Raw genomic sequence first — 144,179 nt, 5'->3', positions numbered from 1 at the left:
CGGGATTCATCCAAAGTTCTCCGTACATTTTATAAGTCATCATTGCAAATGGTGAAAGGGAAACTTTTCCTCCTGATGTTCCACCTTCACATTTCTTTCCCAAAGAGTCAGTGCATCGAAGATCATCATCCTCCTTTGGCACGCTACTTGGCAGATCTAATTACCAACAGAAGTATTAGCTTGAGAGGAAAGTATAATCTCAATTATATAGATATCCTTTCATATCTGAAGAAACAAGTGAGAATTGCAGAGATGCGTGAAAGAGAAAAGAAGCAAGGAAAAGAAAAGGAAAACCAGAGAGAGAGAGAATTGAGAATATCAGAGAAGAGAAAACTGAATTATGATTTTCTTGAATGAATTGAAATACAATACATCTCACTTATATATAAATGAATTTACACGCATAAAACAGGATCCAGAACTTTCTAACAATCCTAACTAACTTGTAACAGAATTTCCCGCCATCTCTGAAGCTTGAACTGATTGGGTTTGAACAGACACGTGCCATACTAGAATCACACGAGTTATAACTAACTCTCACCCACACTGAAACGACATAGTTTAATTTAGTGGTTCACACGTGTGTATGAGTCCAATACGTGCTTAACCATCTTCTTCCTTTAACTGTAAATGACGCTCTATTTTTCCATTGTTATCATCCCCCCTCAAACGAATGGGGAAGGAACGAGGCATGAGTTTGTCCCGAAATAGGAGAAACAAAGGACCAGGCAAAGGCTTAGTGAATATATCTACAAGGTTATCTTTGCCAGAAACAAAGGAAATAGCTAAGTCTTTGCGAAGAACAGGTTCTCTGATGAAATGATAATCCACTTCGACATGCTTAGTACGAGCATGAAAAACTGGATTCGAAACAAGAGCAATGGCAGACACATTGTCACACCATAAAACTGGAACATGATGAAGGAAAAGTAGAAGATCACGAAACAACTGACGAAGCCAGGAAAGCTCAGCAGCAGTGGTGGCAAGTGCACGATACTCAGCTTCTGTGGAGGATCTAGACACAGTGCTTAGCTTCTTAGATGACCAAGAAATAGGATTGGAGCCTAAAAACACCATAAACCCAGTGGTGGACTTCCTGTCAAAAGGGTCACCTGCCCAATCAGCATCTGTGAAGGCAGTTAAGGTAAGGGGACCTCGAGAGAAATAAATGCCATGAGAAAGAGTGCCCCTCACATATCTGAGAACTCTCTTAGCAGCCTCCAGATGAGCAGATGTAGGAAATTGCATAAACTGACATAACTGATGAACACTAAATGCCAAATCTGGTCTAGTAAATGTGAGGTATTGCAGTGCTCCAACCATGCTTCTATAAGTAGAAGGATCAGACAAGGGCATACCAGAATCTGGAGTAAGTCTTGTGGCAGGACAACATGGAGTTTTAGTAGGCTTGGAGTTATGCATATTGAAACAATGAAGAACATCAGAAGCATACTTTGTCTGGGATAAGGTAAGACCATACTTGGTGGGTGTGATTTGAATACCCAAAAAGTAATTGAGGGGGCCAAGATCCTTGAGATCAAAAGTGGCACTGAGAGCTGAGATGAGACAGGTAATCTGGTTAGGAGCATTACCAGTGATGATAATATCATCAACATACAGCAGTAGGTAGAGAATAGTAGAGCCAGACTGATAAACAAATAGAGAAGAATCTGCCAAGGAAGCCACAAAACCAAGATGAAGCAATTGGGAAGTGAACCTTTCAAACCATGCCCAGGGTGCCTGCTTCAATCCATAAAGGGATTTGAGTAATTTGCAGACATAATGAGGTTTAGAGGGATGAACATAACCCTGTGGCTGCTGCATGAAAGTTCAAAAACGTGTACAAAACCCTTTTGAACGTTTAGACCCCCAAAAATTAACTTAACCAACACAAGCAATATGTTAAACAACAAGTGTGCGGAAACTTAACATATGCTATAATGTGAAATAGGTTAAATACTATCTAAGCCATAACATAATAAAATCACAGCAGATAAAATAAAGGCAAAGATAGAGAGGAAGGAAGATGCAAACACAAAGACAACACGCGATGTGTTATCGAAGAGGAAACCGAAGTCCTCGGCGAAAAACCTCTCCGCCGCCCTCCAAGCGGTAATCAATCCACTAGAAAATACAGTTGGGATACAAGGACAGCAATAGACCCTCCAAGCCTAATCTACCCAGTGCACCTAAGCCCTCCAAGCTTCTTGCTCCAACGAGGTTGCGCCGAACCTTTTTCTTTTCTAGCTTCCCGGATTCCGCTACTAGACCGTAGCATCAACCAATGAAGATTGGCTCCTTCCTAACTGCTTCCCAGAACTCCAAACGACTGTCTCACAGAGATGATGATGGTGACAACCAGGTTTGGTATAATGCCTCTCAAGGATTTGACAATGGAGAGGAAGAGAGTAAGGGAATTTGAAGAGACTCTAAGGTATAGATTGTGGGTGAAGCAATCTGGTTTTTCTTTAGGGTTTCTCTCTTAAAATTCTCTCTGGAAGCTCCCTTTCAATCGTGGGTTAAAGGGGTATTTATACTGGAGTGGGAGAGGAATGTGAAACGTCAGGTTTTGGCAAAACAGGGGTGGCTCGCGGCTTGACCTCGCGGCTTGACCAAGTCGCGAGATCCAGTCGCGAGTTAACCGTATGGCCAGTTGTCCTGTTTTGTCCTGTAGTGCTCCAGCTAGCATGACTGTTCATCTTCCAGCATGCTTGGCACGTGTGCAGCTTCTGGCGGCTTGCAGCCGCGAGTCCACCCGCGAGTCCCAGCCGCGAGTCTCTGTTTTCTTGCACACTCTTGAGCAAACTTCACTCTATCTCACTCACTACCCTTACAACAAACCCACCTAAATACAGGGTTACTAAATGCTGAATTACAAGCAAATTTGGCACGGAATAAAGCCAATTAGATGGTTGAATAAATTCAACCTTACAATCTCCCCCTTTGGCTATTCCGTGACAAAACCCTAAAACAGACTCTAGACTTAACATGTGAGTTGGGAACAGTTGAACAAAACTCACTCACACCTAACTCTAGAAGCTGTGAAGCACTTGAATCATATGAACATAAACTCCTGAAACACAACAATACACCATGATCATTGTAAGCAGAAAATTATAAATGCATATGAAACAGACAATATGAGATCAAGCAAAGATGGAGTTAATAAACAAACCATGGCTTGATCAACCAAGTGAACACCACAAGGTAGTGATCACAGTGCTCATTCACACTTGGAATGAACACAAGGACATACAAGTTAACAAGTACAAGGCAAGACACTTGTATGCTCAACACTCAACCAATGCATAGCACACAAGGCATATGCATCTAGGAACAATCCTACAAGGGCACAAGAGTGACAGTACATAAACCAAAATGCAGAACATTTAGATTAAAGTACTGATTTCAACATAGCAAAAAGGCTGCACTAAGCAAGGTACAAACCATAAAGCCTACAAACTATGCATAAAACATTAACCCTAAAAGCTTACAAAAGCACAAGGGTACAAACACAGAATATCCTGAATAACAGTTTTACAAAACACAATATATCAAACTTAAAGAGAAAAATGAAACTGAAAAAAATAAAGACAGTCCCCCTTAGATAATGACGCTCCCCCTTAGGGTAATATCCTTCCCCTCTGATTATGCCTATCACTCCCCCTTTTTGTCATGGAATAGGCTAGTCATCTTCTTCTAGCTTTCTCTGAATTTGATCCAATTGAGTTTGAAGAGAAGTAAACTTCATATCCCGTCGGTTGCTTTGATGGTGTAGAGAAGCAGTGAGTCCAGACATCTTTGTATTCAACTCGTGGACAGAGGAGACAATGCGATCAAGTTTCTCATCGAGGGAGAGATTGCTGAAATGAGAGTCACTGTGAGATGCAGAAGTTTCTGGTTTGGCTCTCTTCCGACTATGTCCAACACTTGCATTGTATGTACGCATGTTGATTGGACTCGGTTTGGGGATAGGAGACTCATCAGCCGTTGGATAAATTCCCTTGAGCTTCAAGATCCGTGAAATGAGACTGCAAAAAGGAATGCAGAACATGAAAGATATGAGCACAAATGTCGATTTCTTCATCAGAGATTAGATCATGAAGAAACAAAGCACGTCCGAGGTTCATATACCCAGTACTTGATAAAGGGTACAAATTGTGAAACATCACAATTGTAAGCACTCTCAGTTTCGGAGAAAGGGAGGAAACACTGATGGATTTGCCATTGGGTGAGAACTCCAAGTCTTGACCAAGACTTTGTTTGAGAAGCTCCTCATCAGGACATAGATCATCATAGACCGGTGAATGACGAAAAATGGGTCTGTTGATGTGAAGAATTTCTGCCAGGTATGTAGGAGAGACAGAAAAGCTCCTTTGCCGAACCCAGCACTTAAGTTCATCTCCTTCCACAATTACGTTAGCATAAAATTCTTTAACCAACTCTTCATACACGATATCCGGATCAGAGAGAAGGTAATTCCAATCTTTGTGAGCAAACCATTTCGGAATGTCAGTGTTATGAAGTGAGGACAGATCCACAGCTCTTTCTAGTAATGGAGTGGCATGAAGAAAAAAATTCTCATATGACTGATAGGCTGCATATGATCAGAACTTATTGGGATCGAATCGCTGTGATGAAGAGCGAGTCACTTTTTGGAGAGGTGTGTCTTCATCAACATCAATTACGGGTTCCTTCCCTTTGGAAGAACCTCCTTTCACAGCAGCCTTTTTGAATGGAGACATGACCAGTCTGCATTATAAACAAGGGAAATGACAGAACACAATCCAACAGACTATATCAGCAGTGGGTTAGTGAAAATTTAGGGACAATGAAGAAACCCTAACAGCTGGATGAAAATGGTCAGACAATAACAATGAGAGACACACATGGCCCAAATTGAACTACACAGAAGAGGGAGGCCAAAAATGACCACATAATCAGCTGGAAAAGGACCCACATTCAACAATATATCAATGGATTACCACAGCAGATCAGACAAAAATTAGCTCACCCTAGCTAAGCACATGATGAAGAACACAACCACCAACATAAACAAGCTCAAACACAGAAACACAAGCATCCAAGCGAAGCTAGAACACAGAATAATAGTTGAGCTAAAACCCATCACAAAATCACAATCAACTGTGAATGAACCAGAGGGAAAACCATAACAACAAGTAAAATAGAGTGCAGGACAGAAAGTCATACCTATTAGTCGATGATTTTGAGCTGAAATGAGACAAGTATGGGAGATCAAAAATGGAGGCACGGTGACACAGTGTAAAAGCAGATGAGAAAGACAATGAACAGTCACAAAAGATCGAGGGAAAAATAAAAAGTTTAAAAACTGCCCCTGTTTACCCAAAACACGCGATTTTCGCGACTGGAACGAGTCGCCAAAAAGTCGCCAGATCAAGCCGCCAAAACACTGAAGGACAAAAAGTTGAAAAATTTTTCTAAGTGTTTTTCGCGACTGGAAGGTCTACCCGCGAGTGAGTCGCGAGCTGAGCCGCGAAAATCTCTGAGTGAACCTCGCGACTGGACCTTCCACTCGCCAACAAGACGCCAAAAATGACCAGCGAAGATGCGACTGAGTCTCGCGACTTGACATACCCGCGAATGAGCCGCCAAAACAGGGCAAAACTGAATTTTTGAAATTTTCAGATTTTTCAAACAAAATACTTTCCAAAAACACCTAAAACACTCAAAAATCTTTTTGTGCTGGAATTAACAAAGATTGAGCATGTGAAAAACACATTTCATCAAGTACAATCACACAAATGAATATGGCATTTATTGAACATAAACTTGTGTGTTGTGTGTGGATATCAACAATGAGATAGTCCTTCGTCTAATGTGAAGCTTCAATGATCAATTCAACCAAGGCATACACAATTAGCACTAGATCATGTGACCTATCTCAATTATAGAAATATGTATATATGACCTCCCACACAACTTGATAGCATAACTTGGAGCTTATCATTTTACTCCACTTTCAAACATAACATTTGATCTTTTTGATCTTTTGAGGCAATCATCTCTCATTGTGAGAGTGATATTTGACATTTCACTTTAATGAACAAGCCTTTGGCTTTTTGAATAAACATTCACTTTCACATAAGGTCGCTTACCCTTTTTCCTAGTCAAATAATAGAATGTGCGACGGGCTTTTGCAGCTCAATATCTCTTTTCATTTGGAGATTTACATTTGGTGAGCTCTTTTTATAAAAACAAAAAATAAAGAGTGGGAAGATATATAGACACAAGTCTATGCATGTCTCAAGATCAACATAACCATTCACTAATCATTCATGACAAGTTTGAAGATCTATTTACAACAATCACATAGATTTCAAGATTTTTCCCACAGAGATGTAGGTGCATGAAAACAAGCAATGCTCGAAAATGCACAAAGCCATTAGCACAAAGGTACAAGGCAAAACAAGTTTTGAGACAAAACTCAACAAAGTCAATCAAGCTTTTTGATTTTCTAATTTTTATGTGATTTTTGGATTTTTTTTTTTTTTTTTGACACAAGAAAAAAATGATTGAACAAACATAAAAAGAAGCAACATTATGCACAAATGTACAAACCAACAAGACATGTTGCACAAAAAGCTAATCAGAAAGGTGTGTGCCCCAACACAGACAGATTTATCATATTATAAAAATGTGAAGCACACAACACACAAGAGAGTCAAGGAATTGTACCAACACCAATGGTCTTACGGAGTGATTCAAACCGTGGACCATCGAGAGGCTTGGTGAAGATATCCGCCTTTTGATTGTCGGTGTGTATGAACTCAAGACACACAACTCTTTCCTCTACCAAATCCCGAATGAAATGGTAACATATCTCTATGTGTTTGGATTTTGAATGCTGAACAGGATTCTTGGAAAGATTGATGGCACTGGTGTTGTCACAGAAGACACACATCGTTTCTTGAGGAATTCCATAGTCATGAAGTAATTTCTTCATCCAAAGAAGCTGAGTGCAGCAACTTCCAGCAGCGATGTATTCTGCTTCTGCAGTAGATAGAGACACTGAATTCTGCTTCTTGCTCATCCACGAAACAAGATTGTTACCAAGATAAAAACAGCCGCCTGAAGTGCTTTTCCGATCGTCTACACTGCCAGCCCAGTCAGCATCTGAATACCCAGCAAGACACGCATTTGAGTCTTTTGAATACCACAGACCATAGTTTGCAGTACCGTTCACATATCGAATGATTCGCTTAGCAGCAGTCAGATGAGATTCCTTCGGATTAGCTTGGTACCTGGCACAAACGCCCACACTGAAAGCAATGTCCGGTCTACTTGCTGTAAGGTAGAGCAAACTTCCTATGATGCTCCTATACAATGTAGGACTTACTTCAACTCCTGATGAATCCACATTCAGTTTAGTGGAAGAGCTCATGGGAGTGGAGGCATATTTTTTGGAGTCTAGGCCAAACTTCTTGACAATGTTTCTGGCATACTTCTCTTGAGATACAAATATACCCTCCTTCTGTTGTTTGACTTGAAGACCCAAAAAGAATGTGAGCTCCCCCACCATGCTCATCTCAAACTCCTTCTTCATCTCCTCAGAAAATTCAGTAGCACGATCTTCGATAGTTGCTCCAAACACTATGTCATCAACATAGACTTGTGCCACAAGGAGATAATCTTCATCATTTTTGACAAACAGAGTTCGATCGGCGTACCCTCTCTTGAAACCTCTATCTAGAAGATAATGTGTAAGACGATCGTACCAGGCTCTAGGCGCTTGTTTTAAACCATAAAGTGCTTTCTTCAATCTTAATACATGATCTGGAAAATGAGGATCCTCAAATCCTTTTGGTTGCTCAACAAAAACTTCTTCATTTAGATATCCATTCAGAAAAGCACACTTAACATCCATTTGATAAAGTTTGAAATTCAAAGTGCACGCAATGGACATGAGGATTCGAATGGATTCGAGTCTTGCCACCGGAGCAAATGATTCATCAAAATCCACCCCTTCTACTTGTGTGTATCCTTGAGCCACTAACCGAGACTTGTTTCGAATTATCTCTCCATCTTCATCAGTTTTGTTTTTAAAAATCCACTTTGTGCCTATAACATGAACGTTCTCAGGCCGTGGAGCAAGTTCCCACACATCATTCCTCACAAACTGATTCAGCTCTTCATGCATTGACTCAACCCAATTCTCATCTTGAAGAGCCTCTTCAACCCTTTTTGGTTCAAACTGTGCAAGATAACAGTGATATGTTACATGATTGGCTAGCAGAATATTTCCTTTCCTGAGGCGAAGACCGTCATCAAGTGATCCTATGATATTACTTTCCGGATGATTCTTGATAATTCTTGAAGATGGCCTTTTTGAAGTGGAAACTTCATCACTACGAGAGATAGGAGGATGAACTTCTGGAGGAGTAAGAGGACTTGAAGTTCTAGACATCGATCTCGTTTCCATTCTTGGGTTGATGGGAGTCGATTCTACTTCTGGTATAGGTTCCTCACCTTCTATATCCAAAGCTTCTACCTCAACATCAGGCTCTTCGGTGCTCGGCCCTTCTACATCATCAATCATTTCCACCTTAGGTAAGGCATCATCAATCTTGACATTTATGGATTCCATCACAGCCTTTGTTCTCTTGTTAAACACTCTATACGCTCGACTTGTAGTAGAGTAGCCAAGAAAAATACCCTCATCACTTCTTGCATCAAACTTCCCAAGATTCTCTCGATCATTTAAGATATAACATTTACTTCCAAATACCCGGAAATACTTCACTTTAGGCTTCTTCCCATTCCATATCTCATATGCAGTCTTCTTTGTACCAACTCGAAAGAAAATCCTATTGCCAATGTGACACGAGGTGTTGACAGCTTCTCCCCAAAATTTTTGAGGTATTTGCTTGTTAAGCAACATGACTCTTGCCATCTCCTGAATCACACGATTTTTTCTCTCTACCACTCCATTTTGTTGTGGAGTTTTGGGAGCTGAAAACTCTCTTTTAATACCATTCTTCTCACAGAAGGACTCGAATCTTGCATTCTCAAATTCTCTCCCATGATCACTTCTAACTTTGGCTATCGGAATCCCCTTTTCATTTTGTAGTTTCTTGCACAGAATCTCCAGCCTCTCACAAGCTTCTGATTTTTCTCTAAGGAATTCAACCCAAGTGTATCTTGAGTAGTCGTCCACAATGACCATAATGTATCTTTTTCCCCCTAGGCTTTCAGTTTTGGTGGGCCCCATCAGATCAACATGAAGTAACTCCAAACACCGAGAGGTGGCTATCACATTTACCTTGTGATGACTTGCCTTAGTTTGCTTCCCCATTTGACATGCACCACAAATGGTCTTCTTCACTTTTCCAAACTTAGGAAGTCCCTCGACTGCTTCAAGTTTGGAGACTTTTGCTACTTGTTTGAAGTTGGCATGCCCAAATCTGTGATGCCACAGCTCCAACATATCCACCCGAGCACTTCTACACGATATTGGTGCCGTGGGAACTATTCCATAACAATTATCTGTAGTCCGATTTCCTTCCAAAACCTGAATCCCCTCTTCATTGATGATCAAACATCCTTTCTTAGAGAATTGTACCAGGAAATCGTCATCACAAATTTGAGTGATGCTCAGCAAATTCGCCTTCAGTCCTTTTATGAACAGCACATCTTTCAACAGAGGCAAACCGGGTATCTCAATGGTTCCTTTGCCTAGGACTTGAGCATGGCTTCCATCCCCAAAGGTCACATAGTCACCAACCTTTTCTTTGAGTGACTTAAACAGTGACTTATCCCCTGTCATATGGCGAGAACACCCACTGTCAAGATACCACAAACATGCATTAAACACCTTTAATGAGGTATGCACAAATAGGTTCACATGTGACAGACATTCTTGACCTTCAAACACACACTCATCATCAGGTTTCATGCTTCTTTTAGATTGATTTTTCATTTTCAGATTCTCTATCATCTCACACAACATTCTATTCTTTCTTTTATATTTCTTAATCAATGATTTAGATTCAGATATGCTACTGTGTAAGACAAGATTCTGATTTTCAAGATATTCCAGCATGTGAACAAAAACTCTAGCATGTTTCTTAGTTTTTAATAACTCTACAAGATCATCAGTAAGACACCTCTCAGACATATGCATAGAGACATTTTCACAAACACTTGAGCTACAATTCAGCATGGTACAAACGAAAACAACAACCACAACACAGGGGTCTAGGATCACACTTAGGTAATAAAACCAACAGCAGTGTACCCGCTCTGATACCAATTGAAAGTTCAAAAACGTGTACAAAACCCTTTTGAACGTTTAGACCCCCAAAAATTAACTTAACCAACACAAGCAATATGTTAAACAACAAGTGTGCGGAAACTTAACATATGCTATAATGTGAAATAGGTTAAATACTATCTAAGCCATAACATAATAAAATCACAACATATAAAATAAAGGCAAAGATAGAGAGGAAGGAAGATGCAAACACAAAGACAACACGCGATGTGTTATCGAAGAGGAAACCGAAGTCCTCGGCGAAAAACCTCTCCGCCGCCCTCCAAGCGGTAATCAATCCACTAGAAAATACAGTTGGGATACAAGGACAGCAATAGACCCTCCAAGCCTAATCTACCCAGTGCACCTAAGCCCTCCAAGCTTCTTGCTCCAACGAGGTTGCGCCGAACCTTTTTCTTTTCTAGCTTCCCGGATTCCGCTACTAGACCGTAGCATCAACCAATGAAGATTGGCTCCTTCCTAACTGCTTCCCAGAACTCCAAACGACTGTCTCACAGAGATGATGATGGTGAGAACCAGGTTTGGTATAATGCCTCTCAAGGATTTGACAATGGAGAGGAAGAGAGTAAGGGAATTTGAAGAGACTCTAAGGTATAGATTGTGGGTGAAGCAATCTGGTTTTTCTTTAGGGTTTCTCTCTCAAAATTCTCTCTGGAAGCTCCCTTTCAATCGTGGGTTAAAGGGGTATTTATACTGGAGTGGGAGAGGAATGTGAAACGTCAGGTTTTGGCAAAACAGGGGTGGCTCGCGGCTTGACCTCGCGGCTTGACCAAGTCGCGAGTTAACCGTATGGCCAGTTGTCCTGTTTTGTCCTGTAGTGCTCCAGCTAGCATGACTGTTCATCTTCCAGCATGCTTGGCACGTGTGCAGCTTCTGGCGGCTTGCAGTCGCGAGTCCACCCACGAGTCCCAGCCGCGAGTCTCTGTTTTCTTGCACACTCTTGAGCAAACTTCACTCTATCTCACTCACTACCCTTACAACAAACCCACCTAAATACAGGGTTACTAAATGCTGAATTACAAGCAAATTTGGCACGGAATAAAGCCAATTAGATGGTTGAATAAATTCAACCTTACACTGCATATAAACCTCCTCCTTGAGATAGCCATGAAGAAAGGCATTGGAGACATCCAATTGCCTAATAGACCAGTTAAGGCTGACAGCAATGCCCAAAACCAATCTGACAGTAGCAGGTTTTATAACAGGACTGAATGTTTCTGTGAAATCAATTCCAGGTTGTTGATGAAACCCCTTGGCTACCAGCCTGGCCTTGTATCTGGCTATTGAACCATCACTGTGAAGCTTCAATTTGTAAACCCATTTACACCCAACCAGATTGAAATGATCAGAAGGAGGAACAAGAACCCAGGTTTGCTGTTTCTGCAATGCATCAAATTCAGCATCCATTGCCTTGCACCAATTTGGATAAGAAGAAGCTATTTTGTAGGTAGGTGGTTCAGTAAAATTATAGTCCAGAGTGGCCTTATAGCAGAGTTTAGGTTTGGATATGCCACTCTTAGACCTAGTTTGCATGGAGTGAGTGTTAACAGGAACAATTGGTAAGGGTAAAGGGTCACTAGAGGAGGAAATTTGTTGGACAGAAGCAGGTAATGATGGCAAAGTAGAACTAATAGGAGCTGTGGAAGGAGGATGGGAGAAAGTTGCAGTGCAACTAGGTGAAGCAGGAGCAGGAGAATGAACTGTGTGAGAGGGTTGATCAAAGAAAGTGGCAAGAGGTGTGGCAGGAGTGACAGACTGTGGGGCTGGCCCTAAAATAGAAGGTTGATGAAGAGATTGTAAGTAAAGAAGATTAGACAACCAAATTGAGTGAGATGTAGGAGTGACAGGTGATGGTGAGGAAGAAGTCAGTGTAGGAAAAGGGAATTTGGATTCATTAAACAAAACATGCCTAGAGGTATACATAGAATTTGTAATGGGATCAAAACATAGGTAACCTTTGGAAACAGAAGAGTAACCTAGAAATACACATTCCTTGGTTCTAGGTTCAAGCTTATGTGAGGTGTAAGGTCTGAGAAGGGGATAACAAGCACATCCAAAGACCCTGAGCTGATTGAGATCAGGTTGGGAGTGATACAACAGATAATATGGTGAGTGGAACTGAAGTGTTGCAGTAGGAAGCAAGTTTATAAGAAAAATTGCAATTTGAACAGCATAAGACCAAAATTGGAAAGGTGGGGAAGCCTTAGACAGTAAAGTAATTGTTGTTTCAATAATATGTCTATGTTTTCGTTCTACCAATCCATTCTGCTGTGGAGTGTATGGACAAGAGAGTTGATGGAGAATACCATGGGCAGATAAGTAAGACTTAAACTCCTTAGAAATATACTCACCACCCCCATCTGATCTTAAGATTTTAAGTTTTGATGAGAACTGTGTTTCAGCCATGGACTTGAACTTAACAAACATGGAAAAGACTTCAGACTTGTGTTGAAGAAAATAAACCCAAGTAAACCGAGTATAGTGATCAACAAACAACACATAATACTTGAATTTATTGATAGAAGAAACTGGAGCAGGGCCCTATACATCAGAGTGAACTAATTCAAGTGGGGAATGAGCAGTAAAATGGGAAGTAGGAAAGGGGAGTTTATGAATTTTCCCACTAAGACAGTGTGTACAAGATACACTGGTACAATTATTTGAAGAAACCTTAAGACTAGGGAGAAGTGTTTGCAGGACTTGAGCATGTGGATGACCAAGCCTGTTGTGCCATAATTCCCAAAGTGAAGATGTGGAGGCAACATGATTGCAGACTCTAGAAGGTAAGGACAGATTAGGAGCTTTACTAGGGTAGATAGGGTATACACCCTGTTCACTCCTGCCCTGGTAAAGTACTCTCCCTGTGGTCAAGGCCTGAACAGATAACAGGTTTTCATCAAAATAACACCAAGAATTATTATCATGGAAGAGTTTGTGAACAGAAGCAAGATTTGAAGCTATTGAAGGCACCCTAAGGACATTATTAAGATGTAAGGATGAGTGTTGAGTAAGGAATTGAACTTTACCTATGTGAGTGATAGGAAGGTTTTGACCATTACCAACAGTTAGGTGATCCTGTCCAGTGTAAGGTTTTGGGAAGGAGAGTGCATTGAGGCTGGATGTGACATGATCCGTTGCAGCACTGTCAGCTAACCAAGGCTGTTCTAGAGCAATTGTAGCATTGGAAGCTGTTGCCATAGCAGCTAACTTGGTTGGAGGGTGCTTTCCTTGGTAGGCATAGTCCATGCGATGGTAACAATCAATTACTGTATGACCACTCTTCCCACATATCTGACATGATGGCCTTTCATTTCTTGAACCTTGAAACTGTGATGATGGAGAGAACTGAGAGAACTGATTTGAATGGTTCTGATTTGAAGTGTATGATGAAAACTGATGTGGAAAAGCATTAGAAGCTCTACCACCACCATTTCCTCTTCCTCTATTATTGTTATTCCTTCCTCTTCCTCTGTTGTTGTACTGATTATAGCCACCACCACCTGATCTAGGTGTGGCATTCACTACCATAGCAAAAGTCTCTTTAACATCATTAGACTCATTCAAAGATTCCTCTTCTGCACCAAGTAGAGTAGTGAGTTCATCAAAATTCACTTGTGTACTCCTTGTTCGTATAGCAGATTTGAAAGCATTGAATTCTTTGGGAAGGCCTTTGATGGCTATGTGAAGTAATTCTTCATCATCAAGAATTATTCCAACTGCCATCAACTTATCCCTCACAACCTTGATCTTTTGAAGATACAGATCAACAGAATCACAACCTTTCCTAATGTTGTGAAGTTCTCCTTTTAGATTCATAATGTGTGATCTTGAGACTGAAGAAAAACGGTTTTCAAGGACTTTCCAAACTTCCTTTGCTGAGTGACATCCCACAGTTAGAGCAAGAACTAAAGGAGTCAATGTTGAACTAATGAAGGTAAGAAGTGCTTTCTCCTTTGATTTCCAGATTGAATATTCTGGATTGAAGATTGCAGTAACAGATCCTGAAGAATCTGTGAGGAATTTCTCAGGAATTGGTTGAGTATCATCGAGTAACTCAAATAAGGAGTAAGTTTCAAGCACCATTGAGATTTGATGTTTCCAAACTATATAGTTGGAACTGTCAAGCTTTACTGTCATCATGTTTGACATGTTTGACAGCAACAAAAGTGGTTGATTGATCAAATTGATCGAAGCAGTAGAAGTTGTAGAGGAAGACGCCATTGTTGAAGATGAAGATGGCATTGCAGTAGAAGCCATCTGTTCAGTGAAGGCCGTTTGTGGCTCTAATACCATGAAGAAACAAGTGAGAATTGCAGAGATGCGTGAAAGAGAAAAGAAGCAAGGAAAAGAAAAGGAAAACCAGAGAGAGAGAGAATTGAGAATATCAAAGAAGAGAAAACTGAATTATGATTTTCTTGAATGAATTGAAATACAATACATCTCACTTATATATAAATGAATTTACACGCATAAAATAGGATCCAAAACTTTCTAACAATCCTAACTAACTTGTAACAGAATTTCCCGCCATCTCTGAGGCTTGAACTGATTGGGTTTGAACAGACACGTGCCATACCAGAATCACACAAGTTATAACTAACTTATCAACCAACTCTTTGGCATATGCATAATTTTCTAGTAGACTAATTATATGTTAGGCATGTTACAAATTTTAATATTAATTTATTATAGATTTGATATGGTTATGCCATATATCATGTGTGATAATACTCACCAGTTGCACACCTTCACGTGTGCAAATTCATGGGGTGAAGAAGTGTGATACATGTGGTATGATACTAATCAAACAACTACACCAATTTGTTACACTTATTGAGTATAATTTGTAAAACTCCTTAAAAACATTTTATAGCACAGTAGTAGTAAACCGTAGATTTCTCTTTGATGATAACAGGTACAAGAGTACTCTAATATTCAAGGTAGCTAAGAATCCTTGAGTCAAGCACTGCATTGATGAGACTCTAGAGAATTCAGTTCTAATTTGGATCTAATTCAGACTGTAGAAAATTCAATACAATTGATAAAATGCGCAGTTTAAAAGGGAAAATATACAAGTGATTCCTTCTAGTGAATTTAAGACCAAACGTTTCCAAAAAAAATACAAGGGGTTAAAAAAAAGCTCAAATGATAATGAAGTCAATTCCATTTTTTAACCAACATGCACAAAGAATGATACACCCGTGCCTTATCATTCATCAAGTAACTCGGGAAAAATGCCCATACACCCCTTAAACTTTTAATTACTGGCCAAAAGACCCCCTTAACTTTTTTATTGGCCAATTTACTCCTTAAACTATTCACAACTGCCAAATTAATACTTCAGTTAGTCACACGTTAAAACACTAACGGAATAAACACATGCCACTCACGTGGCTTTTAAATACAAACTAAAAAAAACCCAAACATCCAAAACCCAACGGAAGAGAAGAGAACCAGTCCAGGTCCGACAGAGAGAGAGAGAGAGAGAGAGAGACTGCACGCCGTTCATAGCCACTGCCAAGCTTCTCTCCGTCGTCTCGCCGCCCTTGTCCCGGCGGCGCCTTGGCGGTTCCGCCGCACTGTTCAATCTGGGTATGTCTTTTTTTTTCTTCTTCTTACGTCTTGCTATTTAAATCTTCTAAGAACTTTTATTTTTTTTTAATCTCCATGTGCGAATTTTTATTGTAGAAATTCTTGTTTTGGTTTAATTTCTGGGTTGGGTCTCTATGAAATTCTTGGTTTTTTACTTTCTCTATGTGCCTTTCACCAACTGTTGCATTTGAGTATGCCATAGAGCTGTTTGATTAAATGCCTGAGAGAGATATGGCTACTGCTAAGGGGGTTTGGTTGCTTGGTTATCCAATTTTCCAAATATGTTGGCCTTCCAAGTTTCCCTTGCAACCCATTTGCTACAAAAAAATATCAATCACAATAATTGGTTCTGTAATGATCCAGAAGCCAATAACTAAATCTTCAATTAGAGAAATTTCATTAATTTTGTCACTTGCAAATATGCCTTGTATCCATCCAAGAAATAATGCAGAGCTACATAAGGATTGATCATGAACATCCAAAATCCTGTTTATGAATCCCTTGGTATTTTTAGTGTGTTCCAGTTGGTCCAAACATGCCATGTCTAATTACACTATAGAATTAGTGTAGCACTTTTCTTTTTTATTATGAGAAGATAATGTAGTTTTTCCATATGTTCAGGCAAGGTCACTTTGTAAGTAAGCCTTACGGTCTTAATGTCTTAACAACCATCTTATGCAACATTTGCAATGACGAAGCAGTTGATACTGAAAAATCATAAACATAGTTTCAAAATTTGCATTAAGTCACTAAAGATTTTACCTAGTTTGATCCAAATAAGTTTATTTTTTATGATAATTCATTAGTTGGGATAGAGGGAATTTGATCGCCGAATGTCTTTGTAACTCAACTGATTTAAGGTTTCTAAATACTTTGGAATATGGATCCATTAAAAAGAATATTATTAATTTTTACATTTTTCTACTGTTGCTGGGTGCATCTTTTTTTTTTTTTTTTTTTCCCCTAAAGATACTGGGTGCAGCTAAGTAATATTAATATGTAATATATAGTTTACTGTTAAAGATATGGCTTTTGGTTAGTGTTAAAGATACTGGGTCTCGGTGTAATGATTCTAGCCATATGGTCTATTGACTAAGCCAGCATGTTGTAATATTTTGAATTATGTGAATTGAACTAGCAGCAATCATGCACATGTGCATGAGCAAATTGTTATATTTTTTTTCTCACTATTCTCTATATTGTTTTTTTTTTTTTAATTATGTTTTCTCCAGCTCTTCTATTAATGTTCTTGTTAATTTTGTATTGTAGCCATGGATGAATGTCCACTGTCACTCCCTGGAAATTCACCTTCTATGCCAAATGCACAAGCCCCTCAATCCCAATATGATTCTATTGAGGCTGATGGCCAATCTGAAATTGTTAATGTTCCAATTGATGTGGAGGATGACGAGGATGACGAAGATTACAATTTGAGTGATTTTTCTGAATCTGATGATGATATAATTGAAGATTTTGGTATGGAGGATGATGGAATCAATAGAGCAATTGGAGGCAAGCAGCTTAAGGGAGTTTGGAATGGTGAAGGAGATTCAGATCATGGGGATAGTGATGAGTTAAGGAGTGCAGAAGGGTCATCTGATGATGAAGGGAATTCAAGGCCTAGGTTCCCTGAGTTTAAGCAACGCATTGGCATGGAGAATGTACAGCTAGTGAAGGATCAAAAATTTATCATCACATGCCGTCTTCAAGGAGGCACTAAAGGAGTGGTGTACTAAAGAAAAACATGATTTTGAGTATAAGCACAATGATAAGTGGAGAGTGATAGCTGTATGTAAAAAAAAATGTGGTTGGAAGATACATGCATCCCAAACACAAATGGGAGATGCCTTTCAAATCAAAAGTTTTAAAAGCATTCATACGTGTGGCAAGGATCATAAGAATAGTAAGATTTCTTCAAGGTGGCTAGCCAATAAATATTTGCCATTCTTTAGAGATGATCATACTTGGACAGCAAATGCATTGAAGGGTGCAGTGTTTAGGGACCATGAAGTTGATGTGACTTTGGACCAATGTTATAAGGCTAAGAGAATGGCATTCAAGATGATACATGGTGCTGAGGAGAAGCAGTATGAGAGACTTTGGGACTATGCAATTGCTATTAGGAAGTGGAATGTGGGTAGCACAGTGAAGATACAAACTGCGAATGATGTGTTTGAGAGAATGTATATTTGTCTTGATGCTTGCAAAAGGGGATTTTTAGCAGGTTGTAGGCCACTTATTGGGATAGATGGTTGTCATTTGAAGGGGACAACAGGTGGACAGTTGCTGGTTGCTGTTGGAAAGGATGGGAATGATAATATCTTCCCAATCGCTTTTGCTATCGTTGAAATTGAGAATAAAAGCTCTTGGACCTGGTTTCTACAATGCCTGTTGGATGACATTGGACATGTGGATGAGAATGGATGGGTCTTTATCTCAGACCGACAGAAGGCAAGAAACAATTAATGTGCATGTGAATTATTTATTTATTTTTTAAAAATATCATGATCTATAACCTAAATTTGAATTACTAATGTATATTTGCGTATTTTTTATGGCAGGGATTAGTAGAGACCTTTAAAAATTTGATGCCTAATGCAGAGCACAGATTTTGTGTTAGGCATTTACATGCAAATTTCAAGAAGGATTTTCCTGGGAAGGTACTCAAAGATGCAATGTGGAATGCTGCTAGGGCAGCAACAAAGAATTCTTTTGACTTCCACATGGATGAGTTGAAGAAGCTAGATGTGAAGGCATATGAGTGGCTTGTGAAGTTAGATGTGAGAACATGGAGCAGACATGCTTTTAATCCAAGAAGCAAGAGTGACACTCTAGTAAACAATATAGCAGAGTCTTTCAATGCTTGGATTTTGGAGGCTAGGGATAAACCAGTGTTGACAATGATGGAGATCATAAGAGTGATGTTGATGCAAAGGTTGCAAACCAAAAGAGATCATATGAGAAGGTATGAAGGGAGGGTTTGTCGAAGAATCTATAAGAAGCTTGAGAGGATAAAAAGCGAGGTTGGACATTGCATTTCTCGTTGGAATGGAGAGTCCAAATATGAGGTGGAGTATATTTATGGTGGAAGATATGTGGTGGACTTGAATGAGAGGACTTGTGGTTGTGGGAGATGGGGATTGAGTGGAATCCCATGTTTTCATGTTGCTGCTGCAATAATTGAGCATGGAGAGCAACTTGAGACTTATGTAGACATTGCTTACACTAAGGAGACATTCCTAAGTTGTTACCAATGGATGGTAAGCCCACTTCCAAGCCATAAACAGTGGCCAAAAACACCCTATGACCCAATCAAGCCCCCAAAATTTACAAAGAAAGTAGGCAAGCGTAAGAAGGTAAGAAAGAGGGAGGCAGGAGAACCTATTAATGCATTTAGGGTGAGCAAGAAAGGAACTGCCCTGAAATGTGGGAATTGTTTCCAGTGGGGCTGTAAGGTTGAATTTAATCAACCATGTGTTGGCTTTATTCCATGACAAATTTGCTTGTAATATAGCACTTAGAAACCTTGTATTTAGGTGGGAATCATGTAAGGGTAGTGTGTGAGAGAGTGTGAAGAAATGCTCAAGACAGTGCAGTGAAGCAGAGACTCGCGACTAGGACTCGCGGGTGGCTCGCGGCTTGCAAGCCGCCAAAAGTTGCTCACGTGCAGAGCATGCAGGGGAGCTGAACAGTCACGCCACCTGGAGCACTACACGATAAAAATCCAGACTGGCCATTAAGTTAGCTCGCGACTTGAACTCGTGACTCAGTCAAGTCGCAAGATCAAGTCGCCAGCCAGCCCTGTTTTTGGAAAAACTGACTCTTCGTATTCCATTCTCACACCAGTATAAATACCCCTCATTCCCACAAGATATAGGTGGCTATTCAGAAAGAAAAACCCTAAGAGAGGTTTCTTCAAAACACCCACCCAATTAGAGAGAGCTACTCATTCTTAGAGAGAAATCTTTGTAGTCTCTTCTCATTCCCTCTCTCATTGTCATACCTATTGAGAGGAGATTTCTATCCAAACACTACCCACACCCATTCAGAGTGTTGAGTGTTTTTGGAGCTTTGGGAAGCATTGGAAGATGCCAAGGATGGCGGATGCTACGGTCTAGTAGCGGAATCCGGTAAGCTAGAAAAGAAAAAGGTTCGGCGCAACCTCGTTGGAGCAAGAAGCTTGAAGGGCTTAGGTACATCGGGTAGATTAGGCTTGGAGGGTCTATTGCTGTTCATGTATCCCAACTACATTTTCTAGTGGATTATTGACCATTTGGAGGGCGGCGGAGAGGTTTTACGCCGAGGGCTTCGGTTTCCTCTTCGATAACACATCGTGTGTTGTCCTTGTGTTTGCATCTCTCTTCCCTTTATCTTTGCCTTTTATTTTCTGCTGTGGATGTGATTTATAATTGGCTTAGATTGATTTCCAATTCTGTTTATAACTTATGTTCATTTTCCGCACACTAGTTGTTTGTCATAAAGCTTGAATTGGTTATTTTGTATTTGGGGGTCTAAACGTTCAAGGGTGTTTATACACGTTTTTGAACTTTCAGGGGCCATAATCAAAGAACTTGTAAAGCTCCTGATAACCCCAACAAGAAGGCTTATAAAAAGAAAAAGAAAGGGTAATTAGGACAATCATCTACATCTGGAGCTAAAGGGAGTAAAAAATTATTGGTAAATTTCAAGTACTACTTTGTTGAACTTTTCATCCAAATTTCAAGTACTACTTTGTTAAACTTTTCCAACTTTTTTGGCTTTTTATAGGGTACTTAGCAATCAAATATAGGTACTCAACAGTCAAGTCAAAGTCGTACAAAGGACAACACTAGTGGAAGCAAGAAGGATAAGGGAAAGGCTAAGGTTTAGTGGCAGCAAGAAGATAAATAATTTTTTAGTTCAATAATTTGTTTAGTGATACACAGCCTTCTAAAAATACTGATGGAGCCAGTATACTTTTGTTTTTCAATATTGCTTGGAAAGTGTAATTATTGATTCATTGAGTGTTATTTTTTTGGCAAACAATATACCATTTGTAAACACTTATTTGATATTTCAATTCATGGCATATTGAGATCCTTTTAAGAATACTGATGGAGCCAGTATACTTTTGTTTTTCAATATTGCTGGAAAAGTGTAATTATTGATTTATTTTCTTAGAGTTATTGCATAAAGTTCAATTCATGGCAGATTGGGACACATTCATTTTTGGTGGTTATTGCATAAAGAGAAGAAGTACGCATCAACCAAATCACTCATACAACTTGAATCAAAATAAAGAGAAGAAGTAAGATCATCCCAAGATTGTTTACTTTCCTTGTTGACTACTTGAATTATTACAGTGTCAAATCTACATCATACAACTCAAACCCTCCATAGCAGCCTCTCAATTTAATGGTTGTAAGAGAACCTATAACAGAAGGGGGACATATCCCATTGGCTTCTATTTTTCATTGCTCCTATATGACTTGAAACCTTTACAAGTATCAATGGAAGAAGAAAAAAAAATGTAACTATACATTTCTTCCATCTAAAGAATAGAAACAGATTTCATATTTCTTGCAGTCACAAGGTTCCTAAAGATCTGGTAGTGTTATCTTCCCAAAGTTGTTGCGATCAAGCTTACTGAAGTAATCGCAGATCAGCAATATATCTTTCTCCCCAATCTTTCCCATCTCTTTGAGCTTGTAAATTACATTCTCTGATTTGCTGAAACAAATAAGGGAAATATTTAGGGTTGATTTCTACATGAAGAAGGAGAAAATTAAGAAATAATAATTGAAGTGCTATATAAACAGACAAGCTTTTAGTAGTCTTGATTCCAATTAGGTTAGTAACAAGGCCTCGATTCCAAATAAGTTAGTAGAATCATCAAATTGATAAACTATTATCACACATGGGACAAATGTCTAGCACCATTATATTGGCAATATACTAAACATAATTGATTAAAAGGTTATAGATAAGGTTATAGATTAAAAGGTTAAAATGTCTAGCACCATTATCAACATGATTTGCTTAAGTAATAGCAGACAAATCCATAATTATAGCCATCATTTGCTACATTCTTAATGAAAACATGTAACACATACAGGCACGCACAAAGGAAACCAAGTAGCAGCTGCATAGTCCAAAAGATTGTTGACCAAAAGATGATCTAATAAAGGAGGCTTGGCCTCAAATAAAATGATGTGCATAAAATTGCTACCAAAACACCGGACTGAGTCTATATGAAACATCTTTCAAGAACTTATAAATTTACATTCTTTGCTTATGCCTATCCAATTATACAGAACTTAATGGCCTAAGTAACCTAAGCAGAAATAAGATATTAAACATCTGTGACAACCTTTATGTGGAAGTACAGACCCAAGGTTAACTCAAGTAAGGAGGTGCTTGATTCCAAATACAATAATTGGTTCTGGATCATTACAGAACCAATTATCGTGTTTGATATGTTTTTGTTGCAAATGGGTTGCAAGGGAAACTTGGAAGGCCAGCATATTTGGAAAATTGGATAACCAAGCAACCAAACCCCCTTAGCAGTAGCCATATCTCTCTCAGGCATTTAATCAAACAGCTCTACGGCATACTCAAATGCAACAGTTGGTGAAAGGCACATGGAGAAAGTAAAAAACCAAGAATTTCATAGAGACCCAACCCAGAAATTAAACCAAAACAAGAATTTCTACAATAAAAATTCACACATGGAGATTAAAAAAAAAATAAAAGTTCTTAGAAGATTTAAATAGCAAGACGTAAGAAGAAAAAAAAAAAAAAAAAAAAAGAAATACCCAGATTGAACAGTGCGGCGAAACCACCAAGGAGCCACCGGGACAAGGGCGGCGAGATGGCGGAGAGAAGCTTGGCAGTGGCTATGAACGGCGTGCAGTCTCTCTCTCTCTCTCTCTCTCTCTGCCGGACCTAGACTGGTTCTCTTCTCTTCCGTTGGGTTTTGGATGTTTGGGTTTTTTCAGTTTGTATTTAAAAGCCACGTGAGTGGCATGTGTTTATTCCGTTAGTGTTTTAATGTGTGACTAACTGAAGTATTAATTTGGCAGTTGTGAATAGTTTAAGGAGTAAATTGGCCAATAAAAAAGTTAAGGGGGTCTTTTGGCCAGTAGTTAAAAGTTTAAGGGGTGTATGAGCATTTTTCCCAAGTAACTCAAACCAAATTGTAACACAACACATAACACATAATATTGATGCCTTTGGAGAGCACTCCCCTCTATGATGTTCAAATAAGGATAATGACTTCATAACTTTAATTAAGGTCACTCCACAATAAGAAGAATGTCAACTAGAACAACTATTTTCTTTAAATAGAAAATCATAATAACGACTCATAAGTGATGCTATTGTGGTGAGAAGATTGATATTGCACATTCTCCATCACAAAAATTCACATCACATGATATTAGTTATGCCAACCTAAACAAAAAACTCTTTGGATTTAAATCTTGCTAGCTGAAATTTATTCTTCATGGCATTTCCTATAATTAAAGCATAAAGATCAAAGCATCGATTATTTGGGATGATGTCTCAATCTATTTATTAGGGCAAGATGTATTGGTTCTTAAAGCTTAAATTAATTTAGGTTTGAAGATATAAAGATGATTTTTTTCTTGTTAAGAAATATACATTTACATATATAAAGTAATTAACTTAAACAAATTGAAACATAGGACATAATACATAGTAAAACTTTGGAGAAAATGGGCAAATGCCCCTTTAAAAAAAAAAAATCTAGCATTTTGCCCCCTTTCCCAAACTAATTAGGGAAATGCCCCTCTTTTGAAACTCGATTTTCTCAAAATCGAGTTATAAAAAAAAAAAATTCTAGAGCCCTATAGTGGCGTTTTAAGGAGCCTATAGTAACGTTTTAAGGACCTATAGTGGTGTTTTGTAATCCGATCTCCATGAAGTCGAGTTACATGCAATTTTTTTTCTTTCTTTTACCTATAACTCGACTTCATGGAGATCGGATTACAAAACGCCACTATAAGTCCTTAAAACGTCACTATAGGCTCCTCAAAAACGCCACTATAGGGCTTAACTCGATTTTGAGAAAATCGAGTTTCAAAAGAGGTGCATTTCCCTAATTAATTTGGGAAAGAGGGAAAAATGCTGGATTGTTTTTTTGAAAGCGGCAAAAGCCAATTTTTTTCGTAAAACTTTCATTTTATTAACTCATTGTCATCGATTGGTGTTTTGATTGCAGGATTTTGTGTCTGTGTATGGGTAGGCGTGTATATATGTAAGTTGCTATTTATTTTTTGAATGCCCTTTTTCTAAAAGGGCCTGGGAAGATGTTTTAAGAAGACTTCTCGTGCGTAGACTTGTTGGTGATTGGAATTCTAAATTTGATTGGGATTTGAGGAAGTTAAATGCCAATAGCTTTTGAAACACTCTTTGCAAGTTAGCATGGATTGCTTTCATTTACCATATTGAAAAGGATTCTTTTAAAGAGAATTAGATTGAAGAATGTGTTGTAGTTTAAGAAAGAAGTATGAAATAAATAAATAAATAAAGAATAGGAGGGAAAAGAGAAGACTAGGTGTATTGTGGTAGAAAAAAAAAATGCTTCTAGGTCATATCTCAAACTTGTACATCTACTATTAAAGGATCACAAAGACCGTTACGTTTGTACAATACCAAGAGTAAGTGATGCATAACCAAAACAATTATTTGGTTGGGTGAAAAATGAGAGAATAAAAAATTAGGGAAGGAAAAGGGAGATGAAAAGTTGATTTTCCATTATTTGGTTAGAGTGAAAGGGAATAGAAAAGAACATTGGGTGGAAGGAGTTTTCCTCCAGAGTCTATCTTTTTTCTATTTCCAAATTGGGAAGAATGAGTAAAGCTGTACTTGGTATAACACCACTTTTATATAGAGCCCATTATTAATAATACTTTTATTGAGCACCGGCCACAACTTGCAACCTTAACAACTTATGGAAAAAATTGTGGAAATTTTTTGTTGCATACTTGACTTATCGTGATCGTATATACGCATGGGGGAGAAGCATATACGATTTTGTTTTTATTTGGTGTTGAGTAGGGGGAGATTGTTATGTGTTGGCTAGTTTTGTGTCAAATATTTAATTGTAATTATATTAATTTCCATGTATACTTTTTTCATTTGAGTTATAATCAATTGAGTAATCAAAGAAGAAAAGTTGAAAGAAGTTATTTGAGAAGACCACGATCAAGCGAGAATTGAAGTATCAAGCGAGAGTATTAAATAGACTTACAGAGAAACTCACTTGACATTCACCCATCTCCTCAGTCGAGTGGGATTTCTCAAAAGTTGTCATATCATATTTTCCAAATCTTAGAGCAGCTATCTAACCCTTGATTTATACTCTTTTTAATAAATAAATAAAACTCTAATGAAAATAGATCTAAGGTGAGGCTTACTATAACTTAGAGAGAGAAACCTTGTATTCTCTTATACCTTCACCCCTTCTCATTGAATATTCTTGAGAAGAGAACTTCACCAAAAGATTAAGTGTGGCTTTGAGTGTTTTGGATTGCTAAAAACCACAAAGACCTTCTAAAACCTTCAGGCGGTTGAAATGTTCAAGTAATCGGACTTGTGGTCAACATCTAGACAACATTAGCAAAATTTTGAGGCTCGAGTACATGTACATTGCATAACTAGAAGTTTGTAAGTCGTTATGTACCATAACTATCCTTATAGTGATTTTTTTTTTTTAACTAGGTTAGACCCCGAGAGTTTTCATCTTTGACAGATAGTGCCAGTGTAGTTATAGTGCCAGTGTACCATAACTATCCTTAAAGATTCACATTACTTTCCTTTTATTGATTTCCCTTTTCTCCACTTTTCTTTCAATCAACAGTGTGTTAATGTTTAAAAAAAAATCGGTATGACAACTGATACTGGTTAAGGAGATATAGGGTTATGGTAGTCAATTATTAAGATTTAGATGTGGTGGTTTAGGAATAGGTTGTTCGTTGTAAGGACTCAAAAAATAAAGGCTCAAGCTCACTTAAATTAGTGGTACCTTGTCCCTCAATTTAAGTCCAAGCAATAGAATTTTTAATAAAGTGAGTAACTGACTCAAGTGCAATGCTAGGATATGTCCAAGTCTAAGGCTGAAGAGTCCAAAGTAACAGATAAACACAATTTATACGACAGTTTGAGGAAAATATCCTTCTCGGGTAGATTCGAGGATCAATTTCATGTATATATGTTTAGTTCAAGTGCTACAACCCAGGCAATTCACTATTCTTTTTCCTATTCTATTGGTCCTTAGAAATTGTTCATCCCCCTTTTTTCTGGTGGGTTCCCTTCCTTTTGTAGCCTTTCTCCATGCATCTCAGCCCTCTACCTGTACGTCCCCAGGCATTTCTCAAGATACTTGTCCCATCAAGACTCTGTTAAAGGTGGTAAAAGGAGCTGCTAGCTGTGAATTTACTGTTCAGAGGTCATTTCCACATTAATGCAGCTGGTAAGGTTGGTGGAGGGTATTGAATGTGGAGGTGGGAGTTATATCCTTCAGGAAATTTCCTTCCACCATCCTTGTCCTCGTTGCCATCTCTTCTCCTCTCCTTGGGCATTTAAGGGATATCAGTTGTCCTGATTCTCTTACTCTCCTCGGGTAGGTGGAGTTCTCAAAATTCCTTTACCCTTTTTAGCCTAGGTTGGGAAGATCACTCCTCGGTTAAGACTCCTCAGTCCTCGGCCCCACACATTTGTAATTAAAAGAGTCAATTTCATACAAGAAGCCATTTAGGTTTGGTCAAAGGAACGAAATATTTCAGTACTAATTGATACCAGTATACCGTTTCAAGATTATCGCTATTTATATATTTCTATACATATATGTATTTTTGAATTTATTTATATAAGTATGAATTTATTAATTTTCATGTTTATCAACATAAAATTTTTAATTCAAATATTTTATAAACCTAAATATTAGCCCAAGTACATTAACCCAATTGCTTAAATAAAATTTTAGAAAAAAATTTATTGTATTGGTTGAAGCATCAATGCTAGCCGAAATACTTGAAATATCCCAGGTACAATTCAGTACAACTAGGTATTTTATTTGGTACATTTTGAAAGAATACCAGTACAGTTTAATGGTTGATACAATATATTTCCTCAGTACGATCAGTACCAGTACAGTAGTGACTTCCTTGTTCATACCATAATTATGTTTTCATAGACATTTTTGGTTTCTTTGGAGATTTGGTGATGAGTTGCCTACATGATACTTGAAATCTTAGGTAGACAAGACAATAAAGAAACAAATTATATTTTTTAGAAAACACTATGTGGATTCAAATACGACAGCCACTATTAACAAGACTAGCATCCTCTCTATTTTAAATGGTTTCATTTACAAAATTATGAATGTGTGTTGGTTATTGGGTGCATTGAGGGAAAAAATTTCAACCAAACTGTCATCGGTGGATTGGAAAATTTTCAAACTGCCACTAACCTATCAACCTCCAAAACAGCAAGTTGATCTAAAGTTTAGGCAATTTCAACTCGGAGAGTTAATTTTAATTGTGTTCTATACTAAACTTTAAAAATTAGTTTAACTTTTAATGATAAATTTAATAAGTTGTATATCCTCTATACCCTATAAACTATTGAAGAAAATTATAGGAAGCGACCCAATTTTGATAGATCAAAATACATACATCTTAAGCTATTAGTACATTCTAATTTGAAAAAAAAAAAAAAAATTAGAGTATCATATCCATTTCACTACGTATGCTTACGAATCTGTTGGGCAAGTATATCATTTATTTTTCATATTTGCATATGTCAATCATGGTGTCATATAAAATAAAAAAAAATTGATATAAGATAAAGGCAAGTTTGGTTGGATTTTGGTAGTTTAAAAGAGAAAAAAGAACACTCAATCTGCCACCTGACTCAACAAGCCACTTTAATAGTTGAACTCACCTAACCTACTTAAAAATCAATATCGTATCCATGTGGATCAATGCAAGATAGAGTGGGTCAGATAATTTTGGCAAATTAAACAGGTTTATGCATAGACCTATACAAAACTAAAGGAGTATCCATAGCCATGTCACTTACAATTTTAAATTATGTGTTAGCATGTATAAAAGTAGGTATAAAATCTAAAATCTAATCGTAAAATAGACTTTCTCTATTTCATTTTAAAAGATAAAGATCCTTGTCCTCAAGTAATGATGGTGATAAGGGTAATTTTGGAAAGGTATCAAACTCGTTCGTAAAGGATGAAACCGTCGGGTTTAATAAACTCGTCAGCCTCGCCATGCATTAAATAGAGGAGACGACGTCTGCACACCCAAAGCCGACGACTCTGATCTTGACCCGTTGACTCGTCTTCAGGCAGTCGAGTATTTTGGAACCGTCAACTTGAACGTCCCCACAAGATGGGAAGCCGACGGGATTAAGCTGAAGGGAACAAGGAAGCTCCTGACGAGTCCAACATGACTTTGCTTGGACTCCACGAATTGGTATAAATGGAAACATCTTATGCCCCACGAATAACCCTAATTAAGAAGATTTCTACAAGGAAAGAGTCCCATAAGATACGTGCATTAATGAGAATCTTCTCTACAAGGAAAGATCTTCTCCACCAAGGAATGGGTGTTGAAAGCTCGAAATGTGTAAAAACACAAGAGTTTGTTTAGACCCCCAATTCAAATTACGGCTTGGTTGATTTTACACTAACTTAATACCAAGTGCAGAATAGTGTAAAAGCAAGCATACAAGCAAGGAAGCTACTCTAATCCATATTTAAAGCAACACAGTAGTAAAATGAAATGAACAAGAGTAGGGAAGAGAGATGCAAACACAGATAACACCGAGACGTGTTATCAAAGAGGAAACTGAAGAACTCGGCGAAAAACCTCTCCGCCGCCCTCCAAGCGGTAATCGATCTACTAGACAATTAGTTGGGATACATGGGTAAGCAAGAGACCCTCCAAGCCTAATCTACCCTCTATACCTAAGCCCTCCAAGCTCCTACTCTAACAAGGCTTCTCAAAACCATGTCTTGTCTAGCTCTCCAGATCCTGCAACAAGCTCCACATTTCATTTGCCATCCTTGGCTTCTTCCAATGTTTCCCAGCATCACCAAAACCTCACTGGACACTCTCAAAAGGTGTGGTAAGTGTTTGGGCTATTGACCTCTCAATGGTATAAAAATGGAGAGGTAGGAGATGAGGAAATTTCACAAACAAATGTGTAGAGAATTGTTGGTAAAACAATTTCTAACTCTCAAGTGTTTTAGTTAGGGTTTTCTCTCAGAAGCTCTCCTTCACATTTGTGGGTAATATGGGTATATATAGTGAGGGTATAGAAAGTGTGTATCAGACAGTATAGACTGGCAGAACAGAATGTCTCGTGAGAAGGCCTTACCTGCGAGATACTTACAAGACATAGCTGTCTCCATCTGTACAGACTCTTCACATTCCAGTCATGTGCAAGGCACATGCTTCACTTCGCGGGAAGCTTAGTCGCGAGATACCCGTGAGAAGTCTTCTGTCTTCACTTGCTTAAGTCGTCACACTCTCTCCCTAGCACACAACCCTTACAATCAAATCCCACAATAAATACAGGGTACACAAGATTGAAAATAATTACAATCAAATTTGGCACAGAATAAAAGCCAACAAAATACAAATTTGTAAATCACAACTTTACAGTTGTCAACTCTACACTACTATAAAAACCCTAAAATCCTCACAAACCATGGTACGCATAATTCATCTCAGCTTTTGCACTCTAGAGTTGTGACCAATTCTCTAACTTGACTGTCGGAGGGTATTTGGCTAGTGCCACACTGGTACTCTTCGTAGGTTCATCTTTTTCTCTCTGTGTTGTGCAGGTCTTGCTTGGAGCACATGAGGACCATGTAGCTTGCTAATGATTTTCGGCATCATCAGATGGTCTCCTTTAACAATACCTGCAAAAGGATAAGTGTTAGGCTTCCAGGAGAAGAAGATGAAGGTGATGAAGGAGAGGCTGCTCCAATGGAGACTGAAGCAGAGGCAGCAGGGCTTGCATCAACTTCAACACCTAGGAGAAGTGGCAAAAGACACAGAGCTTCAACCTCTGCAGACACACCTCCAGATGCTTTCCAGATCATTCTGGAAAGGCTTGATGGGATCAGGGCAGTCCAAACTGAGCATTCTGACAGGATGAGAGCCATGCAAGACCAGATTGATGTCTTGGCTGCTACACTTGACAGCTTCACAACTCAGCATGACAAGTGACCCTTTGGCCATTCCATGTCAAAAAGGGGGAGAAAGTTCATTGATGATTGAGAAGCAGAAAAGCAGCTCTTAAGGGGGAGTAATTAGTTGAGGGGGAGTAATGTGTTTATATATGTTTATGATTTGGGTATTTTAGTGTTTTTATGGTTTTTGATACACTGTGTTTTGGTGTATAACTGTTTCTAATTCTTTTGATATACTCTTGGTTTAAACTTTAATATATGTTTGATGATGTTTTTCAGGATATTCTGTATTTGTACCCATATGCTTTTGTAAGCTTTTAGGGTTAATGTTTTTATGCATAGTTTGTAGGCTTTATGGTATGTACCTTGCTTAAGTGCAGCCTTTATGCTATGTTGAAATCAGTACCTTAATCTAAATGTTCTGCATTTTGGTTTATGTACTGTCACTCTTGTGCCCTTGTAGGATTGTTCCTAGATGCATATGCCTTGTGTGCTATGCATTGGTTGAGTGTTGAGCATACAAGTGTCTTGCCTTGTGCTTGTTAACTTGTATGTCCTTGTGTTCATTCCAAGTGTGAATGAGCACTGTGATCACTACCTTGTGGTGTTCACTTGGTTGATCAAGCCATGGTTTGTTTATTAACTCCATCTTTGCTTGATCTCTTATTGCCTGTTTCATATGCATTTATAATTTTCTGCTTACAATGATCATGGTGTATTGTTGTGTTTCAGGAGTTTATGTTCATATGATTCAAGTGCTTCACAGCTTCTAGAGTTAGGTGTGAGTGAGTTTTGTTCAACTGTTCCCAACTCACATGTTAAGTCTAGAGTCTGTTTTAGGGTTTTGTCACGGAATAGCCAAAGGGGGAGATTGTAAGGTTGAATTTATTCAACCATCTAATTGGCTTTATTCCGTGCCAAATTTGCTTGTAATTCAGCAATTAGTAACCCTGTATTTAGGTGGGATTGTTGTAAGGGTAGTGAGTGAGATAGTGTGAAGATTGCTCAAGAGTGTGCAAGAAAACAGAGTGTCGCGGCTGGGACTCGCGGGTGGACTCGCGGCTGCAAGTTGCCAGAAGCTGCACACGTGCCAAGCATGCTGGAAGATGAACAGTCATGCTAGCTGGAGCACTACAGGACAAAACAGGACAACTGGCCATACGGTTAACTCGCGACTGGAACTCGCGACTTAGTCAAGCCGCGAGGTCAAGCCGCGAGCCACCCCTGTTTTGGAAAAACCTGACGTTTCACATTCCTCTTCACTCCAGTATAAATACCCTTTTAACCCACGATTGAAAGAGAGCTTCCAGAGAGAATTTTGAGAGAGAAACCCTAAAGAAAAACCAGATTGTTTCACCCACAATCTCTACCTTAGAGTCTCATCAAATTCCCTCACTCTCTTCCTCTCCATTGTCAAATCCTTGAGAGGCATTATACCAAACCTGGTTCTCACCATTATCATCTCTGTGAGACAGACGTTTGGAGTTCTGGGAAGCAGTTAGGAAGGAGCCAATCTTCATTGGTTGATGCTACGGTGTAGTAGCGGAATCCGGAAAGCTAGAAAAGAAAAAGGTTCGGCGCAACCTCGTTGGAGCAAGAAGCTTGGAGGGCTTAGGTGCATCGGGTAGATTAGGCTTGGAGGGTCTATTGCTGTCCTTGTATCCCAACTGTATTTTCTAGTGGATTGATTACCGCTTGGAGGGCGGCGGAGAGGTTTTTCGCCGAGGTCTTCGGTTTCCTCTTCGATAACATATCTGGTGTTATCTCTGTGTTTGCATCTTCCTTCCTCTCTATCTCTGCCTTTACATTATCTGCTGTGGTTTATTTTGTTATGGCTTAGATAGTTGTTTAACCAATTCCAGATTATAGCATATGTTAAGTTTCCGCACACTAGTTGTTTGACATATTGCTTGTGTTGGTTAAGTTGGTTTTTGGGGGTCTAAACGTTCAAAAGTGTTTTTGTACACGTTTTTGAACTTTCAGTATCCGTATGGAAGGTACAATCTACGAATACAAGAATTATGGAAAGTTTATAAAAGATGATTATCAACATAAAATACCTTAATGACTTGGATTGTAAGGTTATCATAAATGAGGATAATTTCACTATGTGTATTACACCCTCCTCTCTTAGACTCCACACGCGACTTTCTTTCGACCTATTTTTCTCCCTCTAAATTGTCATTGTCGATCTCTTTGTGAGCTTTTGAAAGTGACACCCTCACATTTTTACAAAAAAATTGAGTCTTCTCGTCCCGAGGTGCTCAAGAGCTAGCTTTACTTCATTTTCAACATGCTTTGAAGCATCTTAGTCCCACATTATGCATTTACAACATTAACAGCTTGCGAGCCTACAGGTTAAGCGTGCACCTTGATGCTTGAGCTCAGCTTGTTTAGTAAAACGAAACATGCCATGCAATAAACTTAAGTTTGACTCATTTGTATTAGCAAGCAAATCTAATCGATTTGCTAATTGAGCTTTGATCGAGAAACTGCATTAACAGTTAAGCTCATTTATATTTGGATGGAAGGTGCAATCTACAAATTCTCTGTGACTTTCCTTTAGCTCATTTTTCTCCCTCCAAATCATCATTTGCAATTTCGTTGTGAACTCCAGAAAGCGAGTCTATACAACCATAGGGGCTGAAGAGCTTTTCTTCATTTTCAACATTGGCTTTGAAGCATCTTAGTCCCACATTATACATTTACAACATTAATGACTTGCAAACCTATGATTTAAGTGCGCGTTTGGCATTGGCTTAAAAGACCAGTTTTTTTTACTATTCAGCTTATTTTTACTACTATTCATGAGTCTCATTTCATTTTTTGATACTATTCATGAACCTTACTTTACTGTTTTAGCTACGTTTTAGCTTTATCTATAGTACTTTCAGTAAAAACTTTTCAGTTTCAATTAAGGGTCTGTTTGGAATTCGTTTATTTTACTGAAATTGAAATTTTTTTACTGAAAATACTGTAAATAAGAGTAAAAGTTAGCTGAAATATTACAGTAAGACTCATAAATAATACCAAAAAATCCAATGGAGCCCATGAATAGTAACATAAGCTGAATAATAAAATAATATGACTTTTTTTTAATTTGAAACTAAACGCACAATAAATAAGCTGTTCCCAAACAGACTATAAGCATCTTTATGCTTGAGCTCAACTCATTTATAAAAATGAAATGAGCCATGCAGTAAGCTCAAGCTTGACTCATTTGTATTAGCAAGCAAACCCAATCGTCTGCTGATTGAGTTTTGACCAAGTCATTGCATAAAAAATTCAGCTTATTTATATATGTATAGAAGGTACCATCTACAAATAGAAGAATTATGGAAAGTTTATAAAAGATGATCGTGAACATAATATACCTTAATGACTTGGATTATAAGATTATCATGAATATAGGAAAATTTCAGGTGTATTCAGTTTCTTTGGTTCCGATGGTTACTACAAGACATGGGCATTTCATTACCTTTTGTCACTGTCGTGCACTGTAATAATATGAGTCCTATTTGGTTCACTCATAATAGCGTTTTTCATGAGCGGACCAATCACTTTAAGATTGACTATCATCTCGTTCGACACTACTTCTTATCAAGCAAGACCTTTGTTTGTTTTCTCTTAGGATTAGCTTAGTGACATCTTCACCAAATCCCATCCACTAGGCCGTTTCCATGATCTTGAATCCAAATTCAAGTTGGCTTATCAAAATCGTTTTGAGTTTGAGGGGCTATTAGAATTACTATTATTCTCGTACTTTTTGTACTAGTCATATTAGATTTAGAGTTAGCAGTCAAGAACCTTAAAGCTCAAATGGTTGACAATGACACTGACCATAATATTTCCAAATGAGAAATCCAGTACTAGTCCCCTCAAAGTTCAGTAGTCCTACGACTTGGTGGTACATATTTAATTTAATTGATCAACACAATAAGTATACCTTCTCATAATTCTCTTTTTACACTTTGAGGTAAATCTGGAGTTCTTCCTCTCTTTTATAAGCACTCCAAAATTATATTTTTAACCGCAATATAGCGAAAAGTAGGTAGGATAAAAAGTATGTCTTATCCAACTCCAAGGGAATTGGAGTAATTAATGGGTAAAATATTAGTAAATCATACTATAATCTTGAGACAAATTAAACCAAACAGAAAGAATAGGAAAATATTTTTATGGTGAGAAGAAAATTGAAAAGCATAAGGTAGCAGAGGATGAAGCTATTTCTGGTGATGAAGATGGAGAACCTTCAGATGCTCTTAAGACTTGCAAAAGGCAAGATGAAAACGGTGTCGTCATAATAAGAAGTCATACGCACCGTATCACTAAAACTCAAAACACTGTCGTTTGGCTTTAGGTTGTTTATAACTCCATGTAAAACGCAGCGTTTTATTAACTCAGTTATTAGGCCTAAATGTAGTTGTGTTCACACGTGTTAGTGGTGGTTAATCTGTTATCATTGCCTCCATGATTTGTGCTCTCTCTCTGATTATGTATAAAGGCTTAGCACAGCTCAGTAATGTAGTAAGTTGGTTTTTCATTACAGAAATAATAGAAGTTTCTTTTCCTTCAATCAATTTCTCTCTATTTTCTTGTTTCTTTGTTCATGGTATTAGAGCTTTGCTTCCATGGCATCTGTAAACACAAATTCATCTTCAACCTCATCTTCTACTTCAACCACAGTACCTACAATGGTTAATCCCGTCACTCAAATCAATCCCTCACTATTACTACTGTTAAATATGTCATCCATGGTGACTGTCAAACTAGATTTCTCAAATTACATTGTTTGGAAGCATCAAATAGAGGAAATTTTGGAGACTTACTCTATGATTGATGCTATTGATGAAACTACTGTAGCACCAGATCAGTTCTTGAAGGATTCCTCAGGTAATTTTACCACAAATATCAATCCTGCTTTTCTTACTTGGAAGAATCGTGAACAGGCCTTGTTCACATTTCTCAACTCCACACTTTCTCCTTCTATTCTTGCTATTACAGTAGGACAGAAATCTGGTAGAGGTGTTAGGAAAGTTCTGGAAAAACGATTTGCTTCAATTTCTAGGTCTAGTGTGATGAGCCTTAGAAATGAATTGAATGTAGTTAAGAAAGGATCTCATTCCATTGATGTGTATTTCCGAAAAATCAAACAGATTCATGACAGACTTGCTGCTGTGTCAATTGTTCTTGATGATGAAGAGTTGCTTCATATTGCTCTTGATGGTCTGCCATCAAAGTATGATTCATTTAGTTCTGCTATAAGAACTCGTAGTGATGTTATTTCCATTGAAGAACTGAATACTCTTCTTAATGCTAAAGAAAGGGCTATTAAGAAGAGATCTAGTCTAGTTGATACTACATCCATGGCAATGGCTGCAAATTATCAATCTAAAGGGTTTCATAGAGGTAGAGGTAGGCACAATAATCAAAGAGGCCGTGGAGGTGGAGGTGGAGGTAGAGGAAATTTCAGTGGTGTTCCTCAAATGGTTCTTTCAATCCCACTTTACCTCAGTTTAATCAACCTTAATCTGGTCAGGCTAGATCTCCAAGATTTCAGCATGGTTTTCAGGGGCAAAATCAGAGACCACGGTGTCAAATATGTGGAAAGAATGGACATGGAGCTCTTGATTGTTATCACAGGATGGATTTCTCTTTTCAAGGCAAGCATGCTCCATCAAAGCTTGCTACAATGGTGGCTAATTCTGCTCAGGTTCATGGAGTTAATGGTTGGCTTACAGACACTAGTTGTTCTAATCATGTGACATCTAATCTTGCTTATCTTTCCTTGCAACAACACCCTACTTCAGGTATTGAAACTGTGACTGTTGGAAATGGCCAAGAGTTGCCTATTACTCATATTGGCAATGGTGAGTTGTGTACTTCTTCTCATACTTTTAAGCTTGATGGTATACTTAGGATTCCTAACCTTTCTTCCAATCTTTTGTCTGTTCATAAGCTTTGTTTACAAAACAATTCTTTCTGTTATTTTGATGCTTATAAATTCTCTATTCAGGATTTAATTTCAGGGAAGATTTTTTATGAAGGATTGAGTAAATATGGTGTTTACCCTATTCCTGCACCATCAACCCTGTCCTCAAATTCATCCACTTCCACTGCTTACACTACCTCTCAAGTTCATCCTACTTCATCTGCTTTATCTTCAGCTACATCTGCTCAAATTTCCCTTTGGCACAAAAGGCTTAGACATCCTAGTGCAAAACTTCTCCATTCTGCTATCCAATCTATAAATCTTGCTTTTACTTTCAATAAGGTTGATGAGTGTTGCTCTTCTTGTACTTCTTGTATTAGTGCTAAGATGCACAGATTTCCTTTGAATAAACATAATATTCAATCCAATTCTATGCTTCAAATTGTGTACTCTGATGTATGGGGTCCTGCTCCCATTTCTTCTTTATTTGGTTACTCTTACTATGTGGTATTCATTGATGATTACACTAGATATACCTGGTTCTTCTTACTCAAACAAAAATCTGAGTTGTTTGCTGTGTTTAAGCACTTTAAAAATCTAGTTGAGACTCAATATTCTGCTAAAATCAAAGTTCTTAGGTCTGATAATGGCAAGGAATATCTTAGTTCTCAATTTCAACAATTTTGTTCTGATAATGGCATTGTTCACCAGACTTCTTGTCCTTATGTCCCTCAACAAAATGGTGTTTCAGAAAGGAAACACAAGCACATTGTGGAGACTGGTTTAGCTTTGTTGTATCAGTCTCACTTACCTTTAAATTTTTGGTCCTATGCCTTTTCCACCGCATCCTTTTCTCATTAATAGGCTGCCATCATCTGTTCTTGGCTTTATCTCTCCTTGGGAGATGGTCAATTCTGTTTCTCCACCTCAATCAACTCTTAGGTCATTTGGTTGTGCCTGCTATCCCTATCTTAGACCCTACAACAAACATATACTTCAGCTTAGGTCTGTTGAGTGTGTGTTTCTCGGGTATCCCCCATTATCCAAAGGTTATTTGTGTTTAGACCCTACTAACAATAAAATTTACACTACTTGCTATGCTTTGTTCAATGTAAGTGTCTTTCCCTTTGTTGATAGGCCTAATCTCAATGCTCCCAATGTTCCTTTTTCTACTCCTATTTTAGATTCTGCCTGGTTTTCTGTCAATAGTCCAATGTCTAGTCCTTCTTCTTCTTCTGCTGCTCCTTCCTCTTCTTCTTTGTCCACCTTTCCTAATTGTTTTCCTTTAACTCTTCTTAAATCTGACTCATGTACTCCTGCTTCCCATTTAGCTTCTCCTTCCTCTTCATCTTCTTCTGGTCCTTCCTCTATTCCTGCCTTCCCTTTGTTTGCCTCTTCTGAGTCATCCTCTTCTATTCCTGTCAATAATCACTCCATGGTTACAAGGTCCTAACTAGGTATCCACGAGCCAAAGGTTCTTAAGGTCAGTGCTGATTACACAACTCAGGAACCTCCATCCTTTGTTGTTGCTGTCAAGCATCCTCAATGGAGGGCTGCTATGGATTCTGAGTTTAATTCTTTACTGAAGCAGCAGACTTGGTCTCTTGTTCCACCTCCTAAAGACAAGAATGTTGTCACTTGTAAGTGGGTTTATAAGGTTAAAAGACACAGTGATGGTTCTATTGCCAAGTATAAGGCTAGGCTTGTGGCTATGGGGTACCTTCAGCAGTATGGGTTGGATTATGAGGAAACTTTTAGCCCTGTGGTTAAGCCTACCACTGTCAGATTGCTACTTGCTCTTGCTGTGAACTATGGTTGGTCTCTGAGGCAATTGGATGTAAGCAATGCCTTCCTTCATGGCATTCTCAAGGAGGAAGTTTATATGGCTCAACCACAAGGCTATGAGGATAAGTTCTATCCTAATCATGTTTTCCATCTACATAAGGCTTTGTATGGACTGAAACAGGCTCCAAGGGCCTGGTTTGAGAGATTTAGCTCTCAGTTGCTTCATCTTGGTTTTGTTGCTTCTGGTGCTAATGGGAATTTATTCATATATAACCATGATTCTCATTTAGTCTTTCTATTGCTTTATGTGGATGATATCATAGTTACTGGTAATCATGCTGCCTTTATTACATCTCTTCTTGTTGTTTTGGGCACTGATTTTGAACTTAAGGACTTAGGCAGATTGCATTATTTCTTGGGGCTTCAAATAGACTATACTCCTAGTGGTCTCTTTGTTCATCAGACTAAGTATACCTTGGATTTACTTCATAAGTTTTCCATGTCTGGCTGCAAACCTTGCAAGACTCCTTGCTCTCCTAATGCTCATCTTCTTGCCAATGATAGTCCTTTGCTACAAGACCCTACAATTTATAGAAGCATGGTGGGTGCTTTATAGTATCTGACTTTCACCAGGCCTGACATTTCTTTTGCAGTCCAACAGGCTTGTCAATTCATTGGTCGTCCTACTTCTAATCATCTTCAGGCAGCTAAGAGGACTTTAAGGTATTTACAAGGTTCTATTCATCAAGGAAGGCCTTTACACCTGGTCCATTGACCCTTTCTGCCTATAGTGATGTAGACTGGGCTGGTAATCCTATGGATAGGAAGTCTATATCTGGTATTTTGGTGTTTCTTGGTAATTCTCCAATTACCTGGTCTGCTAAGAAGCAATCTACAGTCTCTCGTTCTTCCACTGAGGCAGAATATAGAGCTCTTGCTTATTGTGCTGCTGAGCTTTGTTGGATTAGAATGCTTCTCAAGGATTTTGGTGTTTTTCTTTCTAATCCTCCTGTTTTGTGGTGTGCTAATGTATCAGCCCTTGCTATTGCTTCTAAAACAGTCTTTCATGCTCGTACCAAGCATATAGAAGTGGACTTCCATTTTGTTCGTGAGAGGGTTTTGAGGCATGATCTTCAAGTTCAGTTTGTTGCCTCTCAAGATCAATTGGCTGATATTCTAACTAAGGGCCTGGCTTCTCCTCGTTTCCAGTGGCTGGCTTCCAAACTCATGTGGCAATTCCCCATGAGCTTGAGGGGGGATGAAACACATAAGGTAGCAAAGGATGAAGCTATTTTTGGTGATGAAGATGGAGAACCTTCAGAACCTTCAGATGCTCTTAGACTTGCAAAAGGCAAGATGAAAACGGTGTCGTCATAAGAAGAAGTCATACACACCGTATCACTAAAACTCAAAACACTGTCGTTTGGCTTTAGGTTGTTTATAACTCCATGTAAAATGCAGCGTTTTATTAACTCAGTTATTAGGCCTAAATGTAGTTGTGTTCACACATGTTAGTGGTGGTTAATCTGTTATAACGACCTCCATGATTTGCGCTCTCTCTCTCTCTCTCTCTTTGATTATGTATAAAGGCTTAGCACAGCTCAGTAATGTAGTAAGTTGGTTTTTCATTACAAAAATAATAGAAGTTTCTTTTCCCTCAATCAATTCTCTCTGTTTTCTTGTTTCTTTGTTTCTTTGTTCAAAAATAAAGAGATGCAAATAATGTTCTAAGCCTAGCTAGCATGGAAAGCTGGGATGCGTTCATAACTATTTTGTATTACACAAACATTTGAGAAAAGGAAGAAGGCCCCCGCAAGAGATGAAAATTACATACCTTGGAGGGGTAATGATAATGGGTGATAAGTGAGGAAACATGCAGATAATTCCTTCACAATTTTTGTCGTTGGTATCGGATAGATAGGATACCTAATAAACAATGGAGACCATTTTTAAATTGTTAGTCATATTCATACCTTCCTTTGAAACGTTAACGCACGTTCAACAAAGAGTATATTATAAGGTGCACAATGGGTGTGTCGCATGGAATATCGGTTTTATAGTACTCCTAGGAAAAAAATAATAATAAACAAATTAATTTTCAACATGCAATGTATGGGCAAATCATTTTAATTGTTATCGTGAGCTTCCTGATTCCTATTTGAGTCAGTTGCCATTTCACTCCATGTGCGACCAGCAGTCACACTTGGTTAAGATCATTGTTAATATATATATATATATATATATATATTGGACTCTTTGTAAAACCTTCAAACCGTAGCCTTTGTAATTTGAAAGAAATTTGGTGCGCCTGGGGTTTGAGTTTGTGATAGTCTATGCTAGCTTTGTAATCTTCCTATTTTATGGGTGAAAGTTTCAATTCTCTTTGACGTTGCTCGTCAAAGTAAGCCTATACCCGAATCACAGTCTTAATTATCAACTATGGTGTTTGAAACTTTGAATTTTATCTTGCACAAGACACCTTCATTATTCTTATCTAAGGCTATGCATTGGGGGTAACATATTATAGGTTGTGGTCCGTGAATTCAACATCTTCAAGTAAAATTATCATCAATCATCATCGATTGAAAATTAAACGAGTCTTCTACTCTTGACCACTAAAAAAGATAAGAAGAAGCTTGATATAGTCAAAGACAATGATGTTAGCAAGCTTGTGGATTTAAAGTTAAAACAACTGACAAAGTGCATGAAAACACTATAATTTGTTAGGTCTATATGTATTAGTGTTGTTAAACCATGTCAAATTGTTAGTTATGTTGTGACTTAAAGGTATAATTCAAGATCAAAACAAAAACCCAAACATTAGCTCAAGAAAGCAAAGTTTCTATGATATCAACAACAACCTTGATAGCAACATCAATCGATCGAGCTTGATAGCAACCTCTACTTATTGAGACTTGCACAAACCCGCTTTGCAAAAAGCCCAATAGCTTGTATGTTTCATCCCTAATTTGAGAGCTACTTATTAGAATATAAAATAGAAATTTTAAGTTGATAAGAGAGATTATTTAGAGGAGAGAGCCATGTTTGTGAGCCTAGGGTTTTGTAACCAAGGTTCTCAATTTCAACATACTAGAGATATTAAAGCAAATTTGAAGGTCAGCTAGTGAAAAAGTTGAAGCCATAACACATACCATATACTCGTTGTGAAGATTACCTTCAAGAGGTTCTTAGAGTTGGTCGGAAGTTTTGATCGTGATCATGCGTGTCATTTGTGAAAGCAATTCATATGGTTGAAGAATCTAAGTATTCTAGTGCAATGAAGGGTTTTAATTTCTCTTTAAGTTCTCTATGAGTCAGTTGAGGCTAAGAAAATGTTTTTCCTTGATTGTAAAACTTTTCATATCATATTGAATTTGCTTCACTGGGAAAGGTTCCTCCCATAGTGAATTTTTACTTGAATATTTTTTCTTAGATTTTCCACTTCAGCCACCATATTGTTTTCTCCTTTTGATTAGTTTTGTGTGATTGGTGACACATTATTCAAGTTACCTTTACATGCTTCATCTGTTTCTATTCAAATTGATATTTGGTATAATTGGACTAATATAACCACTTGGTTAATTCATTATGAAATTGACAACCACCGTCTAAAAACTTAACATAGTTCAACCCATTCAAGATGAGATGCATGATTCTTCGGACAAGGTACTCCATTAACAACACACATTAAGCTTTCAACCACTTTGTCATTGTTGTGTGAGGAGGAGAAGTAGCACGTCTCGCATTCCTTATGCTTGCATGTGCAGTTGATACCATGACGTATGTTATGTTTTGCACTCATTTAGATAGTTCGCATGTTTTTTAGTGTAGTACAGATATTCTAGTAATAGTAATTGTGTTTTGGATTTGAAAACCCTGATTTCGTTGGTGACTTAAATAAGAGGAAATTTCTAACATGTCAGTTTTTTTTACACTTTTTAGTTACGCTATCAATTGGAAGATGATATTAAAGTCAATTTTTGCTTTGTTTACCACATAAACAGATTATATGGTAGCAGCAAAGGTAGTGAAAGAAGTTATTTGGTTGAAAGATTTGGTTTGCAGCATAGTGAGACTATTGTGTTTTGTGATGGTCAAAGCACCATACATTTGATTAAAAATCATATGTATCATGAGAGAGACAAGCGCATTGATATTGGATACCATTTCATTCACAAGATTATATCTCAAGAAAATGCTGTAGTCACAAAAGTTGCTACAGTAGATAATTTAGCAAATATATGACTAAACCAATTCCTTACATTGGCAGCTTTAGAAATTTTTTCTAGGGGGTCATTAAGAAACTTAAATTAAAATAAAAAATAAAAAAGAACTTAAATATATTGAGTTGTCGAAAAAAAAACATACACACAAATACATGAAGTTTTACAATTTCCTTTTACGAGTTTTTTTATTTTGAAATCTTCTCATGATAGTTTATTATTAGTTGTTATTATCTATTGTTAATGTAAGTATAACCATTTTATTTTGTTAATTTTGTATAACATTTTTGTTTACATGCAATTGTAGTTATATATTTGTCATTTTTTTATAAAAATATTTTAAACTAAATGACAAAACTTAACTACACTTGCACTATATAATTATTAACTTACACAACCACACTCATCCATACATAAATAATATACTAAGTTGTTGTTTGATTGTGGGATCGATAAGTTGATATGTGACCAGGGTGTGCAAAATTATTTTTATGAATAAATTAAATTAGTAAAGCAATATTTTATATATATTAATTGAACCCCTAAAGTGTATGTGCAGCCGCCCCTGATTCCTTTACACAAGTTTAACCATTGCTTAGACTTAGCTCATAGAGGTTTTGATGCAGGCGTTAAAGGAGTTTAACCTTTCGAATCAAGTTTCGGTGAAAATTTTGTTGAGATATGTTGTATAAGGTGTCACAGCACACCCATGAAAAGCTAGTCACTCTTATTCAACTTTGTATTTGATTCCTACGTTTTTTTTTTTTCCGTTCCGTATGAAGCAACAAATTTGATTTTGTCACTCTTGGTTAAGACTCTAGGTACTATATATATGTGAGCTCCTTTCAAGCAGTAGCCTTTGTAAATAGAGGGGGTGGTTTGAATTTTTTTTTTTTTTTAATTAGTAAAACTTTCTTTTTAACACCACCTGTGGACATAAGTTAAAGACCGAACCATATGAATGTTTGTATTCTTTGTGTGGTTGTTTTGTCCCATTTCTATATTCCTATTTCACATAAATCTATTATAATTAAAGAACTCACAATAAATTAGTATTAAAGCTTTTGATATTTGCTAAAAGTAGTCAGTTTCTTACGTGTTTGCATTTTATCCTACACTAATACTAATAGTAGGCCCCTACATCTTTCTTGTTTTTTTTTTTTTTGGAGGACCCTACATCTTTCTAATCTAAGCAACTCCCAAAGATAAATCATGTTAACAGGAAAAAAGATATTTCCTTATAGCAATTTTAACTTAAAGAAGAAAAAAGCTAGGAATGATGAATTGTACATACCAAGCAACGGCTATCCAACTATAAGCGGAGAGATCCATGTTGTTGAATGTCGTCAAGCCAGGATGAGCCTCAGCTAATTCATTTATCTGATCAGCAAATATCCCATCATATATAATCAAATATTAGCTAGTGGGAGAAGTACGATATTTATATTGTGGTACTGAGGAATGAGAATAGAGGAATATTTAGATATAATAATAATTTGCCTTTGTAGTCAGCGGAAGTCTATCATAAGGACCTAATGTCTCGTTGAACTGAAAGTAGAGATGACCAAGGCCTTCCATTATTTTGGATTGTCCCTCATGATGATCAACTAGCAGTGTGGTATGTTGTGAAGTCCTAGTTGATGAATTATTATTGCCCACACTCACACTCACTGAGATAGATTCACAAGGTTTTGTAGTATATATCTGGATAGCTGATAGGGAAGGTGCATAGTATTGTACAACACTTTCACCATTGTTCAACAGTATTGGTACAGAAGCCCCATAGAAACTCTTCTCAGCATAGAACTCCCAAACGTCACTCAAGGAGAAACAACCCACCATATCGTTCCCACTACTACCCTCACTTGATTGCCCAAACCCATTTAGTGTACGAGCCTGCGTATATAATATAAATAAGATGTGAGGAATAAAAGAAAATGAGAAAGAAGGGTAACCCTCCAAATAATTAAATGATGTTGCACCAATATATATAGTGTTAATTATTAAACGAAGACAGCTAATTTTATTCATTTGAAAAATTACTTTTTTCCAAATGTTATTTTTGCTATAGCCTGATATTTAAGTGTGCTAGTGCTAATTATGGTTTTAGAAAACATTTATATTTGTTTTTCGCCGCTACTTCTTTTATAATGGTAAAAAGTGAAGCAATTGGTCCTATAAATTTTTTTTTCCATCAGGAGTATGGTAAATGGTGTATGAATATATAAGCCGAGCATTACCAGGGTTACACATAAATGGTATTATGGAAAATAGTATACGGGGGTTGCAATAAATGATGCCATGAAATGGCTACCAATTCATGTGATCCGTTCTCAGCTAGTATTCAGTTTGGGAACATGGAGAGGATAATGGCTTTTTTTGGTGGGATTTTAACAATTGAGTAATTATTAAATATCAGTGTGTTTGGATGACAGGATTTGGGCACATGGATTTGGATTTGGGTGAATAAATTTTAAATGCCCTATTTAAATAGCCAAGAATTTTAAATCTTAAAATCTTTGAATTTGAAATAATTTCTAAACCCCTAAAATTTTAGAAATTCATATGATATACTTAAATATTTATGGACTTTGAATTAATGAATTTCAAATCCATCACATTCAAATTCAAATTCAAGTATCCAAACACAACTTTAGAGTTTGGTGACATTGTGCTTGAAAGTTCAAATATGTGTATAAACACCCTTGAACATTTAGACCCCCAAATTACAACTTAACCAATTCAAGCATTATGTCAAACAACTAGTATGCGGAAAATTAACATAAGCTATAATATGGAATTGGTAAAACTATCTAAGCCAAATTAAAATCACAACCCACAGCAGATAATAAAAAGGCAAAGATAAAAAGAGAAGGAATATGCAAACACAAAGACAACACGCGATGTGTTATCGAAGAGGAAACCGAAGCCCTCGGTGTAAAACCTCTCCGCCGCCCTCCAAGCGGTAAACAATCCATTAGAAAATATAGTTGGGATACATGGACAGCAATAGACCCTCCAAGCCTAATCTACTCAGTGCACCTAAGCCCTCCAAGCTTCTTGCTCCAACGAGGTTGCGCCGAACCTTTTTCTTTTCTAGCTTCCCGGATTCCGCTACTAGACCGTAGCATCAATAATGAAGATTGGTTCCTTCCTAACTGCTTCCCAGAAATCCAAACAGCTCTTTTACAGTGATGAATATGGTGAGAACAAGATTTGGTAAAATGCCTCTCAAGGATTTGACAATGGAGAGGAAGAGAGTTGAGGAATTTGAAGAGACTCTAATGTATAGATTGTTGGTGAATCAATCTTGTTTTTCTTTAGAGTTTCTTTCTCAAAATTCTCTCTGGAAGCTCTCTTACATTTGTGGGTAAAAGGGGTATTTATACTGGAGTGGAAGAGGAATGTGAAACGTCAGGTTTTACAAAACAGGGGTGGCTCGCGGTTTGACCTCGCGACTTGACTAAGTCGCGAGATCCAGTCACGAGATAACCGTATGGCCAGTTGTCCTGTTTTGTCCTGTAGTGCTCCAGCTAGCATGACTGTTCACCTTCCGGCATGCTTGGCACGTGTGCTGCGTTTGGCGGCTTGCAACCGTGAGTCACCAGCGAGGCCAAGCCGCGAGTCTCTGTTTTCTTGCACACTCTTGAGCAAACTTCACTCTATCTCACTCACTACCCTTACAACAAACCCACCTAAATACAGGGTTACTAAATGTTGAAATACAAGCAAATTTGGCACGGAATAAAGCTAATTAGATGGTTGAATAAATTCAACCTTACAGTGCTCCTTTACACCAATAGGTTTTAGTGTATAGGTCGGGTTTGAATTTCAGATTTTTATTCGACGACAAGAAACTTCACTAATTGAACTAATTAAACCCACAATTCTATCTCCATTAAAGTTATTACCTACCAATGATGTCTAAACATGAAAATTTAATGTTTAAGAGTAAATGATGAAACTTTTTCTTATTAGTGTGCTGTGTGCATATGTGAAAATAAGGATCAGAAGTAAACGCTCAAAAAAAAAAAAAAAAAAAAAAACATTCTGGTATATCAAATCAAATCAATCAATCAATCAATATATCACTAAAAGTTGAAGCGTAGCATTTAATGTTGCTACGTTCCCATTAAGCCACGTCAGCAGTCATGTCATTATCAATTTTTTCTCAATTTTTTTATACAATTTTTTAACATTTAAAGTGAATTAAAAACTCTATTATATTACAATCAAAATATCATATTTAATTTATCTTATTTTTAATTATTCTTATTTATTATTAAATTTTCAATTCCATTTTAACTTTTCATATCCCCACTACTCTCTACCTTAACTTTCTTCAACCTTTCTCATTCCATTTCAACTTTTCATATACCCACTACTCTCAATATTAATATTATTCTATCTTTTTATCTTCCTTTATTTTTGACTCTTCTTATTTTTTTATCCTCATGCTATAAAATTGTCATTCTTCCTCTTATTCCATGCATAATTTCTATTTTTCCACACACAAAAGCCTCTCTCTCTCTCTTTCTCTCTCTCTCTCTCTCTCTCTCTCTCTCTCTCTCTCTATATATATATATATATTTTTTTTTTTTCCTTCAATTTTTGGTATATATATATATTTTTAATTTTAGTGTAACAGGTTGACCATCAAAACATACTGATGCAGTATTGAAAGCTCCACCAAATGCATCGCAAAAATCAGTTTTAGAGTACTAGAAGTCAGTTAGTTTGCTAAAATTGGAATTGACAGGTAATCAAGCTTGATACGATTTAGTTTTATATTTTATGTTGTTATCTTTTTTATTCTCATTGGTTGTTAAATGTTATATTATTGCATTATAAAGATAGTATATAAAAATATAATATTATTTTATTACCTAGCATAACTAAAATAATATGGTGTTTATTGCTATACATTTCATTTTTATTATTTTATTCTCATCTTATTTTATTCAACATTTAAATTTAGCAACATCCTCCATTAATTTATTCAACATTTAAATTTAGCAACATCCTCCATATCATAATTATTTATATTTTGTCTCATTTTTAAAAAAAATTAAACGTATAATATTTTATTCAATAAATAAAAATTGTTCTTATAAAGTCTTCCCATGAAATATTACAATGCATCAATGGAAAAATGAAATACAAAACAAATATCAATTTAGAAACACTCAATTTAAAAATAAAAATAAAAACAAAAAAAAAACAAAAGAATAAACAATTTTCTTATAAAGTATTCCCATAAAATGTTACAATGCATTAATAGAAAAAGAGAATACAAAACACATGCTATTTTAGAAACACTAAATTTATAGTAATAATAATAATAATAACAACAATAATATCAAACCAAACATATCATAAAATAATAAACTAATAGTTATGGATGTACTAACTTCATGGCAGCAAAATGGAGTAAAATAAAAATAAAAATAAACGTTACAATATGCATATTTAGTACATTAGAATTATCATCAAATTTGGGAAAACAATAGGATGTTAACAAAGAGGGAGAGAAAGAGATTAGTAAAAGAAATCAAACATCAATTAAATAAATTAATTAGTAACTGTTAATTGGAAAACAAAGAGACCGACGGCTAAAGGAGTAAAAAATTAATTAAAGATGACCCTACAAATGTTATTATAAACTTTACAATGCAAATAAATAAATCGTTAAATTCACTTAATTAAATCATATAATCAACAATTAAATAAAATCATACAAAATTTAAACTTGAAACTAATCAAACTTTAATCTAGAAAATCATATTTATTATCAAAACTAAAAGGAAAACGTTCTTCAGTAATAATAGAAATATATAAGAAATAAAGATGAAAATTTTCAAAATCTTTTTTTTTTTTTTTTGACATTTCATTTAACATTATTTAAAAATAATAAAATATAAAAAAAAAAAAAAAAAAAAGTCCTTAAATGCTTATATTCTTCACACACCATGACTTTTAAAATCTAATGAAAGGTTCGAAGAATTTAACTCTCATTTAATGCCTCTATTATGAAAATCAACAGCTAGTAAAATATGATAATAGTAAGAAACGTTATAAATGAGAACATGAAAAAACTAATTAACCACTATTATTATGGAATAGATGTCTTTGTTTTATGCATCTAAGAAAATGAAATGTATAGGGTTTACTTATTAATGTAAAGGTTTTTTGAAAAAAAAAAAAAAAAGCAGATATAAGGTTTTTATTAACTTAAAAGACAATTTTTAATTACTACAACCGTTGCTACTCTATAAATCACACACAACACTATATTCAATATCCTAAATAACATAGTTAGGTCCTTTTGGATATACACCATTATATTCAACTTATAAATTACAACCCAAATCAATCATACAATTACACAATCAAAGCATGAACATGTAACATGTATTACCTTCTGAATTATTACTTGGAATTTTCACAATTATTGAAAGAGAATCTCCAAATTTAATTTTTAGAAAACATCAAGACGTTATAAATGAGAACATGAAAAAACTAATTAATTAGCCACTATTATTATGGAATAGATGTCTTTGTTTTATGCATCTAAGAAAATGAAATGTATAGGGTTTACTTATTAATGTAAAGGTTTTTTGAAAAAAAAAAAAACAGATGTAAGGTTTTTATTAACTTAAAAGACAATTTTTAATTACTACAACCGTTGCTACTCTATAAATCACATACAACACTATATTCAATATCCTAAATAACATAGTTAGGCCCTTTTGGATATACACCATTATATTCAACTTATAAATTACAACCCAAATCAATCATACAATTACACAATCAAAGCATGAACATGTAACATGTATTACCTTCTGAATTATTGCTTGGAATTTTCACAATTATTGAAAGAGAATCTCCAAATTTAATTTTTAGAAAACATCAAGACAAGGTGAATTTTATTCTTTTTAACTTCCATAGAAAAAAAAATATTACACACATTATTTCAACCCTTATGGAAAAGAATGTTTACATGTAGCATGCAAAACGTGTTTAATTGACTTAGAGTTGTAAAAATTAGTCAACCAACTATGGTAGAATTAAGGTTTCAAATTTTAAATAAAACAATTCTACAATAATAAAAAATTATTTTGTGATAAATATGATTATGAAATGCATTACTTTTCATTAAATTAGTTCAAATTACAAAATAATAATAATGAAATCACCATAAAAAATAATCACGCGCAACGCGCAGGTCTGTGACTAGTTTGGAATAAAAGCCTAGATATGCCCTCTCATTGACTATCTTACATTTAGATCCTAGTTTGAAATTGGTAAAAGATCATCAAAGTTACGCACAAACAAATAGCTGACATGAATATCGGTCTAGATTAGCAAAGAGAGAAATTAAGTACAATTCAACCGATCGAGAAGAGAAAACATATTGTTTTGCTAATAAGGAAAGAATTGAGAATGGAAATTAAAGAATACCTTGGGAAGCAGTTTAGTAGAAACAATGGGAGTTACAGACTGAAGAAAGCAGTGAAGGTTGGAGTAGTGATTGAAATCAGAAAGTAATGGCAAGTCCCAAGGAGAGTGTGGCATGGTGATTTGGTTTCCACTTGTTTCTTGAGAGATGAGAAAGATGATCAGAACAAGATGTTGAAAGTTTCAGGTGATTATCTCTCTATCTCTCTGTACTTTTGAAGCATAAATAAGCTCAGTAGGTGGTGGTGATGGCTGTGCGTTAATGGAATAGAATTGTTGGAGATTCCCCAAATGAAAACACACACACACACATATATAGATATATTAACAAAATGTAAAATTGTGTGAAAATAACAAACACGGTTAGAAAGTAGGCATGATATCCATGGTAATTCCATAATAATATGTAATGTTGCATGCCTGTTTTCATATATGGCATATTGACAACCATCCTCATTCATTTCACCATTCAACACTTTGCTCGAGTTTTTCTCACTTTTCCCCTTTCCCACTATTGTCGTCTTGCTCCTCTGATCACATCCTTTGGTTTTGTGATTGATTCCTTTCCATATCTCTACCAACTGTACCAAGTGAGAGAGAGTAACGGACGACCCTGAACATGAAGAACAAGACAAGAAACTGCATGCTTCGCGCTCCAAATGACAAAACTAAAACTAAAGCAAAAAAAGGCAAAAAGCACTCAATGTTTGGCAGCTTTTCACTTGAAACCAGACAAAACCGCTTCCAACATTTAGATGCGGAGGAGATACATATCATCATATATGGATAATGGGTTCATGTTCATCTCATCTCTCGCGCCCACCACATTTCAAAACCAGACAACTTATTTTTTGTAAGTAACCGAAATTTTCTATTACTGCTACGTGGCTTTTACATTTCCTTTGGTAACGTATCAAATACCTGCTCCATTTCATTCTTGTTTACTTTTTTTTTTTTTTTTTTTTTTGAGAAATAATTACAACATGCTGCTAACCCCGCAGCTCGAACCCTTTTCCCCCTAGACCCCCAAGCACTTTGTGCATGGGGAGGTGCCAATTCATTCTTGTTTACTTGGTTATCCTATCTCTCCTTCCCAAGGAAAAGAGAGACCAAAAAGCTATCATATTTGGCTCAAATTAATTTATAATTACTCTACAATCCTAAGTTCTCTTCACACCTTTTTTTTGGATAGTTTCAAACCATTTTTCAGTTAAAGCAATAAATTTTCATATATGACATGAAACTAAATTTCAAATTTCAAATGATGCTCTTCCAAAATTTACTGGGCGTTACTAGCTAGTAATGTCAACTGGTCAATTAGTTTATTAAAAATTTAATGAAAGTAGTTACAATTATACTGAATTGTAATTCGATAATTGGGGGAAGAGCGGGTTTGAACAATGGACATTTAAAAAAAAAAAATACTAGAAATTGTTAATTGAGTTACAAGATTCCTAACCATTAAATTTGAGTTAATCATGTAATTTCAAGGTCATTATATGATTCATGTATTTCTAAACAAACGACGTACAAATGGCACTTATTCAAGTAAACTAGATTTAAATGAATTAAAGTAGATCAAATCCTAGGTCATGGTTCTAACATCAAACTAATTGAAGGCAAGCATGAATCCTTATCAAATAAGTATTTCAAATAAATTTCTTTGGGTATAATTCTTTTTAAAAAAATTAATTAATTTCTTTCACATAAATAATTAATGCATCACCTATAAATATATGCATTTAATCCATATACATATAATAATTAATTAAAACTTTAACATAAATGTGAAGTTTTGTTGAGGTGGAACACTAAATGAAGAGAATTTTATTTGCCACATGTCAATAACTTGTGCAATATAGCAAAAAAAAAAAAAAAATTGAACAAAAAATGATCTGTTCTCGTTTAATTTCTTTTCCCTAAATATGAAATTTGATAATTATGATAGTTATTAATAGACATTTATTATCAATATGTTTTATATATAGAACTATGTACCCTATCATTTAAAAAAATAAATGGTGTAAATAAATATAGGAGGTTATATAAGGAATCCTTATAAATTTAAACTTAATTAAAAAGTATGTTTTAAAATAATAGAGATTAATTTCTATAAGGACTTGGTGTAAAATCTTTGGTTTATAACTTCCAATAAGGACATGTCACATCATCATATTACTAAAACACAATACATTTAATTACAGAGGATAACATCTTGATAAACAATATATTTTCATATTTTAAGTAAAAGGTTGATGTGGTATTTAGGTGTGATAAGATGCATTGAGTTTTAAATAAATAAAAATGATGTGGCAATCTCTTATTGAATGGTGTAAAATATGGATTTTGCACCTTATCCTTACCAAATTCAGGCTCAAAATAATAATGTGGAAAAAAGTGGGCTTTCAAAACAAAGTTTGGCAACAAACCAATTTGGAGCCATCTTTTTCCGATCCTTTATGTAGCAATTATATAAGTCACATTACTCATTAACAAAGTCATGTGACTGAAATTACATATGGACAATCTATTCAATTGCATTATAGTGGATTAGAAAAAGATAGCTCTAAACTGGTTTTGAGTCAAATTTATGTGACAATATTTGAAAATGTCAATATAAAGCCAAAGGTAATGAATTTATGACAAAATTTAGCTGCAAAATTAGTTATAGGCTAAGGTTATAACCTTACTCAATATTTTTTTATTGGATGTGAATTTTGACAAATCCACCATTGCATTACATTTTCTTCTTATATCATCCATGCTTGCAAAATTTCTAAAAAAATAAAAATCAATAGCTATGTCATCAATAAATTATCCAAATTGCAAGTTTTTGTAGTTTAAAATTATACATAAAATTTAAGCTTATAAATCATATAATAAATAATATCCGATTAGTACAAAATTTGATATATGTATTAAGAACATAAAGAACATGCAATCTAATAATTAGATTTCCAAAATAAGTAGTTGTAAGGACTCAATTCATGACGACCCCAAGATGATACTGGGCTCGTACGTAGAGAGGCCCCAAACAATATCATTTGTAGAGCGTGGGTTTGAAAGGCTAGGCCTTGGTCACTGGTCGGTGGATAACCATGGTGTTCATACAAAAGTAAGCCATGTTCGCTTCGTGGAGTCTTTCTCCTCGAAACGGTCTGGGAGGCTCTGGTTCTTGGCCTTTTTTCCCAGCCTCTTTTCCGGATTGCTTGCTTCCCCTTTTATATTAGCATGTATCCCTTATCCTACGTCCACGTGTAGGTTCGACTTTCCAGGACTGATACTTGTCCCATCAGCCCATACCCAAAGTGGTTGGGGGTGGTTGTAAAAGCTGAAGAGCATGGCTCTGTCAGGTGCAGAGTATTCAATGGCAGTAATGGCAGCTTTCCCTTTGTCCTTGGTCGTTATACTATCCAACGTCCCCTTCTCTATCAACATAGATATTTTAGGTTTTTCCCAAAACTATTTCTATACCGCTCTTGCCCTTTCTTTCAGGGGGACCTCGAATATGTCAAGGACAGAATTATCCTCGGCTATGTCTCAAGACTACTTGGACTTTTATTACACGTCCTCGGCTATACCCCTCCTCGGCTCGGGCCTTGGGCCCCAATGTAAAAATGGGCCAAGGCCACAAATTCTTAGGCCCCACAATAGCCCCTCAAAATCCTGCTGTCCGACCTCTTAGTCGAAGAGGAGGGTTTTGGTGATGCCAAGCCTTTATTACAGCTCGTTTAGCTCTGACCTTCATTAATGTTCGTGTCCCTTCATCTATTTAGGAAATGCGCTGGGTTACGAGACATTCATCTAGATTTTCACACAGGGCGCTCCTGCCATTTCAGTGTACGAGGCGCATCTTTAATAGATTTACATTACGAGGCCGATAAAATCTGTCGATTATAGATGACATTGGGGAGTTGAACAGACGCTACCTCATTTGCAGATCTTCTTGGAAATCTATACGGATTAAATGCCACTGAACTTACCTTCCATATAAGAAGCCAGACGAGAGGGTATTCCTTTCGCGTAAAGACCATTTATCCTTTCTAAAGCCTTAAACCTCAAGCTATGCTCAAAGTTTTCCTTATCAGCACAATCAAAGCTTATAGTGTGACACGTTTGAGGTAGAAGCGGGGATGAAAAGATCACATCCTTCTCCGAAGCGTTATGTCCCTCCGATGCTTAAAATGGCTCGGTCAGGGCAGGATTGGCAGAGACTCAAGATACTTCCCACCCTCCTTCAGCCAAAATCCGAAGCAGGTGTTAGTCACATCAAGCTTTTGATGCGATTGAGCTGGGGTTATCCATTATTAGTACCAGCCGCTCTCCTATGAGCATAACTAATATGGCACCAGCGTGTTAGGAGTCAGGGCTGACGCAGGGACTAAGTATCCCTGCTTCTTCCTCTGTTCCTTCACTGGTGCCTCCTTTTGCTTCCCCTTCTTCTTCTTTCCTATCACCAGATCCATCCTGGTGCTTTTACTTCTTCCTCTTCTTCTCCTCTTCCATCAAAAGGGGCCCTCCTCTCAATATGGTGGCTACTGGAGTAGAATTTAGAAAGACTTCTTATTATTGTTTGTTTTGTTGTTTTTTTTTTTTTTTTATTCTTGTTCTTGTAATTTGTTTCCTATATAGGCTTGTTTAAGCCTTTCATTGTACACTGTACTACTTCTTTACATTAATAAAACTTGTCATTGTTTTATTCTATGTATTCTTTCTTTCCTGCAATGGTTATGCCGTGAATGGACGTACTACCGTATGACTTCTTTTCATTTTTATACTCTGAACGATGCTTAGGGCCGAAATCCCTGTTAACAAAAAGACCTTACTCTGCGCTTATTGAAACTATCTAGCACAATAATGCCGACTTGAACAAATGATACTTAGGGTAGAAACCCTTACTAAGAAAAAAGATGTTATCAATAATGCCGACCTGAGAAAACGATACTTAGAGCCGACACCCTTATAAAAGATGTTATTATGAACTTATTAGAGCTGCCCGGCATAATAATGCCGACCTAAGAAAAACGATACTTAGGGCCGAAACCCTTATAAAAGATGTTATTATGAACTTATTAGAGCTGCCCGGCATAATAATGCCGACCTAAGAAAAACGATACTTAGGGCCGAAACCCTTATAAAAGATGTTATTATGAAATTATTGAAGCTCTCTTGCACAATAAGGCCGACCTGAAAAAGGGTTGTATACCCCAAACTGACCGAGATGATGGCTGAATGCTCAGTGCTGTGCAGGAGGTAATCATCCGAGGATATGTAACCAAAAATGAACAGCCCATGCGGGTCGCCGAGTACTAAGGTGTTTCGCCATCTTCCTAATGACCTTCATAGCCTTATTCTTTTCTGGTATTCGGTCCGAGGACTGAGCGACTTAGAATTCTCCTTAAGTGGCTGATTTTTCCATAGGTTTGAGTCAGAGGATCATGTAATACCTTAGTTCTATCCAAAACTTGATTTTTAAGTAGTTGGTTTCCCCATAGGTTTGAGTCCGAGGACCATGCAATACCTTGGTTCTATCCAAAACTTGATTTTTAAGTAGTTGGTTTCCCCATAGGTTTGAGTCCGAGGACCATGTAATACCTTGGTTCTGTCCAAAACTTAGCTCTTTTAAGTAGTTGGTTTCCCCATAGGTTTGAGTCCGAGGACCATGCAATACCTTGGTTCTGTCCAAAACTTGATTTTTAAGTAGTTGGTTTCCCCATAGGTTTGAGTCCGAGGACCATGCAATACCTTGGTTCTGTCCAAAACTTGATCTTTAAGTAGTTGGTTTCCCCATAGGTTTGAGTCCGAGGACCATGCAATATCTTGATTCTATCCAAAACTTGATTTTTAAGTAGTTGGTTTCCCTATAGGTTTGAGTCCGAGGACCATGCAATACCTTGGTTCTGTTCAAAACTTGATTTTTAAGTAGTTGGGGGAATTAACCCCTCGGCTATGGCGTGGGACATTGGTTTAGGGGAATTAGCTCCTCGGCCAAGCCCCTAGAACCATCCACGCCACTGACGCTTCGAAGCGTAGCCCCTATTGAAGAAACGTAGCCCCTAGTGGAACTTTATGCTAGAACACTACAACTGGCTGTTGGAAATGATGGGGGGACTGTCTTAACCCACCGCCTGTGCCAACACACAAGCCCTTCCCACAGACGGCACCAATTGTAAGGACTCAATTCGTGACGATCCCAAGATGATACTGGGCTTGTACGTAGAGAGGGCCCCAAACAATATCATTTGTAGAGCGTGGATTTGAAAGGCTAGGCCTTGGTCACTGGTCGGTGGATAACCATGGTGTTCATACAAAAGTAAGCCATGTTCGCTTCGTGGAGTCTTTCTCCTCGAAACGGTTTGGGAGGCTCTGGTTCTTGGCCTTTTTTCCCAGCCTCTTTTCCGAATTGCTTGCTTCCCCTTTTATATTAGCCTGTATCCCTTATCCTACGTCCACGTGTAGGTTCGACTTTCCAGGACTGATACTTGTCCCATCAGCCCATACCCAAAGTGGTTGGGGGTGGTTGTAAAAGCTAAAGAGCATGGCTCTGTCAGGTGCAGAGTATTCAATGGCAGTAATGGCAGCTTTCCCTTTGTCCTTGGTCATTATACTATCCAGCGTCCCCTTCTCTATCAACATAGATATTTTAGGTTTTTCCCAAAACTGTTTCTATACCGCTCTTGCCCTTTCTTTCAAAGGGACCTCGGATATGCCGAGGACAGAATTATTCTCGGCTATATCTCAAGACTACTTGGACTTTTATTACACGTCCTCGACTATACCCCTCCTCGGCTCGGGCCTTGGGCCCCAATGTAAAAATGGGCCAGGGCCACAAATTCTTGGGCCCCACAGTAGTAATGTCAATTTTTTAAAAGGAAGTTGTAACCTTAGGCTACAACAATTTGTAGCTAAATATTGTCCATGAATTTATATTATATTATATTATATTACATTACACACACACATAAAATATTTCTATCTTCACTTTCATTCTCTTTTCATTTTCTATTCTATATTAATTCACTTTTACTCTCTCTCTCTCTCTCTCTCTCTCTCTCTCTCTCTCTCTCTCTCTCTCTCTCTCTCTCTCTCTCTCTCTCTCTCTCTCTCTCTCTCGGAAAAACATTTGTATAAATGCAACAAATAAGTGCATGCCTTCTTAAACTGTGATTAAACTAAAACAACATTCCATTTTAAAAAACATTATTATCTATGGACAAAATAGCACTCATTTCCTGGAGGTTAATATAAAACTTCAAGGGAGGTTAATGCAATCTACTCTAAATATTAATAGCAGAATGGAAATTACATAAAAATCCAAGGGAGAAGATTTGCTGCAATCTTGTATGCATCAATTACTGCATATAGTGTAAGGTGGCAGCTAAAGAGAAGCGACAAGTGTCCAAAAGTCATGTGCAATGCACATGACCAACTTACCCATAATTTGCTATCACTTTTCTTTGATTGCCACTTTATCCTATATGCATCAAATACTACATACAATGTTGCAATAATCTTTTCCCAAAATCCAATAAACTCAAATCCCTTCCCCCTTTAAGTTCCCCCAAATCGGAGGAATTAAAAAATAAAATAAACAAAGAACAAGAACAAGAAAGGAAGAAGACAAAAGCCACCAAACCCCTCAAATCATTTACCCTCCCATTGTAAAAAACATCCAAACAAAAGAGAATTAAATCCCCACCAACATTCTTCTTTACTCTCCTCTCCTCTCCTCTCGATCAATCCAAACACAATGCAGTCTAATTAACCACTCCAATGACCTATAAGCTCCAGTTATGTTGACTTAATGGAATATCAATTCCTCCCCATAAGCTCAAGCAGACTTGAAATGGTGTTATAGGCCTAATCACAAAATTTGTACTTTTCTTCAAACCTAAAAGCTTTAGCCAACTAGCTGTAGTGTTTAACCTAATTGAGTGTTTTATTACTTGAATTATTGCATTTGGCTTATCCTCTACTCCGTTATAGCGTCCCTAAAGAGTTGAGCCTGAGTTTTGAATTTTATTTTATTTTTATAAGATTTCAGTACATTTTTCTTGAATCTTCTTCACTACTCAACAAAATCGCCTCATGAGTGATGCATATTCCCTTAACTCCCATCCTTGACAATTCCTCTGAATCTCTGATGGATGGGCAAGGATTGTATTTGAAAAGCTTTCTTAAGCATCTATAACAGTGGAGCTAAAAATTTAGCAATTTAGCTCCACAAAAATTTACTTTATCTATTTTACCTACACACATGTTACAGCAGTGGATCTATTTTAGCTTTCAACACAATAAAATAATATAAACATCATAATAAAATAATATATCCACTACAATAAAATAATATATACTTTACAATAAACATCAATCACAACCACACACACAACCACCACCACCACCACAACCCATAACAAAGAAAAAAAAAAATCAACCAAGCCCACACCCACCCGACCCACCAGGCAACACCCACACCACGGCAATCAAATTCACGCAATGCAAAAAAAAAAAAAAAAAAAAAAAAAAAAAAAAAACCCAAAGCTTGGATCGACAGAAAACCAAAGCAATGGGCAGAGGAAGGTAGCAGCAGCTTCAATTATGAAACCCAGAGCTTGGATCGACGAATGAAACCCACGAAATCCAGAGAAACCCAGGCTTGTCGGCGTTGGGTGAGCGTTGAGATAGAGGACTGGGCGGAGGCGTGGGCTGTGAGATCAAGCTGGCGGTGGAGGATGAAGAGAGAAGATGAGGAAAGTGGAGGAAGAAAGAAGGGAAGCCGGACTCATTTGCAATTCGGACCAGATTAAAAGAAAGAAAAAATAATACTTTAATCCGGCTGAGGAGTAAAAAATTGTTTTTTTTTGTTTAGCTCTCAGCTACAGTGCACATCTATAGATAGATGTGCACTGTAGCAATTGAGCTAAAAATTATAAGTATAGCTCCATTGCTGCATGCTCTTTTTGGTGTTTTGGTGGAGCTAAATAACAATATAGTTATTTAACTCCATTGCTGCAAGTGCTCTTATGAGCCTGCACTACATGGAGAAAGAACCAGTCTTTCTTTGATCGACCTACTGGTCTCCACATCTGGGCTGGCAGCTAGGCTGTGAGATCAAGCTAGCGATGGAAGAAGAAGAGAGAAGATGAGGAAAGTGGAGGAAGAAAGAAGGGAAGCCGACTCATTTGAAATTTGGACCAGATTAAAAGAAAGAAAAAATAATACTTTAATCCGACTGAGGAGTAAAAAATTGTTTTTTTGTTTAGCTCTCAGCTACAATGCACATCTATAGATAGATGTGCACTGTAGCAATTGAGCTAAAAATTATAAGTATAGCTCCATTGCTACATGCTCTTTTTGGTGTTTTGGTGGAGCTAATTAGCTAAATAACAATATAGCTATTTAGCTCCATTGCTGCAAGTGCTCTTATGAGCCTGCACTACATGAAGAAAGAACCAGTCTTTCTTTGATCGGCCTACTGGTCTCCACATTTTGCCTAAGCCAGGACCTTTGATTACACAGATCGAGGAATGTGAGCCCAGAAAAATCATTAGTGAACTGGAAGGGGGATCGTTTAGTCAATTTTTTGGCTTACCAAACGAGCTTTGATTAAAGAAAATAAATGACAGAAAAAAATGAAATGATTAAAAAAAAAAAAAAAAGTTAGAAAAAATTACGTAATTAACTATTAAAGGACACTACTCACAGGAAGGTATAAGGACACCTCTTATAGCACCGCCAATCCTTTTATACAAGGAATATAATTCAAGAATTAAATCAGCACTAATGTAGCCAAGAGTTACATAATTTGTTGAGATATTGGGTTAGAGCGTAAACGGTGTGGGACATCTTCCAGCAAGCATCTACTAGACAATCGCCAAAGCTGTGCAACAAGCAGCAGGTGCAGTGGCATATGCAATAACCTTCCAGATGCAGTTGACACATAGAATTAGCAAGTTGTTAAGGCCTCCACTTAACATGAATATACATACAAGGGCGGAGCAAATCAGGGCCAGCAACAACAGTGTTGAACTATTAGGGGTTGCATCAAGAGGGATTTAACTGTTCAAGAGGTCCTATAACTCCCTCAAAGCAACAAAACAATTTCAAGTGAGCCGGAAATAAATGCACTTCCACACTGTTACTTTTGTCATGAAACTTCCTGCAGAGCTAGGTTTAACTCCTGTGCTGACTTTGCAACTGTTCCCCCTCTTCTATGGGTAAAAAGAGAGCAGGAATAAGGAAAATGACATCTCAAGAAAAAGTAAATAACATTATAATAGAGCAGTCAAGCGACGAAATAAATTACATTAGGTACCTGGTAAGGGCCAGTAGGCAGCGTTTGACTTTTTCAAGCTCTATAAAGCATTGGTTGCACCGCTCCAGTCTATGATATGAATTAACAAGTAGCCAGCCCAAATGCTTAATATCTGAATATTAAATTTTCAGAAGAAAAAAAAAAATGTAGATGAAGCTAAACACACCTTTGCTCGGCCTCAATATCTACACCAACAGATGATGATGCTGATAATGCTGAATAGATGACTGGACCAAATATTCTGACCAGCTTTAGCAGCATGTCCAAAGAGATGCTTAGATGCCTATTTATGGTCAGACTGTCAGATAGTGGCCAATCAACTGCTAGATTGTGAACATAACTAAACTAAACATCATTATATTACAATGTAAGTGTAAAAGGTTGAGAGGCTCAAGCCAAGGCTCCAAAAAGATTAATTTCTTCATGTGGATGGCTGTTTGGGGAATGATCCTGACAAATGATAATCTCTTGAAGAGAGGAATTACTCTAGTAGATTGGTGTAGAATGTGTAGGTGCAGTAAAAAGACTGGATCATTTTTTTTAGATTGTAAAATTACATATGCATTGAAGAGTTGTCTGTATTTGAGGTTTCATTGGTAATGGCCAAAGTAGCGTTCATCTCCTATCTAGATGGACTTTGTTTCACAAACACTCTTTTTGTTTGAGATCTAGCCCCCTTATGCCTATCTGAACACTGGATAAAGAGGAACCATCAAACGAACTATCACATTAGGGAATGTTTTGATATACACATTACAAATTTAAACATAAAAACAGTAAGGCATGTTCCAAAAGAACTATCACACCTTCGACAAACATAAAAGGTTCCAAAATATTCACTAGATTTTATGCCTTAAAAATACATAATAGGGTATTGACTATCTTTTTTTTTTGATAGGTAATCAAAGATTTATTTCATAATTGCAACTCCTACAAATTGACTATCAATTCCTACAAATTGCAAGTCTCAAAAGCCAGTTGCGTATCCTCAAATATTTCACGTGCCAAGATAAAGGGGAAGCAAAGAGGGGTTTCCTACAACTAAACTAAAACTATCCTTGCGATAGTGACAAGGGAAAAAAAAAAAAAAAAAAACCATTAATTGGATGGCCCAAGAGTGGTTTAAACAAGAAAATACAACCGTATCTCTCTATATGATAAAAGTAGGGGAAAACCATACAGAAACTACTTTATTCATATACATATCAAAAAATCTAAGGACAATTAATTTCACAACTTCCAAAGTGGCAGTTTGTGATTGGCGTGCAGTAAAAGTGATGTCAGTAGTGATTTTGTGTGAAAATGAAGTATTACAAATTACAAGCTGTCATCTCAACTAGAAATGAAAAAAGTTGTGAAATTTGTTGCTGTAGGCTGTACCAAAGACATGGAACCTCAGAAAGAACATTAAATCCTTCAGGTATTAGCCTTTTCTGGGTCCCTCTCCAGAAAAATCTGGGAGAGATTGATAGTAGGCAGCCTTACCCCTAATTTTTTGAGAGGCTAATTCCTAGATTTAAATCTGTGACACATTGCTTGGGTGGATGGGTGTTAACTAACTAGAAAAACAAATACCAGAAAGAAAACACAGCCACAAAATTCTTACCTATCCATGTCACTTTCAAGAAGGCCTGTGAGAAGTGGTAGAAGACACGTGAAAATATCCAGCGTGACAGTATCAATTTTCTGTGTCATAATGCTAACTACATCAGCAACAACCTGCAAACAGCAGCATACAGCAGGCACAAGACAAGATCTCTTCAAAAACTAGTGCTAGAAAATAAATTTGTAGGAAAAGGAAAATAATAATAATAATAATAATAATAATAACAAAGCTAAGATATACTTACAGCATGATCAGCCATTTTCTCCATTACACCAATAACCCCCTTAACATCATTCCTTTCCCAATATCTATAAATCACCTGCAAAAAATTAGACACGAGGTTCAACATTAGTTGATGTTAGCAAACTGATAATAAACATAAGCCAAATCTAGGTCATATCAAATCAATCAAATTGGGCACTACTTATAAGTAAAAGAACAAATGTAACAAGATTTACAGAAGCAGCATACTATTCACTCCTACTTTAAGACTTTCAATATTGCCCTATTGATTGATAGGCATTTAGACAAAAACCATTTAAGCAAGAAACAAAACTGTGGAACCAATGGCAAATCCATGGAAATAGAACGAAGCATGAATAATTCAAGATTTAGATTATATGATGATAAAAATGTTTTACAAAACACGAATATGATAAACGCCTTTGAAACAGATAGTTTCTTAGAAGAAAATCACATTGAAATTTAATTAGCTTTATTTTGACTAAAACTCACCAATAAATGGAAAAATTTTAAGCCAAAACTCACTAATAAATGGCTCAAAAACAGAGTAATCATAAACCTTAAGGCAAGACAAACAACATAGCTTCTACCAAACTAAATTTACTTATTAGGTCAACTTCCCATTTTTCTACCCAAACAACTGATCAAGAAGAAAATATACAGCAAATTGCCATCTAAAGAAATCTTGACTTGAAGAAAGCACCTGGACACAAGACCATGTTACATAATACACGAGACTAATTATACACAAAATAAACACGTCAGCAAACCAATTTTCTAGAACAGGATATGGGGACACTGGGGATCCAGTATTTCAGAAACACATAATCTTACTATATCCTTGACGCAGGACAACCAGAACAAAATTGAAAGAACGGAAAAATAAAGGATATGACCTAAGAGTCAGCAACTAGGCCTTGCTTGGAGTCAGCACCAAGCGGGGAAAACCACTAGGAGTCAGCACCTAGGGTAGACCTGGAGTCAGCACCAGACCAAAGAAAGACCAAACGGCCATTGTTTTCATTCATCAAAATATCAATTATCTCCTCATCAATCCTTCTACTACTATTACTACTATCATGGCCTTAGATAATTACACATTTTTCTTCGATAAGATTTGAACATAAGACCTATTTGAGTCCCACCCTTATTCCCTTACCATTATACTCATTCCCATACAAACACCATCTTTCTGTAGCTTGATCAAACCATGACCACTACTCATAGGCCATGTCTATGATGTCAAAAATAATATTGTATTCTTTTGGACAAAAAATTCATCAGAATTGCTGGACCAACCAAAGGCCTTCTCAGCAGTGTATACCATGATGGTGGCCTGATAATATACAGTCAACCCTCGACAATAAACACCTCATGGATTTACAGAGTTAATGAATACTAAGTTTCACTATGTTTTTCAATAATAGCAAAGGTATCCTGGCATCTAGCTTCCAGAATGTACAAGCACTCCATTAAAATATATTTTCCATTTACATACATACATACATATATATATATGAAAAAGGGAAAAGCTTACGAACACATAAACTAGCCTAAACAATTACAATGACAAATTAGGCTCTAAAAGAAAGAGCTTATGAAATATACAATGGAGTGCTTGTCACTAGTTCCAAGAATACAAGGCCACTCGAACAATGTCATTAGTGCTTACGAATGCTTCAACTCCACAATAGACCTGTCCACACCAACGTAGGTGTGATTGTTCCTCTTCCTCAATTCTGCTCACATTAGACATAATAGAGCTAACTTCCAAGCAAATGAGTCACCATGCTTACCAACACTATTTTTTGCAAAACAATTCAACTGATTCCAAGAGCAAGTGCATAACTATATTCCCAAAAGATAAGTGGGTATATAATTATTAAAAGCAAAGACAACCCAAAAATAAAACAAAACCCTTTCATGAAACCATGCAGCATGCCATAAAACAATAATTCATAATCTATTAGGCAATTGATGCTCATGGATAATGTTAATATTTTAAGATTTCTTGAAATTTTATTTAATCATTGGTAAGCATCCACCATGCACAAAGCCAGTTCCCCATGGAAAATTAAATATTGCAGATGATTTATTTATAAATGTTAATTATTAGAGCGTCCAACTGTGAAATCCTGAAAGCCAATATGGGATGTATATACTCAAGTATATTCTCATAACCCTCATAAGAGATTCGCTAGGCATTTGAAAAAAAGAACATATCACAATAAGAAAATCATTCAGACAACCCCACACTTCAAACTAATAAAATTTATACCCCAAAGTTCCCCCATAGTATAAAGGCAGTATAACCATAAGAAATTTATGTAAAGGATCAAGATATATATATATATAGAACAAATAATGGCCTCCAATAAACCATGAGCGAAACTTCATTCAAGATCACCTGCAACTTGGCTGAACGAGACTGCATAGAGCTGACAAATTGGTCATGTTGTTCCATTACATCTGCAATAGCATCCTCATCACTAGCAGACTCTGTTTCTTTCTCAGCAGACGGAGAATATCCTCTCTGTTTATACTGTAAACAGAAATAAGATGGAATTAATAGGTGAAAACTTAATCCAAAAGCTTTTTGTGCAAGTCCATTAATATAATATGTTGGTATACCACTTTATCCAAGTGTTTAAGCCATTAATGTTATGTTAATCACTTAATTTTGTTATTACCATCCAATATGGAACTAAACAACTCAATCACATAGCCAGTGTTTATTTTTCTAAAAATCCTCTCATTCACGTGGGAGACTCTACCTACCTTTGCTTAGAATGGGCGACATGAGCAATTCTCTTTTTTTTCATCTAAACAAGCAAAATAGAGCTTTAACCCCTACAGACTTGCTTCTTATACAGCAGCACAACTATCAAGTAGATTAGGCAAAGAAGCAAAAGAAAATACACCCGAAACATTTATCCACTCAAACAAAGTCTTGAGGAATAAAAGGTTCAGGTCATGGATAATTCCCTTGGAAAAGCATTTGGAAGCCTAAAGTCCAAACAAAGGTGGCATTTTTTCTTTGGGTTGCTTCATTCGGAAGTTCTTAACAGAAAATTACTTAGGAAGCGAAACACTGTAATTTTAAGCTGGTGTTTTATGTGTAAGGGGAGTGGGAGACTGGATTACTTAATCTTGCATTGTCCTATTGCAAGAGAATTGTGGATTATGGTATTTGTTCTCCTTGAGGTTTAGTGGGTGATGCCTGGAAGAGTTGATGATTTACTAGTTTGCTGGCAAGGTCGATTTGGGTGACATTGGAATAGCACTAAATGGAATGCAATCCTTCACTGCTTATCATGGTTCATATGGAAGGAAAGAAATGTAAGAAACTTTGACATGTGAGAGCACAATTCTAGGGCAGCATTAGGAAGTCTCTCATTCTCAAACTTATTAGTGTTTATTCATCATTGTACTTTTAGCAATGTTTAGTATGTTGTACATCTAGTATACTTCCCGAGTACATGATGCCTTTCTAGTTTCTAATGAAAGTATTATTAATTAAAAAGAGCACAGTGGAGAGTAAGATCAAGGGTTCAATATCACCAGGTGCATCGTAACTTACCAATCCCTATATATATATATATATATATATTTGATCCAGCAAAATGGCATTCATCAAGAATTTCAATAGAACAGTATGTATTCTCTTAAACTATAACATATTAGCATTTTGATGCTAGTCAAAACGTGAAGGAAGGAAACATTATAAGAAAAGGTATAACACATTTGAGATATGGTCATACCGCATTGAAGGGGAGCATGTTAGCTGTAGAGACAGAAGCAGGGGGAATACTGGAAGCAGGTTCCTCATAATTAGGAGATCTTTCCCTTTTCTCCCAATTCACAACAAGTGAACGCGTTCTACCTGAATATTTTGTAATGTACCATTAGTGGTACTTCATAAGATCACTCAAAAATATCAACAATATGTAAGAATAACTTTTACCTGCTTTTTGACTTTCAGTAGAGCATGCATCTCTGTTCAACTTATGCCCCCGAGTATCATCTTCAAAAATATATATAATTAAAATTAAAAAAGGGAATTTAAGCAGTAAGTGGACAATTCAAAATCTCAAGTCAAGTCACAGATGTAAAATTTAAGACAAGATAGATCCAAAACCAATGGCAAATGAGAGCCACAAATCATCCCAACATAACAAAATCTTATGAAGCAGAAAAACATCACAAAAGGGAAATTGATCCTCAATCAATCATTAGTGAATGTAAATGACTAAATGTACAATGTTATCTCTCATTTATAGTCATCCCCATCCCCCCCCCCCCCAACCCACAAAAAGGAAAAAAAAATCACCCTAGTTGGACCATATATCAAAGTAGTTTCTTATTTGAATTTTTCTAAACTTGCTACATATGTCATTGGCTTTACTTTCAAACAAGTCTGACATGGTCCTTTCTTTAAGTGAATAATTATTGTTGATTGCATTATAATTGGTGATATTTTTTTTTTTTTTAGTTTTATGCCTCTTTCCTATGGATGTCCATATGCTAAACTTCCCATTCTCACTTTTACAGATGAGATGTTTCTATCAGGACACAACCTCATGGTAGTTATTGGGCCTGGTCACACTGAAAATATTTCACTAGAGAATTTTAACTTTTAATCATGAAGAAAAAGAGGAGTCAAAATGTAAAGTAAAAAGAAAATAAATGTTAGGCAAAATATTGTAATTATCCTGACCAACAATCAGCCAGAAATGATATGTATAAATCAAACAATTTGGTAGACGTAATTCTAAAGGTAACATACAACTTGCATGCTGATAGCTAGCTGCTGACTCTGTCATTGAATTCATTTCATGCTTACTAGGTCCAATAAATCTATCATCCTTCATGCTCCTTTCTTCAGCAGATACTCCTTGAGTCAAGCTTTTAGCAACAGGAAGTATATTCCTATCTGTGCCACTGCTTAATTCAGCAGCCTTAGAACCTGTGAATTCAGGCACAACTGAGACAATTTGTTTATCCACTTCATCTCTGCTATTTGATAGTTTTCGGAAATCAGTTGCCTTTGACTGCAAAGAAAATGGCATTGTTCTTGCAGCTAGACCAACTTCCTTTCGGGAATCAGCTGCTTGCTCTGACCTCATATTGGTTCTTGGGACAATTACAGGTATCACATCCAATTTGTTAATAACTGGAACACTGGCAGTTGACTGAGCCTTTGTGGAATTCCTCTTTGGAGCTGTTCCACTAGGGACTGCCATAGAACTAGCAGGAACTGTTTTTGGACTGGCATTAAAACTGATCCTCTGAGGAGTACCAGGTACACTTCCTGTGGCTTCAACCATAACGAAGAACCAGAAATGAGAAAATCTGACGACAATTAGAAATATTATACCTAGTAAATGATTTCAAAAATGAAAATTTCAAAAGAAAGGCAAAAGGCAGTGGTCAACCAAAAATCAATAACTGGTGAGCATTAAGAAGGAAAAAAATAATAAATAAAGAACAATGCTACATACATGCCAAAAGTTTTGGTTCCTTAATAGGATCTGAATTTTGAGAAACTGACAACCTCCCAAGAGATTTTGTTTCCTTCACTAAGGGATCTGAATTTTGTGAAACAGCTGGCCGACCCAAACTAGCCTTAGCAGTGTTCTCATTTAGTACTGACAGATTCCCACTTGAAGAAGATTTAGATTCTGAATGGCCATTTAATCTTGTAACATTACTAATTGCATATGGTTCTATGCGCTGTGCAAGAGTTAAGAAGTTGCAAGCAACACATCAGTTCAAAATAAAAATCCAACACAGCCGGCACTGACAGACAAGAAAAGACACATTCATAGGTAGAAAGGAGGATAATCTGAGTAATACCGAGATATCTACAACCCATACTCCAACACAACTCTGATTGTACGAGCAGCCAAGAAGCTTTCCCTCATGAACATTAAGATCTGACAATCTAGACCATCCCACATCCACAGCGTCATGGCTTCTTATTGGTTCCCATGAGAAAACCTATAAAGCAGGACAAAATTAAATGAAAAAAGTATCACTAGCTTAACACATCACCTTTATAAATAGATGAACCATCACTAGAGCTTACCTTCAAACTTTCATGCAAACCACATAGTAGGGTCCTCCCATCAGGATTAAAAGCCAAACAACGAACTCCAGTTGTCTGCAATAGCAATGAAAAAAGTCATACAGATCACTTCCCTGTCACAAAAATCTAAAACTGAAAATTTCAACATTCAACTCTACGAGCAATAATGCCATAAGACATAAAAATACCTCTGGTCCAGCTGAACCAATAAGCTCAAAGGTTTCAAGGTCCCAAAATTTAACAGTCCTGTCTGCTGAACCTGTGCAAGGGATAAAAAAGAAAAATTAAAAAAAAATAAATAAAAAAAAATATATATATATATATATACCCAAAAAAAAATCATTCAGAAGTGATGTGTGGGTTTCAAGGATTATATAAGTACTTTTAGATTTAAGAGGGTCATGCACGCAAATGTAAAAAACTATTAAAAAGAAACGCATGCAAATGTAAATAAAAAGAAAAGAACAAAGTTTACCTCCAAACCAATTTGGGAGGAATTTCCTCCAACCCACTACATGGCATTTCAAATGAGTATCCATGTGTACTTTTAGTCACATGATTTATTTAGAAGTCATGTGACTTATTTAAATGATTTAATGAGTCATGTGATTTAATACATGTGGATGGTCATATGAACCACCACATAATAGGTTGGAGGAACCGGTTTGGAGGAAATCTTTATCCAAAAGAAAATTACCTGATATTAACATGGAGTGGGTGTGGAAACCAGTAAAGGGGAAAAGTTGCTAAGATCTATGGGATGACTAGACTTATATTTTAAAAATGACTAGATAGTTATGGATCATTATAACATATTCCTTTAGACATTCAGACTAATCTTAAAAGGAGTGAGCACTCAAATTCTATAAACCCATCTAAGAATATCAGATAGGCCTTTTGTCATCAAGTCTTTGCACTATAGGCTTTGTGTCTAAGCGTGAAAATCATGTTAGTAATCCTTTTCATTTAGTAGATTCAGATATTTGGGGTCCAATAAAAGCTTCTTCATATTTAGGATTTAGGTATTTTGTCATTTTTTGTTGATCATTCTCAAGACAATCAAAATCGTACTTAATTTTCAATCGTTTTATATGGAAATAAAGACAGTCTGATACTTCAATTCATAAATTTGAGTCTGATAATGCACGTGAATATTTTCATACATCTTTGTCTTAACTTTTTTTTTTTTTTTTGATAAGTATCTTTGTCTAAACTTTTTGATGATGATGGCATGATCAACCAGTCTTTTTTCTTTTCTTTTTTAATAATTTGATAGTTAAGGGAGGGGAGATTTGTATCCTAAATGTCTCGGTAGGAAACAATAGGAGGTGCCAATTGAGCTATAAGGCTCTTGGCTAATCCACCAGTCTTCCTGTCAATATACTCCAAAAGTAAATGGTGTGGCAGAGCACAAGTTTTGACATTTTGTGGAAGTTACTCATGCATTGTTCTTTTATGAGTGTTAACAAATCATATTGGAGTGATGCAGTACTGATAGCATGTCTTAGGTCATTCTTGGTGGTCATAAATCTTATACTGTATTGTCTCCTAAAAGACTTTTGTTTCGTTCACCGAGATATTTGGGTGCATTTTCTATGTTCACAATTTAGGTCCACGGGTGATGAACTTGATCTAGATCAATGAAGTATGTTTTCTTAGAGTATTATTCACCTATGGTTTGCTATCCCTTAGTTAGATGTTACATTACTTGAGTCTACCTATAATTTTTATTCTCCCTCCAATATTGAGGGTTCCCTTCTCTCCCTCACTTGGCTTCGTTATCTCCTTGAACTACTCCTAAGAAACCACTAAAAATTTGTTGCTATCAAAACCCACCAACTAAGAGAATTTTCTAGGGAAAACTTGAGCAAGTAGAAAAGTATGAAGCAGAGTGTTGTCTCTTGATCCAGTGTAGCGATTGAGTATAGGTCTATGACCCATACATCATGTGAACTTATGTGGATTAAGCATCTTCTCGAGGAATTGAGGTTGCAAATGCTTATGTGCAACAATAAAGTAATGATTCATATTGCTTTTAATCCTATGTTCCATGAGTAGAACAAGCAAAGAGAGGTGGATTGTCATCTTTTTTCAAGAAAGAGAAGAAAGTGGTGTAATTGCCACTAGGTATGTCTCTACGGGAACTCAAGCGGCTAAAACTTCACTAAGCCTTTCGGCAAGACACATTTGGATTTGTTGTGTTTGGATTTGCCATGTAACAAGCTAAAATTATATATATATATATATATATATATATATATAGTTTGAGGGGAGTGTTAGGAATATATAATAGTAAGGGACAAAAAGTGAACTACCATTGTAATTACCTACATATATAATGTGTGTGTGCACTAGGGTAAATTAATTAAACCCTAAATACACTTGCCAAAACATAACAAGTGCATAGAAGTTTTTTTTTTTTTTTTTTTTTTTTGATAAATATAGTAATAAGAACACATGCCATTCAAACCCAAAGATATTATAGCCAAAACCGTAGGTTGTTTTGTTTAACTTTGCTTGGTGTCTTACACTTGGTTTAGCTATCAGAATCAAGTTTGAGTTTCAAAAAAATATTAGGTTTCCATTCAAACCCCAAGATATTATAGCCAAAACTGTAGGTTGTTTTATTTAACTTTGCTTGGTGTCTTAAACTTGGTTTAGCTATCAAAATCAAGTTTGGGTTTCAAAGAAAATATTAGGTTGCCATACATTACTCTTCTTGGCTAATCATTGCACGTATTGCATCAAAAAGTAAATGAACAAATAAATCACCAACAATATTATTCAAGGGGGAAAGAAACAGCATATGTGAGGATAATAACAGTCATAAATAAACAAGAAAATCTAACCAGTTGCCAGCAAAAACTCATGTGGATGAAAGTCTATGCACTGAATTTGGCCTTCATGACACTTGAAATCATGCAACAGCTTTCCAGCGGTCAGATCCCATAACTGTTAAGAAGGGCATATCATAAAGTCTTTTTTTTTTTTTTTTAAATCTATTAACAAAGGTATAAAGGTGTTTAAGGATTTGTCTTTATCAATGTAGCCAAGACACTGAAATGGTAGAAATCAATCCACTATGCTTAGCCCTTATATGACCATCATGAAATAGCTTTCCAGCAGTCAGATCCTGCTGTTAATGTATGTCTAGGTAGATTAGTTCTGCATATATGCGTCTAGCCATGCAACACAGGCACTGGAAAAGAGCACCAACTTGGGGCCAATATTGAAATGAACTTTAAGAAAGTCTGTTCCTGCCACATGCAGCTCAAGTGGCAAGACATGCCAGGCTCTAAAATAACTTACAAGTCACTCAATTGGGGGGCATTAATGTGCATCACACAGCCCATTAAATCATAATGTAAGGCATTTATGGCCCCTTTCCTACCCTCCAAGCTCATGATGCATGCATATATACTGTGCAACAGGCACACAAATGTGCATGAAAATGCAACAAGCACCTTACAGCGTGCATCCAGCTCAAGAAACTGTTAAATAAGTTTCTTTGTCACACAGGTCTACAAGATTAAAAAGTGGCAGGTTTTTTTTTTTTTTTTTTTTTTTTTTTTTTGTGTGTGGGGGGGTGGGACTTTTTGTTTCATTTTCATCAGAAGACAGTGAATTATTGGTGAATTATTGATGAATTCTAAGTTCTAACCTTGACAGTGTTGTCCTCGCCACCAGATACAACCCAACGGCCATCCGGGGTAAATCTGATTGCATTCACCCCTCGAGTGTGACCCTTGTATGTGTGGATACACCCCTTCTTTCTGATATCCCATATCTTCAGATTCGTATCCAAAGAGCCAGATGCAAAGAACTCCCCAAAGGGATGAAAGTCAACAGATATGCAATTGGATCTGTGACCCGTTAGTGTACGAACAACTGCACACAAAATCACATTGCAATGACAAGATAACATTGATAACCAAGGCACTAATTGAGGTCTGATAAGGAAAGCCATTCTCAAAATCAGAGCCATAGAATTGTTCTGTATAGGCCCAAAGAAATTGGGATATAGAAATTTTTTATTTATTTAAAAAAAACATACTCTTTGCCTCCTCTAAATCCCAAAGCTTGATTGTACCACTAGCGGCTCCTGCAGCAACTAACACCTCCGAAGAATCAAAGCTTACGGAATCAATTCCACTTGTATGTCCAGACAAACTCTGGGTATGAAGGCAAAAATATTAGGTTATAAACATAAGAATATAGGTAGTGGTAGTAAAAGTCACCTAATCAGTAAATGTGCATTAATATGAGTTAAAATCACAACAGAAAGAAACATAATAAAAATGGTAAGATAGTTGAAAGGAAAGATAGATTTGAAAGTGATAGGATACGAACCAGGATGGCGTTGGGTTTGCCAATAGCCCAAAGATTGACCTTGTGATCCTCTCCGCCGGTGACTAGAACCCTGGACGACTTCCTGCCAATCTTGAGGCAATTCACGGCGGAAGAGTGTGCTACAAATTCCTCTGTTTGATAGAGTGGTTAAGGCTAAATAACAATAAAAACAAAACAAAACAAAAGAAAGAAGAAGATCTGCACAACTGAATTGACAAGTAGGGACATTTTCAATGTCCAGAATGAAACCCTAGATAAACAATAATAATAATAATAATGATTTGAATTCTACAATATCAGTAGTATTAGCACAGATTAAAAAAAAAGGATACGTAGCTTGTAGGCGCGTTTTGTAGTCATTTTGGCATGAAAGGGAATAAAAAGAAAACAGAAACCCTAGCAATCGTAATTGCAAAATGAAAAGCAAAGCAATTGGATTTAGGATTTAGGATTTAGGATTTAGGAGCAGACATCCGAAACGACGATTGATCTCGGATTTTATTCAGCACCGTAAAAAGATCTCATTATACAGTCCCAGATCTCGACAACTCAGGCCAAATCTCCACCATTTCAATGACCCCATTGTATGCATAAATTCACTAAGAAGAAGAAAGAAATGTCAGTAACTCTGAGAAGATCAGAATTCAGAAATGAAGACAATGATTGATTGAACTCACCTTTTTTTTTTTATATATATATATTTTTGATTTTGTTGAAAAAGAAAAGGAAAACTGAGAGAGCAGTTGAAGCTACTCCTCCTCCTCCTCCTCCTCCTCTACTCAACAAAACCCTTTTTGGTTCGTTCTTCTTAATAACTCTGCTTTCTTGGCACTCAAATACGAGAAAGAGTGTATGTACCTCGTAACTCCCAAAGCATCCAAATATTTTGATCCTAATAAGCGTCGTACTACTGTATCTGTATGTATACTTCTTCTCTACTACTACTACTACTACTACTACTACTACTTAAACTTAAACTGCTGAGAGAGAGAGAGAGAGAGAGAAAAGTATTTAGGTTTTAGAAAGAAATTGGGGTTTCAAATTATGAGTAGAGCTGCAACAACCCGGAAGAGCATTCGCAGACACGGAAAGAGAAAGAGAACGCACTCAAAAGTTCTTAATTAAAACTCACACACCACACCAGAATGAGAAGTGAATGAAAGGAGGAGGCGCTTTCACGAGATTATTGTGCTTGTGTCCCTCCTCTACCTCTATCTCTATCTCTATCTCTCTCAAGTCTCAAGTAATTATTATTTAATATTAATAATATTATTTTTATATTTATGTTCAAATTAATCTTCCATCTTAAAAAAAGTGGGAAAAAGAAAAAGGTAAAACATTTTAAGGAAATTTAAATGAAACGCCATGTGTCCCGTCCCGTGTGAAAACTACGTACCACGGGCCGGGTCTCTCTATCTGTCTCACCCACACCCACCTTCCAATTCCCGTTTGATTTTCACTCTCCCTCCCTCCTTTGAAATCAAATTCCACCAACACAACACTCTCACTCTTTCCTCCACATTTTCATACCCCACCCCACCCCACCCCACCATTTACCTTCTCTTTATCTCTCCTCTGCCTCTTTTTTCTTTTTCTTTTCTTTTATTTACAATCCAATAAAATATTTCACTCTTTTTTCTTTTCTTTTTTCTAACATTTCAAGTGTGACATCATTTTGCCTATGTGTCACACAACTCCATTTTTAAATAAATAAATTATTTTCACTTTTTTTTTTTTCTAGGTTCTAGCATTTCAATTCAGCTACAGCTTGCGATAGAGCTAAAAATGTTGAACGTTACAATTGCCATCAATAATATAATTTTTTAAATAAAAATATTTTTTTTTTTGGTAAAAAGGGAATTTCATTAAGAACTATAAAGCAAAAACAGGTTCAAAACAAGGCCTGTTACAAAACAATCTATGGCAATCTACCTCAAAACAAGAAATTAAGTCCACAGGCGAACTGGAAAACAACTTAAAATCATAATCTAAATTATGTCCTAAGTTGGCTAGCCGGTCTGCACTCCTATTAGCTTCCCTGAAGACATGTCTAATGCTTGTTTGGGGAATATGGGTAACCAAGTGTCTGCAATCATCCATAATAGAAGACACAACAGTATTAGAGTTAGCTTAGAGATTAAAGGCATCAACAATAGCTTTAGCGTCTAGTTCTATAATGATTATTAAGCTGCTGACACAACAGAAGCCCATCTCAGAGTGCCCATAGTTTAGCAGTAAAGCTATTGGCTATGCCTATTCTTCTAGCGAATCCCCCAATCCAATTCCCATTCTCATCTCTTAAGAGACCGCCACCGCCACCTCCAGCCTGACCTAGGTTCCCCATGGACGCTCCATCTACATTTAATTTCATCCAGCCATTACTCGGTTTTTCCCACCTAATTTGATTCGTGATCCTATGTTTGGACATCAACGGCCTGCCAGCACAGTGAGTGTACTCCACTGCTTTATAGGCAATATCAATATCAATTTTCGGATTCAACCTCTTGTTCTCAAATACTAATTGATTTCTACCTTTCCAAATAAATCATACTGCAAACATAAATACTTGATTCCACGGGGCTTGACTTGCAACACGTTTGTTCTTGGAGGAGCAGTTAGCAGACAGCCACTCCTGAAGGTTGGAAGAGAAAAAAGTATTATCTGAATGGTGCACACCCAATTGATGCTAGATTTTCTTAACCACATGGCAGTCCCAAAGTGCATGAATTATGGATTCAGGTCTATTGAGGCAGTGAGGGTAAGCAGTGTCTACTAACATCCCCCTCGCTTGTAAGCACTCATTGCCACCTATGCTCTGATGCATGCATTTCCATAAGAATATTTGAATCCTGGGCAAGGTGTCTAGCTTCCATATCCACCTTCCTTGGAATCCTAGGTCAGGCCGAGGATCAATGGCAAGGAGGTACGCCTTCTTGAGATCAAAGGAGCCTCTCGGGGAAGGCTTCCAAGCCAATTTGTCTTCGTTCCTCCTAATATACGATATGAGGGTGGCTTGTAATTCCTTTCTGACTTCCTCAAGGAGTTCTATATGAAGCAGATCCCAGTTCCAACCTTCCAATTCCACAACATCCTTAATTCTAAGATTGAAGGATTCATCAGTAAGAGGGCCTTGGATGATGTTTCTTAGAATACCCAGGTTTGACCAACTATCACGCCAAAAACTAAGGCTGCTTTCATACCTAGGAATCCATTTAATTCCTTTCCTAAATATTTCTTCTCCTTTCTTCATGCTCTTCCAAGTATAAGAACAAGGGAGGTTGGCTTCATTTCTGGAATTTAACCTCTGATGTGTGAAATACTTCAATCACAGAACTTTAGCCCATCGAGACTCACCCTACGTATGGAATCTCTAGTTCAAATTAATATATGTTAATCAAATGTTGGTAGTTTACTTCACGCCTCATTGCCTCAAGTTCAGTAGAAAATGTTGGTAATTTACTTCACGCCTCATTGCCTTAAGTTCAGTAGAAATTCGTTTGCCTGTTCCTAGAATCTATAGCGGAGGAAGCTTTTCTGCTATCAGTTAGTTTGTTGTATCTTGTTCTGTGTTCTATTCCATACTTCCATGAAATCTTGTATACTTGCTTGATAATATATTTCCTTAACCAGTTTCCATAATCTTCTTACACTCCCTTTCATCTACTCTCTACTATAGTGGCATCAGAGCCAATTTACTATACAGTTTCCACCCCTTTGATCAGTATACTTTGATTATTGTCCTGATTAGTATGCTTTGTGATTTATAGTTGCCACAATACGTGGATCCTCTGTATTATTCACATAAGAACACTGGACTTGATAATCAAGTAGAACACTAAGGAGGTTGTTTTCAAAAGTCTTAAAGAACCTAGTTTCCCATTGTTACCTTGTGGACGTTTGAGCCTAGAGTTGGCGTTTTGGTCCTAGTTGGTTTTGGGTAAATAGTTCTTTCTTGAAAAAACTATCATGGAAGGTTTATCTTCAACAATCACCGATACCACTAAACCCACCTTTGACCTTTCCCTTCATAAATCTACAACAAATAGGTTAGACTACTTGTATGAAATATCTCATGTACCAGAAGATAGTAAAATCCCGATTACCGACTTCCCCATTGTAAATCTCTATAATGTGTTTGATAAACCCCAACCTTCGTTCAAAAAAACCATAAAAAAATTTATTGGTCCTTCTCACCTTTCTACTGCAAAAGAATATGTTCAATCCTCCAAGTTTGACCAATTCAATATTCCAGCAAGTGAAAATGAAAATTTCATCACCCTTGTTCTAAATGCGGGAACAATTTTTGTCCCGTTTTTTCCGAACTTCAATATGTCCCTTAAAGATATCTTTGTGATGCTCTCAAGGTGCAAGTCCAAATTACAAGAGCCTTTCAAGTACAAGACACATTTGCTGCTACACTTAATTACTAGCTTGCTTACAAACTTCAAAATCATGCCTTTGACATGGCAGTTCCAAACATGGCCCAATCTAATGATGCTTTGTTGATCCAAGTTGACCTAGGAATGACACCCATGTGTACATTTGTCCCAAGACAACTCACCAGGGACCAAATGACTTCTCTCTTTCCAGAATCATGGATATGAAATATGAAACGCTCCATCAAGCAATTAGGCCAGTCCAGTCGAACAATCCTTTCTTTATTAGGAAAGAAAATGGCGAAGTAGAGACAAGATTCTTGGTAATTCTACCAGAAAAGAAAGATGTAACAGTCTTTCTGACTCAAATTGCTATGCTTCAACAGGTATTATATGTTGGTGAAGATGGCCCCAAGATCAATGCATTCCGTGAAGATGGAAAGCCTTGCTATGAAGGCAAATCACCCTCTGACCACATATGGTGGGATATTTGTGATTGTGCTGACTGTAAAGAAGAAGAAGGTTTTGAAGAATATTATTCAAGAAGAAGGAAGAAAAAATCCACCCAACAGATCCTCAAAGAAAGATATGAAGCAGGCGATTTAGAAGTTGATCTCCTTGGAGAACCATCCGGAAAATTTGATTATTATGTTCTTTATCCTAGAACCAAAAAACAAAAAATCTCTTCTCCTCCATGTAAGGAAAATCATGATCAAAACTTTAAATCCCTATTAATCCCATACTATCAGAAAGTCCTTTCCCAATTACCGAGATGTCAATCTTCTTCTACTAGTCAAACTCATTCACAGAAACCCTTACCTTGCTATATGTTTGACCATACTTCACCTTCTTACTCACAAGGCTTCCCTCCTCCTGAAAGTTTCGAACATCCTCAAACCAGCACAAAGCATGTTTGGAAAATCAAAAATCCTGTTGGAATCAACCCATATAGGACCCTGAGACAAGTTTCTTCGGCTGAAGCAACCATAAATTGGCAAGAAAAAAATGTTGTGGCACAAAACCAAGCTCTTTCAAAAATCCTTGATAACCAACAAAAGCTAGCTAAGGTAGTTACTCATACCTTCTCATCCTTAAGTTCTCTTATTGAGGATTTAAAGAAAAAGATCAAGATGGTTGAACAAGAGCTTGCAACAATTGCTTCCACAGTTAAAGATATGTATGTTTCTTTCCCTCTCATAGGGTAAAGAGAAAAGAAAGAAAACAGTTGTTGGCACAACTTCATTCCGTAGAAGGTTCACAGAAGGAAGCTACCCAACCTTCCCCGATGCTTGTTTATATGCTTTACCAACCTCGATAGTCATTATATAAAGACCTGTCCATACCTTTAACCTTTCCAATTTCATCAACTTCTTCTAGTCGAAGTTTCCAACCATTAGCCATGACACATCTTGAACATAACCCTTTCAAGCCAAGTGGAGTTCTTCCAAGCATAACATACTTATCTCCACTTAAAGTAGAACCTCAAACTAAGCCACAGAATAAACCTTCTTTTAAGAAAAAGGACAAAGAACCATTATATCAACCCTCAGACCCAACCATTGGTGCTTCTTCAAAACCTCCAAACATGGACATGTTAGCTGTAGACCCTAACCCTCCAAATCCAATTTCATCATTCCTAAAAAACCTCACCCTTGAAAATCCAAGAGAACCTTTTTGTGCTTCCAGTAGTTGATGTCACTGATTTAGACTTGTCTAATCTTGGTCTAGAAAAGGTGTTCATGGCGGATAACCAACCAACCATAGAAGAAGATGATGTTCTCCGCCCTAAACCACCTCCACCCCCACCACCAATTTTCCCTCCACCACCTTTTGTTCCTAACACCCAAACACATTTAACCCACCCATCAATCACATATTCAAAACATTTGTTTATCATTGACAATGCCCTTCTTTCCAAATGGCACGATGAAATTTTTAATATGTATTCATGGTGCATAGCTGAACTTCAGGCCCTAAATTCAACTATTGCCCAGGTCATTGCCAAGTTTGTTGCAAGAATCACAGGAAGACTAAAAGAATGGTGGATTAACCTAGGAGAATTTCGGCAGAGACAAGTAGCTCAATGCAAAACACTAGAAGATTTTTTCACTGTCATCCATAATGAATTTCTTGGTTTGTCGACCCATCATACAAAAGTAGCACGAGAAGAATTCTTAATGATGAAATGCTACTCATTTGAAAGGAAAGATTTGGAAAAGCATTTTGATAGGATGTCAAGACAATTCTATATTTTCAAAGGCATGGATGATGTCAATTCCAAGCATACCTTTCTCAACTCTCTCCCAGAACCATTGGGAATTGACAAAGTTCACAGTAGGCTTAAAGATAGTTGCAAGAGAAAGGATTTTTAGATAAAGTGCTACGAGAAAAATTGCGACTGCCCAAGAAGAGATCATTTCAAAAAATACTCCTTGAAAAAGAGACACCATGTAAGGCCAAGGAGGAAATTTTTCAAAAACAAAAAACGGAAGTTCCTTAGAAGGATGCAATTCAAAGGAAAAACTTCAAAAGTTTGTTTTGTGTGTAGAAGACCAGGCCACTTTGCAAAGAATTGTCCAAAAAATGAGAAAGCAGCAAAGCTTCTTAAACAAGCACAGATTCATGCATACGACACTCCTTTCTTTGATGTAGAATCACTATTTTCACTTGATGATGAATATTCTCCTTAAGCTTTAGCAGTCATGGTCTGTTCCATATTAGAAGAAGATTCATACTCAGATAGTGATGATGTTTCAGACCAGAAATCCAAACCATTTATACATCCCAACCCATCATAGCTCCTCTAACCAACCCCACTCCCATAGCCCAAGTACACATCCTGTTAGAAACTTACTCCAAACCCATCCTAGTCATAGCTCTTTTTGATACGGGAGCTGCAGCAACAATTCTCCATCCTAAGATTTTACCAGCAGAGTTTTGGTTGCCTGTTGAATGTGAAAACTCTTTTGAATATAATAATATCAGTTAGTTTATGGAGTTTTATCTGCCCAACTTTTTTTTTTCAACATATGACGTTAGCTTTTGATAATTACTTTTTGGCTAAAATGCAAAAATCTACATTCTAAGTTTCTTCAAAATTCAATTTAGTCCTCTAACTTTGTTTTTATTCATTTTAGTCATCTAAGTTTTAAATTTAGTCAATTAATGCATTTTTAGTTAAAGTTAGAGGACTAAAATACATTTTGATAAAACATAGACTCAATCATTGAGAGTTTACCGGTTAAACTAACTAAAACCCACAACTTTATTATTTTTATTTATCCTAATCAAGATCCCAAGCCAATTACAATTAGAATAATTGTATATTATTTAACAGTACATTATCAGATGTGTAAGTTGCCAAGCATAAAATAGATGTTAGTTGTAGACCGACAATCAGTACCATTTCCTTCTCCTACTCTATTTTACATTATTGTAGTATCAGCAGTGAATTTGAGGAGAAATGAAGTCCATGAAACAAAAAGTACCATACTTAGAATAGTTGGAAAATCTGTCGATTGTAATGTTGCCATAAAGAACTGCATCAAATATGTCTAGACAAAGTGACACTAAAATATTCTTGGTTGCCAACTGTTGGGGATTTCAAACTCAAGGAGTAATAATGAAAGAACAAAATGAATACAACAAGCAAACTAAAATTATGATTGACTTGGAAGCACAATTGAATGTTATCTTTAGACAATTTTTGTCCCTGTACGTGAGTTGCTAAAGGGCTAATACAAATTTGTCCCCAGTACACAATCAAGTTTATTGGATTCTATAAATAGCAATTTCGGAGAATACCCATAGGATTTCTTGTGTTTCTTATAAACTATTTGAAGGAGAAAAAAGAATTAATTATCAAGTGAACATGAACCACTATTTATATCCAAATGATTATTACCCATTAATAGATATCAATTGGAGACTAATGACATTTCAAAAAAAAAAAAAAAATGTCCACTAGGTACAAAACCTTTTCAAAAGTTCATAACAGTTACTTGAAAAATTGTTTATTGTGATCTCAATCTATCAAACTTGGTGTCGAGATGCAGTTGAGAAATCTTGATCAATCGAGATTGCAGTCAAACAGATAGAAGCTTCCTTCAATATCTCGATCGATCAAAATAGTATTCTTGATCAATCGAGAATCTTGAACTTTGAATTTTTACTTTATCATTTTACACAAATGATATACTCTCCAAACTTATATATTATTATTACAACCTATCTTTTTATATATTTATATATACAACACCAACCACGTATCAAAATATATGAATCATCGTTGAAAGGTTCGTCATCATGTGTCCGGCTCAAATACGTACCTAGCCTTAGTGTGATAGCTAGGAGGAGGTGTCTACAATTGTTGTTAGCTTAAGACCAAGATAGTAGTTAAGTTGTTAATATATTTCATTTCAAATGTTGATATAGGAACTAAGTTGTTGAATACCTTGCAAGTCAGATCCCACAATTATCATATCATCAGCATAAAATAAGAGAGGGATGACATTTGTGTTTATTGCATCTAGTGAATAGCGTTGAGTTAAATGCATTGGTGTGGTAACTAGGATAGCCTTATAATCGTCTTGAATTTTGTAAATCATATTAGAGCACTAGCATTAGGGGTGTAAAAAGCCCCCAGTTGTTATTTTACCAACTAAACCCTTAAAACCATGCTCCATCCGGGTTTGTAAACCCAAAATAGGCCAAAATGGGAAATTAACCTTGATTTTCAAACATTATAATTAGTAGGCCAAGTTTTCAAACTATATTTTTTACTAGCATCTCGAGTATAAGAGACTCAATTTCCATGGTCTGATCATGTCTGATGTAGCATTTTTTCCACGTGGCGACCATCTAGAAATCGAGTCTTAGAGACTTGATTTATAAGAGTAGTTTTTCTTTTAAGGGTTACACTTCCTGAGCCTTGACCATGAAATAAAACACCAAAAGTGTTGTTCATCCAAATTACACAAAATCTAAACCTCCGTTAGTGCGTTCATTGGTAGAAAACCTCCTGAGAATTCTTTGAAGCACTAGACCACACCACCACTGCGCCAAACCCAGGCTGCATGAGACCCAGGTCGCAACGCAACCCAGGCCACAGCGTGACCCAGGCCTTTCTCTGGGATTTATTTTTTTTTGGTATTTCTGGGAATGGCAAGATGAGAGACTTGAGACTTAAAATTTTTTTGGTTTATAAATTGAGTCTTATAGACTCGATTTTCAGGTGTACGCCACGTGGAAAAAATGCCACATCAAACGTGATCAAACCATGAAAATCAAGTCTTTGAGACTCGAGATGCTAGTAAAAAATATAGTTTGAAAACAATGCCTACTAATTATATTGTTTGGCAAACGGTGCTAATTTTCTATTTTGGCCCCCAAAATATTTTACATCCTATGAATAGTGACTCTCCCTCTTCCCTGTCTTCACACTTCACTGTTTATCTATTCTCTCTATTTCACTCTCCCTTTTCTCTATCTTCACTCTTCTCCCTCTGCTCTCTCTATTTCTCTCTTCTCCGTTTCTCTGTCTTCTCTCTATTCTCTTTGTTTCTATATAATCTATCTTTTCTTGTCTGAAACATTTTTGTTTGGATCAATTTGATGGTGGCTAGGTTTTAGGGGTTGAGATTCGGTGGTTCCTGAGTTGGTTTTGGTGGTGGGTTTCATTGATGGAGCTAATCTAGTGGTGAGTTTCAGTGGTGGAGTTAAATCAGTGGGTGGGTCTATGGCAGGTCACTGTAATAGGTCTCAGTGATGGTGGATTTTAGTGGTGAGTTGTTTGGTGGTTTGATTTCAGGGTTTTGATGGGTTTCGATGTGGTGGGTTTCAATGGGTCTTGGCGATGGTGGGTTTTGATGTTATATGGTTGTTGGGTTGAGTTTATGGTGAATCTCAATGGGCCTATGGCAATTTGTGGTGGTTTGTGGTGGTTTGCTCTTTTGGGTTTGTGACTGATTCCAGTGGGTATATGGTTTTGGTTGTGGTTTTGGTGTTTTTGTTTTTTGTGGTAGATCTAGTGGGTCTGTGTTGGTTTTGTTGTTTTGAGTTTTTGGTGGTGATTGTTGTTGTGGTTGATGATTTGGGTGATTGTGTTTATTGTTTTTGTTGCTGTTGTTGGTCGTGGTGATGGCTGCGTTGTTGCTGTGATTGTTTTCCAGTGATTGTTGTTGCTAGTTGTTTTCCAATGACTGTTTTTCAAACAATATAATTAGTAGACACTGTTTTCAAACTATATTTTTTACTAACATCTCGAGTCTTAGAGACTTGATTTAGGCTTATAAATCGAGTTTTAAAGACTCGATTTTCAAGGTCTAATTACATTTGATGTGGCATTTTTTCCACGTGGCATCCACCTGAAAATTGAGCCTCTAAGACTCGATTTATAAGTCTTACATTTAATATTATTCAAACATTATCAGTGTATTGGAGGGCACGTACCAACAGACACATTAGCTGTTTGAAGGGATGGGTGTAATGATGATATTTTTTTTTTCTTTGTCATGAGTGTCAGGCTAGTATGTATAGCCCTAGAGCACATCTAAACCCTTACTTACACCTATGCACTTTTATTTCATTATTTTAATTCAAATTCTACCTTTTCAGTCAAAAAAAAAAAAAAAATTTGTATAGCACAAATACACACGTCTCTTTTCTCCCAGACATCTCTCTTCACCTCAGTCCTCTCTCCCTTCTTTCGCTATGTCTGCCTTCTCTTCTTTCAGGAGCACAGACCAAAGATGCTGCATTGCTAGGTGGCGGCAACGACGTGGATAGGTGGTGGCATGGAGGGTGTGGGTTTGTGGAGATCAGTGTCTATGGTGGACATCAGTGTTTGTGTTAGAGGTTGAGGCGTGGGTCATAGTGGTTGCTTGGTTGTGGAATCGATGAATCGATGGTTAGGTTATGGAAATCAGTGACTGGGTTGTGGGAATTGGTGGCTGGGTTGTGGAGTCGGTGATTGGGTTGTCGGTATCAATGATTGGGTTGTGAGAAATGGTGAGTGGGTTGTGTGGGTTTGGGTTTTGGTGGGTCATTAGGTGGCAGAGTTCGGTCTGTTTGGGTTTGTGGGTATGGATTTGGCGTTGGTGGTGTTGTTGGATTTTAGGTGGTGGTGGTGGCTGCTGTGCTGTGGGTGAGTTTTTTTTTTTTTTTTTTTTCATTGGTTCATTGTGCTGGGATTGTTGTGTTTTTGGGATTTCTTAAAAAAAATTTTGGGTATTTCTGGGAATGGCTTGTACATGAGAGACTTAGACTTAATTTTTTTTTTTTTTTTTGGCTTATAAATCGAGTCTTAGAGACTCGCTTTCCAAGTGGACGCCACGTGGAAAATATGCCACATCAGACGTGATCAGAACACTAAAATCGAGTCTTTGAGACTCAATTTATAAGCCCTAAATCGAGTCTTTTAAACTCGAGATGTTAGTAAAAAATATAGTTTGAAAACAGTGCCTACTAATTATATTATTTGAAAAACAGTGTTAATTTCCAATTTTGGCCGTGAAAGGAGATACGAAGGAGAGAGAGAGAGGGGTAGTTTTATATTTATTTTATTAGTTAATTTATATTATTTTATTAGGTTGTATGTATATATAAAAATTGGGATATAAAGTGAGTTGTAAAATGAATTGATAAAATAGATAAAGTGTAATAGATATCCCAGTTTACAAACAAAGGATGGAAATGCACTAATTGATTTTTGGTGTAAGTAGAGATTAAACCCCAAATATTTTATTCACCAATTAGAAACTATACCAGTTTACATATAGAAGTTAATAGATAAAAATCATTTTTACTTGTTAATTAAATTGAAGAAAACGAGAAGAGTGAAATCCATTAAGCCTAATCTAAACTCATCTAGGAATACTATTTATGGATAAAATTCATTCGACGACATAATAAGTCTTAGCTATAGAATTGGAGATCTTCAATCCAATTTACCATAGAATTTCACTCCTACAGATATAATAAATACACCTAAGTATACTTGCCTTCAGAAATAAGAATTGAGATGATGTCGTTTTCAATTAATCTTGTTTTATGTTTGGACCCACGCATTAATGATGTCAAGTGATGGAGATTACAGCTCCTTTAGCAATTGGCAACCAAATCCAACAGCAGGTGATTGTTAAGAGAAAATAGCCAGATCATATATTTTCTAATTTCACGTTGAAGCTCGGCTCAACACAACAAATGTAAAATGTTGAAGTTTGATTTGAGCTTGAATCAAGTCTACAAAGGATGTTTGAGCTTGAGTTTAAGCTTCTTAGAAAACTTGATCTCAATTTGGCTTGACTTAATTTATTAACCAATCCGAGCTCAAGCTCAATATCAAGTTCTTGAGATCGAAGAAATCCAATACAAGTACATTATTAAGATCATATTAAGCATATTATTAAGCTCATTTGATTTGGACAAGTGGTCTCAACTCCCAATTAATTAAATACTTAGTAAGATATGAGTTTATTAGTCAAACTCATTACCAGGCTTCTAAACCAACCCGAACTCAAATTGTTTTCTATCAAGTCCCATTGTTCATGAGCCTATTCATGAGTATGTTTTTTTGCTTGGCCTCGGCTCATTTATTAAATAAACCTAAAATAAAGGATCAAGTTTGGCTTGTTTATAAACCAGAGTGGTGTTTGTTTGACGAGATTAAATTCTATAAGGATATAGTGTAAAACCTAAGTTTTAGGTTCTATAATTTCAACATGTCATATCATCATATCATATATTAAAAAATATGCATAACCATACACAATCAATTTTAATACCCATCTGAAAATCCAACTCAACTAGGAGTTTATTAAGATGTTATTAGGTATAATAGGATGTATTGAGTTTTAAGTAAAAAGATAATATGACAATTTCTTATTGAATAATGTAAGCCATGAATTTTACACTTTATCCTCACCAAATTTGGACTCTTATTTTACACATACTATTGTACACAAAGTGCACACACTCACTTTTTTTTACATAGTGAGCTATTTGGAAAGTAAACAATTACTTTTATTTTTTGCTTACATACTTTTTTAAATACATTTTCCAACAAACTTTCTATCATTTTCCTATCCCATTTAACTATTATTTCTTTATTCTTTTTTGAATATTTTTTATTCATTCTCAACAACCATGTTAATCAAATATATATATATATATATATATATATATATAGATGTAAAGAGAGGAAAGAAAAAATATTAATTTTAAATTGTTTTGCTCATCTACAGTAACTTAAAGAGATTGAATATAGATGAGCAAAAACAAATTTCTTCATTTGGAGATATTGCTAGGCTTGATTTTTAAGGCTTGACTCTCTAGAGATGCTTAAGGGCATTCACAGTGATGAATTTAAAACTTCTAACTTTTAGCAATTCAAACATATATTTTATCTATTTTACCACCCCACTTTATAATACATCCAACATCAATATTTCTATTTTTTACCACCTCATTTAAATATTATTTCTTTGTTATTATTTTTATTCTTTCTATGTCTCTCTCCCTTCTTCTCCATTTCTCTCTCTTTTCTGAATCAAGATCGTCCAACAAAATCACACCTCTTTCTTGTCAACCTAGCAAACTCACAGCCACCACCACCACCACTGCCACCCACAACCCCCACATCACCAGCTAGCGATAGCTTCGACGAACCAGCCACAGCTACCAACCATTGCATAATTCAGAAAAACCCATCAAACAAATACATACCACTAGCCACCAACACCACAAACCTTACCCACCCACCATCAACCACCATATACCGAAACCCACTCGCCCACTAGCCAACCACCACACAAATTGACACTCACCCACATGCCACCACCATAAACCCCAACCCAAAATCAACCCACCAAAAAACAACCTAACCACCACCATAACCACCACCCACCCACCGTCGCCATAGTGCCCACAAGCCAAAATCAAACCAATAACCACTACAAAATCTAACGTTTCAAACCCAAAGTCAAACCTAATTCAACCAAAAATATACACACAATAGGAGAAGAGAGATTTTCGGCCATAGCAAAAGAATAAGATAAAAAAAGATTTTTTTTTTTTTTAAAAGGGAAAAGGAGGCAATCACCATTGGTGGTGGCACCACCGCATGTCACCACTATCAGTGGTGGATCTCCATGAGTTCTGGTTATGGATCTTGGCAAGATCCGATTGAGACAGAGCAGGATGACAGAGAGAAGGACGACAGAGAAAGGGAAAAGATGATATGTGGGGGGAGAGAGAGAGAGAGAATAATAAAATGGTTTTTAATTTTAAATTAGAGCTACAATAAATTGCTATAGATACTAGTTTACTGTATCATATTGTAAAAAAATTAGCTTTAGCTGCATTGATAAAGCATGTTTTTTGAGTTTTTCAATAGCAAAATAACTTTTTTAGCAAAATACCACAGTCATTTGGAATTGTAAACCCCCCCCCCTCCCCCCCCCCCCTTGTAAATTTATATCATCAAAACCATTGAAGTGTGCATTACTCAAAACTCTAATTGTGAAAAAACTTTCAATTATGCTACATTACCATGATGGTATTTAAAAAAAAAAAAAAATTATTGGGTTTTGGGTTTTATTTGAATATTGAGTTTTATTTGGGTATCGGGTTATATTATTTTATTGTGTAGATATATTATTTCAATGTGGTGTATGGTAAATTTTAAGTTTGGATGTTAGGTGTATTGTATTATAAAATATGATATAATAGAAAAAGTAGTTTTTGAAATGGTAAAATGAGATTTTTTTAAATACTAGATGCTGAGCATTCACATCCCATATCTTCAAATTATTCTATTTTATCATTTCAAAAACTATTTTATCTATTATACTATACCATTTTACAATACACCCAACATCCCAACTTTTATTTTATAACACATTAAAATAATATAAATTATACAATAAAATAATAAACAAATTATCTATCTCTCCTCTCTCTCTAATTCCTGTCCTTGCCTCTCTATCACTTTCTTAACAACCAAACAACCCAATCACCACTACGCCACCACCATGCCCCCTACGTTACAACTACCCACTGCCCACCAAAATCCCACAAGAACCAAAACCCAAACTATTAATAAAAAATAAAAACAAAAACTCAGCAAATACCCACAAAAAACCCAGCAAACCCACTAAAAAAAACCAAACAACCCAGTTACTACCACCACGCCACCACTGCCCACCCAAATCCCACCAGAACCAAAACCCAAAAAAAAAAAAAAAACCCAACAAATCCATAGCAAAACAACCCAATAACCACCATGCCACCACCACTGCCCACCACGCCAACCCAAACCCCATCAGAATCCAAAATCCAACCCATCCGAGCTCAAAAGACAAAAATCGATCCATGCCTCACTACAAAACACACACTCACAAACACACCGCCGGAAAAACCCCAGCAACCAATCCATGCCTCACTGCCACATCCAGCCACCACCGCTGCTAGATCAATGTTGCCACCACTGCACCACAACACACAAAACCCATAACACATAGCCCCTTAAACCACCCACACACCACAACCTACCATGAGCCATGGCCCACCGATCCACCACGATCCTCAACCCTAGACCCACCCCAACCCACCAGAGCCACCACCAAAACTCTGCCCCAAACCACCATGCCACCACGACCCACCACATCGATCCACCACAATCCTCAGCCTCAAACCCACCACAATCCACCATGATCCACACCGATCCACATACGGTGGCAAATCACACCAATCCATAACCCATCCACATACAGCGGTAAATCACAACCATCCACACTGATCCACAACCACACTCATCAAACCCACCATCGCCGCAACCACCCAACACCACCAAACAATAAAACCCACAACCCAACCAACACCACCACACAATAAAACACACTTATCAAACCCACTAGAGAGAGATATTTGTTTGGCCAAGAGAGAAGCAACAAAGGTCAAGAGAGAACTGAAGGAACAAAGAAGAGAGAGAGGCTTGGCGTTGATGAGTTCTAGAGAGAGAGAGAGAGAGAGAGAGAGAGAATATGAAGAGAGAGACAAAGCTATTGGTTTTGAGAATAAAATAATATATAAACGTTTACAATAGTGCTATACTGCCATCATACATTTAGGATGGCACTATAGCACAATTGTAAATTTTTTTACAATAGCAAGACTTTACAAGACCAAGTAATGGACTATTTTTGAGTCTTGATACTAAAATATACCAACATATGACATATAGAAGACCCAATGTGAATGCCCTTTAAATGCTCTAACTATGTTCTTGCATCTCATCCTTAACCGTCCACCTGCTTCTGACCCACCCACGGACCCACCTATTCCAACCTACGGTGAGTTCACTTGGTAGTGATAGATTTGAATATGGTGGGTGTGGGTCACATTGTGGTGGTGGTGGTCCCAAGAACGATTATAGCCAGTCTACTACAAGTGGTCGCCTTGTTTTGCATCTAGTAGATGGGGCATGTTAGAGCATCAGAATCCCGAAATTCCAATTCTATTTTATTTTACCATTTCAAAAAGCCACTTTATCATTATACCATACCATTTTACAATACCTCCAGCATCCCAAACTTTTATTTTCCTATTCTACTCATTAAAATAATATATCTACATAATAAAATAATATATCCCAAAACCCAAATAAAAACAAAAACCCAAATCACCACTTGCTACCACCACCACGGCACCGCAATGAACAACCATCAACCCATCACCGATCCCAAACCCATCAACCCATCAACAACCACAGCACCGATCAAACCCATCAACCCAACAAACCCATGAGCATCGATCAAAAAAACCACAGAGATCTCAATTCTTTGATTTCTGGGAAAGCAACCCCGGCTACTGATGATGCTATTGACGAGGAGGTCATTGACACCGAATGGTTCTTTTTGGTGTCCATGACTCAGAGTTTCGTTAATGGTGGTGGTCTCCCCAGTCAAGCTTTTTTCAATACCAGCCCGATTTGGGTCACTGGAGCCGACCGCTTAGCCAGCTCGCCGTGCGACTGGGCTCTTCAGGGTCAGGTTTTCGGCCTCCAAACTATGGTTTGTATAACAGAGCCGCCAGCAACAAGCGCAGAACAAGGGGTTCTCCATTAGAGAATTGAACTTTTCGGATTATGGGTATGATAATAACAGTGTTGTGAAGAATGGGAACAATTCAATTTCGACGATAAAGCCTGAATCGGGTGAGATTTTGAATTTCGGGGAGAGCAAGAGGAGCTCTTACATTTCAAGTCATTCCCAACACCTATAAACTCGCATTGGAGACGGACCGAAGGTGTGATAGAGAAGAGGGAGAAAGAGAGGAAAGTGTGAGAGACAGAGAAAGACAAAGAGAGAGAGAGAGATGAGAGATGAGAGAGAAAAAATGGAATAAAATATTAATATTATTTTTGGCATAGTGCTACAGTGCCAACTTACATGTAAGATGGCACTGTAGCACTATGCCAAAAAAATTTACACTTTCCCACTTTTGGCATTCCGGCTGCTGAGTCCAATTGTTGCTCAATGCTTAAATTTTGTGGACATTTGGCATATCCATGTCCCATTGTGGATGCTCTTACCTGTTGCCTTGCATCTAATCTTTTCTTAATAACCTGTTTGGTAAGTGTAATTTACCACCAAAAACTAAAAAAAATAAAATAAAATGCAATAAGTGTCCTTGTTCGCGTGCCACATATAGATACGTCACGGAAAAAAGAACCATGTACGGCTTGTATCTAACAAGAGAAGGAAGAGCACCAATCCAATTTAATTGCATGGAACAAGCATAAAGTTATGAACCTCTCTGGTCCTCTCCCTTATGTAATCATTCAAAATTTGTAGAAACAGTAATCTATGGCATTTGGATAGAGGGGAGGAAAGGAAAGTAAAGTAAAGTTGGTCAAAAATTTAATCTCATAGGATTGCAAAGGAACTGCACCTAAATGGTTCTTCAATATGTGGATCATTTTATAACAAAGTTTAATGCAAACATGGAGCTACCACCGCCCAGTTGGGCGAGTTTAGTACCAGCAAATATATCATATAACTATTTCTAACCATTTCAAAAAATAAACAAGCAAACATGGAGCAGACTTTGTAATAAGAGACTGCAGCATATGCATAAAAAAAGTGAGATACAACCCCTCAATATTCTTTTTTAATAAACTAACAAATCCTATTGAAAAAGGAGGGGAAAAAAGGGCAAAGCCCAAGAACACAGTAAGAATACAGGAGCTATACAACAAATTAAAACCTAAAATTAAAAAGATCTAGGAACTCGAATAAAGAACAATTAAGATCCCCAATGTTCTTTAAGGCAATCAAAAAGCAATCTAAGAAAAAAGAAATTTAATTTAAGCAAAGGGGGATTCAAACCCTTCAGAAGACCTAAAATTATGCTCCTTCCAAATGTAACACATAAGGAAAAAATAGTGTTCCACACGCCTGTGATTTGATGGCCCTTAAAACCACCTCTCCAACAGGTTAAGACTAAGAGGTCTTTCACCAAAAAGGGCACGACCCAAGAGATATCAAAAAACATGAGAGTTATATACCAAACGTCCCTTGCAAATTGCTATAGCACAATGTAGGAGAAATGGTCAAGAGTCTCCCTATCCTTTATGTACATACAACACTGATCAACAGTGACTATCTTCTTTCAAAGAGTTACCATGAGCTACTGTCCAAGCAAAGAAAGCAACATTTCTAGGGACTTTTAGTCTTCCAAATTCCTTGCCAAGGAAAATCCACCCTATATTCTCCATGTAAAGCCCCATAGAAAGATTCCACACCAAATCTGTGTGTCCTACACTATACAGTTAACATGACACTGTACCTAAGGCGGAGGACAGGCTTCTTATGGTGTAAGTAGGCTCAAACTTTGTTTGATGCATTAGTTCTTTACAAGGCTGAATCTAGGAGCCATCTAAGCTCAGAGGCTTTATCTTCCACTTTTCGGCAAGGCAAATTGTTGAGCACATTTCAGCAAGTGAATTCTTACTTTCAACTAATGATTTATCACAAACATCCAACGCAACAACTTCTTCAGCAACCAGTTTTCTCATTATACATATCAAACTTTAATGATGGGTTCCATTATACAATGTGGGATGATCATTAAGACTAATCTTCATGACTACTATGCCAAAGACTGAATTCATTACATTGATGTATTAATAATCTCTGAAAGAACTTCAGAAAAATCAGGGCATTCTATAATCAGTTAAACCTGCTCTGAAAGCCTGAAAAAAACTAAGTAGTCTTTGATCTTACTAATAAGTCCAGCCCGCAGAAAAAAGGAGGATATAAATAAATAGGTCTTCTAGATGTTGCATAATGGTAAAACCAAGAGCAACCAAATATTACTGATAGAAATGAATATTCTTGTAACAAGATATGGTCCTCAAGCATGTGGAGACCCCACCTTTCTTCATCACACCTTTGGTCACTTATGAATTATGGCATTGCAGTATGCAAATATTCCTGTTCTATTTTGAGTACTATCACAAGCATTCATGAAAATCTACAACTATGTGGAAATTTACAACTCAATTTTTATTCTTAGAAGTTAGAAGTCACACTATCTTAATGATTCTAAAGGAAAAGGAGACTTGATAGATAGAAGCAAAATGAGCTATACATGCAAGAAAGATGGTATGATCTAAATCCCTCCCAGGAAATGCCTGGGCTACAAGAAGGGAGCTAGGATTGCATATCATCCTCAATGCTAGAAGAGTAGATAAGGAATGCAGGTACAATGGAATTGGCATTGAGTTAGATTCTCCCTATGCTTGGTACAATATTCCTCTAATATCAGTCCCAAAATATTATCTCATTCAGGTTTACACTTGATAATTCTACTTTTTCTAGTAAGAATGGTTAGTTCCACAGCAGTGGGGGAGATGAGATTACAGAGAAATCTATCTATCAACCTTAGTAAGTATGAACATGGAAGGAAGCATTTAATTAGATTACAGACAAGATTGCAAAATGAAGCAATATCAAAAAGAAGCAAGATGTTGTAGAGCAGAAAGTTAAATAAAATTAATAATAATAAGGAAGCAGATTTGTAGTAGTAGTTAATAATAATAATAGATCAAACATGATATGATATGATGATTAGAAAATGATGGAGGAGGAGGGTCTTTTATTTGTTTGGGTTTGGAGAGAAGATTAGAGGTATTCGAACTCGTCTTCCTTGAGATGAGCAAAGAACTTGACAGGGCCAGGGCCGCGGCCTTCAATATGAGTAAGAAACTCAATCTTATAAGGAAGATTGGCGGAGATTCTCTTACCTTTCCACACCCCAACGTATTGCTTCAGCACACCTTCCATACCAGTGATATCCACCTCCGCCACTCTCGGAATATGGTGTACCTTTAATGGAACCTTAACCCTAACCCTCGCTCCGATCTTATCTGTTGCTATTGATGATGGATCGACGTCTTTGTCAGAGGATAAAGAAGAAGAAGAAGAAGTGGCATCCGATTCGAGAGCGACCTCACAAGAAATCATCCTGCTGCTTCTTCTTCTTCGGACAGTCCCAGTCCCAGTGGCAGTGGCAGTGGAGGTAATAAGAGGTGAAAATGAAACTGCTAAACTTGAAGAAGAAGAAGTCGTCGTCATCATCATCATCGGTTTCTTCATCTTCATGGAGACATTATTATTATTATTATTGCAAGAGATGGGTGATGGTGCTGCTGCTGGAGTAGTTGTAATTAATGGTGATGTAGTCATTCCTATTCCTCTCTTCTTCAATGATTCTTCAGAGAATCAGAAAAGAAATGCTAATATGGATCCAAGTGAAGTGAAGTGAAGTCTACAAATTTGTTTGTTTGTTTTGTGTTTTCTCTCTTTCTACCAGTACCAGATGTTAATTCTATCCCATACCCAACCCAACCCAACCCTAGGCGAGAGACCCTGACCGAGAGATTTTATTTATCTTAAAATATCTATCTTTCTATTTCGGACTGGGACGCGTGTTAATGGGATCATCACACGTTTCCTAGTTCATTCTCTCTCTCCTTTCTTCCCTCTAGGATTGTGCAGAAAACCCACCGACCCGTCAAATCGACCAAATTCAATCCGATCCGATTTGACCTGACCCAACCCGTACGGTTGGATTAGTTTTTAAGGCTTGGTGGGTTAGTTTGGGTTACAAAATTTTTTTTTATAGTGGGTTGGATTGGGTTTGGGTTTGGGTCATAAAATTACAAACCCGTCAAACCCGACCCGACTCATCTATATTTAATATATATTTAAATATATATTATATATTTAATAATTTAAATAAAAAACCAGCGGTAGAGTAGCATTTCCTCGTTCCTCCTACTAATACTAATTTAATATATATATATATATATTATATAATTAATAAAAAATTTTAAATAACCATTTCTTCCTATTCTATATAAAAGCCAATTAGTTCACACAAATTCTAATAAATTACTATTATTGTTTAGTCATTAGTGTTGTTTTCCTTTAAGGAGTTACATTGATACTAATTTTTAAGTTTTTTTAATATATTAATATTTATATTTTTTCTACTCAATTTAATAATAATAATAAATAAATAAAATTTTTCAAACCCATGAGTTCAACCTGACCCATGTGGGTTGGGTTGGGTTGGACTTATGTGATGAGTTGGGTTGAGTTGAATTTTTTTTGACCCACCATAGTGGTTTGGGTAAAAAAATCCTCTTAACCCGACCTAATCCGACCCATGCACACCCCAACTTCTATCTTCTTGAATATTTCCTTCTCATTTCTCTTTTATTAATCATGATAATAACTAGTTTCGTCATGCGCTCACGTGGAATGAGACTCTTTTTTTTTTTTTTTTTGAGTTTAATATGATTTTTTTAATTTGAATTTTTTTTACTGTTATTGAGGTTACACGAGAAGAGATTTTTAAGAAACTAAAATTTAGGATTTGAAAATTTTTGATTTTTAAGAAACTAAAATTTATGATTTGAAATGGAGTAAATTGTTGAATTTAGTATGTGCTAGTTTTTTGGGAAAAAATGTATTAAATAGGGGAATTTGAGAGTATTTTGGGTATCTAAATTGAGAATCCCAAATAAAGAAAGCTCTTTAAATAGTAGTAAGTCCCTTAAATAGTAGTATAGATACTGCTATTAAGGAGCTTCTCCTATTTGGGATTCTTAATTTAGATGGCCAAAATACCCTTAAATTCATCTGTTTCTAAGACTTAAATCATAGGGTTAGACATATAAAATTAGTAATTTAAAAAATCCTAATTTTTAGCTTAATTTATATATATATATATATATATATATATATATATATAAAGTTCTTTCTCCTACCTTCACATTTCTCTCTCATGTTAGTTGTCAAGTACTAATACAACTTCTTCTTTTTGAAAAAAAAAAAAAAAATATCTATATATATATATATATATATAGATATATATATATATATATATATATATATATAAATAGTAAAACTTTTTTTTTCACAAATGTACAATTTTTTTTTATTACTAAACTATTTTTTTTTCTCACCTCCACGTTTTTCTCTTGCATTAGTAATAAGTACTTGTAGTTGCACGATTTTCCTGGTCCAAATCCTACTGATCAGGCCTTGGCCCAAGGCGCAACACACAATAAATCTTTGTAGAGGATGGGTCAAAGAACTTAGCCTCAGTGAACTTAGTCGGTCTGATGCATGGACAATGCTATTGCAGAAAACAAAAAACACAAGAATGGATGTTTAACAGAAGATTCTATTTCCTGGGCACAGATCATACATTTTTTCGTCCCTCTCTTTGAGGGACTCCACTACATTATATAGGTCTCTCAGTCTTATCTGAACCTTACACTTGTTAATCATCCAAGCCCCCACTTGAGCACCTGTCCTATCAGACACCCTTATCACTCCCTTGTGAGTTGCAGTGGCCAAAGTAGTACTGTTCAGAGGTATTTTCCTCATTAATGCGGCCAAGAGGGTGGTTGTGACACATTTAATGTGGTGGTGACAGCTTTCCATGAGATATTTTGGGATTTTATTCTTTTTTATATGCTTGGAGGATGAACTGCAATAGTTGGGGCGAGCTTTTGATCCGGACTTCGTAATGTCCGAGGAGGAGTTACTCCTCGGACAGGTTTCTTCTACCGCAATTGGGCTTAAATAATGTTTGGGCTATGACTTCTCCTCGGACAGGATTCTTCTCGGACGGGCCCGTAGTTTAATTAGCCCATTATTTTGGGTCGGGCCCCACAATAGTCCCTTAAAACTCCGGTTTTTTATCTCCTTCCGAGGAGAAAAACGGGGTTTTGATGTTAGTGAGAGGATGGAAGTAAGGAGGGCTTGGGGCGCGCGTGCGGGCAGTTACCTTGGACGCGCTACAATTTACGAGGCGCGGCCATTTACTCCTGGAGGCTTTATGTCCCCTTCATCCAACGGTGAGGCGTGGATCGGACGGCCATCATTTTTTCTCGAATGTTTAGGCAGGAGCGATCTTTTCTCTCTCCTCCCGGCTATATAAGATGTTAGAGAGGTTCAGTTTTCTTTTTATCGGCATCTCATAAACTCCAAAGGATTCCAGAGAACTCCATCGAACTCCAGAGACGTTTTTCGTGAAGCGGCTTCTCCAAGAGAGATTTCCAGGCATCCCATTGAGCGTTTTGTGAAGGTATCAGTAAATTTCGTTCATTTCGCTGTTTCGATTCCCTCCTCGGACTTTACTTTTCTCCTCGGTCTTTATTTTCATTCCTCCAGTTCAGCTCAGATGGGTAGATTCGAAAAACTAGTAAATACTCCGGCCGCTATGGAGGCCTTTAGGGCAAAATACCACATTCCCCTGGGGGTGGGGCTGCAGTACTGTCCTCTTGAAGGAGTATTGACAGATAGAGGCGAGGGAGAAGTTGTTATCCCCATGATTGCTTTCATAGAGGGAGGGATGGCACTTCCCATGCGTAGGATTACAAGGGACTACCTGTACAACCATAGGTTGACGCCGCATCAGTGTGCCCCAAATATGTTCAAGATATTAGGCTGTGTAGACGTCCTAAACGAGCGGATGAATCTAGGCCTTACCTAGCACAATATGGTTTATTTGTACGAGTGTCACCACATCGAGAACAGAGGGTATTATCTTAAATCCCGATCCGAGGTCGTTAGGTTGATCTCTTGTCTCCCAGTATCCAATAAGACCGTGAAGAAGGATTTCCTTATTGCTTTAGGGGAGTGGAGCGATGGTATTCATTGTCCAACTCGGGCTGGAGCCCCAGGTGCGGCGTCTTTAGGGCCAATCCTTTTCGGGAAAGGGTTTAGTATTGGGGGGTTATTTTTCTCGCTTTCTGTACAATTGGAAAATTTCGTGAACTAATCCTACTCCTCTTGGATGTTTGCAGATAAAGTTCACGTCGCTCCTCGGCTAAGCCTCGTGAACATGCCGGCGTTGAACTACCTTTTAAGGTCGGAAATTTACGCTACTGAGGACAGACAGTTACGTGCAGCTCATCTCATTCTGGGCTATCAACCTCTAAGCCGCTCTTTCCAAGCTATCGGTCACGCCATTAGAGCTGGCAGTCCAAGGTTGGCTAGGATTGAAGTGTCCAAGACCGGGTTCCTAGCTCGACGTGATCTTCCACCAGTCGTGTTACCTGGCGTTCGAGATCCCTTGCTAGCAGAGCAACTACCTCTGCCAGACAACCCTGACGTCGCTGTTCCGGTTGAAGGGGAAACCGAATCATCTCGTCTTTCCCTTGAGGAAGAAATAGACGAGTTTTATTTTGAGGAGGAGGTTCAGCAAGCCCCCTTGATTGAGCTTTCGGATCTTGAAGGAGAGCAGGATCGAAACTCCGCAGTTGGCGCTCCCTTAATCATAGCCTGCTCGGACGACCCTTCGGACGAAGAGATAGACCCCATGGCTGGTAAGGGAAAAACTTTACGGGAGTTGATGACCTCCCGAGGGAAAGGACAATCATCGAAAGGTCAATCATCAAAAGGACCAACTCAATCATAGGCCCAGACCCTTCCCCCTGTGGTCTCTCAGGTTCCCTCGGACCTCGGCCTCCAGGTTAATCCGGACCTGAAGAAGAAAAGGCCGGTTGACGCTCATGAGGAAGGTGAGGTGGTTGCCCAGCCGACCAAGCAGAAAAAACCACCTGGGCGCCGAGGAGCAGAAGGGGTGACTCCGCGGAAAGCCGGGATGAGGAGAACCGTGCTGAGGTGCGCGCTCCCCCGCGTACATGGAGCCCCAAGCTGGAGCTAGATGGGGTTGCTATCCCCTACAATGCGTCAATCCGAGACTATAACCGGGGCCGAGCAGGGTACGTGGCTGATGCCTTGGAGTAACCACTACTCCTTCCTCGGGATATGGAGGCCTACAGGCGGTTCTCTCAGCCCGAGATTTTCCTATCCCTCAAAAGGGATCTCGCGATGGTAAGCGGCCCTTTTACTATTTTATTAAATTAATTTATTTAGCCCTGTTAAATTCTAAACCAATCTTGTTTTGTTCGCAGATTACTCAGCAGGTATTTGTGGCTGAGGAGTTTTGTTGTGATAATCGCAGTCGGGCTGAGGCTGAGACCCAATCTCGGATGGAGATGGAGAAAGCCTTGGGGTCCCTCAAGCACGATCACCTTGAACTCACGGAGAAGTTCAAGGAGTCGGAGAAACGGAGCAAGAGTGCAGAGGCCGGTTTAAAAAGTGCTGAGACCCAGGCGGAGGATCAGCGCAAAGAGCTGTACGCGACCCAGATCAACCTTGCCACCGAGAAGCAGGCAGTGCTGGATCTCAAGATTGCCCTGCAAAAAGTCGAGGATGAGCTGCGGCGGGTCAAAGAGGAGGCTCAGCTGATCCGAGAGGCTGCAGAGGCTGAAAAGAATGCTTCTCGCCAGCTCGGGGTCCAAGAAACGGAGGCCAGGCTATCCGAGGAGATCCCCGAGGTGTGCAGGGACTACTGCAGCATCTCATGGGCTCATGCCCTTGATGCTGCAGGAATTCCTGCGGATTCGGCGCTGAGACTGCCCGAGAGCATCTTCTATCCTCAGGAGATCCGAGAGAATCCTGATGGCGCCCAAGTGGCTTCGGAGCAGGATCTGGCGGTGCCTGATGCCGTCCCTGTGCCTGATAAAGTGAAGGATCCTGCCACGGACTCTACCATAGTAGAAAAAAGATCCTCCTGCTAAGGCTTAGCTTTTAGGCTTTTAATTTTTGTATTCCCCCTTTTTTTTTTTTTGAATGAGAGTCGTCCTGTTTTTGCGTTCTTTTGTAAGGACCTCTCTTTATATTGACCTCGGAGTATTAATATAGAATGTTTGCTTTGCTTTCTATGGATGTATGCTAGTACCACTCTTTTCCTTTTTTTTTTTTTTTTTTTAACGTTTGCAACGACATAAATAAATATAAACGGTCGAGATAAAAAGGATGCTGTGCAGCGAATTTGAATGAGGGTTGCAATGATGCTAGACTGCGCGCACGCCTTAAAATGATTTCCCTTAAGTAATAACTTTCCAAACTGTCATAAGTAATAATTTCCCCTAAGTCTGTGGTCCGAGGAGCCATGCAGGACTTAGGTTCTGTTTAAAACTTGTATAAACTGTCATAAGTAATAATTTCCCCTAAGTCTGTGGTCCGAGGAGCCATGCAGGACTTAGGTTCTGTTTAAAACTTGTATAAACTGTTATAAGTAATAATTTCCCCTAAGTCTGTGGTCCGAGGAGCCATGCAGGACTTAGATTCTGTTTAAAACTTGTATAAACTGTCATAAGTAATAATTTCCCCTAAGTCTGTGGTCCGAGGAGTCATGCAGGACTTAGGTTCTGTTTAAAACTTGGATAAATTGTCATAAGTAATAATTTCCCCTAAGTCTGTGGTCCGAGGAGCCATGCAGGACTTAGGTTCTGTTTAAAACTTGTATAAATTGTCATAAGTAATAATTTCCCCCAAGTCTGTGGTCCGAGGAGCCATGCAGGACTTAGGTTCTGTTTAAAATTATGAATAGTTGTAAATAGACCAGTAGGCACAGGATAATCACGAAACAAAACATGGGCTAAGCCATTTTCATTAATAATAATATCTTCTGAGGTTATTTACATTCCATGGTCGAGGTACAGTTTTTTCATCCAAATCTTCTAGATAGTAGGCGCCTATCCCGGCCACGGATGTGACGCGGTATGGTCCTTCCCAATTGGGCCCTAGCTTGCCCCAAGAGGGGTTTTTTGCGCTGCCGAGAATCTTTCTCATTACGAGACCACCCGGACCTAAAGGTCGCAGTTTAACATTGGCATCATACCCTTGTCTCAGCTTCTGGTAATAATAGGCCATATGGATCGTTGCTTTTTCCCTTCTTTCCTCGGCTAGGTCTAGACTTCTTCCCAATAACTCGTCGTTACTGTTTGGGGTAAACGAGTTAGACCTCAGTGTGGGAAAGTTGTTCTCGATTGGGAGCACGGCCTCAGCCCCATAAGTCATCGAAAAGGGGGTCTCACCGGTTGACCGTCGCGGCGTTGTCCGATAGGTCCATAAGACGTGTGGGAGCTCTTCTACCCATCTCCCTTTGCCTCATCTAGTCTTTTCTTCAGTCCGTTCACTATGACCTTGTTCACGGCCTCGACTTGCCTATTTCCTTGGGGGTAGGCGGGGGTGGAATATCAGTTAATGATCCCAAACTCGCAGCAATACTCCCTAAAGCTCTTACTGTCGAATTGAAAACCATTGTCTGAAATGAGTGTACGTGGAGTTCCGAAGTGGGTGATAATGTTTTTCCAGATGAATTTCTGGGCATCCACGTCCCTAATGTTGGCCAAAGGTTCAGCCTCCACCCATTTAGTGAAGTAATCGGTTCCGACTATTATGTATCGCTTGTTCCCCGCAGCTTTGGGGAAAGGTCCGACAATATCAAGACCCCATTGTGCGAACGGTCATAGGCTAGAGAGGGGGTTGAGAACCCCTCCAGGTTGGTGGATATTTGGGGCGAATCTCTGGCACTGATCACACTTTTTAGCGTATTCTTGGGCCTCTCTTTGCATGTTCGGCCACCAGTATCCTTGGGTGAGTGCCCTGTGTGCCAGCGACCTTCCTACGGTGTGACTTCCACAAATTCCCTCGTGTAACTCTTCAAGTAGAGACTCGGATTCTTCTGGATGTACGCAGAGTAGGTACGGTCCAGAGTAAGAGCGCCGATATAGTTTGTGGTCCTCTGATAGCCAGAACCGAGGAGCATTCCTACGTATCTTCTCGGCCTCTAATTTTTCCTCCGGTAAGATGTCGTTTTGGAGGAAGTTCTTTATGGGGTCCATCCAGCTGGGACTCTTTCTGATCTGATGGACCTGGGCCGGGTTTCTTCTAATGGGACTTGCCTGGACTAGATCTTCGACAAGGATCATTCGCGGCAGATTATGCGCCGAGGACGTGGCGAGAGTAGCCAGCGAGTCTGCATGGGTGTTTACACTCCTGGAAATGTGCGTCAGATTGAAGGACTCAAAGCTCGTCCGTAGGCGTTTGACTTGTCCTAGATACTCTTGCATCCTGGCGTCTCTAACTTCCAACTCGCCCGTCACTTGGCCGATGACCAATCTGGAGTTCGAGAACGCTTCCATTGCCCTTCCGCCCAATCTTTGAACCATCGTCATCCCTTGAAGTAAGACTTCGTATTCGGCTTCATTGTTCGTAGTCGAGAACCCGAGTCTCAGTGATTTTTCAATGGCAGCACCGTCTGGCGATACTAAAACTATTCCAACTCCGAATCCTCTCTGGTTGGCTGCGCCATCCACATAGACCTTCCAATGCAAGGTTCCCCCTGCTGAAATTGTGCCAACCGATTTTCCATCCATGTCTTTTTGTTCGGTTATTGTTTCTACAGAGGGTTCAGCAAACTCCGCTACCAAGTCTGCGAGGACCTGGCATTTGATGGAGGATCTGGGCATATATTTAATATCAAAGGCCCCTAAAAGCGCACTCCACATGGCGATCCTCCCTGTGTAGTCAGCGCTTCGAAGCACCGCTCGAAGGGGAAGCTGAGTTAGAACGATGACCGTATGCGCCTGAAAGTAATGAGGGAGCTTCTGGGTGGCATGTACTATCGCCAGAATTGCCTTTTCTAAAGGTAAGTACCGCACCTCGGCCTCATGTAATGATTTGCTCACATAGTAAACCGGTCGCTGCACCCCATTATCATCCCGTATCAGTACCAGGCTTACAGCATGGGGAGCTACAACGACGTACGCAAACAGCACCTCTTCTGTCTCAAGGCTGGACATGATGGGTGGTCGTGACAGATATTCCTTAAGTTGCTGGAAGGCCCGAACACAATCCTCCGACCATTCAAACCCTTTCCACTTGTTTATCAGGAGGTAAAAAGGCCGACATCGATCCGCTGATCGTGATATAAACCGGTTTAATGCTGCAATCATGCCAGTGAGCTTCTGCACTTCCTTCGGATTCCAAGGAGCCTGTAGGCTGTTAATTGCTTTGATTTGATCGGGACTTACTTCTATTCCCCTGTGGGTTACCATATACCCTAAGAATTTCCCAGACCCGACCCCGAATAAACATTTGGAAGCATTCAGCCGCAACTGGTGCTCCCTTAAGATAGCGAAGATTATTTCAAGGTCTTTCACGTGCTCGGATACCCTTTTACTCTTCACAACCATATCGTCTATGTAAACCTCAATGATTTTGCCCAACTGTGGCTCGAATATCCGGGTCATCATCCTTTGGTAGGTTGACCCTGCGTTCTTTAGTCCAAACGACATCACCTTATAGTGATAATTTCCGATGGGCGTCATGAAAGCCGTCTTCTCTTGGTCTTCTAACGCAAGGGGTATCTGATGATAGCCCTGGAAGGCGTTCAGGAAGCTCATTCGAGGGTGACCCACAGTTGCATCCACCAATCGGTTGATTCGGGGTAAGGGGAATGGGTCCTTTGGGCACGCCTTGTTCAGGTTCGTGAAGTCCACGCAGACTCTCCACTTCCCTGTCTTCTTCCTTACCACCACCGTGTTTGCCAACCATTCAGGGTAAAAGACCTCCTTAATAGCCCCTGCTTTTTTCAGCTTTGCCACTTCGTCTCTTACGGCAATAGCATGTTCCTTTGAAGGGCGTCGAGGTGGCTACTTCTTTGGAGTGGAAGAAGGGTTAACGTTCAGGTGGTGACAAATAAGGCTAGGATCAACTCCCGGGGCGTCGTAGGCATCCCATGCAAACACATCGACATTTCCTCTGAGAAATCTGACCAGTTCCTCTTTTTCCTGAGAAGGCAATTCAGAGCCGACCTGAAAAAACTTCTCCGGGTCGTTGTTGACAGCAAATTTATCTAAACTTTCACACCTTATCTCCTCGGCTAGCCCATCGCCCTGCCCCGCCGAGGCGGCTGGTTGCTATAAACTCTCTGGGGCCGATGTAAGATGGCGGCCACCATACACTGTCTGGCCACGGCCTGATCTCCTCGGATCTCTTCTATTTGTCCTCTAGATGGGTATTTTACTTTTTGGTGAAGTGTGGAGAATACGGCTTCTAGGGCGTGGATCCATGGCCTGGCAACTATTGCGGTGTAGGGTGAGTAAGCGTCGACCACGATAAAATTTACCTCCACCACTTCCGACCCAGTCTGTATGGGTAGTCTAATCTGCCCTTTTGGTGTAACAATTCTCCCTTCGAAGCTGATAAGGGGAGAGTCATAAGCTGTCAAATCCTCCGGCTTCAAGTTCAGCCCCTTGTATAGATCAGGTTACATTATCTCCACCGCACTTCCTGAGTCTACTAACACCCTTTTCACATCGAAGCCTCCAATTCTTAACGTAACCACTAAGGCATCGTCGTGAGGTTGGATAGTTCCTCTCTTATCCTCGTCCGAGAATCCCAGTATCAAAGAGCTTCCCTTTTTCGACCTTTTGGGTTCCCTTTGCCTGTCCTCGGAGGGGAGCCGATCAATAGCCAGTACCCTGGGGAGGGGTGGCCCAGTTCTTCCTGGTGCGGCGAGGATAACATGTATCGTTCCGGTGGGGGGTCTTAAGGACACATCCTTTCGAGATTCTTGCATTGCTTGACTGGGATGGCCGCTCGAGGGGTGTAGAAGATGACGCAACTTCCCTTCTCGGACCAACTGATCTAGGTGATTCCATAGATTCCTGCAATCCTCAGTGGTATGCCCATGGTCCTGATGATAATGGCAGTACAGGTTCTGGTTATGTTTGGAAGGGTCTCCAGCCATCTTTCCCGGCCATCTGAAATAGGACCCGTTCCTTACTTTCTCCAGCATCTGTTGTACTGGTTCCCTGAACACAGCATTCACCGTTTGCGTGTTACTCTGTCCAGCCTGTCGTGAAAAATCTCTCCTCGGCTGGCTAGGGTTATACCGTTTCGACCTAAAATCATTTGCTTTGGGGGGGATGACCTTCTCCTTTCCCTTTCCTTGCAGCTGATCTTCCTCTACCCTTTTGTATTTGTCGATCCTATCCATCAACTGATGAACGTTGGCAACTGGTTTACCAGTGAGGGATTTCCTTAAGCCATGCTCGGTGGGGAGACCGCTTTTGAACGTGCTGATAGCAACATCATCATGGTTGTCATCTAAGTCGTTATACACTTCCCAATACCTATCCGAGTATGCTTTCAGGGTTTCTCCTTCGTGCATGGATAAGGACAATAGCGAACTGAGGGGTCGAGGGACTCTGGTGTTTGTGGTAAAGCGGGAGCAGAAAGCCTGGGTGAGTTGCTTGTATGAGCCTATGGAATTTGTCTTCAGGTTGTTGAACCACCTTATCGCCATTGATCCCAAGCTGGATGGGAAGATTTTGCACAGTAGGGCTTCATTTTGCGAGTAGATTGCCATTTTTTGGTTAAATTGACTCACATGCTCTACCGGGTCTGCTCGGCCGTTATAGATGGCGAACGCTGGTTGGTTGAAGCGTCGAGGCAGCTTAGCCCCTTCGATTCTATACGTGAAGGGTGACCTTAAAACTTGGTCTAGCGCCCTCTTCATAGCATCGTTTCCCGAACCCTTGCTGGATGGGCTCTTATACTTCCATACAGGGCGTGGTTCCCTTTCGTAAGAAAAGGTTTCACTTGGGGGGTCCTTGATCTCCGTCAGTAACTCGCATCCTTCGCATTAGAGGACTCGTCTGAGCCAGAGGGAGATCGCTTTCGCTGCACACGTCGTAACTTCCTTTTCAGGTCATCTATCTCTCGCTGCATGGCCTGATGACTATTTCGCCTCTGGGACACGTTGGTTCCCTTTCGTAAGAAAAGGTTTCACTTGGGGGGTCCTTGATCTCCGTCAGTAACTCGCATCCTTCGCATTAGAGGACTCGTCTGAGCCAGAGGGAGATCGCTTTCGCTGCACACGTCGTAACTTCCTTTTCAGGTCATCTATCTCTCGCTGCATGGCCTGATGACTATTTCGCCTCTGGGACACGTGACTACCCGTCTGAATGTGACTCTGGCTCGTTCGGATAGTATGCACACTTCCCTCACGATTCCCTCCGCCGCCTGGGTTGGCAGGGTTATTTTGCCTTTGGGACTCAACGGGTTGTGTCTGTTGGGAGTTAGCCTGGTGAGGATTCTCCTGGTGTGGACCTAGTTCTGCCATACTCGACCGCTGTGCTAGCTGATACCCTAGTTCTTCCCACAGACGGCGCCAATTGTAGTTGCACGATTTTTCTGGTCCAAATCCTACTGATCAGGCCTTGGCCCAAGGCGCAACACACAATAAATCTTTGTAGAGGATGGGTCAAAGAACTTAGCCTCAGTGAACTTAGTCGGTCTGATGCATGAACAATGCTATTGCAGAAAACAAAAAACACAAGAATGGATGTTTAACAGAAGATTCTATTTCCTGGGCACAGATCATACATTTTTTCGTCCCTCTCTTTGAGGGACTCCACTACATTATATAGGTCTCTTAGTCTTATCTGAACCTTACACTTGTTAATCATCCAAGCCCCCACTTGAGCACCTGTCCTATCAGACACCCTTATCACTCCCTTGTGAGTTGCAGTGGCCAAGGTAGCACTGTTCAGGGGTCTTTTCCTCATTAATGCGGCCAAGAGGGTGGTTGTGACACATTTAATGTGGTGGTGGCAGCTTTCCATGAGATATTTTGGGGTTTTATTCTTTTTTATATGCTTGGAGGATGAACTGCAATAGTTGGGGCGAGCTCTTGATCCGGACTTCGTAATGTCCGAGGAGGAGTTACTCCTCGGACAGGTTTCTTCTACCGCAATTGAGCTTAAATGATGTTTGGGCTATGACTTCTCCTTGGACAGGATTCTTCTCGGACGGGCCCGTAGTTTAATTAGCCCATTATTTTGGGCCGGACCCCACAGTACTAATACAACTTTTTTAAAATTCATAAAAAATACAACTTTTTAAATAAAAAATAAAATAAAACTGGCATGAATAAAACACGAAAACCCAAAAAATAAAAAAATAAAAACATGGTTAATACCATATATTCATGACATTGACAACAAAACATGATTAATACCATACATTTTATCTCAGGAAATTATTGTGTACTTCTGGAATACTATAAATGCGTATTCCCTCATCTCACATTAATAGTGGGTTTCATTAATTAAATTCATAGTGAGACCCACCATTCATGTGAAAGGAAGAGTATGTATTTATGGTACTCCAGAAGTACCTAATAATTTTCCCTTTATCTCACTCCTTTTATTTAAATAAATATATATCTCTCTCCATTTACTCCAAATAAATAAATATGCTATCCCTTTTTTTTTTTAATCAAAGGCAAATGCAAATAGAAAAGATAAAAAAACAAAAAGATTCAGCCTTGTTTGTATGGTGGAAATACTCACTCATCACTCAAATACTATCACTCATTACTCAATAACTAATCACTTATCACTTAAAAATCCCCCAAGTTACACCCTGGCATGTTTGGCAGTACAACCTGGTTAGAGTTTTCATTCTCAAACTCAAAATACTCACCTTTATGTGGGACCCATTGACCGAGCATTGTGTCTGCTCACAATTAGGCTACCCTCATGATGGAAAAACCCCAAACCCATTTCACCTTTTTTATTCCCTACGTCCATCTAATTTTTTTCAACCCATTTTTTTGGTGTACCATGGATGTTCCAAATATAAATGGCATTAAACACTCATATGTTCACCTTTTTTTAAATCTATTTGTCAATTTGTAAAACATTTTCCCAAATTGCTATGTATTTTATACAGTTCAAACCAATCAATTCCCACCCTTCTTGTGCAAAAAATTGACAAACAATGTTTCGAGTTTGATATACCAAACATATCTACACTTCTAGATTTGGGAATAAAGCTACCCGACCAAACATCCACATAAGAAATTCAGAAACAGAAGAAAAAAAATGGAAACCCAGCACCTAAACCGACACATCAAGGAAGAGAATATCCACATAAGAAATTGAGAATAACATAACAAAAAAAAAAAAAGGAACCCAACACCCAAACCGACAGATCAAGGAAGAGAGGGTGTGGGTCTACTTTGTGGAGACCGCCGTTTGTGCTTGACCCTTACTCCTGCTTGACCACCATTCAGCTGGCCCACCGTCCGGTGAAGGAGATCGACAGTGATGAGGAAGCGACGCTGGAGTGCTTAAGCTGTGGATCAACTAGCTATCCTTTCCTTCTCGAGCCGCTGGAGTGCTAGATTGAAGTGGGAGTGAGCGGTGGGTATGGAGTGACTTCGTGGAGCTTAAGAGATGAAGAAACAATTGATGGGTAAAGGAATGCGAATGAAATGATAAAATGCGAAGTGTAATGGTCTGAGAGAGTGTGAATAAAGCCGTTGGTGATGCAATTCGGTGATGGGACAACACACTGATTGTTCGGTCCAGAGTGTGACAAAATTTACCATCATGCCATTGTAACTCAGTTTTTATAACTTAAATACAACAAATTTTTCTAAAAAATGTGAGATATGAGTGATAGAAACCAAAAATGGAAACAGAGCCAAACAACCATCGTATGCATGGTACTCACATATTTTGAGTTATGAATGAAAAAAACAGAGTGATGATTTATAGAAAACTCTAAATCTAAACAACCCCTCAACATCCCGATATTAATATTTTTAGTACATTACTCCATCTAACGGGGAAGAAGGCCCACCTCAATTTGGGCCAAAACTTATCCTTTTTTTTTAAAGCCCCAACAAGCTAAAGTCTTAGCAGCAAAATCAGCTTCTATTCTTTGGCACCGATTCTTGCAGGATTAAATTACAACTAGTATCAATTCGTGGAGTGCTAAACTGCCCTCCAGTTGTTAATATATGGATTGTAGGAGCTATTGTGTCTTAAATATATATATATATATATATATATATACCCATGTTTGGAACAGAGTTAAAGACATCAAAAGGAGACAGATTTAAAGAAATGGCTAATCAATAACCAAATGCTTTACAAAACAAGTATCTCTGGAGCAATCTCAAGACGATCACAAGGGAGGGGGCAGGGGAAGAATTACAAGAATTGGCAACACGTTGAGCTACTCCCACATGGCAGCAGAGCAAAGATACATTATAGGAGAAAGAAGGAAAGAAACAAATGGGCGAAAAAATTTACACGGACCTCAGCTGTTCAATGGTGCAATGGTGAGGGGGCTGAAAAAGAAATTACAGCACAAGGTATTCTAGATTGCTATAAGGGTGTTCTCTATACTCCACAACCACAATTAACAAAGCAGTAATGTCCCTAGAGCCCATCAAAGAATACAAAAGAGGAAACAAGATTATTATACATGACTAGCAGAGCGACCAATAAGTCTGCACTGTTCTGGAAGCAAAGAAGAAATTACTTGCCCATTGCGTCGAAAGAGCTCACCATCAATGCCACACCCATTGTGTGTGTGCTTTCCAGGCTTAATCTTCACTGACTTTACCTGCATCCGAATGGAAACTTTAGTTACATGGCGCTAGTCCAAATTGATCTACTTATGAAGATCAAACTCCCCACAAAAGGAATAGTACAAAATCCCAGGCTCCCCCGAAAACAACACCCCCCCCCCCCCCCCCCCAAACAAAAAAAAAAAAAAAAGCAAAAAAAGGGGGAAAAATGGTCCTCAATGCGAAGTATAAGTAGAGCAATGCCCCATACCTTTACATATTCAACATACGGCAGTGAAAGGTGTCGACCCATCTGCAACAGTACGAAAAATCTCAACAGCCTCAGCCGGCCACTTCCATGAACCAAGAGCATATCCATGGTGTTGTCATCATGCTCAGATTTTGGTGCCACCACCTGAGAATTCTGAACAGTTCTGCAAGCATGGTTGCAAACCAGAATGCCAAGAAATTGTCCTTTCGTAACAACCCATTTCTCTTCAAAATGAGGGGTGACTTCCCTTTTCATTCCTGTTTCCACATCATCCGATGGCCCAGGCAATTCAATTGGATTCTCTACATCCCAATTAGGTTCACTATCCCACTTTGGTTCAGTGTCCCATATTGGACCTGGATCAGACAGCGTTGATGAAATATCCTCCTTATCATTTGTTGTGGCATTAGCCCAAGAGCATCTAGAGGCATCATTTGTGCCAGTCCATCCTTTATCAGTCCTTGACTTTGACCTGGTCCTTGGCCAGTTTGGAGTTGTTGACAGAGGTGGCTGAGGATGAATAACCTCTGGCTCTGCTGTTACATTGCCCCTTCCAGATGATAGGCGTTTCGCTTTTGGATCTAGGCCACGCACATAGTCAGATGGTTCAGTGCTAGCATGGGTACTACTACAGGTTGTATCCAAATCTCCTCCAGACATTCGACTAGGGGTCATTATTGAGTCAATACTAGATAGACTAGAGGCTCTGGGAATGCTGTCTTTGCTTGATCTCCTCATAATGTCTGTGTAAAGTTCTGACATGTCAACTACCCCCCGATCAGCTGCAAACTTTCCCTCTTGATCCTCTTTTGATGCTGGAAGATATTCCACTTCATAGTTGTACTTTGGCAAGCATAAGAACTTGAGAAATCCAGCAACAAGATAACGCAGAGGACCAAAGCGCTTCTGATATTTCTCAGAAAGTTCCAACACTGCAACAAAGTGGAAATACAGACACATGAGCAACAAATACTCAAAAACTAATCAGACATTACTGTACCATACTTTTTTTGTAGATAATTACTACTGTAACATGCACGTGATACATAACCATTGACAGTAAGTAACTCGTTCCATTTAATATTTAGCTGGTAATTGTATTCCTGTTTCACTACTCAATCTATCATTAAAAACTAAAATAATGGATCAAAGTGCAATCAATATAATTCAATGATATCAAAGGACTGCTAATCAGACATAACATTAGCTAATTTAGAGGCACTCTAAATGACAAAAATATCCTGTATACAAGAGATTCAAAATCAGTATCTTTTTGACAACAAATCATTGCTTTAAATTCAAACACTGCAGAACGAACAAGGATTACAGAATAAGAATCAGTCTCACTTCTTGGAGACACCAATTAAAATGGATTAGTGCAACAAGGGAGTATATATGTGCATTAACAGGCTAACAAGCAATGGCAGGTCTGGAACCGTGCTAAAAGATCATTTCAATCATGTTCACATGTTTAATAAAAATAGAAAATAATTTGGAAGCAGTATGACCATGCTAATAGAAGAAGAAGAAACATGTCATTTCATGAAAAGCTCGCATACATTAACTACCATATGATATAGTGGACTACATACATGGATTAATGTTGCACTCATTTACCAAAAGAGTCATAGTCACCATAATTAGCTCAAATACAACCATATAGATAATTCTAAAGACTGCAAATAAACTTAGATTCGTAGTTTTGATAGTACAAACACATGTACTTATATGTCACATTACCAAAACAAAATAAGCTTAGGCATTGTTTTGTACCATTGATTGAATTCGAATGAAAAATATAAATATCTCCAGTTCCCAAATGGAAAAATATGTGAAATTAATCTTCAACTACATTAGGATAATTTAGTATGCATTATTGAGGACGTTATTGTCTAGAATTATAAAACAATAATTTATTCCTTTTCCTACTTTAGCACCCAATTAAGCATAGTGTGAAATTAACCACAAAATGTATTCACCAATTCTTTTTTTAACAAAATAAGTAAGCTTATGAATCACTTGTAGGGTAAATGCCTGACAATGGTGTAAGGCAAGCATCAAGTGTTAGACACGCTTACAAGTCTGAAACTTCAAAAGCATGGCGACAAAGCATTTCTTCTTCAAACTTCACCAGAAAGCAAACATCAAGGAACAAGAAAATTCAAATACAGGTGATCCAGAAACACGAAAAAAACAAAACGCAGGCACTTGTAGCACCAAATTGTGAATGTGCTCTATTTCACTGTGTTTGCTACTTGTAATGTAGGCCTGATGTGAAATTAATTGACCACAATACAAGTCAAGATTTAAAAAAAAAAAGGCAATTCCAAGGATCATGATTTACCATCACTAACAAAACCAAAATATGAGACTGTCATCCCAAAGTGAATAACACCAGTCTGAATCCACTCAACCGCAAAAACGTCTGTAGCAGTAAGGCCTCCCTGAAACCAACAAAGACTTTCACTAAGTAGGTAAATACATTTTACTAAAAGCCCATAAAAATTATGGAGAAGAAGGTAGTTTAAAATATTAGTCTGAAACTTAAATTTTGCAACCAAAAAAACAAAACAGTTCCTTTAATTGTTAAGTAACGACATGAAAGGAGAAATCGATGCAAATAAAATTGCAACTTGTTAGTTAACCTACCCATAATAACGTATCAAAGTAAAAGGAAATAAAAAACAATAAAAGAAGTAGAAAAAATCATTTTGAAACTGATCTTTTGAGTCGTTCAGTGGCAAGGATATCTGGCCCTTCGTGTTTGCATCATTTGGAGACTCTTGGTTATGCCAAAGATGGTGTCCTGGAATGCTTTCTTGTTGGAAAGAAAATTTCCATAGTCAGTAGTGGTGGCAAAATATGGAAGGCAGTCCCATAATGTTATATGTGGACAATGTGGCGTTAGTGTAATAGTAGGACTTTTGATGGGGTTGAACATCCTATTCATGTTGTCAAAAAGTCTATGCTGAGATGTTCTTATGAATGGAAGAGGAAGTCTGCTATTGTCAACATTCATTCCTGTCATTTTTTTTAATAGATTTCATTGACTCCCTAAATATGAGTTTGTAATCCTTTAGGTGTAGTCTGGTACAGTGTATACTGATTACCATCTTTCTTTTTATTGAAATTAATATTTATAATAATAGAGCAATTAAATTTTTATGTTAGCTTTTATTGAAATTATTATTACTTACAGAAAAAGAATCAAATCGAAACTGGAAAGAACTCACTCAATCTAATAAGAAACAGTATATTAAGCCAATTATGCTAATGATCCAACATAAACTCTAAATGTTTGTGTATTCCCAGAAGCCAATCATTCCTATAAACTCCAATTCTTTCTGCCAGAACATGATCAATCACAAGTCATACACCCTCCATCTGTATAAAACACATGTACATATTCTTGCAAGTTATGCTATGCCCTCCACAAGTACTTTGTAGTTTTTGGCTGGTAATCTCCATTGCAAGCCATATCACTTACCCCTAGACATCTTTGATTTTATAACTAGGAGCAATAATGACAATGGTAGACATCTGCAAATTTTGACAATTTCATTTAATTACATCATTAATAAATCCAACATAATGATGCTGAATAGCATGGCTGCTTCATGGTGAAACTATCAGACAACTGCACTACTGGCCGCTGCCATCATTCTTGCCTTCGATGCCCCATTGGAGGAGATCATGGTCAATAATGAGTTTTATAAAGTGGTTTATGGTGGTTGTTACTACATTATTGGTGTCAACTCTCCAGGTTGGCTGATTAATAAGCACTTTTAGAATTCAATAAGAATGAGGTACACTTTCTTTTTATCTTCAAATTTTATTTTCAACATATATCAGCAAGGGTGTTGTTAGGAGTTCATTAAAGGGATTTTCATCAAAAGATGTTTCTGCAATTAATCTGGCTATAATAAAGGACAATAAATCAATCTTCTAGAAGGTCAGCCAGTGAAATGTTGGATGATGATAGCAAAGTTGAAACAGTACCATTGAGCTGTAGTCACTAGCTCAATTGGCAACTCCTCCCCTAGTAGAAAAAGGTGAAAGTGGGTTCAAGACCCAATAGGTGTACATGACTCACCAATTTAAAAAAAAAAAAGAAAAAGAAAAAAAGAGAGAGAGTCAAAACAATGAAATTACAGTCATTGTAATGGCTATATAGGCATTGTTTGACAACTAGAAGGGGAATAAATTTGCTCATAAAGTAATCAAAGAGTGTTGAAGTATAGTGAATGCAAGGTTGTCATCAAAGACCATTCATATTAAGTCTGTTACAAGACCAATGAGTTCTAGCTCAAATGGCAGGTCCTCCTCCTTGTAAGGGCAAGGTGGAGGGTAAGGTCAAGGGTTCAAGACCCATTGGGTGTGTGTGTAATTAATTACGAATAAAAAAAATCTGCTGTTAAAAACTTAAAAAGAGAAGCTATGGACATCTTAATAAAGAGCATTACCTTCACTATAGCCATTGCAGCAGAAACAGGATCTCTGACTCCAAGAACAGTCCAAACTAATGAATTATCGGAACCAGCAGGTATAATTCCAATTGGTATAGAAATTCCCTCTTTCTGGTTGTCCCGACTAAGTAGACCATTTAGAACCTGCATAATAAACATAAATTTATAAATAAAGTAGAAGACTAAAAAGTAAGACTACATGCTTTTGCATGTGTATAATACAGTTGCAGAATAAAACCACCGCTACATTGTAGAGAGAATGGATAAAACTATGCTGCTGTTAAGCATTAGTAGGAATGAAAAGTCTGTTATATTATTCCTGTAGAAATTCTATTCCAATGCTTCCATCAGACCCACCCAGAAGAGTAAGATCCTAAAACTAGCCACTAATAATTCTGCTACAAGGGTGCAACTCAATTTGTTCAGCCTAAAGCTGAACAAAACTAACCTGAAAGTTGACAATCCATATGCGCTACAAATTGGTAATGTTATTCCCACATCAGTTTTGTCAAAATCCTCCTGTCTCATCTCTCTCTCTCAAAAAAAAAAAAAACTCAGCCAATTCCGACAAACAGAAGGTTTCTTGCATGGTCTCACTTATCCCATTCCCATAAACAAGACCAACCATCAATGTTGTATCTGTAGCTAGAACTAAACCTGAAATTTCAATACGTAAGTTTGAGAAGTCATCAGACACAGATGATATGAATATCTATTCTCCTTTAGCCAAAGACCAGGAAACTTGGTGCAAGATTGTTGATACAAACTAACAGGACTGCAAATGCCTTCAATGCAACTGATGTTGGATCCCTCCACTCTGTAGTATGGTTATTAAGGTCTGAAAGGTTGGTTACAGCTTACATGAATAGTGATTTGGAAAATGGAGTTAAGGTTTTTATATGTGTAGTTCAACAATTTCATGTCTGGTTTGCTTCAGGCAACAATCACATCAGTTCCAAAATTAATTAAGGGGAAAGATATCTACAAGGCAATCACAACCTGTAAACAGAACTTAAAAGCTGCCTATCAGCATTAAAATGTTCTGTCAGCATGAATGACCATTTACACTGCATATAGTGATGTAAGAGAATATAAGCCCAAGGGAAAAGGCTCACTCACTATATTATTGTGACTACTGTCTTTTATTTATCCATGTTATGTTATGTTTATTATTGTTATTGTTGTCTTTATTATGTTAAAAGGTCATGTGACTAGCATGTGACTTTTGATGAAATTAAATGGATGGATTTAATTACTATATGTAAGATGAAGGGCTCAGATTCTAGGGTCACTTAAAGCTGTTATAGTTGAATATTTATTGAGCTCTTTGAGCTTAGAAATTGATATTCTATTGTTCCGACTTCAATCCTATTATTTTCTCTTTGCTATGATCTTGTTTTATCTATTTATTTATTTATTCATTCATTCATTAATTAATTAAAGCCCATATAAATATTTGTGGGAGGAAGGAACCTGAGAAGCAAAGGCACGTGGCATTAGAACATCCTGAGGAGGCAATTGGGCTTCACTCTTCATCAGATTGGGTTCAGCCCAGACAAGACAACCAAATACCAAAAACAGAGGGGAGTGTTCAGTCCAAGGAGGGAAGCTCAGAGTAAGCTTCCCTTGGGGGACCGGGGTCCCAGCCCAGAAATAACAGGATGGAGAGCCGAGGAAGAAAGTAAAGACGTGCAGATAGGGGAAGGACTAAGGAGGAAGCTTTCTGATAAAACACCTATCACCTCCGCATTAAATGCACTATACCAACTCAGCCTACCGCATTTAATGGTAGAATGACCCCTAAACAGTGTCTTTGCAGTTTGCAACCTACTCTACCACCACCAACAAGAGACTGATGGGACAAGTATCCAAGTGAGGATCCATAGCAGTCCAAGTGGAAGGCTAGGATGCAACCCCAGCTACTATAAAAAGGAAGGAAGCTCCACTAAGAGAGGGGATCAGAAAAAAAGAGGAAAACAAGGAAAGTAGAGAGAAGAACTAAGAGCTGTACTACCGAGAAGTGTGTAACCCAAAGAATCATCTCTCCTTGGCTAAACCGAGAAAGATCTTGAATAAGAATCCCTGCCTTTCATTTGTTATTTTCTTCTTAAACTATTGTATGGGATGTTTTTCCTTTCTTTAGCAATCACTAAGTTATGCTATTAAGATTTAAAAGGATTGTCCCTGATAACCCATCTCTATAAATTAATTGCACCGGGCTTGCTTGTCAACCCATTCTTGTTTAGATTGGGCCTGATTCTTGTTTTGCCCCCTACAATATTAATGTCTTAATATGCTAACTTTTAACAAACATATCAGCCTAATAGAATTGGTGTACCTAGATAATGATAATAAAATAATAACATAAACCTCTTTTCTTTTTTGAGTCTTTGATAAATGGCAGTGTGCAGTGTGGCACACAAAAATTTCATTAGTTTGAATTTTGAAGTTCACAAGAAGGGTTAGGGACTCATGGCACACGAAGCAAAATGAAAAAAGAACCAAGAAGAAAAGGATGAACAAAACTGAAAGAAGAAGGACGAGGGGCTAACAAAGGAGAGGGGATTGGCAATGAGGCTGACGACCAGAAATGTGGCGACATGTCTCTGTATCTGCTTCTGCAGTTTTGCTGCTTTCTTTCTTTTATTATTATTTTTTCTTTACCAGCCAAAACACCCAATATCAGCTCATATGTTGGGAATTAACCAGTATTTTGAACAATACAATTCAAGAGGATTTCAGTACTGGTTTATCAACCAGTACGACAAATACCACCCAATATGATATTGTATTGACCAATTTGCTAAGAACTTCTAAATTAGAAGCTAAATCATTTTCAGAAAGTTCACTAGCAAAGTGGTAGTGAATTACTGAAGCATAAAGACCAATAACATTACACCCAAAATAAAACCTATAAACCACAAGAAGAACCCATATCCAAAATTCTACATATTAGTATATTACACTTATGTTTGACTATTAGGATTTTTTTTTATTAGTGTGTTTGAGTATTAGGACTTACCAAACAAAAACTAATACTTCTATAAATTCTATGAGTTTCCAAAATTATCAAGAACTTAGAATTTTGTTGCCTTGTCCTCCTTTTTAGTTAACTCCCCTCTTTTTCTTCAAATCATACATCTTTGGGTATATCCTGAAAGTAGACTAGCAAAAGCCTTGAATTATCAAATTTCTATTATGCTGATTAAAGTATTGTTGCAATAAATAGAATCTGGAGAAGATTCAAATCTTTTTCATGGGTAATATGTGGATTGGATTTTCTTTATTTTAACCACCAAAGGATTCTGTTCTTGATATTTATCATTTGTTATGTACTCATTGGCTTCAGAATAATATTCTTGTCATTTGATGTAAATTTAAATACAGCAAGCCTCACACTCTTTTATTTTTCTGAGATTGATGTCAATATACCTTCCCATATCTTTGACAGCGATACAAATAGTAATACACGCAAAAGAAAAATTGTAGATTTGTAGAATACTTGTCAAAAATAAACAAGAATGACCAACGCAAATGACTTACCTCATTAATAATTCCATCACCTCCAACACATATGATTCCTGAAAAAAGTACAATTTGTACAAACTGATTAAACCATAAAGATGTTGAACACAATCAAAAAGCAAGAACAAAAGCAAACAAAAGGGATGCCATGATATGATTAGTCAAGGGATAGTACCATCAGGACAAGTGCTGATGTCAACACTGGATGCAAGTTTTCTAGCATGACCAGCAGATGTTGTGTTTACGACCTCCAATTTAAAGCCTGCAAGCTGTCACAGTTGCAACTCCACATGAATATGAAAATGGACGAAAAATGTTCAAGGAACTACTTCCTACCTTAGTAGGATTAAAGCAACCATTAAGTTCAAGATCTATAATTCATTTAAAAAATAAAATAGAAGCAGAAATGACATAGGACAAAACCAAACCAAAAGTCTAACGATTGACAATTTAAGAAAAAAAAGTTAAGTATTATGGATTGGTGTTATATGTGCAAGTGCAATGGTGAATCTGTTGACCATCTCTTCCTTCATTGTCCAGTTGCTACGGATTTGTGGGCTATGGTTTTGGGTTAATTTGGAGTAAATTGGGTTATGCCAAAGTTTGTTGTTGAGCTTCTCGCTTGCTGACAAGGTCAGTTTGGTCGCCATTGTAATGGACATATAAGGATCGTTGTTCCACACTATTTGATGTGTAAATAGTATGTGCTTTGAAGATAATGAGGGCTCTCTGTCTAATCTCAAGTTATTCTTTTTTAGAACCGTATTGGACTGGTTGTCAGTGTGGAGAAACCAATTCTTATCTTCAATTCCTGATTTACTTGATTTATGTAATTTTTGTATTTGATTTGTATACCCCTTGGGTGTTTCTTTTTTTTCTTTTTTTTTATATCAATAAATCTTTATTACTAATCCAAAAAAAAAAAAAAAAAAAAAAAAAAATGCTTTTAAGAACAAGAAAAATAAAGATAAAGAACCTAGGAGTTAGCACCTAGGCTTACTTGGAGTCATCGCCAAGTATAAGAGAACCTATAAGAGTCAACATTAGACCATTACGACATTTTCAAGAGAAATTTTATTCATCATCAAAATAGTCCACCTCCGTAAACCCTAATTCTATCTGACATAGAAAATCCGAATTCTAATTGACTTAGGAAATTCCAGTTATTGAATTACAAAAATACCATTGACTCTAGGAAAATGAAATAAAATACTAATAAGCCTAATAAATTACTAAAACCTAAAATAAAATATAATTGACCAATAAAAATACAATTGACTCTAAAATCAAATAAGACTAGACTAAAATAAATCTTTCCTTACACTTCCTGCATCAAGAATTAATGGAATGTTTATAATATCCCCCTTGCCGATAAAAGTATCTTAACCATAGGAGAATAAAGAATATAGAGATTGCAATGGATTGCAACGATGAATCTTTGATTGGTAGATGATTTTTGTCATGATCTTGCACTTTTAGTGATTACTAGCATGACAAATCTTAAGCCATGAGCTCCATCCTTTTTTTTTTTAAAAGGTAATAAATGATTTTTTATTAAGAACAATACAGCCAGTACATCAATTCTTGAGATTAGTGAGTTTAAGGGGTGTATACCCACCAAAACACCAAAGAACTATAATGAGTCAATAAAATCTACTAGAGGAATCAACTGAAAGCCAAGGAAACAATAAGCTAAGTGTTAAATTACCGATTGTCCCAAAAGCTTAAACTATCAGGAAATGGTGAATTTAATCACTTAAACATAATTCTAACACTCTCCCTCACTTGTGGCCCTAAACTTCCCCTTAATAAGTGGAGGCCCAACAAGTGAGAATTTAACATTTTAAATGGGAGGTAGAGCAAAGACAAGGATTGAACTCAGGATCTCCTACTTTAATACCATGTTAAATTACTTATTGTCCCAAAAGTTTAAGCTATTGGGATATGGTATATTTAATCATTTAACCACATATTTTTAACACTAAGAAGCATCAAATTTATCTTCACCATGGACAGCTCCCACCCATTCAATAATCTTTGATTCCTCTCCCTCCACAAAGTCCAAAACAAACATGATGAAGCTAAATTCCAAGCTCTGTGTTTGAAGGTACTTGGTTTCCTCCTCCAACCTTGAAGTATCATGTGCACAGATTTAGGCATCCCACAAAACTCCAAACAAATTAAACACAACCTCCAATAACTCCCTAGCATAAAAAACATTGGTATAGCAGGTGATCTAGATCCTCACTGTGCCTCTTGCACATGCTACACTGGTTGCCCATGAACATCCCTCGTTTCATAAGATTATCAATGGTAAGTGTCTTTCCCAACATTGTCGTCCACACAAAAACAACTACTTGCATGAATTCACCCTCAATATGGCCTTCCAAGGAGAACTTGGCATGAACGGATTGGGGAAAAAAAAATCGTCCCTGTTGAGTTTCCAACGCAATTTATCATCCATCCCAGGTTGGAACCATTAATCCCAATCCTACATTGACCTCATTCTCTAGTAGGAACATTTCAGTTGGAGCCTTTGTTGCTGCAAATTTTTCATGATGATAATCCTAGTGACTTTGGGGGCGCATCTTAAAACCATAGTTCAACTCTAGACCTAGATTTGGAGAAGAAACAAAAACCATAGTTCAACTCTAGATACTAATCAAGATTGAGCAATTTCCTGGCCATAAAATAAGCTTTCAAGGGTCACAAGGCTTTATCCCTGCCCAAGCATATAGTGTCTCTTACTGCCAGTTGGGCTTGGTCCAGCATGCTCTTAAGGGGAAAGCATTGTTTCAGCCATTTACTAACCCCTTTGCCAAGGTGGATGAGGCAATAAGTGAGCTACCTGTAGGCCCAAGCCTATATAGGCAGGCTTTAGGTTTACTAGTAGGAATCTAATGTCTTGACGGGAATAAAGAACTTTGAGATGTGGGAATAAAGAGCTATTTAATCTATTGCTAGCAAAAGGAAAGTTCAGAAAATGTTAAATGCTATAAATTTATGGCATAGAAATACTGGGACTTTTTCTTCATTTTCAAAAAGTGGGTTTTTTTACTGGTCCTAGAGAAATTTGCAAGCTGTAAGAGCAGTTTACATGGGGGGAGTTCGTAAATTCTTCATTGAGTCAAAATTTTTTCATTTAGTTTTAGAGGAAGGGGGTCGTTATTTCATGTTAAGGATTTTTGAGAGGGGCAAATTCTTTATGAGATCAGTCTTTATGGGTAGGAATGCAGCACAATGGCTGATGTCTAGCATAGAACACCTTGTTATTGGGGTGAGTTCCAAACAGTTTTTTATTTTTAGAGAAGGTGACACAGCTTTTACTCTCCAATGGAGTTACAACTCTGCTGGTCAGTTCTTGCTGTTGACTGAGCTCAAAGCTGGTGGGTCTAGGAGGTCGATTATCATTCCGGAAGGCAAAGAGAGTCTTGGTTGGAGGGCTTTTGGCCTTGAACTTAGAAAACTACTGAACCCTTCTCAATATGCAGTGGGAGGAAATGGATTTCCCAAATTCATTCCTCAGGTGCGTAGGTCTAACTTGGAGGCTGTAGGTTCTAGAACTTTTGCTGAAGTTGTGCAAGGTTTACATGGAAGAATAGAGGAAAGGAAGCAACCAAAGCAACTAGGAACCATTGCCAAAAGGAAGTTACCACAGATAGGGGAGGAGAAGATGGGAGTGAATCTGAGAATCTCTGGTGTTAAAGAGGGGGATTTACTGGTGGTGAAATCTGACAGGATGGAGGTGGTGGGAGGAGCTAGGAGGGAGCTTTGCTCTCATGAGGTGGCAGAGGTTGGTGAGCAAAACCTGGCAGACACTAGGCTACGTTTCCCTAGTATTAATTTGAATTCAAAAGATTTTGTTATGGGGAAGAAGAGTGATGCTAGGAGATCTTGTTGGTCTGGGAGAGGTCTTGTCGTGGAGGTTGATGTGATGGGGAGGAGACGGGTTTTCTGGGATAGAAAGAAAGGGGGAGATACGAAGTGCAGAGGGGATTCACGTGAATCTGGAAGAGAGACTTCTAAGGCTTTTAAATGGATTCAACGGAGCTCTAATCAGGCTGTAGTTAAGCCTTTTATGGGCCTTAGAACAAGCCCAGACACTAGAGAGGGTCTTTTTTCAGGCCCAAGTCTTGTTGAAGTGGGAGAGAGCTCTTGGGCTGGTGAAGGAGCTTTAGCCCAGGTCCTGTTGGAAGCAGATTTAGAGTCAGGGGTGTTGGGTCGGTGCACGTCGTCCTCCGTCATGCCCTTGCTAGCATCTGGTGAGGCCGATGGCTTTACCGGTACCAGTTCCGGCGAGCCCACGCCGTTACAGGGTAAGGACGACGGTCCTTCCTGCGCCAGCACATGCTCCGACGAGCTCGCGGTGGCTCAGGTGGTGGCCGATGGCCCTTTCTCCGCCGGCGCATGCTCCGACGAGCTCGCGGTGGCTCAGGTGATGGCCGATGGCCCTTTCTCCGCCGGCACATGCTCCGACGAGCTCGCGGTGGCCCAGGTAAAGGCCGATGGCCATTTCTTCGCCGGAATCAGCCCTGTCCTGCCTTCGTTTTTAATAGGCAAGGCCGACGACTCCTTCCTTGTCGGAACTAGCTCCGATGAGTCCACGTCGTCACTGGGTAAGTCAGATATCTTGCTTCCGTGGTCACCGGTTGAAGGTTTTTTATCTGATTTTCTTCTGAGTTTATCGCGGGCTGGTCTTTTGGTTCTGGGTGACAATGAGGGGGATGAAGGTGGCTTGGACAATAGTGCTGTCCCACCGAAAGCGGCCCTTGTATTTGAGCAACCCAGATCAGCGGAGTTACCCACAATGGCATTGAGTGTTGTCCCTAGGGTGTGTTCTTTGGTGGAGGAAGGGGTGAATTTTTCTGATATGGGTTTGGGTGGTGAAGTTAGTTCACCTATTCCTCTACTGGCTATCACTCCTGGTGGGTTACCTCTGTCAGATGAGCTGAACCGTGATAACCAAGCAGTGGAGTGTGTGGATACTCAGGATACTTCTAGATGGGTGAAGAATAGGCTCCCTGGTTTTAGTAAATTGGTGGGGCTGCCTTTGTGCCGTCATGAAAAGTTATGCATTGCTTTGTTACAGAAGATTGAGAGGGAGACGGAGGCTGCCAAAGTGCTAAACAGGAAAGTTACAGAATCTAGAAAAGTGGTTATCTATAAGGACAAGGGAAAGAGAGAGCTGAGGAACTTGCAGTCTTCGGTTAACTACGATGGTAGGTAGTGGCTGGTTGCTGAGATTCTTTTCAGCTGGGGACTTCATGTCTTTATGCATTTAAAAATTCTCTCTTGGAATGTTAGGGGGCTGAATGACTGTCGGAAACGTTTGGTAGTGAAGAATTGTTTGCGTGAGTGGAAGTGTGATGTAATATGCCTTCAAGAAACTAAACTTTCTGGTATGGATAGACAGATGGTAGGTAATTTGTGGAGCTGTCCCTATGTGGATTGGGTGGCCTTGGATGCTGTCCAGACGGTCGGAGGGGTTGTGATGATGTGGGATAGAAGGGTTTTAGAGAGGACGGAGGTTTTGGTGGGCTCTTTCTCTGTGTCTATTCGGTGGCAAGGGGTGGGGGACGGTTTCAGTTGGGCGTGTTCGAGGGTTTATGGCCCAATAGATAACAATGCGAGGGGGTTAATGTGGGACGAGTTGGCAGGTGTTCAGCATTACTGGAATGTCCCTTGGTGTTGCATTGGGGATTTCAATATTGTCCGCTTCCCTAGTGAACGGTTGGGTAATTCCCATCTTACTTCGGCTATGGAACTTTTTTCGGAGTTCATTGAGGATCTTAATTTGATAGATTTGCCTTTGGAGGGAGGGAGCTTTACTTGGTCTAGCGGGTCAGAGAGGCCTTCAATGTCCAGGATTGACAGAGTTTTGGTGTCTCATGATTGGGAGGAGCAATATCCAGATGTGACCCAACGGATTCTCCCTCGTCCTGTTTCTGACCATTTTCCAATTCTAGTGGAGGTAGGGGGAATGGCGAGGGGGAAAAGTCCGTTTAGGTTTGAGAATATGTGGCTTAAGACGGATGGGTTTACCGATAGAGTTCAGTCTTGGTGGAGTCGGCATTCTTTCTCTGGCACTCCTAGTTTTGTTTTTGCCAAAAAGTTGAAGGCTTTGAAAGAGGACATCGTTCAGTGGAACCGATTGGAGTTTGGTCATGTTGGTCGCAAAAAGACTCATTTATTAGAGACTTTGAAATCGTTAGATGTCAAGGAAGGAGAGATTGGCCTCTCAGAGGCAGAGATTTGTGAGAGAGCTGTGATGAGATCGGAAGTGGAAAATCTTCTCTCTATGGAAGAAATCTCTTGGAGACAGAAATCAAGAATGCTATGGCTTAAGGAAGGAGATAAAAATACTAAATTTTTCCATAAGGTGGCTAATTCCCGTAGACGGTTTAATCATCTGAGTTTTGTGGAGGTGGACGGGGTGATTTATGAGGAGGAATTCGAGATGACTGCTCAGGTAGTAAATTTTTATAAAAATTTGTACCAGGAGTCAGAGGAGTGGAGGCCTTTTGTGGAAGGTTTGGAGTTTGATCAGCTTGATGGGTTGGAGAGGGGTTGGCTTGAAAGGAGGTTTGAGCAGGAGGAGATTCTTCTAGCCGTTAATGAGCTGGCTGGAGATAAAGCTCCAGGTCTTGATGGCTTCTCTATGGCTTTTTTCCACCATTGCTGGAGAGTGGTGGAAAGGGATGTTCTAGCAGTTTTTGAGGAATTTTATCAGCACAGGAAGTTTGAGAGATCTTTGAACGCTACCTTTATAGCTCTTATCCCCAAGAAAATCGATGCTTCTAATATTAGAGATTTTCGTCCCATCAGCCTAGTGGGGAGCTTGTATAAGATCTTGTCTAAGGTTTTGGCAAACCGTATGAAATGGGTCTTAGATCAATTAATTTCTGAGTCTCAGAATAGTTTTGTGGGAGGCAGACAGATTCTTGACTCAGTTCTTATTGCTAATGAGTGTGTTGATAGTCGTGTGAAGAGTAAGATCCCGGGGGTTATTTGTAAGCTAGACATTGAGAAAGCTTACGATCATGTGAATTGGGAGGCTCTTCTGGATCTTTTAAAGAGAATGGGCTTTGGGGAGAAGTGGTGTAGTTGGATTCGCACTTGTATTTCAACTGTCCAATTCTCTATTTTGATTAATGGGGCTCCAGCTGACTTTTTTGGGAGCACGAGGAGCCTAAGACAAGGGGATCCGCTATCTCCTATGTTGTTTTTAGTTATGATGGAGGTCTTAAGTAGGATGATGAAAAGAGTTGAAGGTGCTGGATTGATTAGGGGTTTTCAGGCTATAGGCAGACGAGGTGTAGGGGAGTGTGTCTCGCATCTTTTGTTTGCGGATGATACTATCCTTTTCTGTGATGCGGATGTGGAGCAGATCCTTCATGTGCGTATGCTTCTCCTTTGTTTCCAGGTTGTCACAGGTTTGAAGGTTAATGTCTTAAAGAACGAGTTGGTTCCTGTAGGGGAGGTTAACAATATTCATGCCTTGGCAGAGATCCTGGGTTGCCGGATTGGGTCTTTGCCTATGACCTATCTTGGTATGCCGTTGGGGGCTGCCCATAAGTCCCCTTCTATTTGGAATCCTATTTTGGAAAAAATTAGTCGGAAGTTGGCCGGGTGGAAGAAGTTGTATTTGTCTAAAGGTGGTAGATTGACGCTGATTAAGAGTACGCTCTCCAACCTTCCTACTTACTTTTTATCCCTTTTTACCATCCCTTCGCATGTGGCTAATAAGATTGAGAAGATTCAGAGGGACTTCTTGTGGGGGGAATCCAAGCTTCATTTGGTGGGATGGGATAAGGTGTGTGCTCCTAAGGTTAATGGTGGTTTGGGTATAAGGAAGTTATCTACGTTTAACAAAGCTTTACTAGGAAAATGGCTATGGCGGTTTGGGGTTGAGGAGACTCGTCTTTGGAGGAGGGTGGTGGCTCTGAAGTTTGGGGAAGAGTGGGGGGGTTGGTCTTCCAAACTGGGCAGGGGTGTTCATGGGTGTGGCTTATGGAGAAGTATCCGAAAAGGATGGGAGGTGTTTAGCAAACACATCCGGTTTGAGGTAGGGGTGGGGGATAGAGTGAAGCTTTGGACGGACCAGTGGTGTGGGGACTCACCACTCCATCTTTCTTTCCCGGTAGTGTACGGGATTGCTTCTAATAGAGAGGCTTCGATGGCCTCGTCTCTTGAACGTTTGGGGACCGAGGCTCGGAGAAGTTGGAAGGTTCTTTTACTTAGGAATCCAAATGATTGGGAGACGGGTGTGGTGGATGATTTCCTTCAAATCATGGGTTCTAACTTACCTCAATCTGAGCAAGGAGACCGCATGGTTTGGAAATTGACGAAGAAAGGGGTTTTTGACATCCGCTCGTTCTACAATAAGCTCCGAAGCTCCCTGCCTATTACCTTTCCTTGGAAAGGTATTTGGAAGGTTAAGGCTCCTACTCACGTCTCCTTCTTCGTTTGGACTGCGGCTTGGGAGAAGATTCTTACAGGGGATATTTTGCGGTATAGAGGATTTGATTTTGTAGATTGGTGCATTTTGTGCCGTTGTAATGGGGAGTCGGTGAATCATTTGCTTCTCCATTGTGACAAAGCTTATCTGTTGTGGAGCATGGTTTTTAGATCCTTTGGGATTTCTTGGGTTTTGCCAAGATCGGTTGCAGATATGCTTTTAGGTTGGTGGAGTTGGTTTGGAAAGCATTCTTCTGGCGTTTGGAATCTAGCTCCGTTGTGCCTAATGTGGTGTTGGAGGGAGCGTAATTGGCGTACTTTTGAGGATAGGGACAAGTCTGATGACCAGCTGCTCGCTTACTTTAGTGGCTCTCTTTTTGATTGGTCTAGGGCTTGGGAACTCACCTCTAGTGATTCTATCCCTATGTTCCTTAGTTCTCTTCTCTGTAATTAATTTGCTTTTTGTTGTCTCCGTTTGTTTTCTTTTTTTCTTCTTCTCCTCTCTTTTTGTTTGTTTCCTTCTCTGTAATCTCTGTTCTGCCTTGTGTTTTCATGAGGTAGCTTTTAATATATATCTTTCTTACTTATCTATTGCTAAGTAGTATTATTAAAATTAGTCAAACTCTTAGATTTCCAAGAAGTCAAGTTGAGTATATATTAGATTTCTAAGTAGTTTAGTTCCAAGAAGTCAATTTACTGTTTAAACACCACACAACCATCAAATTCCCTCAACATTCATTTAAAAAACCTTTTTAAAACTTAACCTACCTAGTCCCTAAACAACAATCCCCATTCAAGAATCTTTAAAGATCATATCAAGAATTCTAATTTAGTGCTAGCCCATTAACGTTTATACATAACTTCGAATGTCTAGTTCACTTATTCCATAACATCAGCTACCTCTGGGCTTGTCAGCTTTACGTTCCTATATAATCATTTAGAAGCAAGAAGCCATGCAATCCTCAAAGGAAATGTGAAAACTACTCAGGTACTCAGACGTTTTGATAGAAGGCAATAGAGTACAAATTTGGGCATTTTCTTGAGCCGACTTCCATCCCACATCAAACGGCATTGAAATATTTGTTCCACAAACCCATCCCATATTTTCCAATAAGGTCAGTGTAATCATTGTCATCTACACCATTACTAGGATTTGTCGTAATTTGTTGACTCTTCAATGTCCTACTGCAAAAACTCATGCCCATGAGGTTGCTCCAAGAGATGTAGGGATAGAATGAGTTACGATTTAAGGTAAAACAGTTCATGGCATAAAAACTGTTAAAACATATGCATATGATCAGGCCTGCAAATTCACATAAAAGAAGCTGTCCACAAAGAACTATTTCATTTTTTTGGGCAGGGGTGTAGGAGAACTAGGGGAATTGAAAATTACAATAGCAGTTCAGAGCAAAGACAACAGATCATATAATACATTTTTCTATATGGAAATTAACGCTTTCACAAGCATGCAGACATGCGTGCACATTTAATTTTAATGGTTTGCATTAATATATGACCACCCCAGCTTGAGAATCAGCAGAAACAAACAGAATTTGCAGATGGAAGTGAAGGTTAAATTATTGGTGATCGACATACCTTAAATATTGGCTCCACAATGCCATGGAAAACTTTACTTGAACGACCACGTCCTGACCGTGGGTTTAATATAACAAGCATTTTCGGTGGATTCTTACATTTGAACAGTAATTCGGGAGGAGTATCAGTTGGAAGTAATTCTGAAGAAGCCTGCTTCTTTGAAGAAACCAAAGGGTGAGGCAAACAATTAACAAAACACTGCTGATCTGCAAACCCACCAACCCATTGAACAGCTTCTTCTATGGTAGAAGCCAAGAAACGAAAATCCTTGCGACTTCTTCGAGGTTTGATAAAACAAGAGAGACCACATGAACTCTTTTTTAGTGGATAAGAATGTACTGTAAAATGTCTGAGACCATTATTATAGGAAACCTGTCAAAGAGACAAAGAATAAATGTATTTGAGTCCTGCATGACAATAGCCAAATGTGAAAAGAAACTTTTTTCGTTTTCCTAGTAGGTAACATGTAGTGGGCAAGGAAGAAAGAGCTTACAGAGATGACATCATCAAGAGCCAGCAGGTGAGAACCCCAAACTAAAGCCCTGCTGGTAAGTTTAGCATCAACGGCTACTTGGCCGGTAACATCAGTATTAGAGGTTTGCTGCACATCAGTAGCATTGTTATTGGAGGTCTTTCTCTTATCCCAAACCAGCTTTCCGGAGAAGACCACATATCCCAACAAATCAGACTTTTCATCTCCTCCTGCAGCTGCAGCTGCAGCTGCCGCCCCCCCTAGTCCAATGTCAATCCTGTGCTCGAAGGTCTTGGGTTTGACAGGGTCATCAGCAGGGGTGGGGACACCAGAGAGGTTGTTGGTGATGGTGGCGGCGGTGGTGGTGGTGGTGCGGCGTGATTGTCTACGTTTCTCAGGGAAAACAATAGGGGAGGAGTGCTGGCCCCCTGTGGCAATTTGTGAACACAAACCCAAGCGGCGCTGGGGCGTGATCACTCTCAAAGGTGAAGTGGTATTAATACTATTACTAGTACTAGTATTTCTGGGAAGGCTCCCACTCTTCTGCATATCTATCTCTATATCTACCTAATTCTCTCTTATGCTTGTAGCTTTTTTAACTTTGTATTTGTTACAAACAAACAGAGAACAGATAATTAAAATATATATATAGTAGATAAATGGATAGATATGGAAGGGGAATGATATCTTCCTTACATGAGCTGGATTTAAGTAGACAATTATCCAATCCAATCCGTAAACGAGACCCAGCAATGGCGTGGAAATAAGAAAAAGAAAAAAGAAAAAGATCAGATCAGCCAGCAAATATTTACATTCGTTTTTTCTTTACAATTTCTATAAATTTCAAATCAACATCGTTATCCGTAACATGATGAATTGAATTAAAAATTGAAAGGCAGATATAATTGAGAAATGTAAAAGGGGGGGTAGGTCAGATCAAGAAGCAGTCGATATGAGAAATAAAAAAGAAAGGCACAAAGATGAGGATGACGAAAAAGGAAAGAAAGACTTACAGACAGACAGACAGTCACAGAGAGAGAGAGAGAGCTGAATTGAGCAGATCCTAGTAACCGGAAGCTTCAGACAAAAAATGAAGGTATTTATTTATTTAGTATTCTTCCTTCTTTGGCTGTGATGTCATGTGGGCAATCAGATGAAGACGAAGACGAAGACGAAGACGAAGATGAACTGCAAAACAAAACAGAGACTGAAACCTAAAAGGCTTTAGCGATTAGCGAGACCCCCTCTTTCTTCGGGTTATACTTACTTAATTCATCTCATTTTATTTTCTCATTTCTAAATTCTATTGTATTTACAGGCAATATGTGCTCACCTCTCTCACGCCCTTTATTTTATTTTACCTACTACTACTACTTTATCCGACTAAACATCGAACCACAAACAACATACCCCTCAACCAAAAATCTAAATAAATAAATATTTATTTATTTATTACTGTAAAGGATCATCGAATGTAGAATCCCGTGTTTATCAAGTTATCTAATAATAAATATTTCAAATTTAGGAATTTTTTTTTTCAAAATTACATTTCAATTCATTTAAGTTAATTTTGTCTATCTAATCATATCATATCATATATTTACTATATAATAAAAGTGGTACTTAATTAGAAACTGTAGTTACACCCAAAAAAAAAAAGTATGATGATCTTATGCCAAATAGATGTTCTTTTTCTTCAGAGATAAGTTTGAGAATTTCAAATTGTCACAGGCACTTCGAATGGGCGTAATGGTATGTTTTAATTTTTAATTTTTTTGCTGAATTGTGTCCTTATGTTTTTTTGTTCTTTTTGTGAATTTATGATTTTTTTTATGTTATATAAATTATACATTTAAAAATAGATTTTGTTTTGATTTGTAAAGTTTTTGTCTACAAAACAAAAATTGATGTATTGGATGCTTATTATTATTGCTAATCTAGTACATGTTATTTCCCCATTTCCTCTTCCAACAATGAATTGATGTCTCACATTTGGGTAAATTAGTTAATAACTTCATGCATATACATAGGTACAATTAAAAATCATCACAATTACACGATTTAAATTATACATTTTTTTAGAAGATTTTTTTTTTTTTGAATAACTTCATGCATATACACAGGTACAATTAAAAATTATCACAATTATACGATTTAAATTATATATTTTTTTTAGAAGATTTTTTTTTTTTGAATAACTTCATGCATATACACAGGTACAATTAAAAATCATCACAATTACACGATTTAAATTATACATTTTTTTAGAAGACTTTTTTTTTTTTTTTGCTAATCTTATGTTGTAATTTCAATTTATGTATAAGATATTTTTAATTAAGTCTTGCATCACAGGAGCATAAAATGTTTGACGGATAGGTTTACTTTATATACACACACATACATTTTGTTTCGCAAGTTAGTGTGGTCTTGTAACCACCTTGACTTATACGTAGAGCCATCCTTGATTATTCTTTATCAAAATTTTAGACTTTCAAAACTTAACAAAGCTCCAAATCGATATCAACATTTAACATTGTAAAGCAATATCTAAGTATCAACATTTGACACCCTAAATTATATATATATATATATATATATATTTAAAAAATATATTTATACACAAACTAACTCATTTTGACCATCTTAGTAAAAATGTTGAACACCTTGACTTGAGAATCATAAGAATTTGAGTTCACAAAAATAAGAATAATGTTACATTTACAACATCTTCACAATAATTTCACAACAAATTCTATGTGGTAAACTGTTACTAATTTTAATTTGGCTCAATACTAACATTACTTTTACTTTTTAACCCCTCAATAACAATTTGTCACATAAAATTTGTTGTGAAAGTATTATAAGCGTAGCATTACTTTAGTATTAATTTTTCTCCCCTTGTCAAACATAATCCTTAGCCCCTTTTTAAAAAGAGCTTAAATAACAACAATAAAATTGGCTCAAATAACAATAAAAATAACCACAAAAAAAGAGACTAGACCAAATAACAAGTGAACAAATTATTCAACAAAAAGCCTATTAAAAAACAAAAATACAAATAAAATAAAAATCTCTAATCATTTAAATTTGTAACTCATTCAATCTATTACATAAAAATAATCCCTAATTTCATTTTTCATTAAAAAATGTACCAAAAAAAAATTGTGGTCATGAGTTTTCCTTGACAATGTCAACAGTTATGCTCTCTTTGGCTTTGCAGTTGCAATAATCCTTAACAACTGGATTTGACTTGCATTTGTAGCAAATATCATCCATCTCTCTCTCTCTCTCAGTGGCAGTTCTAATAATTTTTTTGAGGGTGGTTATTAAAAAACTTAAATTGTACAAAATCTAATAAAAAGAGAACTTCATACATTGACAAAAATATACACATACATACACACACACAAATATATAAAATTTTACAATTTCCGTTTACAATTTTTTTGAAAAAAATTTGAAATCATTACATGATAGTCTCATTATCAATGTTGCAAACTACATCTCTTAAAAAATTTAGTTAAATAAAATTTTTCTTGAACTTTTTATTTTTATTTGTAATGACCTAATATATTGTTAAGGGAATCAAAGTTTAAGAACAAAATTTGGCTACAAACTTAGTTGTAGTCACTCTCACTAAATGAATTAATACTGTTACATATTTGAAAATCTAATCGATAAATTGCATGTTAAGAAATGCACAAAATTGAAGAAAATATAATGAGGTTGAGAATAAGGAGGAGGTATTAGTAGTTTAACTATATATATATTCTCTACTTTTAAGGTTGATTTGAGTTCACAATACAATTTAACATTTGGAAGTACTTTGCATGCTTGAATTTTTATATCGTAATTTGTCTAATACGTTGTCCAGGATAATTATGTCCAAACTGCCTACATTCACATGTACATGGGTCACATGGTGTTGAGTGTGCGTATAATGATGGAGAAACTATTTATATTTGTTGTGAACTCTCATTGTTTTCAGAGTCTTTTTTTTTTTTTTTTTTTTTTTTTTTTACCTTAATCATTTCAATGAGTGTTTTTAAAATCAAATGGTCTTCTTCATAGGGAAAAAAAATTCTTTTAAAAATTCCAATGGAGCTTTGTATTTAAACAATTTTCCTTATTGGAACAATGATAGGAAAGATTGAACACAATGTTTGATATTGTAATTAATTAGGATCATTTGAATTGAATAGTTTTATTTTTTGGATGAACCTATTCTTTTTGTGCATGTATATACTCCTACTTTCTTGCATTGCCTGTTCATATGATTAATTGTTCACTTCCATTCACCCTTTGTTAACTTGTGACATTAAGGGGGAGAGAGTTGAAGTTTCACATCGAGGGAAGAGTAATTACTATTTTTTACTTTGTAAGTTTTCTGTGGACAATACCACTCTTGGTATGTTTGTTCATGTTATTTTGCAAACTTGTTCATCACATACCATAAAAGACTGTGAAGATCAAATTTTTTGCAAGTCTAGATTTAGGGGATTTTGAGAAAAATTCACTGTAACAGGAGCATTCCATTTGATAGGGTCATTTTTATATAATTGAGTTGTATTCTAATGTTTTTCATGAAATTATCAAAGGGGAAGATTGTTAAGGTTCATAGACGTGTTGGTAAATCCTTGTGCCAAAACATTTCAAATTTGGGTTGTATCAATTGAATTGTGTTAGGGTTTTAACTCTTGAGTTTGGTTCATAACTTGTTCAAAGACAATGAGTTGATGATCTTTTGCTCATATATTTTACATTGTAACAAATTTGATCTAAACTTTTGAAAACTAGGCATTCAGGTCTTCAAAATGGACACAAATTTGATCCAATTCTAATCTAATTCATCATTAGGCATTGAATGAAGAATAGCCCAATTGCTGTTTAGTCCATTCCTTTCTTTCTTAACAATTCTTTGGAGGGTGACTACCTCGAATTTAGTCAAAACCCATGCAATTCTCGCCCCTTTCCCTACAATTCCCATCCATCCTCTTTAGGAACCTCCGGGTTCCTAACAGTTTTTTTCTTCTCTCCCCAGACCCCTCTCTCAAATAATTTATATTTATTTCTATATATAATTAAAATGGGAACACCCTCTCATAGAGTTTATATTTCCTACATGCACATATAAAATGGGAACACCATCATTTGCTTTTCCTCTTTACACTCACCACTTGTCTTGTTTCATTGTTTATCATGCTGCCTAATCTATTGACTTCTTTTGCTCTTATTTATGGTTCTGCAGAATAATCTAGTGATGGATGACATGTCATGTGAGTCGAGCTGTGATGATGCTGTTAGGGGTTGTGGAGAATCACATATTGATGAAAAGATTGCTTGCTTGATTGGTTTGCAGATTAGGAGCCCTTTTTACCAAGTTGAAACTGGTTTGATGCCTTTGTTGAAAAACTGTTTGGAATTAGAAGCAGGAAATTCGACAAGTATTTTGGCAGGTTATGTTGATCATTTTCATAGCATTGAACCTGAGGATGTTGGGTGGGGTTGTGGGTGGCGTAACATTCAAATGTTTAGCTCTCACTTGCTTATGCGAAGACAAGAAGCAAGAGAGGTTTTGTTTGGTGGTTCAGGATTTGTTCCCGATATAGCATCGCTTCAGAGATGGCTTGAGATTGCTTGGGAAAGGGGTTTTGATGCACTTGGCTCTGAACATTTCAATCGTAAAATTTATGGTTCAAGAAATTGGATTGGAGCTACTGAATGTGCTGCTCTATTCCATTCTTTTGGGCTTCGCGCAAGAATAGTTGATTTTGGTCCAAAAGAACTTGAATCGCTTTGTCTTTCTGTTCCTGGTTCAAGTCTTGGGGCACAGGTTCGGAAGTTCTTGTTCATTGGGTGTGGAATTACTTTTCTGATGAGAGCTTAAGCAAATCTGGCCACCATTGTGTTGCTGTCAGCGAGAAACCGTAAGTGATAAATTTATTAGTTTCTATAGCCTGAGGATGGAATGTTGATTATCCTGCTCGTGCACGGAAATGCATGGAGGGATTTCATTCACACAACTTATCATAGAAAATGACTCATTTCTGATGGCATTCTGACTTTTCAATTTTTTAAGCAGACCCTTGTATTTCCAACATGATGGACATTCAAGAACAGTTGTTGGAGTTCAAGTTAAACATCAACAGAATGGGACGCAGCAATTCAATCTCTTAATTTTGGACCCTGCTCATGTAATTATCTATCTGTGAGCTATCTTAGCAGATTTTGTTGTTGTTGTTGTTGTTTTTTTTTTTTTTTTTTTTTTAAATTTTATTTTTTTGCATTATTTATTAAATAATATAGACTAACAACATACGGAATTCCTAACTATTTAGGATCTTTATATTGAATATTAGTGACTGATTGAAATACAATAAAAACCAGCCCAATAGACTTGCATTTGAAATTTATTTCCTCTTGATTGAAGAAACACAATCCTTAGGGGCCAAAATTTACTTACCAAAATTTACATTACATGGTTTTCACTATGGTTTGTTCAATGAAGTATTTACTTATTAAAAAAATAAAAATAAAAAGATGTATTTGGAAAAGGTTCTTGTTTGCAAGATCTGTTTATTGCCCAGGAAATATTTGGGCTTGCCATTGGACATAAATCAAAATCGATATGGGACTCGATTTTGGAGAAGATGGAATGAAGATTAGCTGGATGGAGAAACTTTATTTATCAAAGGGAGGGAGAAGCCTAATGGTTTTCCTACTGATGATATTGACGATATTGACCGTGACCTTGATATGGAGTTAGAGCTTCTAACTATGATGAATACGCTAACTATGGATATGACAAATGCACTAACTATGGATATGCTGCCGGAAATAGACCGATTTTATATTACTCTTCAATTCGAATTAGCAAAAGCAATGTCTCCTTGCATAATATGGATTCCAAACATTTATCTTTGAGAGCAATTGCCAATGAGCTTTGGCTTAAGTGGTACCTTCTCCCCTTATAAGTGTTAGGTGTAGGGTGAGGTTGTGGGTTCGAAACCCACTGGATGCGTGTGTAACTTATCAATCAAAAAAAAGAATCAGTTTGAGAGCACTCTCTCAAGTTTCCCAAGATATTTACTCTCTTTATTTCCCATTCCTATTAGCATTGCAAATTCCTTTGAGAAAATACAAAAGGATTTTCTTTGGGGTGGTTTAGGATGATTTTAAATTCCATTTAATATATATATTCTTTGGACCTGTTGCAGGAACTCAATAATATTTTTTTTCATGTACTTATTTAGCTATTTATATGTATGTTCAATTTAATTTCTGAATGTTCTTGCCATACCTTCTAGAACTTGTAGTATATGCCATTAATGTCATAGTTTTCTCAGTCTTGCATCACGTTATTATAGAGAACAGCAGCTCTAAAAACATCTCTTAAAGAGAATGATGGGTGGCAAAAGCTTATAAAAAGAGGGGTTCACACACTGAAGGAGCCACAATACCAGGTTATATATCTTTAGTAAGCTTTTGTCCTTGGTCTTACTATAATTTAACAGTGGGCATGATATTCTGTTTTTGTTTCAGTTGTGTTACATTGATCCTGGAATTGCCAGTGAGGGGGAGATGGAGCTGCTTAAGAGAATAGATAGTATCTTTCTTGAATTCTAAAGGAATGTGTTCCACTTTTGTGCTTCTTTTAGGTACTATTTATCCATTTCATCATGTTATTAACCTCATTGCATGCCTTTTCTATTTTAATGATGAAAAATATAACAAAGTTATTACTTGAACACCAAAAGAAAATTATAGTTGAATGGCTTATTGTAAATTTGTTCAGCATGTCACTGTAGCAAACTTTTGTGATAGGAGGCATTCATTAATTTTCCGGAAAAATGCTCATACACCTCCTGAACTTTGGCCTAGTGGCCAAGACACCGTCTAAACTTTTTTATTGGCCAATTTACTTCCTAAACTATATACACCTGCCAAATCAATACTCCAATTAATTTCATGTTAAAACACTAATGGAATAAGAGCACATGAGAAGCATGCGAACTTTAAAAACTAAATATCACACATAGAAAGAAGAGAGAGGAGAGACCTAGGTCTAACTGGCAAAGAGGAGAGAGAGAGAGAGGCTGTAGAACTAGAGCCACTGTGGAGCGGCGTTGAGTTCTTCATCCGGCTGTCGTCTTGCCACCTGTATCTTCAGGCTCTGGTTTTTTTTTTTGTTTTTTTTTATCTTCATTATTTCTAATGCAAGTATTGTTCCTCTTATTTTTCCTTTCTAATGCAAGTACTCTTTGCTATGTGCGAGTTTCTGTCGGGGTTGGGGTTTATTTGCTCCAAGATCCAAATAATCACATATCTTTTCAAGCAATGAATAGGGTGAGTCCACTTTTTTCTTTATTTTTGTCTTTGAAGATGAAATTTTAAGAAGTTTCAGTCCATGTAAGTTTTGGCTGTGTAAAATTCTTTCCACTTTTTTTTGGTTTGTTTTTTAGTTCCTTTGATACTCATGGATTTTTGAGATGATTATCATTAGATATTGATCAAATGATGTAGCTTTAATTAATTTTGTGTTGGGTCTTTAGGATTCCATTTGAAAATTGAGTTCTCAACTTAGGTTCATTATTTGTGCATTCCAACTGTTTGATAAATTGTCCCAATGATTATGTGATATGTTCTTTCCGTTTAATTTGGTGGGTTTGTTGCTGGCGGATCCTGGAGTCTATGCTAAGCCTTTTCTCTAATCTAGTTTGGCTTTAAATGACTTGGTTTTGTATATTTAATCTTGTTGTTATGTAAGCTAGCAATCTTTGTTAGGTTGTCCTTGAAGGACTGTGAGTTTCAAAGTGGCTTTACTCTGCTAGATGTAAAGCGTTTGTTCATCAATAAAATATCTGAATGACCAAAACAAATCTTGTAAACATACTCGTTTGTGCCATTTGGATGAACTATATACAAAAATTTCTAGATAGAAAGTGGAAATAGGCAATAGAAGAACCTTATCAAATGAAATTTCTGGATAAAAAGTTACCAAAAGACTGAATTTGTCCAAATGAAGAACCTTGCCTATGTGTATGGCTAAAGGAATAGAATGTTAGAACTGTGAAAACCACTTAATACGCTAGCATACTGGCTTCCCATATATACGCACACACTCAATAGAACATTAGTTAAGCAAGGTGGAATCAAGATAAGAGAGTAGAGACTATGAAGTTTGCCCTGATATTTTTTATGCCTTTGACTAATGGGTTGTGGTTGATGACGATAAATTGAGATTTGATTAAACCATTTTATTTGGTTATGTAAAATTTTTCAGGTTTGGTAGAAATACACTAGAGGTTTTAGCTATAATTTAAATGCACAATAGGATAATTTAGTATATCTAATGCTAAGCTTGCTTTATGATTCATTGATGTTTTACATTTGTTTTTCTTCTCTTTTTTTCTTGATTATTTCTTTAAAAAATATTAGAAATGCATGATATAGTCCTTGTGTTGTGTAATTGTTTTCATGTAGATGTCTTGTACAAGTATTGTTTTAGGTCGAGAAGATCAAGTATTGCAAGCTCCAACCACAAAAATTGATGGTGCAAGAAATCCCTCAACTCATAGAAGTGTTGCAAGTGGAGGGAACGGGTGGTCCACAACATCAAGCAATTTTTCTAGTTTAGAATCATGTTTTTTAAACTTTGGTTAAGTGCTCTAATGGTTGTTTATATGCTAATTGGTTTGGTAATGAGGTACTAGTGATTTGTGTGAGATGTTATCATGAGCAGATTATGATCCTCATTTTGTTTTTAATAGAAAAAATTCTGCACCTATGTGTAATTTTTTCAAATTATAATCCTCGTTGTCAGTAATGACATTTGTGTGCCTATGTGTAATTTGTTTTGTAAATTTGTGTTGTGTTAACACCCTTATTAAAAAATCGTACACGTTAAGTAGTTTGTGGACAAATTTTCACAAACAAAGTCCGCATTGCATATCCTTCAATTCTTATGCAAATTTGAATTTATTTTAATAAATAAACATAATTATATTACAAACAAGTCTTCATTATAGTAATTGCATAAACTAATTATAGATCTATGCGATGCGTAGGAATAAATAATTATTTTGTACTGTAATATAATATATAAAATTTTCTTTAAAATTTGTTGAAGATAATTTGTTCTCTATAATAATTAAATAATTTTTATTCGGTCCAATTAGGTGTACTTTGGTCTACTTGGTCAATTTTAGTCCACTTTAGTCCATTTTAGACTAATTGGGCTTTAAATTAATTCTTTTTATAGGTTGTCTTTTCAAATTTAGCTCAAAAATTCATTTTTCCCTAAATTTTTGGATTGAAAAGTATGAAATTTTATTATATTTTGATTGAACTCTTTAGTTTTGAGTTAATAAAAATACAAAGAAAATAGACATTAGTAATTAGAAATATGAGCCTTTAAAATGCAATAAATATTGTAACTAATGGCTACGACATGCTACGCCTTTTCATGCATATACATCGGTACAATTAAAAACTATCACAATTACACGGTTTAAATTATACATTTTTTTTAGAAGATTTTTGTGAGGACCGGCCCAAAATAACTGGCTGGTTGGGCCCTAGGCCCGTCCGAGGACGCAGCCCGTCCGAGGAGTCAGCGTGGCCCAAGCAACCTTTGTTCAGGCCCATTGGGGCAAAGAGAACATGTTCGAGGAGTAATTTCTCCTCAGACACTGCAAAATCCGGAGTAAAGGTACATCCAAGCCACTATAGTCCATCTTCCAAATACGTAAAAAGGAAAGAGACCCGAAATATCTTAGCAAAGGCTGCCGCCACCACATTTAATGCATTACAACTACTCTCCTGGCCGCATTAATGAGGAGAAGACCCCTGAACAGTGCTACCTTGGCTACCGCAATTCACAAAGAACTGAGAAGGGTGTCTGATGGGATAGGTGCTCAAGTGAGGGTTTGGATGATCAACAAGTGTAAAGCCTAGATGATTGGAAATGACCTATATAATATGTAAAGGTCCCCTGAGAGAAAGGAGAGAAGAAACTGGAGAGAAGTCTCACGGCATTGATCTATATCTATTAAACAAGTTTTTAGTTCTATCATGACCGGTTGACCTTTCAACACAATAGCATTTCTTTCTTGTTCGTATGTTCCCTTAACCATGCAATAACTCGTTTAAACTTACTTAAACCGAGTTCTTCAACTCATACTCTACAAGAATTTATTGTGTTGGGTTTTTTGGATCAAGGCTTGTGACAGCAAGAACTGGGCCACCAAATTGTTCCCCTACAATTGGCGCCGTCTGTGGGAAGAACTTAAGTGTTGGCAAGTACGACGGTTAGGCATGGCAGAATTAGGTCCACACCAGGAGAATCCCCACCAAGCCGACCCTCAACTGACGGAACCTGCTGGCTCTCAACGGCAAAATAATCCTCCCAACCCGGGAACAAATCTAAGCAATCGTGAGGGAAGCGTACATACTACCCAGACTAGCCGAAGCCGTACCCAAATAGGTAGTCGTGTATCTCGAAGGTGAAACGATCATCAGGCCATGCAGCGAGAAATAGAAGACCTGAAAAGAAAGCTGCGCCATGCACGGCGAAAGCAATCTCCCTTCAGTTCAGATGCGTCCTCTAATGAGGATGAGGACGTCAGCTACAGACGGAGGTCAAGGACCCCCCCCCCCAAGCGAAACTTTTTCTTACGAGAAGGAGGTACGCCTTGCACGAAGGTATGAGAACCCATCTAGCAAGGGATTGGGTAATGACGCCATGAATAAGGCATTGGATCAGATTTCCAGATCACCCTTCGCGCACAGGATCGAAGGGGCTAAATTACCTCGACATTTTAATCAACCAACGTTTGCCATCTACAACGGCCGAGCAGACTTGGTGGAGCACGTAAGCCAGTTTAACCAAAAAATTACCATTTACTCCCAAAACGAGGCTCTGATGTGCAAAGTTTTCCCGTCTATCTTGGGGCCAATGGCGATGAGATGGTTTAATAGCCTAAAGACAAATTCCATAGGCTCCTATAACAGCTCACTCAGGCTTTTTGTTCTCGCTTTATTACAAATAGCAGAGTCCCTCGACCCCTAAGTTCGTTACTGTCCTTGTCCATGCACGAGGGAGAGACCCTAAAAGCATATTTGGATAGGTATTGGGAGATGTATAACGAGTTGGATGAGAACCACGATGATGTCGCTATCAGCACATTCAAAAGCGGTCTCCCCACCGAGCATGGCTTAAGGAAATCTCTCATTGGTAAACCCGTTGCCAACGTTCATCAGTTGATGGATAGGATTGACAAGTACAAAAGGGTGGAAGAAAATCAGCTACAAGGAAAAGGAAAGGAGAAGATCATTCCCCCCAAAGGGAATGATTTCAGGTTGGAACGATATAACCATAACCAGCCGAGGAGAGATTTTTTGAGATAGGCTGGACAAAGCAACATGCAAACAGTTAATGCCGTGTTCAGAGAGCCAGTATAGCAAGTTCTGGAGAAAGTCAAGAATGAACCCTTCTTCAGATGGCCGGGAAAAATGGCTGGGGACCCTTCGAAACGCAACCAGAACCTGTATTGTCACTATCATCAGGACCATGGGCATGCCACTGAGGATTGCAGGAATCTATGGAATCACCTAGACCAGTTGGTCCGAGAAGGAAAGTTACGTCACCTTTTACACCCCTTAAGCGGTCATCTGGGCCAGGCAATGCAAGAGCCTCGAAAAGATGTATCATTAAGACCTCCCACGGGGACGATACACGTCATCCTCGCTGCTCTAGGAAGAATCGGCTCATTTCCTTCCAGGGTGCTGTCCGTGGCTCGGCTCTTCACCAAGGACAGGGAAAGAGAATTTAAAAGGTTTAAAAAGGGAAGCTCTTTGATATTAGGATTCTCGAACGAAGATAAGAGGGGAACTATCCAACCTCACGACGATGCCTTAGTGATTACGTTGAGAATCGGAGGCTTCGATGTGAGGAAGGTACTGGTAGACCCGGGCAGTGCAGTAGAGGTAATGTACCCTGATCTATACAAGGGGTTGAACTTAAAGCCGGAGGATTTGACGGCTTATGACTCCCCCCTTATCAGTTTCGAAGGGAAAACTGTGGTACCAAAAGGGCAGATCAGATTACCCATACAAACCGGATCAGAGGTAGTGGAAGTGGACTTTATCGTGGTCGATGCTTATTCGCCCTACATAGTGATAGTAGTTAGGCCATGGATCCATGCCCTGGAGGCCGTATCATCTACACTTCATCAAAAGGTAAAATACCCATCCGGAGGCTGAGTGGAAGAGATTCGTGGAGATCAGGCCATGGCTAGGCAATGTATGGTGGCCGCCATCTCACGACAGTCCCATGTCGAGTCCTCGGCTTCTGAAAACTTATAGCAATCAACCACCTCGGCAGGGCAAATCAGTGGGCTAGCCGAGGAGATAAGGTGTGAAAGTTTGGAAAGGTTTACCGTTGAAAACGATCCAGAAAGATTTTTCCAGGTTGGCTCAGAGTTACCTCCTTAAGAAAAAGAGGAACTGGGCGGATTTCTGAGGGAAAACGTTGACGTATTTGCATGGGATGCTTACAATGCCCCGGGGGTTGACCTTAGTCTCATTTGTCACTACTTGAATGTCAACCCATCTTCCATTCCAAAGAAGCAACCACCCCGACGCCCCTCGAAAGAACATGTTGGAGTCGTTAGAGATGAAGTGATGAAACTGAAAAAGGCAGGGGCTATCAAAGTAGTCTTCTACCCTGAATGGTTGGCAAATACGGTGGTGGTAAGAAAGAAAATGGGGAAGTGACGAGTCTGCGTTGACTTCACAGACTTGAATAAGGCATGCCCGAAAGACCCATTCCCGTTCTCGAATTGACCGATTAGTAGATGCGACTGTAGGCCACCCTCGAATGAGCTTCTTGGACGCCTTCTAGGGCTATCATCAGATATCACTGGCACTGGAGGATTAGGAGAAAATGGCATTCATGACACCCGTCGGAAACTACCACTATAAGGTGATGCCTTTCGGACTAAAGAACGTAGGGTCAACCTACCAAAGGATGATGACCAGAATGTTCGAACCTCAGCTAGGCAAGGTTATTGAAGTCTACATAGATGATATAGTGGTAAAAAATAAAGTGGTGTCCGAGCACGTGAAAGACCTAGAGATCATCTTTGGCATCTTAAGGGAGCATAAGTTGTGGCTCAATGCTTCCAAGTGTTCATTTGGGGTCGGATCGGGGAAATTCCTAGGCTATATGGTAACTCACAGAGGAATAGAGGTAAGCCCAGATCAAATCAAAGCGATTAATAGCCTACAAGCTCCTCGGAATCCGAAAGAAGTGCAGAAACTCACTGGCATGATCGCAGCGTTAAACTGGTTCATATCACGATTTGCAGACCGATGCTGACTTTTCTACCTCTTAATAAATAAGTGGAAAGGGTTTGAGTGGTCGGAGGATTGTGTCCTGGCCTTCCAGCAACTCAAAGAATACTTGTCACGACCACTCATCATGTCTAGCCCTGAGGCGGATGAGGTACTGTTTGCATACATAGTAGTAGCCCCTCATGCTGTAAGCCTGGTACTGATACGGGATGATAATGGAATACAGCAACCAGTGTACTACGTAAGTAAATCATTACATGAGGCTGAAGTGCGCTATTTACCATTGGAGAAAGCAATTCTGGCGGTAGTGCATGCCACACGAAAACTCCCTCATTACTTTCAGGCACACACGGTCTTTGTTCTAACCCAGCTTCCCCTTCGATCGGTGCTACGAAGCGCCGATTACACGGGAAGAATCGCCATGTGGAGCGCGCTCTTGGGTGCTTTTGACATTAAATACATGCCTAGGTCTTTTGTAAAGGGTCAAGTCATCGCGGATCTAGTCGCAGAATTCGCTGAGCCTTCTGTGGAAACAGTAACACCAAAGGAAAACATGGATGGAAAATCGGTTGGCACAATCTCGGCTCAAGAAACCTCACGGTGGAAGGTCTACGTGGACGGCGCGGCCAACCAAAAAGGATCTGGGATCGGGCTAGTTCTGATATCGCCCGAAAGTATTACCATTGAAAAATCGATAAGACTGGGGTTCTCAGCTATGAACAACGAAGCCGAGTACGAGGCCTTGCTTCAAGGAATGATAATGGTTCAAAAATTGGGCGGAAAGGCAATGGAAGCGTTCTTGGACTCCAAATTGGTCGTTGGCCAAGTGAGGGTGAGTTAGAAGCTAGAGATGCTAGAATGCAAGAGTATCTCGGACGAGTCAAACGCCTACAGTCAGACTTTGAATCCTTCAATCTGACACATGTTTCCAGAAGTGGGAACACACATGCAGATTCGCTGGCCACTCTTGCCACGTCCTCGGCGCATGATCTGCCACGAATGATCCTTGTTGAGGATCTATGCCAAACAAATTCAATTAGAAGAGACACAGCTCAGGTCCATCAGGTTAGAAAGAGTCCCAGCTGGATGGATCCTATAATGAACTTCCTCAAAGACGATACATTACCAGAAGGAAAACTGGAGGCCGAGAAGATACGGAGGAATGCTCCTCGGTTTTGGTTGTCGGAAGACCACAAGCTATACCGGTGTTCCTATTCTGGGCCGTACCTGTTATGTATACACCCAGAAGGATCCGAGTCCCTGCTTGAAGAGCTACATGAAGGGATTTGTGGGAGTCACACAGGAGGAAGATCACTGGCGCACAGGGCACTCACATGTGATCAACAAGTGTAAAACCCAGATGATTGGAAAGGGCCTATATAATATGTAAAGGTCCCCTGAGAGAAAGGAGAGAAGAAACTGGAGAGAAGTCTCACGGCATTGATCTATATCTATTAAACAAGTTTTTAGTTCTATCATGACCGGTTGACCTTTCAACACAATAGCATTTCTTTCTTGTTCGTATGTTCCCTTAACCTATGCAATAACCCGTTTAAACTTACTTAAACCGAGTTCTTCAACACATACTCTACAAGAATTCATTGTGTTGGGCTTTTTGGACCAAGGCTTGTGACAGCAAGAACTGGGTCACCAAATTGTTCACCTATAATTTTTTTTTTTACTAATTTTATGTAATTTCAATTTAGGCTCAATGGGCCTCACAAAATTATTACCCAAATTAATTTGATTCATTTCCATTTTTGATAGCTCCCCCCTCACATCCCCTTGCACATGTATCTAACACAATATTTGAATCAATACCCACAATTAAAAAGAATAAAATAATCTTTCTCCTTTTCAATGTAGGATTAAACAATTTTCACTAACTCCTTATCTTCCATATATATTAACTCCCACATCTTTACATTTATATTGTCATATAAATTCATTTTAATTAAATAATATTAGAATGCTCCAACAATTATCAATAAGAAATTTGAAGAAGGTAGAAAGTTTTTATTCAGAAAATTATTTGCAATTGTCCTTGCTTTGCAATTGAGTGATTCTTCCCAACAATTAAGTGTGTGACTTGGTCGTGTTGAGTGACATTTACGATTAGTAGCGTTCAATCTTCAATGACATCTGCTACCTTCGGTTTAGTGGCATCCCCGAACTATTCATCCTATCATTAGGTTAAATCTATGATTTAGCCTATCTTGCAGGTCTCGGCCTGCATCAGTGTAGATTGTGTAAACAATTAATATGACTAATATAAACGATTATAAGGAATCTTAATTATGAAGTCTTTTTGCAACTTCAAGGAAATCAAGCACCACATGTCTGTTGTCTAAAGTTTGTTTTAACTATTCGAATTTTATTCGACTCCATGTCTTTCTTATAATCTCATGTAAATTTTAATTTCATACTCTTTGTTGCAAATACCTTATTGTCTTATTTAGTACATACGCTTATGCACTTGATTTCTATTGTATAGATATAGCTCTAATTATGATTTCTTTTTCAGCTATCTCTCATTGTTACATCCATTAGAAGACATCCATTTTGTTACCCCTTCAATCTCATACTAGCTCGCAAATTCCAAAGATTTTGAGAGTTTGAAAGCTTTTGTGGAGCCTCTTAAACCATTCAAAGTTGTAATTTTCACGGTTAATAACAATGATGATACGAGCAAAAATGATGGCGGAACTCATTGGAATTTGCTGG

General features: G+C 37.8%; 5 protein-coding genes and 1 pseudogene across 7 annotated transcripts in view; 2 read left to right on the top strand and 4 right to left on the bottom strand.

Annotated features, from left to right (window-relative positions):
- Positions 1-43,904, bottom strand: part of LOC126692195 (uncharacterized) — a 44,029-nt gene extending 125 nt beyond the window's left edge. The window contains exons 1-4 of the mRNA XM_050387718.1: positions 43,563-43,904; positions 43,357-43,442; positions 39,674-39,765; positions 1-156 (exon numbers count right to left, since the gene is read on the bottom strand). The exon at positions 1-156 is cut by the window's left edge and continues 125 nt beyond it. Of these exons, the coding sequence (XP_050243675.1) occupies positions 1-156; positions 39,674-39,765; positions 43,357-43,442; positions 43,563-43,904 (676 nt within the window). The remainder of the gene's footprint in view (positions 157-39,673; positions 39,766-43,356; positions 43,443-43,562) is intronic.
- Positions 43,905-59,222: 15,318 nt separating this feature from the next.
- Positions 59,223-73,351, bottom strand: LOC126714506 (katanin p80 WD40 repeat-containing subunit B1 homolog KTN80.4-like). Of its 3 annotated transcripts, none has more exons than XM_050414704.1 (19): positions 72,803-73,351; positions 72,458-72,724; positions 72,126-72,256; positions 71,830-71,947; positions 71,437-71,663; positions 70,625-70,727; positions 67,964-68,034; positions 67,776-67,850; positions 67,544-67,687; positions 67,189-67,420; positions 66,531-67,004; positions 65,652-65,711; positions 65,449-65,570; positions 64,095-64,229; positions 61,689-61,763; positions 61,445-61,557; positions 60,005-60,121; positions 59,839-59,907; positions 59,223-59,734 (listed from the first exon to the last, which is right to left on the bottom strand). In XM_050414704.1, exons 2-19 carry the CDS (start codon positions 72,483-72,485, stop codon positions 59,671-59,673), a joined length of 2,358 nt encoding a protein of 785 aa, XP_050270661.1. In that variant the 5' UTR covers positions 72,486-72,724; positions 72,803-73,351; the 3' UTR covers positions 59,223-59,670. The 3 variants fall into 3 exon arrangements, with proteins under 3 accessions (XP_050270661.1, XP_050270644.1, XP_050270652.1); XM_050414687.1 differs by having other exon boundaries at positions 66,474-67,004; positions 72,803-73,350; XM_050414695.1 differs by having other exon boundaries at positions 59,223-59,731; positions 66,474-67,004; positions 72,803-73,350.
- A 19,180-nt stretch (positions 73,352-92,531) lies between these two features.
- Positions 92,532-93,419, bottom strand: LOC126714498 (ferredoxin-thioredoxin reductase, variable chain-like). Its single transcript, XM_050414676.1, has one exon. It carries the CDS (start codon positions 93,247-93,249, stop codon positions 92,686-92,688), a length of 564 nt encoding a protein of 187 aa, XP_050270633.1. The 5' UTR covers positions 93,250-93,419; the 3' UTR covers positions 92,532-92,685.
- Positions 93,420-97,823: 4,404 nt separating this feature from the next.
- LOC126692181 (uncharacterized) lies at positions 97,824-98,669 on the top strand. The gene is made up of 2 exons (XM_050387693.1): positions 97,824-97,920; positions 98,001-98,669. Exons 1-2 carry the CDS (start codon positions 97,855-97,857, stop codon positions 98,667-98,669), a joined length of 735 nt encoding a protein of 244 aa, XP_050243650.1. The 5' UTR covers positions 97,824-97,854.
- Positions 98,670-107,855: 9,186 nt separating this feature from the next.
- Positions 107,856-128,444, bottom strand: LOC126714492 (sphingoid long-chain bases kinase 1). Its single transcript, XM_050414663.1, has 9 exons — positions 128,114-128,444; positions 127,122-127,801; positions 126,629-127,000; positions 116,751-116,844; positions 116,594-116,631; positions 113,048-113,194; positions 110,929-111,028; positions 108,585-109,516; positions 107,856-108,369 (listed from the first exon to the last, which is right to left on the bottom strand). Exons 2-9 carry the CDS (start codon positions 127,647-127,649, stop codon positions 108,223-108,225), a joined length of 2,358 nt encoding a protein of 785 aa, XP_050270620.1. The 5' UTR covers positions 127,650-127,801; positions 128,114-128,444; the 3' UTR covers positions 107,856-108,222.
- Positions 128,445-131,347: 2,903 nt separating this feature from the next.
- LOC126714485 (uncharacterized) lies at positions 131,348-136,963 on the top strand (annotated as a pseudogene).
- The last annotated feature ends 7,216 nt before the right edge of the window (positions 136,964-144,179 follow it).

This window comes from Quercus robur, chromosome 1, assembly GCF_932294415.1.
Source record: "Quercus robur chromosome 1, dhQueRobu3.1, whole genome shotgun sequence".
In the NCBI taxonomy this organism is placed as follows: domain Eukaryota; kingdom Viridiplantae; phylum Streptophyta; class Magnoliopsida; order Fagales; family Fagaceae; genus Quercus; species Quercus robur.
The sequence above is the reverse complement of the archived record's forward strand: the minus strand, read 5'-3'. Positions and strand labels throughout refer to the sequence as shown.

What these genes read in the sequence shown, in the direction of transcription:
- LOC126714506 (XM_050414687.1), bottom strand. Translation starts at nt 72,485, where the DNA reads ATGACTACAAAACGCGCCTACAAGCTAC. An exon ending in TTGGTTCAGCTGGACCAGAG is followed by an intron (nt 67,851 to 67,963) that starts GTATTTTTATGT and finishes TTGCTATTGCAG; the next exon opens with ACAACTGGAGTTCGTTGTTT. An exon ending in GATATTGAGGCCGAGCAAAG is followed by an intron (nt 59,908 to 60,004) that starts GTGTGTTTAGCT and finishes TTCATATCATAG; the next exon opens with ACTGGAGCGGTGCAACCAAT.
- LOC126714492 (XM_050414663.1), bottom strand. Translation starts at nt 127,649, where the DNA reads ATGCAGAAGAGTGGGAGCCTTCCCAGAAATACTAGTACTAGTAATAGT. An exon ending in CTCTTGATGATGTCATCTCT is followed by an intron (nt 127,001 to 127,121) that starts GTAAGCTCTTTC and finishes TCTCTTTGACAG; the next exon opens with GTTTCCTATAATAATGGTCT. An exon ending in CATCAGCACTTGTCCTGATG is followed by an intron (nt 116,632 to 116,750) that starts GTACTATCCCTT and finishes TACTTTTTTCAG; the next exon opens with GAATCATATGTGTTGGAGGT.
- LOC126714498 (XM_050414676.1), bottom strand. Translation starts at nt 93,249, where the DNA reads ATGACTACATCACCATTAATTACAACTACTCCAGCAGCAGCACCATCA.
- LOC126692181 (XM_050387693.1), top strand. Translation starts at nt 97,855, where the DNA reads ATGGAGGCCTACAGGCGGTTCTCTCAGCCCGAGATTTTCCTATCCCTC. An exon ending in TCAAAAGGGATCTCGCGATG is followed by an intron (nt 97,921 to 98,000) that starts GTAAGCGGCCCT and finishes TTTTGTTCGCAG; the next exon opens with ATTACTCAGCAGGTATTTGT.